Raw genomic sequence first — 144,179 nt, 5'->3', positions numbered from 1 at the left:
AAATTTTACAAATTAAATTATCTCACTTACATATTTACTTACAACAAACAACCAAAACACTCCAACTCGTTTATTTCAAATGGAAAAAATATTAGAAAGTGTTTTAGACGTGTTTCACTACTTATCACTCACAATCTCCTGCAATCAAAGGATAAAAGGCATCGAAGCAGAGAATGAGAGTCTCTGATGCTTAAGTCAGTAATCGTTAAAATATTCTTTAGGCCAAATTATCCCTCCTCTATTTTACTTACCTGATCCCTTTAAATGACCATATCACCCTCATATTATCCCTTGGGTTTAACCACCTTATCTATAATTTAAAACTTGAATCTCAGTCTTTTAAAGTTATCTGTCTGTTTCGGATGGATAAATATCCTTAACCGTTCTGAAAAAGAAGGCGGGAGCCTTCCTTATCAATTTAGCACGGACCCTATAGGGTTAGACGGGTATTTAGGCTTCATACACCTTGCTGGGATGTGGAAGGGCGAGCCCATGTCAACACCTCACGATCCATTGGGGGGTATTTAGACCCTTTTACATACATGATCCCTTTAAATAACACTATCGCCCTCCTCTTATCCCTTAGGTTCAACCACCTTATCTATTCTTTGAAACTTAAATCTTAGCCTTTTAGAGTTATCTGTCTATTTTGGGTGGATAAATATCCTTAACCATTCCGGGATAGAAGGCGGGAGAGCCTTCCTTATCAGTTTAGCACAGGCCCTATCAGATTAGATGGGTATTTAGGCTTCATATGCCTGGCTGGGATGTGGAGGGCTGAGCCCATGTCAACACCTCGCGATCCATTGGGGGGTATTTAGACCTTTTTTAACTACTACACTTTCATCTTTTTTAGACTTCTTCTAAAGTTCTATTGATTTTTGTAGTGTATGATCTAAATTATAAGAGTTATTTAAGATTTTCGGTTTTTTTTTTCATTACTATAAAATAAAAGCACGATTGAAAGCGTCATTTTCCCAAAATCATAATAATCTATCCACCTGTAATCCGCTTTAGAACTGACATTTCTAAGAAATTTTGTTTGAATCGGGTTAGATTTGAAAGAATAGACAAATTGTGTGGATTTTATAATTATTTATAACTCTTGTTGCTCTTGATTGATATTAAATGCATAATAACTATTATAGAATTTATCTTTTATTCGCATGATTTGATTGGCTATTTTAACATCTCTTCAGTTCATAATTCCATAGGGTTTATGATTATGGAAAATGATTTATCCACAGTATTTTTTATAGCTATGTTTTAAATGAGAGATATTTTTGTAAAACACCTTATAAAAATAATATCATTTTATAAAAATGCCCTCATCTTATAATATTGATGTAAAATATATTATAAAAATGTATTATGTGTATCATTACTCTATCATTATACATTGCAAATGGTCTTTAGTTTTATGTACCTAAAATCTTGGATATCTCTAAAAGAAAATGCTTGGTGAACCAACAAATTGCCCCCTCCCCCCAAATGGACCGATATTTGTATTTTTTTTTTTTTACTTAATAGTTAATAAAGTGATTATTAATGAATTTGTGTCTTTTTTTTAAAAAATGCCCTCATCTTATAATATTGATGTAAAATATATTATAAAAATGTATTATGTGTATCATTACTCTATCATTATACATTGCAAATGGTCTTTAGTTTTATGTACCTAAAATCTTGGATATCTCTAAAAGAAAATGCTTGGTGAACCAACAAATTGCCCCCTCCCCCCAAATGGACCGATATTTGTACTTTTTTTTTTTTACTTAATAGTTAATAAAGTGATTATTAATGAATTTGTGTCTTTTTTTTAAAAAATATTTAAAGCTATTTTAAAAATATGTGAAAAAAACCAAATTGCAATAATCAGTTCAAACTATCGATAATGGTAGCATGACTTATCTCTAAAACCCCTAGATTCACCATGATGATTAGGGATGACAATTTATATTCGTGGGTCATGTCAAATCATGAATATTCGACTATATAGGTTAACTTAAACGAGATCCGTTAAGGTAAATAGGTCATATATTCAAACCCTAACATGACCTATTTAAATAACAGATCATGTTGTGTTATCATTTTAAGAATTAATTATAAATTAATTAACACGACGTGACTCATTTTAGCCCATTTCATATAAATGGGTTGAATTAATTTGTATAATTCATTTGACATGATTAACATAATTTTACATAAAAGTTAAAATTTGTATTTATTAATAGCCACAATATTTATAAAAAATAACAATAAGACTACCTACTAACAAAAAATATCAATATTATTCAGATTTTAACTTATAATAAAACCAATATTCAACAATAACAAATATGAGTATGAGTTCAGAATTACAATCTCAACAATAATAAAATTATAATTTTAAAATAAAATTTAAGCATGTTATTGTGGGTTGCTCCATTTATTAATTGTGTCTTAATGCATGGGTTAACCTGTTTTGATCCAAACTCATTTATATCAAACTCAAACCCGTTAATTTTCTATCGTGTTTGCATTAGATTCATAGATCGTATCATGCATTACCACTTAAGGTACTACCACCTACGGAAGTGCAGAGACTAAATAATAGGGTTAATTTCATCTCGATTTTGGATCATATATGAATCAATCCTAATCGAAATCATTTAATTAAGAAAACGTCAAACACCTTAACCCTAAGTACCTATTAAATTTGTATTGAATTCATGTTGCGTTCGCAAATAATCATGTTAAAAGTTGTCAACCCTACAATAGTTTATCAATCATAATCATCACCAAAACCCTAATCTTTCTTTTTCAATACCAATCATAAACATATTTCTTTTCTTATTAGTTTCATCATTTTTTTGTTCTTTTTAGCAATTTAGAAATACAAACCAATTAAACTTGTACATGCCATAAACCTAAAGGTCGTGATCATTGACCAAGTCAAAGAAATAAAAAGGTTGAATACTTCTAATTCATCCGAACAAGCAACCTACACTCAAGTGAATGACTTTGTCACCTTTGGTTATCAGCAGTGACGGAATCAAGAATTTGTTACACGAGAGCCTAACAAAATTAAAAGTATAATAAAATATTTTTTTATTATATTTCTAAGTTAAAATAATTTATAAGATTAAAATAATTTTATAGAAGGTGACCAAGATAATTTTTTTACAAATAGAAATAACATAAGATGAGATTAATATATATATATTTTTCAAACTTTGGGGGGCCATAGCCCTCCGCCCCTTCATAGTTCCGCCGTTGGTTATGAGGAAATTAAATTTCATAAAATTCTTTTTCTCTCGACAGAGATTTCATAGATAGAAATCATACCATCTTACTTATTCCACGTCTAATAATTGGATAATAAATAATAAATAATAAAAATTTTACAATCATCTAATATCGCGTTAGAGAATAATAACATAAAGAATAGTATATTTTACTTATGTTGTTGTACACGTAATCATCAAATGATATATAGTTGGCATCGTAGACATGACAAAAGCTGAATTACAAGATAAATTTATGAATTTATATTTATAAAAAAATGATAAAGTAAATATTTAATATTTTATTACCTATTTTATATTATTATTTAGAAATTACCTCACTCACTGTACAAAGGAAGAAGAATCTGTAGAAAACTCAAAGCCAAGTCAAAGTGGGTGAAAAGATTTGGAGTCGATGCTGTTGATAAACAAAAGGGGGTCTCTCGTTTGCATTCCAGCTTGTCCTCAACAGTCGGTAGAGAGGACAAAAGGAGTTTTTGGTTGGGTTTGGTGACAGGTCGCTTGGAAGGGTTGTAGCCTGTAGGCCCTCAATGTTCACAATTTTTATTTATTTATTTATTTATTTATTTTCCATCCATTAGTCTATTTCTTCATCTAACATTGTTTCTACCGAACAAATAAAATATTTCCTAAATATATTAACTACTTCATATATTAAAAAAAAAAAAAAAAAGCCTGATTGACAACAATCTGTGTCGGTTGGGGTTCTCTCTGTCTCTTACTACCATATCATACGAATAATGTAATTTGATTTTATATGCTAATTACTAAGTTTGGGATGCAGCCAATGACAATATCACAAGTGGGTAGCCCCCACAGCATGGATAATTGTTACCTTTTTTTTTTCTTTAATCTCTTAAGTGGAAAGCTTTAAAAGTGATTTTATGCTGTTAATGCAGTAGGATTTCCATCATTAAATCTCGAAGATAATGTTTAGGATTCAAAAAAAAATAATAATCCATTGGATAAATTATCCTGTAAAAATTGGAGGGTGTTCGTCAAAAGGTAATGATTATTTATAATTTTTTTTTATTATTTTACTATTTAGCTATTTTTCTATTTTTTGAATCTAGATTAAAAATATCAAAACATGACATTCTTATATAATCTAAAGAAAATAAATTTAATCAACTAAAATAATCATGTAATAGTAGAATAATGTTACTTGCCTCGACAAATGGATCCCAACATTTTTTTTTATTTAATGATTAATGAAGTGTTTTTGAATGATATTGTATTTTTTTTTAATGTGTAAGGGTATAAAGAAATAAATAAAAAAAGCCAAATGTAGCACGACTCTTTAATTAAAAATAAATTTAATTTTATAAAAATTAACTCAAAGAGTAAAAGAATATTAATTTTTATAAAATTAAATTTATTTTTAATTAAATTACATGATTAGTTGGTTGATTAAATATATATATTTTTTAAATTATGCAAGAATTTCATATTCTGATATTTTTAATTCAGATTCAAATAGTAAAACAGAAAAAAAATTAGATAGTAAAATAGTAATAAATGAGATGTAAGGATATCATTATCATTGCCTGTTCAGTTTGATCATTCGGGTATTTTAATTTTATTTTTAATGATTAAGAAATTAACTACTAATAAATTTGTATATTTTTTAAAAATATTTAAAAAATACAATTGCACTAGAGAGACGCCTGCATTCTAGACGGCCAAACTGCATGATCCCAAAATCACCGTGATCAACAAGTTTCAAAATTCGACGGTGATACCCAATAATGATTTTTGTTACTCTTAATTGATATTTATTTTAGAGTTGATCTTTGACGGGAAAATGGAAAAGTGTCGTGGAGGTGGCCGCCGATGGGGCAGAACGTGGGCTTGGCAACTATGTACTCTATTCGTCTTGAATACCGACCGATTCAAGGCATTGAAATGATATATTTTAATATTGATATTGTTTTAAAATAATTTATATATATAAATTATATTTTAAAATAATAATATATACGTAAATAAATTATAAATAATCTAATCTGAATTGAAGGGTAAAAAATTAGGTTTAGAGTTTGAAGAAATGAAAATAAAAAATAAAGGCCGAAATATTGATTAGTATGAATCGAAATATCGGCCAGTATGACCAGTTTGGACCGAAATGGCCGAAATTCTGATTGGTATGAAACTATACTCTTCTCTATACCAGCTACACTATAGAAACGGTATATTTTGACTGTACTAACCGGTACGATACGAAATTCAAAACTTTGCTCTATTTGGCATGTGCTAAGATAAAGTTTTACTATTTTTCCATTGTTGTTTGTCAAAAGTTTTATTTTTATTTTTTATTTTTCAATGTCAGATATAGTCTTATCGTGTGAAAGTATCGGACACTTTCTTTGAAAAATTGTGTTTCACAGTTAAAACAAATAACTTTTTTTATGTGGATATCAGATTTATCTACTTTTTTCAAAAGAGAATACACGAGATTTATAAGCCCTAAGACTGAAAATAACATTTATCTTTTTTTATTTTTTTTTTACTGCATTTATATGAAATTTATTATTATTATCATTTTTTTTTCTCTAGTGTGGATTTTCCGGTGTATTAAACATTTTTGGTTTTTTTTTTTTTTTTTTTTTTTCAGTTTTCTGAATTTACTGTGAGGCATGTGTAATTTTATTGTATATTGCAATTCATTCTTTCATAAATCTCACGTTTAACATGTACTTTCTTTAGACTCGAGCTGTTTCTTTGCTGGCATACAAAATGAAATTGTGACTTGTTTATCCCGAAAAGAGATGACTTTAGGCTTCGTTTGGAATCACAACTTCTCTCAACTCATCTCAACTCATCATTACAACTTTTTCAAATTCCAACACAAAATATAATAAACAATTCAACTTTTTCAAATCTTAAAATAATAATAATAATAATAAATAATATTCTAACAATATTTTATTATCTCAACTCAACTCAACTCAACTCAACTCACTTCAACATCCAAACGCAACCTTTGACTCACGTGTCAAAATTAAGGTTGTATTTGAGTAGTGAAGTGATTTTAAATATTTTATGAATAATAATAAAAAATAATAATAAAATAATAATATAGTATTAAATAATAGTAAATAATAGTAAAAAATAAGTAAAAATTAATAATAAAATAATAAATAGCAGTAAAATATTTGTAAATAAATTAATGATAGACGCATGATTTCACTTTTCTCTTATCTGTTATGAAAAAAATAATAATATACTAATTTAAGTATGGGTAATGAAGTACTTATAATTATTTTATAATTTATTTTAGGATTAATTATATTTTATCCCCTCAAACTTCCACTCAATTCATAATGTACCTTCGAAACTTCTCAATCCCTCCCTTACGTCTACTAGTAGCGTTAAATCTAACGAAAATTTATTGTACGTGTTGCTTATGTGTATAACATTCACTGTAAAAATATAATTTTTATCTAATTTATTATTATTGACTATATAAGATATAAAATAATATATGTTATCAATTAATAATAAATAATAAATCATTAAATAATTTTTTTATTAATTTATATATAATTAATGAATATCAAATAATTTCATTGTGTACATAAATTATTCATACTTGTTTACAACTTAGATATAACATAATTTTATATATGGTTAATGATTAATGATTTATTATTAATTGATAGTATATATTATTTTATATTTTATATTATTAATGATAATAAATTATATTAAAATCATATCTTTACAGTGAATTTCCGCTAGATTAACGTTGTTGGTAAATGGAATGTGAGATTGTGAAGTTTTGAAAGTTCAAGGGTCAACTTTGATGTAATTATTAATTTCGGAAGCACATTATGAATTGAATGAAAATTCGAGGGGACAAAGTATAATTAACTCTTTATTTTAATTAATGTAATTGTGACATTTCATTAAAAAATAATTTCAATTTTATATAAATACCCGCATTTTAAGTAGGGTGGTAAAATAATTGTAAACAAATTGTAAATTTATCATTTTAGTTGGGAGTTTCTGATTTCACAAACAAGATCTTGAAAAGTTTGATGACTTGCGTAAACATAGAAAATCATACTGTTGATATGACACAAAATCATACATAAGATTTGATTGAATAATATTGTAAAACTTATGTCACTGTCGAATTTTATTGTTTAGTATAATATATTATATCTATTTTAGAATGAAAATAGATTCACAATCTGACAAATTACATGAAACTTTCAGCAATTGATGAATTACATTAAAATATTTATAAACTTATATATTTTAATATTGGTATCAAATTATCTTCATATTACCGATAGAGATAATACTATTTAGCTTTATGATTTTGTCATCTTATTTTGACCGTTGGTATATTTTATTTTATTTTATTTTATTAATAGTTAAGAAAATGACTATTAGTAAATTTATGTATTTTTTAAAAAAATATTTAAAGATATTTAAAAAATATTCCTATATTTTAATAGAGTTTTCAAAGGAAATGCTGATAATTCTACGCTGTTTCCCATAAAACATTCCTATATTCTGGTAACCCATTCCTTGGCTCAGAATGAATGAGAGGGCATAGCCACACAGGCAATTTAATTTTTCATAGAGGGGGGATATTGAGAGCTGGCATAGCTTTACATCATTGTACCAAAAGGTTTATATGTTCTGTCGATCTTCATGACCATTAAGTGGTGTTTCAACCAGATTTGCAGGTGAGGAGAGGCCAGGCATATTCACGTGCTGCCTCGTTTACAAGCATCTCCAGTCAACATGCTCCATATATTTAGATGGGGAGTACATCATGCGAGAAGTGCTATATATATAAAAAATTACGTAAAAATAAATTTATAAATTGATGTGATTTTATAAGATCAGTTAGATCTATTTTATAATAAAATTAATTTTACAATCTGACGTACCATATCAAATCACATCAATTTGTGAATTTATTTTATATAATCATTTTGAGTCTAAAGTATTTCCCATTTCTTGCGAATATTTTTTTTTTTCCAACCTTGTATATCTTCTTAATTCCATATTTGATTGTTGCCACCTTTTTCAGTGCAAATTGATTCACTTCTATCTCTCTTGCCATCTTCTTTTTTTCTTTCCTTAAATGTAGATTTAGAGTTTGGGAACATGGGTTTCTCCATAAAAAAGTATCAAATCAGTCCACTTGAGCTGTAATTTTGGCCTTGTTATCATGCCCATTTTAACTTGGTAGCTTTAATTACACCCATTTCAAATTGAAAATACTTTGCCTGCCATACTGGTTTTTCGTTCCCTTTTGGATGGATACGATGTTTCTTAATGTACCATTATATTCGAAATTACTCCCTTTGTTTGTTGTAGCTTTTGATCTCAATATGCCTAGTGTTACAACTCTGCAAACTTGAAGCCATAAGCCTGGTGACTGTTGCTGCCATGAGGCAGAGGGGAGCACAAACTTGGGCAGCTATCTGTTCTATCGGTCAATCACCGTTCCCGTGTTATAGTCATTCTTACAAGTTTTTATTGGCTTCTTTAGGATGTTTTCTTGACTGTTCTTGGCTTCTCGTTCGCTGGATCTGATTCAGAAAGGTTCTGCAAAGAAATCTAATGCTCCAAGTCTCATGCATACTTGCATTTTTCTGTACATTTGTAGCTCCCAAATTTCTTGGCTTAATTAAGTGTAATGTGTTTGCAGAGCTGTGGTACTTCTATTGCTTTCCAGGTGCCGTCCATGGTTGAGATTTTGGTTCCCGTAAACACAGGCTAGAGGGTGCAAAGGCCTTTACGCTATGTTTTTTTTAAGAATCCTGACTTTCACTTATTGGGATAGAACAATGACAGAAATGACTCTGAAACAGTGGACCTACCCAACAGCTGGCGCCCATGGTGGAGGTGGAGGTGGAGCGTCTCTTTTCCTTGGGGATGAGAGAAGTTGCATCAAGCAGGAGGAAAAGCAATAATATTCTTGGCTGCCAGCTTTATTATCTATCCACCTTTGCTTTGAAGTTCTCTTAGCATCATTTACAAAACCTAGTTTCACCTGGGGGAGTACTCAATATGAAATTCAAACATGTATATGTATTTTTATATCAAAAAATTTATATACAGTCATTTTTACGTACTCCACTAATGTGATTGGTTGCGTCATTTTTTTAATATAAAATAACTGTTTTGACCAATCATACCAGTAGAGTGCGTAAGGAATACGCCAAAAGTGACTTTATATAACATAACTCTTTTTTATATATTTGTGGGTTTGTTTACTACTGAAGTTCCAATTGTAATCTTGAACAAGAAAAATGTTCACTATTCTCTAATCATGTCTCTTCTCATTTTCTAAGGTAGCATCAAATAACTAGAAAATAATTAATTATTTTTTATGAAATGGTAATGCTCAAAACGACGATGAATAACATTTTTCTTTGAAAAATAATTAATTTACAACTTTATATGAAATTCATTTTTAATAAAGCGTTTGATTGTAAAATAGTTATAAACAGTTACATGTTTGCGTCTACCCATAATTGTATTCCTGAGCATCAAATTAAATGGGTAAGGATCTTAGTTCATAATAGGGAATTGCACCATGCTGTTAAAAACTCAAGTGCCAAAAGCATGTGTAAACCAACTTAAAACGTCCGAGTCATCCGTGCATTTGGTTCTTTAGGTTCATCTATGGGGCAATAAGAAACTGCAAAATGCATATTCCACAGTCCAAGTGAAGAAATTTGAGAGATAATTAATACAAAAAATTGCATAATTCCCAACTTTAAGGATTAAACAACTCCTGTCTGTTACTAAAGATATCATGATCCGTCCATTAATACTATCCAAAACTGCTATAACGTACCGTTGGCAGTCTATTTTTACAATAGTTGAAATATGCACAAAGATATGGCCACAACTCATGGCTCATGCTTCCAAGGACCAATTCACGCTCCTTCAATTTTTATTATATTTTTTCAAGCACGTATTGAGAACTATATGACAATACCGTGAGTGAAACTCCAATCATAACTACTGAGTGGATAGATATCGCCTGTTCGAAGTTCGTGAGGTATGTTGGGCAACCTTATAAGTTCATGATTTCGTCTCAAGATGCTGATCGGATGTCTTGTTTGAGTTGTTTTGCTCCACTACGATGCGCGGCTCATCTATTTCCATCATATTTGATGCCTGAAAGTAACAAAAATTAACGCCATAAGGGAGATGTTGACTCGAGACTCTTTCCAAATTAAAGACATTACATTGAAGCATGCAGGCAATGCTTTGTAATCTGAACTCATTCCGGGGTCAGAATAAATATATTCGTATATGCGAACATAGATGTTTATTATATTATTTTTTGAATCCCCCTGGGGGCCAGAAGAGAGCCAAAAAAAAAAAAAATAAATAAATAGCTGAGATAAACTACCACTTGATAAATCATAAGCCAGAAAAGACATGTTAACCTCTAGTAGCCTGACAATATATGTAATATTGGTAACTACAGAGCAAAACATATAAGAGAACTTAACATACTGGGTCTATATGTTCAGGTTCAATGTATTCTCTCTTCACTCGACTTGGCAAAGGCTTACTGTATGACAAAGAGAGACAATTGTTAGCTGCCTTGAGAGAGAGAGAGAGAGAGAGAGAGAGAGAGAGAGGAAACTTCGCATACCAGTCATCATCAGAGTCCATGTCAGAATCAGGACCCCATCTTTTATCTCCATCATCTTGATCTTCATCCACCTGAATATAAGCAACCTTTAACTTACAACATGTGCAAGCAACAAAGCCACGTCCCACCATGGTGGCCATGGTATCAAATCATATCACAATAAAAGGTAGAGAACTTGGACAAGCACATTCATTCCTGATCCAACATCAATGATGGTAAAATATACAGCTGGAAGAACCTAGAGAATTATATGATTAATATTTCCGAGATTAAGCTCTACAAAGTTGTTTTAATCTCTATTTCCTTTCAGATCACCAGTTCAAAGCGAGAGACTAAAGATTATTTCTAGTTGACAAGCATTGGATAAATAATAAAGGGCAAAGAAATATAAACCCATTATAATGAAGGAAAAGAAACGAAAAAAAGGATGTCACACACTATGACAATGTAATGATATAAAATATACAAAGACAAACCTCTGGAAGCTCTGTATCAGGTGGCCTCTCTTGGAACTGGACACTGGGAGCATGTTGTAGCTTTGACAGATAATCAAGGAGTTTTGCCCTAATCTCTTCCAATAACTGACGGGAGTTTTTATTTTCCATGTTACTTGGAGCTACATGAAGAGTATATTCTGGACCAAAGTACTCGTAATATTCATGTTGTGGCATCTTATCATCAAGTTCAATCCCAAGGGCAACACCTGTCTGCTCAACAAATAGCATGATATATATATATATATATATATATAAATATATTTCAATAACGAGGTTTATCAAAATGAAGTAATAACTCTTATATAGGCATTATATTATTAATGCGGTGGAAATTAGAATTCAATACAAAAAAAACTCTGCCTCTTGTTTATTCAAATGTTATATAGAATTTCCGCTCAGAGAGATGCGGAACACTGCAGCAAGAACAATTTAATGAAGAAAACTGCATATCCAAGAGTGAGTCTTAAGGACCAAATCAAACCCCAAAACACTGATTTAAAATCAAATGAAGTTTTTTGCACCTATTAAGTTTATTCAAAATTTAAGCTTTTCCATCACTTTTTTATTTTTTTTAATGGGTAAGCAAGAAATTTATCAATAGCAGTAAGCTTTCCCATCACTAGCGTATAAAGTTTATCTGAAGGACACTCAATAAGTGTATCGAAAACATACAATACCTCATAACACCAGCAGCGAGCGACATTTCGTATTGTATAACCACCTCCACCCAGCAATAGAAGCGGAACATTGAAAGATCTCATAAATCTGACACACTCTGCGTGGCCCTTAATTGAGAGATTGAAACACCCTAATCTGTCACCAGACAAAGAGTCTGCACCACACTGTAGAATCACAGCACCAGGCTTATAAACTTCCATCACTTTCCCTATTATTGGTTTAAACAAGGACTGGTAGCTCTCATCATCAATACCATCATCAAGAGGTACATTGAGAGAATAATACTTCCCTTTATCATATCCAACATCATGAATATCACCTGTACCGGGGAAATAGTCTCCAAATTTGTGAAATGAAACAGTCATGACCCTATCAGTCGTGTAAAAAGCCTCCTCCACACCGTCGCCGTGGTGGATATCGATGTCCACATATAAAACACGCTGCATTCATATGAGAATGTAAAACTATAGTCCGATCATTTGGAGAAATCAGTAGATTATATTGCACGCTGATAAAAAAAATAATTTATCATTTGCAGCCCTAAATGAGCAAGGATTTTCGCTACCTAAAATCTTAAAACTGTGAGCAGAATTCAAGCTGACAACTGGAAACATTAAAATGACTGGTGATAATAAAATGATTGGTAAAACTAGTCAACGGCAGTCGCGCAAACTTCCACATAAGCAACATTCAATTCCTGGTTCAATGAAACAACTTGTCGTTACTCAAATTAGTTCAAGAACTGGTTGATCACAGACAAAGCCAAGACAGAAATTTTGCAATGAGAATGACTGGTTATGAAACAAAAATAAACTTCACGACTGATTAGGTAGTCCAAGAACTGTCATTGCACTCCAACAGCCAAATAAAAAAGCAACTATTAGACTTGAAATTTTTGAGTTTTTACTGTTTCGGAATTTTCAAAAAGTGAGGCTGAAGCAAAGTAGTGGAGGAGGAACTTAAAGTTCTTGCAAAGCAATGAGACAGATGAACAATGTACCACCCTTAGTTGCATAATGTTGCACATATTAATTCACTCAGGGCTTGATGAGTAGGTTCTAAATAGACACAAAAACAAGAAAAAGAAGTTACTTTCTTGTGTCAAAATTGAAAAAAAAAAATAAAGAGATAGAGAGTGCGGCAGGGAAAGATAGAACAGAAAAAAGGCTTCTGCTACTCCTATAAAGTTGTAATAACAGTGTTTTTCAATTGTGAATAACAAGAAAGACTTATACGCATTCTACAGAATAGTTGGCCACCTAGTCACTGGTTTCTCTAAACAGCGTGTCTCAAAACAGAACAAAATAGAAAGCAACCTTCTTGCAATTCCCTAAATAAGAACAATGATAATAATGGCATCAAATTTGACCTTGATGGTATATAACTTCAGTTCAATACATTCAAGAATCAATGCAAATGAGTAGCAGCTCCAATGAAATTTCTTCACCAAACTGAACAGGGTGGAGGGTGAGTTCTTGGATTCTTCATAAGGTGCCAAGATAACCCACCAATTGAAAAAGGGAAATACTCTGGCCACAAAGGGATTACACAAAAGCATTCCCACAAACTGACGTGACTTGATGTGGTTCATCAGATTATAAAATTACTTTTATTGTGAAGTAGATATAACGGATCAGATGAAACCACGTCAGTTTGTGAGATTGTTTTTGTATAATTCCTTTGTGGATGTAGCAGTACTCGTTGAAAAAATATAGTTAGTCCCATTCTCATGCGCCATTAAATATGGAAAAATGACCAACCTCATGTACTTTGAGAAGCTCCAGAATTGCCAAGACAATATCATTCACATAGCAGAATCCAGAAGCCTCACACTTTTTGGCATGATGCAGCCCACCAGCCCAGTTTATTGCAATATCAGAACCTCCTTGGTTCAATCTGACAGCACCAGCAACTGAACCCCCAGCATAAGTCTGACAGAATGAGTAAAGACCATCAAATACAGGGCAGTCTTCACCAACATTAAATCTCTTGAGCTGCCTCAGCTGATCTTGCTGTGTTTCTGGGGTGATAGCCCTCAGAAAGTTGACATAATCATCAGCATGGAACTTGCAAAGATCCCTATCTTTGGCAGGAGTGGGCTTCAGGACCTGCATATGCTGAAGTAATCCATAGTGGGCTAAGAGAGCATGTGTCATCCGAATCCTATGTGGCTTCATAGGGTGACCCTGTCCGTAATAATAATTTCCAACCTCTGGGTCATAGAAGTATGAAACTTTTCTCTTCACCCCGTCTGGCCCAGAAGGAAGGGAATTACCTCCACTTTCCATAAGTAGATCTGAGAAGAGGTGAATGATAACAAATGATGTCTTATATAAAAGCAAAAGTCCAGACAATTAAATCAGAATCAACATACATTCCAACTGTCCACTAAAAAAACTAGTAGCAGTTGATTCCAATTGGAACCTTTGTGGAATAGAGAGATATATATATATATATATTTTTTACAAGAAAAGGCATCAAAGCAACAGAGCGTAGTGAAGATAAACAGATGGCAATGATGGTGAAATTATTAATAATAATAGTAATAAAGAAATTGATTTGAAAATAGCAAGTGGATAAAGCATTTTAGGTAGGAGACTGAGGCAAGGGTAGGTATGAGAATTAGAATGAAGGCCTCCAATACCCTAAAATTATATGAGTAACTTGATGAAAACGCATTTATGAGAGATGAGAGAGCAGATTCTTCCCTCCAAATTAATTACGTAAGGGAAATAAATGGGTCGTTAGTCCTGGATGAATGTTACATAATTAGACCTGACCCTATAAGCTAATCATTCAAAGAAGAAGAAGAAGAAGAAGCAGAAGCAGAAACCATATGAAGATGTATGCTCAAAACTAAAATAATTACTACTGAAAAGGAAAGCAGCATAACAATCTACGATATAAAGAAAATAGAACAAAAAATGAAGGAACAAAAAATTCTGATGTAACCAGAAACTAAATTGAAACTAAAAAATGTGAGGCGGACAACAATAAAACCTGCATACCTATGTCCCCCGACGCTCAAACAAAAAAGAAAGAAAGAACAAAAAAAAGCAATCTTGGAGGAGATGTGTGAAAAAATTAAGATCTTTAGAAACTCACAAAACAACTTAAGAAATGTAGAGCAAAAAGAAAACGCATGTACATGCCTACATACATGTATAGAAGCAGAGAGAAAGCGTTTGTGCTACGTAGAAGGAAAGAGAAAGACACAGAGAGGCGTCTTCAACCGCCTGTCTATCCTCTTTCGTACCAGTATCAGCTGCGCAGACGAGTCTTGTTCTCTAGGACATTCATGTTTTTTTGTTTTTTGTTTTTATATATTTTCCCCCACTTTTATGAGCTGATTTATAGGAACATAAAATAAAAATAAAAATATTAATAAAAATATTTAAAATGTGATATATTAGTTGGTAAGGATGAAAAATGACAATTTTCTGTACTTTTTGGTCCTTTTCTTTCCGGGGAAGAAAAGAAAGATAAATCCTATCATTGTTTGACTATTTCCCAATAACTATCTCATTAAACATATATTATATATAATTATAAAAAATTAAATTATTTGAGAAAATAGTTCATGTTATTATGCATAATTGTTCATAAAAATAAATAATAGTATTTTGACTAATTTATTTTTATTTAAAAAATATAATTATAATTTATAGGTTCTAGCTTATACATCATTTGACATTTATGAGTCCTGGATGTATCATATTGACTGTTTTATTTTTTTTTCTATGGTAATACATTTGTTAAATTATTATTAAAAATGAAAAAATTAATATTATTTTTTATATTTTAAAATTGGAAAATTTTATTAGTAAAATTATATTTTTTATTTTCTAAAATTTATCTTGGAATTCCAAATTTAAGAAATTTAATATTATGTCTAAATCTAAAAATTAGAATATTATCATTAAATTTAAGGAATAGTATTGTTAGTACTATAGGACATTCTTTAGAACAAATAAAAATTATCTTCATATTATTTATCATAAAATCTAAATAATAACTTTGAAATTAATATTTTTTTCGTTTCAAAAAAATACAATTATTACAATCGGATTTCAAATTAAAAATATATTTCTACATTTTATTATTCCAATAACATTATTTTCATGTAGTTTTCTGAGACAATTAAAAATAATATTATTTATTTTATTCCATTTTTTTTTCATTTATAAGAAAATTAATATTATTATTTTGAAAATGGATGCTTGAAAATTAATATTATATTGACTCTCATAACTAGTACCTCCCAAAGCGGTGGTAGTGTGTCGCACACACGTCCGTCCAAAGTGGCTCGTAGAACGATTTCAAAAATAAAAAAGTGGCTCGTAGAACCCACGCGCCGTCTCAAAGCCGAATCTGCTACACTCGCCAGCTTAAAAGACTCCTCATCCTAGAAAGCAGTACTATCTATAAGTTTTACATTATTCATACTAATTTAAAAATATATTATTTTATATTTTTATTTTATTGATATATATGTTCGAAATTATTTTTATTAAGTGAATAAAAATATAAAATAATATATTTTTAAATAAAATTCTTCAGAGTTCATATTCCTCTAACGTACAAAATGAGAGATAGATAAATGCAAAGAAAACCCTAGAATATTTAATGAACATTTAGTACCATCCAAGAGAGTTACCTAAGCAACAATAGATGCTCTCAGGCCAACTTCATACATCTCTCTAATTTCAAACCCTAAAGTTCGAACAAAAACACGTACACATTATATTCTCTTTCCTCTCTCTTATGATTTTGTCTTCAGAAATCTTTTTTTTTTTTTTCCCTAATCAAGTTTGATATATATTAGAGTAAAAGATACGAGATGTTTAAGGTGGATCAAACAGAAAATATCTAAAAGAGCTATTTAAGGGTATGCTTCCAAAGATCAAAATGGTAGATGCCCATTGCGCTATAGAATGCGCAGATCGATTTGCAGATCGATGAATCTTGACTAATTTCCATTATCTATGTAGAGCGAAAAGATGTTGAATGTCTTCAATGTTGGGAGAAATATGCCAGTTTGGTGCAGATAAAGAGTCTTCCACAACGGAGATAACCAATTGAAAGTCTCCTTCAAAAATAGCCCGAGAATGCTGAGCTGAGGCATCCATCTTAGTAGCTAGGAGAGTTGCCCATGCTTCTGCCACTAGCAGATTCTGAGAAGAAATTTTTTCAGTCTGAATCTCTAAGATGTTACCAAAGTGGTTCCTATATATTACAGAAATAACAGAGAAATTTTTCCTAATATTGCAGCATCTAAAGAGTAACTTATAAAGTCAGGAGGCGGGGGTTGCCATTTTTCAATCTTGTTTTTTTGCTTTCCTTTCTAGGCTTCTTTATAATAGTGATAGATACGACTTAGTTGTGCTTTGGTTTCATTCATGGAGAAAACGAGTTGATTGTGCACCATGTCATTTCTTTGCTTCCAAATAAAATCAATAATAACTGTAAAGAGTTGAAGGGGATGAATCTCTGTGTCTTGAAGACCCAATTCTTCCTTTGGAGAAATAATCATTCTAATCCAATCTAATATTGAATGGATAGGCAAGTTTTCTAAATTCTGAGGCCATGAGCTTTGATTCCACAATATCCTCACTACTGGGCATTTAATAAAAATATGAAGTGAGGATTCTTTAGCTTGATTTCAAAGCGGGCATTCTTCTGATGTTGAATTTGAGATGACTTCATTCACTCTTGTTTTTGTAGGGAGAATATTCCAGAGCAGCTTCCATAGTAGCAGTTTGTGTCTATCATGAATTTTCAGCTTCCATAATGACTTAAAAAAATTTTGGGTTGCGTTCTGTTGAACTGTTTCTTGGCCATTGACTACAACTTGGTAAGTCGATTTAACCGTGAATTTTCCATTCTGAGATGGGATCCAAATTATTTTGTCTTCATTTTGAGAGAAAATCGATAGAGGAATTTTCTGAATTTTATTGATACTCTTTTGCTCAAATAGATTTTGCATTTTCCCTATATCCCAAGATTTTGGGCTGCTTGTGATGATGTCCAAGACCTTTAATTCTAGATGAGTCTGATCCATTCCTTGCAATGGGTTCGGTTTGAAATTTTCCTCCGTAGGTATCCATGGTGTTGCCCAGATATTTGCCATGAGGCCATTATTGATTCGAAGGCATCTCCCTTTTCTAAGAATTTCTCTTGTGCTTAGAATTTATTTCTAGAAATATGAGGTTGATTGCCTCTGAGATACATTCCAAAAATCCAAATTTTTGAGATATTTCGCTGCCAGTATGTCGTGCCAAAGTCCATTCTGACTTTCATTCATTTCCCATCCCCTTTTTGCGAGTAGTGCTTGGTTCATGTTTGTCATTTGCCTTATTCCAAGACCCCCTAGATTTTTGGTAGGCATATGAATTTCCATGACTTGAGAGTCAAATTGTGGGTCTTATTCTTTGGGAAACCCCACCAAAAATTTTTAAAACTTGTATCTAAAATCTTGCACACAGTTTTGGGAAGCTGGAATGTTGACATAATATATGTTGGGATAGTAACATTGAAGAAACCCCGTGATGATCCATTGATGAGAATAGAAAAAGTTGCAGTGGTGATGCATTTTTTGATCAAATTTATTCAACCTATACTATATCCCAATAACTTCATTACCGTGAATAAGAATTCCCAATCAACCAAATTGAACGCTTTTTCCATGTCTAGCTTTATGGCCATCAGACCTTTTTTGCCTTCAGAAATCAAACGACCATTTAATACTGAGGTTGTATGAACTACTGTTTTACAATGTTATATTAGTAAAAACAACAAAATAACGTACACGATCTTAAAAAGAGGCATTTGATCAATACAGAAAAAGGAACAACTGCATTGCTAGTCAAGTAAACAAAAGCATCAGTGTGATAACAATCAGATAGGTTGCAGGGAAAAAAACCAACACATTTAAGGAAAACGACGGAAAAACAGAAAGGAAGAGACGAAATCCTGAGAGAGAGAGAGAGGAGAAAGGGGGGGTGGGCATGTTGTTTACCCCCAATGCTTATAAATTATGGTACATAAAAATATCAGACCAAAATTTACAATAACATAGAGAGAGAGAGAGAGAGAGAGAGAGAGAGAGAGAGAGAGAGAGAGAGAGAGAGAGAGAGAGAGAGAGAGAGAGAGAGAGAGAGAGAGAGATGGCTTGAATGTTCTCCACTATTGATCTAGCCAACAGACCAAACACTGGCTCCTGTGTTCTATAACTCTACAAGCTACACTAATTCCTTTTCCGACAATTACATCGTATCATTCCTTTTCCATGTAATACCGAGCATTACATTGTATCGATGATGAATAAGAAGAAATGGGTTTAAACAGATACTAAAATAAGTTATTTTGGCACGTAATGATCAAACCACTTATAAATAGAGGCTATCACTTTGGACTGTTAGAATTCCAAAGCCTAAGGCGATGAGCATATAGCAGGTCCAGCTACAACTTCGAAAATTAGGGTCTTCAGTCTCCACATCAGGCCGTGCAAGCTTTCCTCCATGCCCATCCCACAAATGCTTTCTTTTTGGCAAGTAAATCTGAAAAATGCAAACATGTGTTACCTCTTATTGCCTCTTGGGGATCTTGATCCCATTCAAAAAGGGCCAAAGCAACATCATTAATATTCTTTGCACGATGAACAAAAGCAATCATAACTATCAATCTGTAGTGCAGGCAGGCTATATCAACATGTATTTCAAAAAATTATGGGGAAGCTTTGATCATTTGACAAACTCTACATCCAAAACAATAAATTTATGGATTAGACTATAATTTTTAAAAATGAATGGCTGCAGCTCTTAAGGGCATTTATTTAAGTCAGGATGCTGAAATGGTTTTATTAGGTCAGGATGCTGCGAAAAGTCTAAGCCCAGATTTCTATGATCATGTTATTTTGCTCCGGAGACCTTTCTCGCAGCATCTCTTACACTACAAGGAAGCAAAATATACAACCCAGGAGCTCCTTTGAAAAAAATACTTCAAAACAAAAGGCTCCCTATTGGTTATCACAATCACTCGCCTTCAGCTTCAGGTCACAGGATGCTGTTGGGGAAAGAAGCTGGTGGAATGTCAGGTTTCAATGATCAGAATAAATCAGAAGATGATGCCCTGTTCTAATATTATTGCCAACATTATAGGTGTTATGCACCATTTGCTACACTACGTCTGGATGATGGATTCACCCACACACGAGCTCTCTCCTCAATTAGATCATAATCCTAAGTCTAGAGCCTATATTCTTTTTTACTCTCCCCTCCCGGTTCCCTCTCTTTCTTCCTTTGTATGATAATCAAAATCCCTACTCCAAATTATCCCTCTCTTCATAGAAAGAGGGTTATGATTATCACATAAAGACAGTTACAAGCTTTGGGAGCTTAAAGCTAGTTACTGTAAATATAGAAATGCATTTACACAGAATGAATAAACATACCTTCAAGGCTTATCATCTATTCCCTAAAAGAAAGCGGGATAGCAGAAAGTATGATCAAGGAAGGTCATGTTGTAGGCCGTGTCATCGTAGATAAACCACGTCCTGCAGGAATAACCCCAGGAAAGCCTTCATGTGATTCATCCTCACCAGTAATTTCATCACCAGCTTGAGCCCCAGCAACACCAATGCAGGAATATAAATAATTTTCATCTACTTTCAACTGATCATAAGCAAGGTAGACATCCTCAATACTGGCAGCTTCATATAGTGATGTAAGATCTTTGATGCATGATATGCCCTGAGCAGACATCATCAGAAAGGCATATATATTAATCGACCATAAGAAATTCTAAGGAAACTTCAAGGGCCATTGCAAAAATGAAAAATTTAATTATTTAACCTTCAACAGCAAAATATCCACTTAATATCTACAATTTATTGTTATCTCAAGGATGGGAGACTGAACAGAAGATATTGTCACTTTACCTTCCTTGGAACAGAAGAAGCCTGCAAGTGGGCTAACAATCCAAGCCAATAGGCATTTGATTTAATTTCAGCTTCATGTCTCATGAGAAGTGTCCGTTTTGCCTGCAAATACAAAAGGCATGGACAAATTTAATAGAATAATTTATTATTTCAAGGACACAAGATAACAGAAGGTTTTGGGTTGAGATGTGTAGGTGGCAGCAGGGGGCAGTCAACAAACATTGAACCAAGCCACTCTTAGGAATGGAGATAACATTTTAACTTGAAAAGGTTCATTTCACATAGCTGTTACTTATCATGTGGTCTTCATTGGAAATTTTTTATTTAAAAAATGCTGTCATAAGAAGCAACATGAGTTCTGGTTGTAACTAACCCTATCCAACTCCCTTTGGGTAATCTTGTTACTGTGCAAACCTCTGAGAACGCTCTTGCATGCCTCAACAGCTTTATGTACCTGGATATTAGTAACCCAAATTAATAAACAGACTGAAATGAAGGAAGATTACTTTATGCAGCTATGTTGAAATAGACCCGCACCTTGCCTGGAGTTGATGTTACTGATATTACATACCACCCCAGATTAAGCCTATCAAACAGATTCAACTCAAATGACACATCATACGTCAGTCCAAGAGAATCCCTGACTGTTGTAAAAAGCCTGTACAAAGCACATGGAATATTTTACACTTCCCAGTAACGATACACAAATATCTTCCATCATCACAGGTAATGTTAGATTAAATATCTTACAGCTAATGCTTCAGCTATGCAATTTCAAGTTGGGAAAACAATTATTGGATGTTATTCTAATAACTAAAAAGAAATTTTTTTAATGGAAATGCATTATTGTGCAGGAAGAACAACCTAGAGTTTATGACCTCAGCCAGTAGCCCCATAGTGATGCCAAAGAAAAGTGAATGACCACGAAGTTTTCTTTGCAGATGAGTCTGGACACCCTTCCCCTCCATGTGCAGTTCTTCAGATTTTGACTGAGCGACTGCATAAGACATTGCCCAGCCATGAAACATGAATGGATAATTGTGGACACAAAGGACATTTCTTACCTAACTCTACGTAGGATGCGACAACTCACCATCAGCTGTTGAAGTATTTCTAATTGACTCTAAAAGGTCTTCACCATCAACTGTGAAACCCCAACGGTTTGGTGCTGGGCCTGCAATATAGGCACATGCTCTCTCATCGGTGTCCTTCAAGAATACCTGTTTAAGACAAACAAAATATAAGTAGTCACATGGTTAAGGTAAAAATCACAGCCACCTGACATTCACAGGATAAAAAAAAGGAAGAAGAACTGAGCAACACTATCAGTACTTCAGATGCATCACAGACAAAACAGTGTCTAAAGCATCAACACATAAAAGTAAACTAGCTTTATTTCTCACTTGTTGAAACTGCAAATCAGATGGAGATGGCCGAAAGAAGATTGGGCTAAATTCATGCGCTCTATCAGAATTTCTTGTAGCTCTAACTGTGCCCAGGTAATCAAGAACACAAGACTCAATCTCCTCCTCTGAGAAGTCCCCGACAATACTCACCTGTACAACGAACACATGCACCGTTTACAAGATTGTAGTGATGTTCACATAAAAGATCCAGTAGTAGGTAAATATGCACCTCCATGTTATTGCCTACAAACTGATTCATCACTGCATCCTTAACAGATTGCAATGTCAAATTTTCTAGTGACGTTGGTGTAGGCTCCACAAAACGCTCATCACCATTCAGCATCGCTAACATGAGCTTGTGAGCAGTTGATCGTTCCAAGCTTTTAGGAATGGACCGATAATATGATAAATATAACTGTCTTGCTCTATCAAAAGCATCATCGAGCCAGACACTATGCTGCAAACCCAGAAACCAACATTAGGCATTGGACAGAACAAAAGCATTTATAACCTTGCAATTTGCAAGTACACAGGAATTCGGGAAGGACTTAAGAAGCAATGGTACTCCCCACCCATCATACCCCTCCAGCTATGTAATTTATACAGGTTATTTTGTCCTAAAAATCTTGCCCCTCAGCTTTTAATGGTGTTTACTTTAGGTAAACCTGTCTTGTTTTGACAGAATAAAATGGAGGTGCAAACTGTAATTTCAGGAAACATAGTGAAATCCTGTGCTTCTTTTGTTCCTTTTTGGTTCAGTTCAATTTAATGAATAAAAGATTGGTTCTGTCCTCAAACTGTGCCTAGTTCAATTTTATTTAGGTAAACCTGTCTTGTTTTAGATAACTATGAATGCAAATTACCAACCTCAATCTCCTCAAACTCACGTTGGGCATTGATTGTGACCCTTAAATTCTCACCGAAGAGGAACAGTAATCAAATACTCAAACAGGCATTCACACGAGTTTAAGGGGATTGGCTATGAGAGTTCTTATTCTTCTTCCGTTGTGGGAAAAAAAGTGAAGCCCAAAACTTCCAAAATATTATTGACTAAACCACAACTGTTGACAATGGGCTTACCTCCAGTACCATATGAAGTAACTGGAAAGCTGCACGCATACCATTATCTCTTAAAGTAAAACGGAACTCCATAGAAATAAATTCCTCGGTAGACTCCAAAGAGCAATTTATTAGATGATTCACACAGAAAAGTTCTACCTGCAGAAGACATCAAACATACAAGACATAAGCACCATAACAGGTGGAGGTGGACATACCATGATGAAATATAAGCACCATAAATAAACTGATGAATCTCTCACTCCTATGGTCCAAATCAAATACATTGGCAGGCAAATGACACTATCCATATTTAAAATAATAAATAAAATGTTGCATCTTATTTTCTAGCTGTAATTCAAGTTATCTATATACTTATGACTAAATACACGTGAAAAATTATCTGGCAAAGTCATTTCAAGAATTTATAGTGACCTATCAAAAAATGATTCCCAGGGCAAGGAGCTGAGCTAGCAGAGCTTTGTCTTATGTAGGCAGATTGCAATTAGTGAATTATATTTTGTCTGCCACCCAAACAAGCAAGGGATTGAGCTTCGAGAATTATAGTGGGGGATGACTCGATATATGATCAAACAAAAAAAATCTTGGCTCGGCCAATGAACCCCTCATTTTTTTAATAAAAAAATCACGGGCAAGAAACATTATCAATTTTTCATTTAAAACAAAAGGGAAGAAAAAGGTTTCAATACCTGCTCCCTTGAAAAGTTGCCAACACGACCACCCTCACTAAGAGTTCGAACACCCACAACAACAGATCCTTTTGACTCAGAGCTTTCAGCTGCTCGTCCCCCACCTACTATAAGTCTCATTACACCTCCCTGGGCTTCAGTCTTTGAAATCTGTAAATGAACAATGATATACTCAGTGAAAGATGCCCATGAGAGAGAGAGAGAGAGAGAGAGAGAGGCTTGCAAAACTAGCAAGCCCCTTTTATTTTTTAATCTGACATTTTGAGGTGTTCTTTTATATACTTCCTGTGTAAATGGGCTTCACCTACTTCATTTGTATCAATAAAACTTTCATTCTACTTATCAAAAAAAAATCTGACACTTGGCGAGGGTAAATCTCAAATTTATATTTTTTTTATCAGTAAATACAGATTTTATTGATAATAGGCAAAGCCAAGTACATGGAACATACACAAGAGCCACATCTAGGCATGACTGTGTAAAGATACAAGAAAATCATGTACATTCATGCCATTAAAGTCTATTACAATCGACCAATGGAATGAAGTGTGCAGAAAAAAAGTTTTAAGCTCAAATTTATATTAATAGGAGATAACAAAACAACACAGTTCAAAAGAAAAACCACATTGAAAACCAAGGTTCCATTCTTCCAGAAACATCTCTAAACACATGCGCACAAACGTAGACCAGATTTAATCACATAAGGAACACTCAAATATAAGAAGTCAATTTCACTCTCAATGCTTCATGAGCAATTTAATATGCACATATCTCCTATATATATACCTTGTAATTTATGGGAATTCCATTTGAAAGACGACATTGAGTAATCCCTGTTTCCTTGTCATGCACTTTTGTAATATTTGTTTCTGGACTTAAAGGAATAAAGGTTGGGCTGCGTTGCAGCCTTAACTCTTGTAACTGTGATGAAGATATCAATTCTTTGGGCACCTCAAGCTGCTCAAAAAATCGAAAAAATAAATCAGAACAAAATCTACCTCAAAAAATAACTTCCACTAAACAGCTACTAGAAGTTAAAGTGGAAAAGAAACGAAGTTGACTGTGAAGGAAACCTCAGGCTCAGCCTCTATAGGCTCATCTAGTCCAGCTTTAATCGCAGCTGTAATTTCAGTCGGGGATATCTTGAACTCAGTTTCACCAATTCCATCCACATGCACTTTCTTTGGAACACATGCAACAATTGCTGCAGGAAGAGGTGTGGTGGCTTTCCCAAAGTCAGCAGTATACTCTAACACCTTGGCACCAATAGAATTGACCTGCAGCATAGAATAATTTATTTGGAATTGAAAATATAGGATGCAAGATGACCATTCAGATAGGAAACAAAGCAAAGAATAAAAGTGAATTCACTTTATAAACTTTCACTGAAAAACTTCAAAACGTGCACCAGCCCCCACACACCACAATTACCTTGACAATGTATCACTTAACAATAGGTTTGCCAACAAATTTATTATCCCAATATTACCAAGAAGAGAAACACTCAATATGTTCCAAGGAAACAAAGCCATTTGTTTCCGGGGTAAGATACAGGATTTAATTGATATTTGCCCTAAAAACATACAAATTGATGAGCTAAGATGGCAAGTAGAGCTTAATATCAAATTGATGAAACTAAAGCCCATACCGAACCTTTTCATTCTTTTGAGTTGGACACAGTACAGTAAGTTCAAAGAAATTTTTAAAAAGGTTGGCTGTGTGGCACTGCAACAACCTTTTAACTGGGTGAATCTCCTCTCCATCATCATCAACCAAATCCTGGAATTCTCTCTTGGTCCTCCCCATCCCCCTCTCGCCTGGCTCTTTCTACCTCTTCTGCACTTAATCCAGGCCTTCCCATCCCCTCCCTCTCTCCCTTTACCCAACCAGGCTTACTTCGGCCTACTATTTCATAGGCCCTAGAGGAAGTAATTCAAACCCAATAATGCAAATCATCCTCAGATATGGGTAGGAGCCATGCTGTTGCAGTCAAGAAGTGTTAGTCTATGACAAGCTAAAAAGCAATCTAGCTCCATTTCATACGTGCACTCCAGTAATGCATTCATGGATTGCACCAGTGACCAGAAGTGCATCAGACGTGTTTTGGAACCCTTGTACATTGAAAGTATACAAAATGATACACTTAACCATCAAGAAGAAAAAAAGGAGCAAATCTCTTTGAATTCTAGAAAGCTAGAGAAATGGGAGCTATTGTGAGCAACCATCCAATCATAAAGAGTGCTGAACATTATGGATTTTAGTTATATTGTTGTCCTTCACGGTCTTCAAAGGTCCAAGCATTGCATTCTTGCCAAATGCACCACATTAAGCACAAAGGGACCATCTTCCAAACTTCTAAACTTCTAAGCATGCAACTCCAACACTTGTGGGGAATGACCTACTTGATCACAAAGCTGTTGAACATTGCTGCCCATAGTTCACTATCCAGATCACAATGTAACAAAAGGTGATCAATGTTTTCCCAATTATGCTTGCACATAGAGCACCAATCTTTTATTACAATGTGTTTCTTTAAAACTGTTAGCTGCAAGAATCTTCCCTAAGGCAGCCACCTAAAACAGAGAAACAAAAAAAAGAAAAAGAAAAAAATCCTTGAAGACACCTTTTGGAGGGGATCCAACATATTTGATATTCATCGCCTCTTTTCCACCTAATCATGTGCTAATCGCCGGCTGATCTAATAAAGTTATATGATACACTGAAGTTACAGTGACTAGAAGTACATCAGACATTGAATAGTGCTGATCTATTGATACCCTTCAGTTACAGATGCACAAAAGTGATTAGGATCAAGTAATCCCTCAAAGGTCTTTTTTTATAAGTAAAAAGAAATATATTAACTCATGAAAATAGGCAAGGCCCGAGTACACAATGGGTATACAAGTAATCCCTCAAAGGTCTTAAAATACTTATTGTGGGAAAAAAATGATAAACTAGAACTTAAATTTCTTTCAGAGCCTAAAATGGGAAGAAAGAGAGAGAACTTAATGGATTGGCGCAACAAATGCTAATGAGTAGAGTAGATGCAAGAGTTTGGCTAGGACTAGGTGACTAAGGGCTGGTTTGATCATACAAAACCAAACTATCTCATCTCATATAATCATTAAAACTTTTCCAAACTCTCACACAAAATATAATAAACAATTCAACTTTTTTAAATCTCAAAACAAAAATAATATTAAAAAATAATATTATAACAATATTTTATTCAACTTTCAACTTTCAATAAAACATCTCATCTGAACTGCGTAACCAAACGAGGCCTAAGTTGATAAGTTTGGATAGGACTAGGTCATTGAGATGACAGACTTCATCTTATTTTTGGTTTTATAATTTGGATGAATGTAAAATAATGACTTTATCTATAACTATTTTGAGTTTATCTAGAAGTTATTAGGAAGTGTTTTAGATAAGTTGAAGTGAAAAAATCGAGTTCCAAGGACTCTGTAATTATCGAGAGAAAAGTTTGAATGAGAAACTGCTATTGCTGAGATGATTAAGTGTCAGGTGTCAGCGTCCCGTCAGAAGAGTCCCTCGCGACAAAGTCGCTGTCAGCAGAATCCTACTGCAATTCAAACTGCTTTCAGATTGTTTATTTAAGGGATCATATTGGTTAGGATCTGTAGAGATTCAATTATGGATATTTTTTTGAGCACTTTCCAGTGCATATTTTGGTGAAAAAATTTCTTGGAGAATTTTCATATTTTTTCTCTTAAAGAGTGTGATTGTTGATCCAAGATTGAGATAGCGTGATCGTGATTTAGCCACTGGAATTTCAGCAGAAAAGCCAATGTTTGAAGATAGTCAGATGTTCTGGCTTCTACTGCAGTAGAGACAAACGGATTGTTTATCTAGTCAAGTAAGAGTGTCAATTGACAAAGGTTTTGTCATTGAAACTTGCTTGTAATTGATTTTTAAATAATAAAATTGATTTTTCTGAATTTGGTTGTCCCGTAGGGTTTTACCTTGAAAGAGTTCTTTAAAGGGTTTCCCTTCGTTACCAATCTTGGTATTATACAATTCACTTACTTTATGTTATTGTTTTATTATTAAATAATTGCATGGTTAATGACTAACCAATTTATTGAATAAATTGGTAGATCTTTGTGTTACATTACAGGGACATTTGGGTAATTTAAAGTAGGATCATTACAAATGAAATTACCTCTTCAAGAGTAACTGTTCCAGCAACAGCAACCAAGCTCTCATGTCCTTGTCTCTGATCCATAACTGTATGGCCCAATGCGTCACTCTCCATAATAAAATCCAAATTATCAACGGATGACACATTATCTATCAAAGCTGCTAGGTGTTCACTATCTTTTAACAATGCATCCATATAGCGTGTTAATTCACCCCTTGTGACACCAAACTCTTTCAGCCTTCGAACCTGAACCAGAACCAAATATTTCAAAGGTTAGCAGTAAACAAAATGCCAAAAAAAAAAGAAGATTTTATTAGTACTTCAACGGCATTGATGCTGGCACAAAATTACCTCCAACTAAAACAGGTATGCATTGATAACTAAATCGAAGTGGTTATTGATGTCTAATGTAATATAATACAAACTATTCAATGCCGCATAATATTTTGCAAATAAAGGGAAAGAGTTATTCTATTTGTAAGCGAGGTGTGTAGAACACACCATCCACGTCACTTTTTTTTATAAGTAAAACTAATTCCAACACACCATCCACATCACTTACATAGGAAGATTTTATTTGTAAGATTCAAAATTCAAAATTCAAAATTTATCTTCCAAATCAAATTATGGCATGTAAGCGCTTTGGTAGGTGTGTTCTACACATCGGCTTATAAATAGAATTTTCCAAAGGGAAAAAAAAAAAAGGTCTGATAACAACATCAACGTGCAGGCCCCTGCCCAACCTGGCCTGGTTTTTAGGCCTGCACTGGCCCTAGAATACCAGCCCGCCACCCTTGGTTCAATGAACAAGTTTATTCATTTATTTTTGGACGGGAACGAAACGCATTGAATCCCCTCTTGGATCTGAGATCAAACACTGCTGCTAATGAATTTGGGACCAGGAGTGGCTTGTTGGGCATAATTTTATGGTTTGCAACCTTTATGTAAAAGGAATCCGTTATCGTTGATCTCATAGTCATGCCAATATGCATTGGCATCAGCCATGGCCAAAGGATAGAGAATTAGGGTGTGGAAGTTTTATATATCATTGGGTTGTATCATCTTCAATAATTAATTATTTTTCTTCTTTGTAAATAAACACAAACTAGGATAAACTGGCTTGTGAAAAAGTTTCCAAGTATGGTGTCCCGCCTTGAAAATTAATTGAGCCTTAAATCTCAGTCCAATCCTGCCCAAATGCAAGCCAAGCACGGGCAGCTGAGTAGGCTGCCAGTCTATGATCAGGTTTAATTGTAACAACCAAAAAAGATTGTAGAGAATACACCTAAATCAACACATGTACAGAGTAGAGTGGGAATCGTAGAAATATTGAACCTCTTGGACAGCAACTTTAATTGCACTGTGCCAATTCTTTGGTTCTGCAGTTACTGTAAGAGTAGTGACGGTGCATCCTTCCCTTCCGGAATCACTGTGATCCAATTCAACTGATGTGAAAGGCGGATTTGAACTCTGAAAATTTATGTGTTAGCTATACTTTTAGAGGGATACGCAGACTTATAAAAGCACAAAACAATGTATTTGATAAGCACACAGACAAATAATGACTTACGCAGATGTATGGTTCCTATTATGAACTTGATTTGAAGTTTCCATTTTATGATTGCAACTTTGTTAACTGGTTATATATCGTATTTTATTCTAATAAGCAAATACAGCTCACATCCATTAGGGGACCCCATGACTACCAAAAAGTAAATCTCCGTAGTTAGCCATATCTTTATTATTCATTGTGAAGCTTTCCTTACAATAAATTAATCAATTTTTCATCTGCATACCTGCATCAAATACTCATAGCTTAAGGAACAATCTTTACCAGGATAACTTAAAGAAGATAAGGCAAAATCCATTGAAACAAAAAGGAAAGCATCAAAATGAAAAACAAACTTTTATAATAAGAATGATCAGTGGCAAACCAACACAACTCAGACAGAATGACAATGACCTGAGCTTGCGAGCAACTAATTCATAATAGTAGCAAGAAATAGTAAAGTGATAATTCAAACCCACCTTGTATCTTGTATTAATCCGAAAATGCAAGGCAGACAGAAAAATTCTTTTCATCAAAACATTTCGCAAATCACCATACGTTTGAACTTTGTTCACGGGGATCTGCAGGAAATTAAACAATATAAGAACAATGGAAAAGAAGAGGAAGAGGAAGAGGAAGAGGAAGAAGAAGAAGAAGAGGAGAGATACAAGGTAATCAAATCCACAAAACATTTTTTTATTGGCACCAGGTGTCTGGAAACTGACTAATCCGGGGGGTGCATAGGCTCTCGGTAAGAAGTTTCCTGCAAGTGCACCTTGGGTAATTCAAGGGGAAAATCCCCCAGTCCAATGGCACCTAGGAATTGTATGCACTCAAGAGGATTCAAACCTTAGACCCGGAGGGAGCATACCACCAAGACCAAGGCCTTCACCACTTGAGCCAACCCCAAGGAGTTATATCCACAAAACATAAAATACTCATCATATAAACTGACACCAGTAGATTACTGAAGCTTATTTATCTAAGACTGTATATTCTATAGATGGTAGTAAGTGATTGCTTTATGTACTCCAATTTGGAAAGTCTTTTGGAGCTTTTAAGTTTCAAATGTTAACTCAAATTACAGTTTTTAGTGTTACTGTTGTACACTCCCCATGAAATAGGTGGCACCCCCCGTTTGTACTCTTAAACATATATTTATAAAAAAATTGCCTTTTTTCACTTTCTTATAAAAAAAAAAATTTATATATTTATCAAAAGAGACAAAATATAACCTGGAGCTGGTCCCTTTGCTACCCCACATGTAGAATAAGAAGACACCGTCGTTCTGAAAACCCCTATTTGTAAAGACACCAAGGAACTGATCTAGGAATTGCAAATACTTAAAAACAAATCACACATGGCTACAGCCCAGACATGGTTGAATATGTCTAAGATTTGTTTTTTTTTTTTTGGATTGCACCGGGTGTCTGGAACAAAGTCTTGACCAATCCCCAGATGCACAGACCCTTGGCATTGGAATTGAAATGTGCCATCAGCATTGAAATGTTTTTTTTTATAAGTAAAAATTTATTAATACCAACAGGCGTAGCCAAGTACACTGAATGTTTACAAGAGAAAACACCAAAAACTAAGAACATCTTCACATAAATCCCAATACCAATGGAAATTGACAACTAATTAAAAGAACTTTTTTTTTTGATAGGTAATTAAAAGAACAACTATTGATACCTTGCAGAACATGTTGATTGAAAAGTTTTGAAGCAGTTCATGCTGGAATATCTGTGGAACCGTCCCATCTGTGCTGCTTCCGGGAAGCGACCAATTATGCTTCACTGGAGGGCGAACTGCATGCCTCTCTTTCTTTAAGATTTTGGATTGATCTAAAGAAGTAGATGATTTTTCATTTGATAAACTTCCAGCCAGCCCAGCTGAAAGCTTAGGAACGAGAAAACTGGCCATCGCACCAAATGCACTTGGACTAGGTGCAGAAATAACTTCATTTTCTAGGCCAGTTTGCCCAAAGACAGCCTGCACGCAAGAAACTAATTATGGTCAAAATTCAGGAGTAAATTAAAAACAATCCTTGTCTGGACTCAAAAGTTACAAAAGATGTATAACTGAATCTGTGACATACTTCAATCTGGCCAACTGTCTTTGAGATGTTATCAATATCCCCCACTATGTACAAGGTTGCATTTGCAGGGAAGTACCAACGCTCATGGAATTTTCTTATTTTATCTGCATCCCACTTCTTAATCTGCTCTTCTAATCCAATTGGGAACCTTTTACTCAGCTTATTTTCAGAATGTAAATGTTGTAACAACTGCATTCAAAAGAAAAGCGCATAAACATTATGACATAGGCCACTGATGTGAAAACATCAACCAGCTAAAACACTAAAACACAAAAATATACTTAATCCATACCTGGCAATCAACACGATACTCTATTGTATTCATCATCTGTAATTCCGAAAGAATAGCACGCCGTTCCTTTTCAACCCGAGAAGCAAGAAATTTTGGGTGGAATGCTATCTATATGCACAAATGAGATAAGGTTATTCATGCACTTAAAGTAGGAAATAATTTAAAAGGAGGGGAACAAAAGAAAATCAACGCATGCACTGTAAGCATATGGAGGACACTGATTTTTCTTACCTCATTTAATGCATCCAGCACTGATGGAAGTAGATCTCCATCAGAGTCCTGGTAAGCATCACCACACCACAATCAGTAAATGATGAAGGCAAAGATTGCAACTTGTATGGGCATGACAAGATATGAGTCAGTTGATCTTATATAAGTACAAACCAAATTCTGCATGTTGCTAATTTAACTTCACAAATTTGTGTCCCAACTCCCAAGGTCATTGAATACAAGTACAGATTTTATGTTACCCTCCATCCTTCCAAAAAAAAGAGTTATGCATTTGTTTTAACATATTTGATGGAGAAAAATTGAAATAAAAAATAAGATAACGAATTAAATCAAGGAAAAAAATGTACAAGTAGAGCGTACCCTGAGCTTGTATGCAGAGAAATGAAAAAAAGTGTGCAATTAAATCAGTATTCAATGTCCATGACATAGTACGCAAGATAAGATGAAAGATATGTAGGGAAGAAACCTTTGTGCTGGTTGGTGAATGAATGTGGAACACTGTATGGTGGAAATCAGTGTAAGCATTAGATCGGGCTCCTGTCCCAAGAAGTTTCTCACGTTTCTTACTTCCAAGGAAAGCAACATGTTCAATCATATGAGCAATTCCTTGCTCATCATCTTCCTCATCAATTGATCCAACATGTACTTCCATGTGTGCTTCAAACCTAAACAAGAATATTTCTACATAAGAACAAGCCAGGGGAGGAGAGAGATTCATTTGTATAATATATTTTGTTAGTAAGAATGGGGATCTATAGAAAAGCATACACATAGGTGAATCTTCCATTATGCTCTTCCCATAACTTTTTTGATAAGTAATCAAAGTGTATTAATAAAAGAATAGGCAAAGCCATGTGTAGTACAAAGAATGCCCTAACTAAGTAGGGACATTAGATACAAGGAAATCAAGGAGATCTTGTCCATTAAAATTAACCGAAGAGGCTCAAGTACAAAGGGTTCTAAAAAAGAAAGCAATAAGTTCTTCCATCAATCCCTCTTTTTCCTCGAACGTCCGTTCATTACGCTCCTGTGGTACACTCCACATGATGCAAATATGAATCATCTTCCAAACATCCTTGATTTGCCGATTTCCTATTAGATCTGTCTAGCTAGCCAAAACCGCCATTACTGACTCGGGCATTACCCAACCCAGGTCTAGTCTTCTAAATACCTCGTTCCATAACCCTCGAGCTACTTCACAGTGTAGTAGAAGATGGTCCATTGATTCACCGCCATTCCTACACATGCAACACCAATCTACGATGATCACCCCTCGTTTCCTCAAATTATCCGTTGTGAGGATCTTACCCCAGGAAGCTGTCCACACAAAAAAAGCTGCTTTAAGAGGCGCCTTGTGTCTCCAAATTCTTTTCCAAGGAAACTAAATAGGGAGCTCATGTGAAAGGGGATTTATAGAATGAGCGAACTGAGAACGCACCACCCAAAGGTATCCACCAAAATGAGTCGGCATGTTGATTATTTGGTTTGAGAGAATACAAAAGTCTGAAGAAGGCTGCAAAGCTTTCCACTTCCCAATCATTTGCCGCCTGGCTAAAATTGATGTTCCACTGGATTTGTTCCCCTACTAACACCGTGACATCCGCCACTGAAACCTCTGTATCATTAGCCACCCTGAAGAGATCAGGAAATAGATCCTTTAAAGCACCATTATCACACCAAGCATCATACTAGAATTTGATCCTGACCCCATCTCCTAAGCATAATCGTGAGTGATGAGAGAAGACCCCCCATCCTCTTCTTATATGTTTCCACAACCCCACTCCATATGCCCCTCTCACTTCACTGGTGCACCATCCCCCCCATAAACCACCATATTTGCTCTCAATCACCAACTTCCATAGAGCTTTTGGTTCTTTATGGTATCTTCACAACCATTTACCAAGCAACGCCGATTAAAAATTCTCAGATTTCCAATGCCTAAACCACCATTAGGGAGAGGACAACACACATTCTCCCACCTGACTAGGTGGAATTTAAATTCCTCACCAATTCCACCCCACAAGAAATCTCATCGTAATTTCTCAATACGTAGCGCCACACTTGCTAGAATGGGGAACAAGGACAAGAAATAAGTCGGCAGATTAGATAATGTACTCTTTATCAGGGTAATCCTACCACCTTTTGACAGGTACATTCTCTTCCAGTCTGCTAGATGCCGCTCTACTTTCTCAATGACTGTATCCCATACAGAAACCACTCTCGAAGCAACCCCCAACAGAAGGCCCAGATATGTCATAGGGAGTGAGGCAATCTTACACCCCAGAGTGTTAGCCAACTGTTTGATATGCTGGATACCTCCAATAGGCACCATCTCTGACTTATCTAAGTTCACTTTCAACACTGAGGCCGCTTCAAAACACAGTAAGAGAGCCTTTAATACTCGCACCTGATTATTGTCTGTCTCACAAAATATAAAAGTATCATCTGCAAACAATAAATGAGAGATATTAATAAATCCCCCTTCCGAAGATCTGATCGAGTAACCAGTCAAACACCCATTGGTGACCAGGGCTGTGGTCATTCTACTCAAAGCCTCCATCACATTAACAAAGAGTAAAGGGGACAACGGTTCTCCTTGTCTTAGACCTCGTGAACTATTGAAATAACTTGTTGGTCTACCATTTATCAGGACAGAAAAATTCACCGTAGATATACACCAACGGATCCAAGATCTCAATTTCTCCCCAAAACCACACCTCCCAAGAAGGTCTAGAAGGAAATCCCAGTTAACATGATCATATGCTTTCTCCATGTCCAGTTTACAAATAATCCTTGCATTGCCGTCTTTCAGTCTACTATCTAGACATTCATTTGCAATGAGAACCGCATCTAAGATCTGTCTATCTTTTACAAAATAATTTTGGGGTTTTGAGATTATCTGTCCCACTACCTCACTAAGGAGATTTGTCAGTACCTTAGAAAGAATCTTGTATACCCCATTTACTAGACTAATGGGTCGGAACTCCCTAATCTCCACAGCCCCGACCTTCTTTGGTATAAAAGCAAGAAAAGTGGCATTTAGGCCTTTCTTGAATTTACCGACTGAATGGAATTCCTGGAACACCTTTATGAGATCTTCCTTCAATACATCCTAACACGTTTGAAAGAAACCCATAGAAAACCCATCAGGACCCGGAGCCTTGTCTTTAGCCATTTTCCTTACCACATCAAAGACCTCTACTTCCTCGTAAGGCCTCTCCAAGCGACTACCATCCATGGGCCCAATAGAGTCAAAGATCAAACCATCAGGCTTGGGTCGCCAAACCGCCTGCTCAGTTAGTAGTTGTTCCAAAAAACTAACCACATGATTATTAATCACTTGATCATCCTTGCAGATAGCCCCATCAATTTTCAGCATCTCAATATTATTGGATCTCCTATGAGAGTTGGCGACCCTATGAAAAAACTTAGTGTTTCGGTCTCCTTCCTTCAACCATAATGCTCTAGACTTTTGCCGCCACGAAATCTCTTCTAGTAGAATGATCCTCTCAAGAATTGCAACCAACTCTAGCTTTTGGGCTAGTTCCTTCTGTGATAAGTTCCTAGACTCTTGTAACCTTTCTAACTCATGGATTTCCTTTATCTTATTTTCCTTGTGCTCCCCAATGTTGCCAAAAGACTGTAAATTCCAAAACTTCAAATCTTGTTTTAAAGCTTTCAATTTACCCGCAAACATGAAGCTAGGGGTACCCTGTATCTGATAAGATGACCACCACAATCTGACCCTATCCACAAAACCTTCTGATTTCAGCCACATGTTTTCGAACTTGAAATACCAACGTCTTCTTTGAATCCCCCCACAATCCAACATAATAGGCCAATGGTCTGAACACAAACGAGGCAATCTCTTTTGCCAAACCTCTGGATAATGGATTCCCCACTTAGGGGAAATTATGAATCGATCTAATCGAGACCACATCTGATTATTTGCCCACGTGCATGTACCCCCCGCCATTGGTAGATCTACTAAATTCAATTCATAAATGCATTCCGAGAAATCTGACAAAGTTGGACGCATTCTTCTATTACCATAGCTCTCACTGGAAAATCTGATTAAGTTGAAATCTCCTCCAATGCACCACGAAAGGTCCCATACACTGTGAACTCCAACTAATTCATCCCACAATAATCTACAATCAGTGTCTGTATTAGGACCATACACCTGCAAAGGCCCACAAAAAACCATCTGACACGCTCCTAAAAGAGCATGCTACCGTAAATAACCCTATAAACTCCTCCTTTTTCTCCGCCACCCTTTGGTCCCACATAACCAACACACCTCCTGAGGCCCCATCAGCTGCCAGATATACCCAATCCACATGAACGCAGCTCCACATACTTCTTACAATTTTATTATTAATTACTTTCAGCTTCATCTCCTGTAAACACACAATGTCCGCCTTTCACCCTTGCAGTAAGTTTCTTATTTGAAAACGCTTACTGGCCTCATTTAGTCCATGGACATTCCACGAGACAATTTTTAGTTTCATTTGGGATAGGCCAATCCCTTTCCCTTAGATCTATCCCTACTAGAACTACCTTCAGAGTTCATGGACCAGGTTAGCCTCCTAAGTTCACGTTGTCTCTTAGAGCCAGCTTTTCTTTGTTGTTGGTGCCCAACTTCAATGGCAGTGAGTAGCACCATCAATTGTTCCTCATATCCCTTACATTTCAAACCCACCAAGTCCTGTATATCCTTCACTGTGTTAAAAACCCAATCTGAGACACTAGACTGGTCTAGAAACAAACAATTCAAAGGGATAAAATTCTTAGTTCTAAACTCAAACTGTTCCTCCAAAACCTCATCCTCGAGTACGAAACCCACTTCCCCTCCCAGGTTCTCTTCGTCTGAGAGAAAGAGATCTTCATTGGCTGAATCCTCTACTCCCTTTTTTCGCTAGCTCCCACCACAACGGTGTGAGTGTGCAAGCCAGAGGGACTCCTCGCCGGACCGTTGTTTCCACCCTCACACCCCAACAACCCACTCCCTAGAGGAAGAATATTCTGCCCAAAAGTGGAGTCACACGGCATCTCTAGAGGCCTCACCGGAACTAAATCTCCACCCACACACCCCATCAACTGATTCTGCCCATTCCCCAGAAGAGAGATGTCGAACGGCAATAGATCAACTCCATTGAGCAACTCGGAAGGCCTCGCCGGACCCTCAACTTCACCCCCATACTTCGTCAGCGTTTTCTGTCCATTCCCCGACCCGTCATCTCCACCCCCACATCTCGGTTGTGGTGGAAGAGTCTCCACCAACTTTGACGAGGCCACCACCTTCGTCGGCGTCTTCTAAAGCCTACGCAATGAAGTTTCCGGCACATCCACCACCCTCTAGTGGCGTTGCGGCAACGTCTGCAGCAGTGAGGGCCTCGATTCGTACAGGCCTGGTGACCCTGCCCCAACCCATCAGAGCTACGGGCCTGATGGCCCAGCCCTTTATGTATGACAAGAGACCCCCTAAACTCACCGTTTTCCCCCCTGTAAGCACCTTTTCATCATTTTCCTTAAACACCCCGACACTCCTCACCACTTTAGCCATCTCCCTCTACAGGTACCTCAACTGCTCCTACACCTCCCTCACCATGTAGTACACGTCTCTACCATAATCACGCTCTCGAGAGAAAACGTGAGGAGCTCGATGGACGTCGCCCTCGAAGTGCCCCTTACCATTACCGTCCCAACCAGTACCTCCCCCACCAGCCCCAATTCTGGGGACGCCGCGACTTCCTGTCGTAAATAGAACATCTTTGTACGACTTCGAACCCACCTCCGATTCTTTCCATGGCTTCCACTGCAAACGACCCTCAAACCCTACGTTATTTCTGTCCACCAGGGTAGCCTCCAATAATACCTCCTTCATTCTTCTCCAACCCCTTGCCCCCTCACCTTCAGGAATAATAATACAACTTCGGCAATTCCCTTCACCGTAAGCTGCCACTTCCAGAAATCTACCCCAATTATTTGAGCATCACTGAGCTATGAAACTCCGGTGGCCCTCCCTTATTGACGTATAAAAGTCCCTCCTCTCGCTTCTTGCTCAATCCTCCAAAGCTCTTCCAAGTCATTTTGCAATGCTCAGCCCCAGTAACAGCTCCAGTTTGAAACTCCTAACTCTCTCACAGATACGAATCAGTCCACCTTCTCTCACCACTGTGAAGAGCTTTGATTCAATCACAAGCTCCTTTGCAAATCCCATCCAAACCACCTTCAATGTAAATACAACGCCTAACTAACCACCATTCTCATCAACGAAGAAAAAAAGTGAAACTTTTTCGCCTCGTCCCATAACTAAAGAGACAAACTTATTTCTTGATCATTGTACTTCAAAACAAAAGTTAGATTTGTGTACTGAACAATTGCTTTTCAACCGCTATCTAATTTTAAGCTAAAGGCGGTACATTAGGTGTTTTGTATGATAGATTGTCAATACATATTTGTAGTTTATCCTCTCTTTTTCATCAAATTAATTCATGTCTGTCTTTCTTGTATTCATCCAAAACAACAACGGTTACAGTAATTGAAGCATGTCACATTTTTTATACGTAGGTTAGTTTAAAACCAAGTGCTAATCACACAAGGAATCATGAAGATAAAATGTAACAACTCGTACATTAGGAATAGTTCCTATTGACATCATTTTTAAACCATTGAAATTAAATAAAATCAGCTCCTAAAGTTACACTGAGAATAGAACTCATTTAGGGTCACTTTAGACGAGTACAATTGGAGCAGATTAATTAATTAAAAGGAATGTTTATGAATGATAAAATTCTTTCTTACTTCATGTATGCATGGGCTGCGCCTATTTCATTCGATGAATAAAATTCTTTCTTACTTTAAAAAATAATAATAATATTGGAGTGATGGAAATGTTTTGGAATTGAGCATCAACCTTTCTTTAAAAAAGAAAATCTTGTAATGAAATTGTTGTGTGATGTGTGTATGTATGTGATGTGTGTTTTTAGAAGTTTTGACTAGCTGAAACAAACTTCATATTAAGCTTGTGGCTTTTCAAAATCATGAATTATTCTATCCCACCCTATCTTTATATGTGATCTATGTGCAAGCATTTTAGGTGTGGACAAACCATACCTATTTGGTGGTACTTTATTTGGTAAAATAAGATAACGCAATCCATTTTTCAGCTGTCCACGATACACCTTTGGGTGAGACGGAAGTGCAGAACTTAAGAATCCCTCTAACTCTGCTCGATCTATTTCAGGATAAGATATATCTAAATCTTGTTTCTCGAGAACATCTGGCCAGGCCGTACTTGCTGCATGAGGCTCATCTGGACCAACAGTTGCTTGTGGAAGATAATCATACTTCACCTGAAAAAAATATAATAAGTACAAAATGTGAGACAACATTGTTGAGAGCAGGGGAAAGAAAAATGGCAATATAATAGACATCATCTTATATTGAACACCTAGGGGTTGACTCAAGTGGTAAAGGCCTTGGCTTGGAGGTATGCTCCCCCTAGGTCTAAGGTTTAAATCCCTTTGGGTGCAAACAATCTCTAGGAGCCATCGGACTGGGGGATTTTCCCCTTGAATTACCTGAGGTGCACTTGCGGGAAACTCCTTGCCGATGGGCTGTGCACCCCCGGGATTAGTCGGGACGCTGTTACAGACACCCGGTGCCAATAAAAAAATAATAATCATTTTATATAGAACGAACACCTCTGTTCTTACAGGGGAGAAGGTGCCATTGGACCCAAAACATATCTTATACCAACCATTCTAATGCACAACAAATGAAATAATCAATATAGGATTAGATACAAAATAGTTTATGTTTCTAGAATAAGTCCTTCACAGGCTAAAGCATGCACTCAAAATACAAACACCCCCATCCCTAGTGCAAGCTGATTAAAGAACATTGTTTTGCAATTCATGTAGATATCTCAACAAGCTTAAAAAGAAAATCTAGGCTTCAGATTGCTGATAATTAGTTGCCTGGTAAAAATGGAGAAGTAATGATAAAAACAACAAAATAACAATAAAAAGTAATCAGACTAAGGCCCCAATGGAAGGCCCAAACCACATGGCCTATACTCCAACAAGACTAGTCAATAATCCAATTGGAGCCACATTAGAACCTTATAAAGAGCAAGAACTTTTCCTTCCCAAGCAATGTGGGATTTCATTCACTACCTACCATTATCCTTATCATATGGGGTATCACAATCTCCCCCCCTAAAATTTTCAACGTCCTTATCTGGCTTGTCCGTTATAGGTGGCACGGCTCAAGTCTTACATTTTTTGTTGGGATAAACTCTTATACCATTTGTAACACTCCATGGAAGGCCAAACCACATGACCTATACTAAAAAAGGACTAGTCAATGATACAATTGGAGCCCTGTTAGAACCTTATAAATAGTAAGAACTTTTCCTTCCCAAGCAATGTGGAATCTTATTCACCATCTACCATTATCCTTATCATATGGGAGTATCACAATCTCCCCCCCTTAAAATTCCCGGCGTCCTTGTTTGGCCTGTCCGTTATAGGTGGCACGGCTCAAGTCCTACATTTCTGATTGTGATAGACTCTTATACTATTTGTAACGCCCCAATGGAAAGTCCAAACTACATGACCTATACTCAAAAAGGACTAGTCAATGATACAATTGGAGCCCCATTATAACCTTATAAAGAGCAAGAGTTTTTCCTTCCCAAGCAATGTGGGATCTCATTCACTACCTACCGTTATCCTTATCATATAGGGTATCACAGCCTAAGACTGAGGATAAGATATATATTGCATATTATTCAGATAACAAAGCATACAAGTTTACCCGGGCAACAAAATGAGACTACCACTTCCTCCAGAAAGTTAGATGGTAATAACAAGTTTAATAAAATTAGAAACAAGTTACTTCCTGCAACTCAATAAATTATTTTGCTACTAATTTAGTTTCATTAATTCAATGACAAAAGCAACTCGGTGCAATCCTGGTCAGCGAGTAATCATAATTCACTTATCTTCTTTCACCATTTTTTGGGGGGTGTCCATTATTGGCAACCCTGCACAAATTTTCTTTTTGAGTGATTGCTTGGAAGCTTTACAAAAACGAAAGATAAAAAAAAAAAAAAGCATGTATCAGTCATCAATGCACAATCAAACTGTACCCACAATATCCATACCATATAATCCTTGACAACACAATACTTGGTTTCTCAAGTTAATATCATGTGATGCAGCATTATTAAAATCAGAAGCTGCCGGTGCAATAACATAAGTTCATAGAACCAGTCCAACATCGAGAGGAGTCAATGAAGCAGGACAAAGCTCTTGATTGTGTATGATCGTCGTGTGAACACACACAAATATCAGTTGATAAGAGGATATAAGCTGTAATGTAATAGAATTAACTTGATGTGGCGTACTTACTGAAATATTGCCAGTACCGTGCTTTGATATATGGAATGTTGATTTGTCAAGAAAGGCCCTTGGTATAGACCTTTTGATGTTAAAATGAGATCTTCTGCGGTTGAGAGAGCAAGAAATGCAGGCGTTCCGTCCAGAAAAAGGTGCCTCGGTCACTGGTTCATTAAGCATAGAACTATACTGTTTCCGAGTATAATTCTTATTTCTGTGAAACCCCAATCTGCCATTACCAAGTTCATGGGAGTACCTTTCGTCCGGAAGGACACATAACCAAACAATTGAAAATGAATTATTATTTCAATTCCAGAATATAATTGGCAATAAATAGTATTCTTGCTGAAAATACAAGAAAACAAGCATATGAATATCGAAGGTAGATTTAAAAGACACAACAGAAGCAATACTTGCGAATACGATACTCCTATCTACGATGACTGGCTGCCAAATCAGTTTGTACAATTGAGATTAACTATCTTGAAAAGGAACAAAAAAAAAGTGAAGCAGAAAAACCCTAATGAATTAAAATTTGAGAGACCAGGAAAATAAACTTCAAGATAAAAAGAAAATACAAGAATACCTCCTGGTGGGAGGAAATAGGGATAGATGGCTGCTATGGAGTCGGAGGAACGGGGTCGAAGGACGAGGCAGAGAGAGGACCGAATTATAATGACCCCGCCTTTTGCAGCCTCTTGAACTGCACCACGGACCGATTTGAGGGGCGCCGCTGCTTCCCACCACAGAGCTTAACGCAGCCATTGCCAGATTGAACGACCAATCTTTGAACACGCTTTTATTGTGCTTTTTGTAAAGAACAAAAAATAGAAAAGAAAAAGATTAATAGGGTTTGGGGTATAGCTGAAGTATCTGGTAATGGAAATAGGCGTTGTGCAAGCGATCTGGAACGATCGACGATTGGCTGGTTGATGGTTTAGCTCTGGTCTTTGGGGACCGCTACTTCTTGCGCAGATTTTTTCTATTTTTCTCAATTAAAGAAAATACAAAATTAAGGAAAAATTAAAAAAATTAATAATAGATACAGTCATATTTTGCATAAGTGCAACTCATTTCTTTTAAAAAAAATTAATTTTTTTTATATAAAACTCATATTTACTCATTTAAAAAAAAAAATATTCGATGCTTCTACATTATCTATAACTATAAATATTATTTATCTACAAAAAAATATCTTAAAAATATAAACTTGTAAACTGACGTGATATGTTTTAATTTGTTAAACATATCGCATCAACTTGCGAGTTTATTTTTATAAATTCCTTTATAGATCTAAGGGTGAGTTTGGATTTCAAATTCATCTCAACTCATCATTACAATTTTTTCAAATTTCAATACAAAATATAATAAACAATTCAACTTTTTCAAATCTCAAAATAATAATAATATTAACAAATAATATTCTAACAATATTTTATCATCTCAACTCACTTCAAAACGCACCCTAACACTTCTCATTTTAAAGTCTGTTTTTATAATTCTAACTTGGTATTTCTCTAATCAATTAGTTTGAACTCCATTTTATCATGCTCAACCTCATGATCCTCGAACTATCACTCCGATATAAGCTTTCATTTTAATTTCACTATTCTAATTATTTTGACAAATTTTTGGTCGTATTGACCAAATTTTGTCTTTGTAACACAAAATTCTAAAAAGAACAAAAATATAAATCAGAGTTTTTAAAGGTGTTCTTACACGTTACGTGCTGTGATTATTCGCCCTTCTTTATTTCTAAACATGACTCTAATATTTGTGAGGCAGAGGAAGATTCATGCGACATGACACTTTTCATTTCTCATGCTCACGCAATCGTAAATACATCGCAATTCAGAACCGATTTCATCATTTTTGTAGGCATGATACTTAACAATGTGAAAGGTGTATTTGCTGGGCTTTAGCGAGGTGGGATAAGACCTAGTGAAAAGCCCATTATAAATGCTACAGCAATAAAATACGAAAAAAATAGTCATTTACAATTCTAACCTGGAATTTGCCTTTTATATCCAGTTGAGGTGGGTCACTCATCTCTTATGTCAGGGTCGTCCGTCCTTTGTATTAGGTATTATGTGGTCGTCTTTAATGTGACGTGGTTCCCTTAGATTGCATCTTATGTAGCAGGTTCGTGAATGCAGTCATCATTTGTGCACTCTCTCTGGGACAAAGGCTCCCATTAGAATTTCAGACCGTATTTCGTACATGACTTTTTAACGCAATATGGTTCTGTTGCCGCTTGCGTGTGCAAGATCGTGTTAGAGTAAATGTTGTCCCATCTTTCCACGTCGGACATTTTCTAGTGCTGGCCCTAAGCCTCCTTCTTCATATTTAGATTTGTGGGCCGATTACGTTTTGATTGCTAGACCTCGCAAGGGTGAGTTAGGCTGAGCCCAATGGAGGTGAGAACATCCATTCCAATACTATTGATATAAAAATTCATTACATTAATTGACATAAATAGAATTAGTTTAATTATGCATAATAATTTATGATTAAAAAATAATAGTAATGCTATACAAAGTCGTAGAGTGACAAGAACTACGCAATCATTTTGAAAAAAAGTGTGCGGTCCGCTTTTTAAAATATTAGTTTTTTTTTATGAATCATGTATTTGCTAACTTTTCTAAATAAATTGGGCAATGCTTGATATTCTATGACTGTAAATATCATTTTTTATTTCAAAATTATGTTAATAGAAGTGAAATTATTTAAGTTAAATATTTTGTTGAAAAAATTTTAAATAAAAATATTATAAAGTTAAGAAATTGTTTGAAATGTAAAGACATCAATTATTATTTATTATTTTATTCTTATTTTTTATATATTTTTTACTATTATTTACATAATACATTTTTTATTAATGTTTGGTGTGATGAGGCTGTCAAAGTAGATCTCTTCCAAGTTAATGACGAATTGGCAAAATCATTGTTGGTAGGTGCTTTCTGAGATACATTATTAATGATTATACAGCTTTTTTTATTCTGTGACGGGGACGGTATAAAGTCGTTCATAAATTCTTGATAAGAATAAACTCCCCCCAAACCATCTCAAGCTAACAATCATTTTAGATGCTATTGTTTTTGCAACTGCAGGTAAAATAATATTTAATATTATTATTATTTAAAAATTTAAAACAATTAAAATGATGAAATATAATAAATTAAAATAAATTTTGAATCTAAACAAAAGTTAAAATCATCTGATCATTCAAACTATCCCTTAGTTAAGTCGTATCGTTAGTACTCCAGGACTAGTTCCTTCTCTTTTTAATGCTTGAAGATGTAGATTCAGTAATTTGTCGGGTATGGCGATTTTCCTTGACGTTCAAAGTCTTCCGCTTCGAAACATAAACACAAAACTTCGTATGAAAGACCCGAAATGATCTCCGTAAGAGACAGAAAGCCACATCCAGAAACTAGGAATTCGAGCGTGGAATCATATATTCCATTTCCCAAACCAACCTAGCCGTGTCGATCAAGCTCGGTTCCAGCAGGGTCAGACCCATAGAATTTATTCAGCTCTAGAACACCAGGCTCACGTTCTGTAACACCAAAAACCCACAAATTCAAAAAGCCCACAAATAGAAAAATTGAGAGAGAGAGAGAGAAAGAGAGAGAGGAGTTTGGTTGAAACGGCGAGAGATCAAAGGGAGGGAGAGACACTGGCCGGAGATAGAAACGGCGGCGGAGGTAGAGTGGCTAGGGTTTGTGCCATGCTGGAAGTACGTCCCCCAAATAGTCAAATCAATGATATAAAAGACCAAGAACGAGAAAATTCCGGAAATATCGAGAAGGAAAAAGAAATAAAAGACAACCAACCCTACACGTCATCCTCCGGAAACAGGAAGCTTCCTACACGCGCTACCGCCGCTGAATATAAATATACTACTGGTAACGCAGTACAACAACTCATGAGATAGGCACTGAGCTCTTAAAACCGTGTTCTAGCTGTCCATATCCCCTATTTAACCCCTCCCTTCCTCTCTATCTTCCATATCTTCAGTAAGTACGAACAACCATCCACCCACGTCTGAAACACAACTTTTCGTTTATCTTTTGTGCTATATTAATTTAAAGCTTTTGACTTTCGTTTCCAACTTCCCGTGTTCTGTCTATATATATACCAAGGAGCCAACTTACTTTCATTCAACTAAATTCCAAAGGTTCTGGTGTCAGAGTTCGAGCTCTCGAGAGTTCTTTGTTCTCTAGTATTAACAGTTAGCAATTCAATCTTCGTCATGATCAAAGCTAAACACGATGCATCATCTTCTCCTCCTCCTTTGACGGATGGGAACCATAATAATGTGACATCTCCAAAATCAGCTCTGGGAAAATTATGTCGCAAACTGTCTTCGAGAAAGAGTACTGAAAAGCAGCGTTCTCTTTTGGGTTCTGATTCAGAGACGACAAACAAATTGATCTGCAGCGAGCTCCAAACGGTGTTCGACTACTTGGACGTGAATGGAGATGGTAAAATATCTCCTGCCGAGTTGCAAGGCTGCGTGACAACTGTGGGGGGCACTCTGTCCGTGGATGAGGCGGAAGAAACCGTGAAGTCGTCTGATTTGAACGGGGATGGGCTGCTGGACTTCGAGGAATTCCAGAAGCTAATGGAGACAAGCGGGGAAGATGAAAAAAATGATACGCTCAAAGAGGCTTTTGCTATGTATGAGATGGAGGGGTCCGGCTGCATCACTCCCACGAGCTTGAAGAGAATGCTAAGTCGACTCGGCGATTCCAAGTCCGTTGAGGATTGTAAAGCTATGATCCGGAAGTTTGATCTCAATGGAGATGGCGTTCTCAGCTTTGAAGAGTTCAGAGTCATGATGCACTGATCCACCCAATATTGCTGCTATTCAGCAAGAATGTTTCTCCTTTTCTTTGCACTTCGTTCTTTCTTTTCGTACATATTGGTTGATAAGAGATTTGATCAGTCTTACAACAAAATATATATAATTAGATTACGTTTGGTTTGAATTCACTGTGTTTCAGCACCATTCTTTACGGATTGTCTTGCCTTTTTCCCCTATTTCAAGATATCCAGCAACACTCGCTCAACCGAAAAGGCGAGACACATAAAATTTTAACTTTCTTCTTACCTTATCCACCAAATGAAAAGGAAAAATTGAAATGCACAGACTCAAAGAGACAAGAGGGATGGACATAAATAAGGAAAGGGAGCCAAGTTAGATTTTATTTTTTGATAAATAAAACTGTTGAATTATTTATTATATTTTATATAAAAATTTTAAAAAATTATAACGATAAGATGATTTGATCAAATGAAATTTTTTTTTATATCCAATCAGACTATAGAAGTATCTCAATCCTAGGTGAGAAATATAACAACAATACCAGATACCATTGAAAAGATTTGCAAAATAATTGAACTCAGATGATTCAACAGGGGAACAACACATGGTACTTCATTTCTATGTTGAAAGTCAATCTTAGATTGATTTTGTCAAAAGTTTTTTCAAACTCCTGTGAGACACGGAATGCGGCCTTTCATGACTTGAAAAAATAAGCAATCTAAACGCAACCACAGAATAGTCTGAACTCTTACCCACACGTCAGACAGACGCTGTAAAGTAAACACAAATTAAGTACAATATTGTTTTGCATACACAGAAAAAGAAAATAAACAGAATCCTTTGCATATTCAAGCCCCTATATTCCATTGAGGGTAACCACAACATTGCGTGGAGTAGCGTTGTCACGATGCTCACACAGCCATATCCCCTGAAGCACAATAGCAGAAAGAAACAGAGTCTTATATGGTAATATTGCAGGGAGAGGTCGAACTGCTTATAGAGCTATTTACCACAGATGCTTTAGACAGGACCTAATTCATGCATTTGTGCATGTGTTACAAGAGAAGAGGAGAGGAAAGGGATGGGGAAAGGGATGGGGGGAACTGGGAAGGGAGGGAGAGAGAGAGAGAGAGTTTCCCAGCAAAAGACTATTGGCATGACCTGCAGTGTTTTGTAGATGTTTTACCTTTGCCAGAATTTTTATGATCCTTTTAATGCACACACACACACTTATTATATATATATATATATATATATATATATATATATATACCAATGGATTAAAAAGTGAATTGCATCCTTACACTTGATGAAGTTAAGCCCTATGCAACTAGGTCCAGAAAAATGGCTAACCATGCCATTTACACCATCAGAACCATCTATCCTTTGTGTAATAAAGGAAATATTTTCAGTTTTTTCGTCTATATCTTTGACCGAGCATTATGGTGAGAGCAAAAAGATCTCAACTAGGTTGTAAAAGACTACAACATGCACATACAGTGTCTCACAGCAATTTTTTCTGACCATCTTTATCACAAACCAAACAATAAGAGGATTGGAACTGCCCACACTTATGATTTCATTGATATTTTTCAATTTAGTTTTCTACTTTTCCCTTGGCTTTATCACTATAAATTCCAACATGTGTGTCCCAGAGCAACTAATTTCCATAAACATCATGTCAGATGTAAAGCATGGGGGGAAACATCCACATGAAAATTCTCTTGATCATTTATAACTTTCAGAGGAATTTGAAAGGTGTACTCGTGTCATATACCTGCCAGGTTCCCATGTTAAGCTGCCCATTTGTAATTGGAACCCTGAATAAGAATGGACATAGTTAATTAGAAACCGGGGAGTTGGGGACAACACAAATTCAGAGTAAATAAACAGTTTTAACAAGCATGAGATCATCGCACGTCAGCGTGCAGCCAAACATTGAAGATTTGATATGGGCTGGCATATCATCTGGGCCTGCAGAAATTACACAACAAAATCAACACTCTTGTACAGGGAATGTTATATATTAAATGAAACAGTATTCATGGAATTAAAAAGAAATAACTCTAACTCAAACATATGAAAGCTACTAACCTTCAATCGTATGTTTCCAAGGCGCAGACCTTCCCTGAAAATAGATGTTCAAAAACCACATAAGGTCATGTTAGATTACATTGGTTGCTGCTTGAAATACCAAACAAGACAAACAGACCTCAGGAACTATCCTGTTGAGGAATGTCTCTGTATCATCTCGAACATCAGAGTCGTAATTCTCATTGATAGTAAGAGAAGCACTTGTATGCTGCACTAAAACGCTTAAAATAAAAGATTAATTCCAATCAACTAAATTGACACCGTACGTGAAGGGAAAATTATTATATAGATCTTATGTTACTTACGGAAGAGATGAGCAAGGCCACACTGGAATTCTGACAGATCTTGTGCGATTTCCTTCATTATCTGGTATTTTGAAAACAATCAGTAACATAAAATATACCCTTTTACCTATATATACATAAGTTCCAAGCTAACATAATAAAGATTATCGTATTAGGAATTGGGAATGCTTTGTAGACTCAAAACTAGAACTCCTTTTACATGTGAAAGGGTGGAGAACAGACGAACAGTAGTTGGACGGGGGAGCAAAACAATGGAATGTTCATATTATCCATTCCAAGTAGGATGATGGAGGTGATGCAGTGATGCTGTATAAGTTTCCTTTCGGATACTTATGTTTTATTTGGGCTGCAAGCTGCGACAAGCATTTTTTTTCAAGTTGTAACAGGTAGTGATTTTTTCACCAGTTCTCGGTCAAGTATCAGAAAATCGGGTAGAACTCAAGACAAGATTTGATTTGAAAGTCTCTATCTTTTGATAATAAATAATAAAACTTTACGACGGGTGATGATAGGCTGTTTCGGTTATCTGGAGGTTGCGAGGGGCAGGAAACACTGAGCATTATATGTAAAAAGTTTGGTGATATCAAACTCTAATATGTTCGAATAAGGCAGGAATTCGGTCCCCAACATCAGAAAAATAAAACGCATAAAGAGAGATTGGTTGGTAGAGGTGGGTAGGTTTTAGCGGCTGTTTACTACTTACTTCCACTATCGAGGAAACAGACAGACCCATCTAAGAGACGACAAGAAGCCCGGGCAGCGTATCAAGAATTATTCAATACGAAAGGATCAATTAATTGGGGGAAGAATTCGAATGGTGCTATGGGTACCTTGGGGGTGATGAGATGACAGCCTCTTCTCTGGGGAGGCAGCGTTATGGTCTTCTGAGCCCACTTAGGAGCGGCCGCCGACATCGAACCCGGATCCTTTGCGGTGCTCGGTGAGTACAGAGACCTCACACGAACAGGAGCCGAGAAAGGCTTGGCAGTTAAGAACACCGAAGATGTTTGCATGGGTTGCAAGCCTACCCACTTCCAACCAAGCAGCCCACGAAAGTTCCAGAGCTGCGGTGCGCTGAACAGGAGGGGAAGCAAGGTCAATACAATCGACAAACAAATGCTAGTCCTGTAATTGTAACCTCTGCCGCACATTACTTGCCGCTCGCTGTGCGTGTGGGGTGGTTGTAGTCAGCCCAAAACAATTTCAAGGAAAAATCTATGCATAATGCAAGAGAAGAATCATAAAAAAAAAATTACGTAGTTTAATACGATAAAGTAAATGATAATATTTTTTTTATTATAAAATAAATCAAACATATTACATCAGAATTCAGAATTTATAAGGTAATCTTCAATTTACATTTAACATTTAACATTAGTGCGGGGAGTAGTTTCTCCTCTCTATTGCATGAGAGTGTCTTTCTCTCTTTATGAGAGTTTTATATCATTGTAATGCCTGGTTCTACCGTTAGTGTTGTGATTATTTAATTTTTTGTGAATTGGTCATTGATCTTCATCGCAATGGTGGAGGATATTTCTGAAAAGTGGAAGGAATTGTCATTATTGGAATCTGAGAAAACAATAGTCAATTTGTCTGATCGTTGGGACTCGAATAGGGCTTTTGCTAATGACCAATGTCTCCACTTCAAGCTTCTAACTGGGAAGTTTTTTAATAAAGAGGCTTTCAAGACAATGATGCATAAGTTATGGCGTCCCCTCTAATGGGTTCAGAATTTATGATATGGGTGATAATCTATTCTTGGCTGCTTTTGCGAAGCAGGGAGAAAAGGAGCGAGTTATGAATAATGGCCCATGGATGTTTAGCAACAGTTTGGTGGTATTGGCAGAGTATGATGGTTCGTTACAGGTCTCAAGAATACCTCTATCTATGGCCCCCTTCTGGGTACGGTTTTATGATCTGCCAATGGATGGGATGAATACTAGAGCACTAAGAAAGATTGCAGAGACTTTGGGCTCAGTTGTGGATATTGATTTGAAGGAGTCTCAGCCTGGGTGGGGAGAATTTGTATGGGTTCGCATATCCTTGGACATAAACTTGCCATTGCCGCTTGGTAAGCAAATTTCTATGGGAAGTCACAACAATGTGTGGATTCACTTCAAATATGAGAGGTTACTGCAATTTTGCTATTGCTGTGGTTTACTTGGGCATGGTGATCGTGATTGTTTGCTATGGAATACAAATAAGGAGAAGTTTGAGTTGGATGGATTTCCTTATGGCCCTTGGTTATAGGTTGGGGGGCCTTTAGTTCGCAGTAAATTCAAAGGTGAGGTTAAATAGAACATGATGGATGGATCCTTGTCGGGTGAGGCGTCACTAGGGGGGCATGATGGATCTCCATCTCCTGTGAGGTCCTTAGTTGGATTGAATTCCACAACTCTTCTGTCTCCCGTGATTTCTGGTGCAAATCAGTTACAATTGGGAGAAACATCAGCGCTGTTACATGACTCAGTGGAGGTGGGTTTGAGGCCTAGTGTTGGTTTAAGTGGGCCTCGTATGGAGCCCCACCCAGCTCTGTCATTTGTTGCCCTATCCGATTCTGCTTTGTGTGATGTTTCTAATTTGCAACGGGGAAAGGGGAAAGTTCAAAAGCGGGGAGCACGAGTTCGGTGTGGGGCTTCACAGCGGGGAACATCGATTCCTTCCAAACGGAACCACTACCACGGTGAGTCTCCATCTCTCTCTTCTGTTTCTTTGAGTCCCCTCAAGAAATTGAAGTGTATTAATGAGGGGGCTTTGTTGGAGGTTCCGATTATATCGGTGGAGGCTGAGGCTCAGTCCCGCCAGACTCCATGAGGATCCTGAGTTGGAACTCTCGAGGGCTTGGGAACCCTCGGGGAGTTCGTGCACTCCGAGATTTGATTCGAAGGGAAGATCCCGACGTAGTCTTCGTTATGGAGACTCATTGTGATGTTCGTTATATGGAACGGCTTAAGTTCTTGATGGGATTTTCTGGTTTCCTTGCTGTGCCTAGCAATGGACGAAGTGGGGGGCTCGGTCTCTTTTGGCGTCGTGAGGTAAATCTTGTTCTTCGTTCTTATTCCATTTTTCACTTTGATGTTAGTGTTTCGGATCCTGTTAACTCTTGTACCTGGAGACTATCAGCCATAAATGGTCAACCTGCAACTCATCTTAGACATCAAACATGGGATTTATTGCGCCATCTAAAATCTCAGTCAGATGAGTCGTGGTTGGCTTTTGGTGATTTTAATGAAATTATTTCTCAATCTGAAAAGTTGGGTGGAAGGGTAAGGCCATATAGGCAGATGCATGATTTTCGGTCTGCTTTGGATTATTGTCAGTTGAAGAGTCTTGATACACTGGGTTCAAATTTTACATGGAGCAATTTGAGGGAAGGGGGAGATTTAATACAAGAAAGATTGGATCGGTTTACTAGTACCATTGATTGGCTTGAACAATATCCTCGTTGCAAAATCAGAAATATTCCTTTGTCTATATCTGACCATAGTTGTTTGCTTTTGAATACTATGTTCGTTTATTTAAATTTGAGGCTATGTGGGTAGGCACGAGGGAATGTGAGACAACAATTGAGAAAATCTGGGATATGTATAAAATTGCTCCTTTAGTTGAGACTCTGAAGCATTGTGGATCTGGTTTAAGAGATTGGAGTCGTTCCCATTTTGGTAATATTTGGAGAGACTTGGATGCTAAAAGGAGGAAACTGGCTTTACTTCAAGTCTCTCCCATACCTTCCCACCAAGCCATGTGTAAGGTGAAGAAGGATATAAATTATTTGCTAGAAAAGGAGGAGCTGATGTGGAGACAAAGGTCTAAAGTACACTGGTTGGGAGCTGGAGACCAGAATACGAAGCTTTTTCACTATAAAGCCTCTCAGCGCCGTCTTCGAAACACGATAAATAGTCTTCAAGATGAATCTAGCCGATTATATGAAGGCTGTCATTTGGTTCCTATGGTCACACATTATTTTGCTGATTTATTTAAGTCCACTAATCCCATTGATGTTGATGTTGTGTTGAGTAGTGCGCAGCAGCATGCTTCGGACTCTATGAATGTTGATCTAACCAGGCCTTTCACTGATATTGAGTTTAGAAGTGCAGTATTTCAGATGCAAGCTCAAAAAGCCCCGGGTCCGGATGGGATGCCGCCATTATTTTTTCAAAAGTATTGGCATGTGGTGGGTGGGAAAGTATTGGGTATGGTGTTATAGGTCTTAAATACTGGTATTATGCCTACTGATTTGAATTTAACCCATATTGTGTTAATTCCGAAGAAAAGACAGCCTGTGTTTATTAAGGATTATAGGCCCATCAGCTTATGTAATGTGGTTTATAAAATCATTGCTAAGGTTTTAGCCAACCGTTTGAAGCTTGTGCTCCCTTCTGTTATATCACCATCTCAATGTGCTTTTATCCCCAGTCGTCTTATCACGGACAATGTTTTGGTGGCTTATGAGATTGTAGATGCTATACAGAGAAGAAAAATGGGCAAAACAGGTTGTATGTCAATTAAATTAGACATGAGTAAGGCTTATAATAGGGTGGAATGAGTGTTCTTAGAGTAGATTTTGTCTAAGATGCAGTTTGCTCCTAATTTTATTCGGCTACTTATGATGTGTATCTCTACAGCTTCGTATAAGGTTCTTATTAATGGTATTCCTTCAGATTTAATTATTCCGACTCGTGGTTTACGACAAGGCTGTCCACTTTCTCCATACTTATTTGTTTTATACGATGAGGCTTTGTCTTCAATGTTGCAGCAGGCTGAATCAAGTCATTTGATGAGAGGGGTTCGTGTTTGCAATAGAGCTCTATGGATTAGTCATTTATTATTTGCTGATGATAGCATTGTTTTTTGTCGAGCTTCAGTAGCAGAAAATGTGCATTTGCAAAATATTTTGAATCTTTATGGGGCTGCATCAGGGCAATTGTTAAATATGTAGAAAACTGAGTTATTATTTAGCCGAAATGTGGATGGAGGAGTAAGGACTGCCATTCAGGAACTTTGGGGAGTCAATTCTATCCATTCTCATGATAGATATCTTGGACTTCCCTCATTTGTAAGCAAGTCAAAACTAAGCACTTTTCGAAATGTTAAAGAGAAGGTATGGGCGAAGTTACAAGGCTGGAAAGAGAAACTTTTGTCACAAGCTGGTCGTGAAATCTTCATCAAAGCAGTTGTTCAAGCCATCCCCACATATGCAATGAGTTGTTTTAAAATTCCAAAGGGTTTATGTAGTGATTTGGAGGAAATGATTGCTCGGTTTTGGTGGGGACAACGAGAGCAAACGAGGAAGATTCATTGGATGAGCTGGAAACACTTGTGTCTAAATTTTTTGGAGGGATGGGTTTCCGGGATCTGGAAGCTTTTAACTTGGCTCTTTTAGCAAAACAAGGGTGGCGTTTGCAAACCCATACTAATTCTTTGTTTTACCGGGTTTTCAAGGCTAAATATTTCCCACATTGTGATTTTTTATCTTCCTCTATTGGCTCTAATCCTTTTTATGTGTGGCGCAGTATCTTTGAGTCTCGACCTATTACTCAAGCTGGTCATCTGTGGCGCATTGCAAATGGTGAACATGTGAAGATTTGGAAGGATAATTGGTTGCCGAACTCTCCTAATAGGAGAATAATCACCATTGGTAATGGCTTCAATGCTGATGCATGTGTTAGCGATCTAATAGACTCGTCTTTGCCAGGAAGATGGAAAACTGATTTGTTGCATCAGGTATTTCTTCCTTTTGAAGTTTTGGAGATTCTTAACATTCCTTTATTTCCTCATTGGCCTGTTGATAAAATGGTGTGGGGTTGCACGCGTAATGGCCAGTTTAGTGTGAGGTCTGCCTACCATTTAGTGCTTCAGTTGAGAAGTTCTACTGTTGCTGAAAGTAGTTCTCTTGTAGGCTTGAATACTCTTTTTGGAAGAATATTTGGCATATGAATCTTCCTAAAAAGTTAAGAATTCTTTGTGGAAAGCTTGTACTAATGGCTTACCCACAAAAAATCAATTGCATTATCGTCGAATAGTAGATTCTACTATGTGTGAGTTATGCCATGTTGCTTTTGAGGATGTGTTTCTTACACTTTGTAATTGTCCCAGCAGTTCTAGTGTGTGGGGGAAATATTTTGGAAAATATCTTCATCTTTTGAATTCTTATTCTTGATTTGACAGCTTGGTTGAGGCTATTTTGGATTTACATGATCCCAGTGCTATTTCTTGCTTTACTATTGCTTCTTGGGGAATTTGGAAGTTTAGGAATTTGAAGATTTTTCAGAAATGTTTAGATACAGTCAGTGATGTTGTGAAGGGTTGCTTTTCTTATGTTGATTGTTTTTTGCTGGCTCGGCAATGCATGCAAGTGGTGCAGCCTCAAACTTTGTTGTGTTGGCAACCTCCTCCAAGTGGACAGTTGAAGCTAAACTTTGATGGAGCCATCTTTTATCAGGAATTAAAGTCTGGAGTGGGTGCTGTTTTGAGGGATGACAACGGAAGTATGATTATGGCCATGTCTAGATTGGAAGAAGGCATACTGTTGGTAGAAGATGTTGAGGCTATCGCAGCCTTAAGGGCCTTACAATTTATTTCTCACTTGGGAATTTCCCACTTGATCTTGGAGGGAGATTCATTTGTTGTAGTTGAAGCCATTCAATCAACTTCGTTTAGTTACAGCCCTATCATTAGAGAGATTAAGCTGTTGTTATCTCAATTCCAATCTTATGATGTTTTACATGTTGGACGGCAGGGAAATGGGATAGCACATAAATTGGCCAGGCATGCAAGGGTGATGGAGAATACTCTTCAATGGTGGTTTCATCCTCCAGATTTTATTCAAGCCAGTTTGGAAGTTGATGCTGAAACTAGCCTACGGGCTTAATATAGTTGTTAAGTTTGTTTGTCTTATGTACTGTATTACACTATGTTTCATCATAATGGATGAAGTTTCTTGTTTCTCAAAAAACAAAAAAAAAACATTTAATATTGGTGCGCAATTTGGTGCGCGAAATCGCTTATAAGAAGACTTTTCCATAAAAAAAAAGCTACTTCACTTTCTCTGTTGAATCTCAAGTATATAGACAACCTTTTATCACTAAAATCAGTGACATCGTATTTTGACATGAAGGAAACAGTTCATATCTAATCAAATATCAACGCAACTAAACATGTTGAAGAAATCAGTTTATCAGATTCTTGGAAAGTGTTTGTGGGGGTGGGGGGCATGCAATTCATTTCAATCAACAACAATAGCATTCGAGAACATCTTCTGATTCTCGTACTAATTGTCTTGTTGTTGCATTTTCTTTAGGTTGCAATCTTGCTTCTAGCTCATATGCGGCAGCTCTATTACTTAGCAGGTAGTGCAACTGCAAACGCTAGTTTGATTAACCATCTGCTGATGTATTTGTATGCTGGACATATTTTTTGCTACCCATAAACTTTTTTTTTTTTTTTTGCACCAATAGAAAGAGCATTATCATTTCATAACTTACTCAGGGTGGGAGCTAAATCAGAATACAAAATTATAGGCAAAGCAAAAAACCATTAATATCTCCATCTCAATTCACAGGTAAACCAGCTTTTTCTACCACTAATAAGCCTCTAACTTCCTTAAGAGAATCATGAAACTGAAAATATTGATGAGTATATCCACTGGCTCCTGACTTAGCCAGGGAATCGGTAACCTTGTTGATCTTCCTATGTTCATGACTAATGTATACACGCATGCTTTATCTCATGACTATAATCTCTTCCCACACATCCAAACCCAGAAACCAAATAATTTCTTGCTCACCTTTTTATGGAATGCTAATCCCCATAGTTCTCTGCTAAAGGTAAAATTATGTTTCATTTTGATGTACTGTCTGCATGTGCTGGTTTCTTGACACCACAGACGCAAATATTGGACAAATTCTACCATGAATTCATATCTTCAATAGCTGAAGCCATGCATGTCGTACGTGGGGAGTAAGTCCACCCATACTGATGTGCAAGTTGAAGTCATGCACTCAGATGTATAAAACAAACTAGGATTCCCTTGAAAGTGAGATGTTGAATCGTTCATAAAGTGGGTATCCCCTATGACAAAATTCTTAAACCTATTTTTACTCTCCTCGGCCATAGATCAATTTTCAAGGTGGATTGACAGGTCGGTAAATGAATATTTGGAAGAAAGGAGACATCGAAGTACTTCCCAATAATCCCTACGACTTTGGCTCCGGTCCAAGGCTAATATCATTATTGCACGCGTTCCTTTGGAATCAGTTGTGGCTGATGCCTTATTTTTTCCACTTTCTCATGTGCTCCGCGAGTCAATATTCAATAGGTTGCAAAGACTGATACCCCAAATCCTACGTAACACCAAACGCTTGACTGAGTACCCTTAGTGCCTTCTTTTGCGTCAATGTATTTTTCTATATTTTTTAAATGAGAATAACTTTAGACCGGAGACACCTATAAATTGAGAATAACGGAGACCAGTAGTGCGCTGACACGTAAGGAGCACATGACTAAATTATACCCCGCATAAACAGCATATCAAACTTTCTATTTGCCTCTCGATTCTCCCCTCCCCCTCTCTCTCTACTCTCTCACTCTCTTTGTTGAAGATGAAAAACCATGCTCCCTCTCTCTGTTCTCTCAATCTCCATCTCTGAAAGATACATCCAAAGGCATTATCCCAAAAATCTGCTCCCTCTCTCTTTGCTCTCTTACTCAATCCAAAAGACAATACCTCCATCTCCATCTCTCACTTCCCTCCATCTTCGAAAGAAAGCCACCAAGCCCTCACTGAAGAACATAGAAGCCACCCAGATTCTTGAGAAATTGAAACCCAAACTTTGGGTCATGTTGGCTCTCTCAATCCGAAAACAAAACTCAGATTCAAGGTAATTATATTTTGGATTTCATTGTTCATGTTTTCTTCTCCTAACAATAGATTAGAAGTGTATTTCTCATGATTTTATTTTTCAGAAATCCCTAATTTTCAAAATTTTAATTTTGTAGGGTTTTATCATTGCTTGCTTGAAAAAACATGAAAACCCTAACCCTCCCTTGACTCCACCGAAGAATGAGGTGCCCGACTGTTGTGAGTGTTTTCGTGAGGGAGATCGAAGGATATCAAAGGAGACTGAACTGACTCAAAGGAGTGAGAGGGAAGGAGAGAGAGAGAGAGAGAACCGACCGATTGATTTCGGGAGGAATATCCCGTGAGAGATCGAAGGAGAGAGAGAGAGAGAGAGAGAGAAAGCCGCGCAAGTTTCTACGAGAGAGAAAGTTGATTTCTGCGAGAGGGAGAGTCGATCGAAGGAGAGAGAGGGAGAGTTGATCAAAGGAATTACCGAAGGAGAGAGAAAATCGATTTCGAGGGAGAGATAAAGATGATTGGGCTGATTCGGGCAGCGTTTCTATTGATACCCTGTATGCGTCCCCACATTAACAACTGAGGAAGGCCTATGTGTCACCTCTCTATTTGTCTCCGTTATTCCCACTTTATAGGTGCCTCCGTCCAACAGCTTTTCTGTTTTTAAATATGACTTACAAGCCGAATGACTCATGAGTTGCTGTGGAGACAACCCCAACTCTCCTTTGTACGAGGCCAACAAATCTACATGGACAACAAGCAGCTCGATTGCGACGAGCACCCCAATTTCATGCGTGGCTTTGCATGCAACAGTTTCCAATCCTTGTGCCAAGCCTATCTCACCTTCCGATCCAATCCTCCTTATGACTCTCCGGCGGCCATCGGCTTGCTCCTAGGCACCCAACCCGATCTCATTGCCTAGGCCAACAACGTCTCCAGCTTCGGCACCATTCCCACCGACACCTAAATCCTTGTCCCCATAAAAATTGCTCCTGTTCGGGTCCTTACTCTCAGTACAACACATCCTACAGGTTGAACAATACATTTGAGATCTACTTCATCCTTGCTAACGACACATACCAGGGGCTGACCACTTCCAAGCCATGACGGCTCAAAACCCTTACAGAGTCCGCAATCTGATGGTGGGGCAGAATGTGGAGGTGCCGCGCAAGTTTCTACGAGAGGGAAAGTCGATTTCTGCAAGAGGGAGAGTCGATTAAAGGAATTACCGAAGGAGAGAGAAAATCGATTTCGAGGGAGAGACATAAAGATGATGGGGCTGATTCGGGCAGCGTTTCTGTTGATACCCTGTATGCGTCCCCACATTAACAACTGAGGAAGGCCTATGTGTCACCTCTCTATTTGTCTCCGTTATTCCCACTTTATAGGTGCCTCTGTCCAACATCATTTCTGTTTTTAAATATGACTTACAAGCCGAATGACTCATGAGTTACTGTGGAGACAACCTCAGCTCTCCTTTGTACGAGGCCAACAAATCTACATAGACAACAAGCAGCTCGATTGTGACGAGCACCCCAATTTCACACGTGGCTTTGCATGCAACAGTTTCCAATCCTTGTGCCAAGCCTATCTCACCTTCCGATCCAATCCTCCTTATGACTCTCCGGCGGCCATCGGCTTGCTTCTAGGCACCCAACCCGATCTCATTGCCTAGGCCAACAACGTCTCCAACTTCGGCACCATTCCCACCGACACCTAAATCCTTGTCCCCATAAAAATTGCTCATGTTCGGGTCCTTACTCTCAGTACAACACATCCTACAGGTTGAACAATACATTTGAGATCTACTTCATCCTTGGTAATGACACATACCAGGGGCTGACCACTTCCAAGCCATGACGGCTCAAAACCCTTACAGAGTCCGCAATCTGATGGTGGGCCAGAATGTGGAGGTGCCCCTTCGGTGTACTTGCCCTACTTCCAGCCACGTTGCTACTGAGGTTAAGTACTTGCTCACTTTCATGGTCACCTAGAAAGATGACATTCCTTCTATTGCTAAGCTATTTGGTTTGGAGGAGCAGAGTGTTCTAGATGCAAACGAGATGTCTCATCACCTAATCGACCCTTTTACACCCATTCTAGTTCCCCTCAAGTGCAAGCCCACTAGTATTCAGAGAACTACCTCTCTGCCTCCAGCACAACCGCCTCCCCACTCTCCCTCGCCGTCCTTGTTGGCTCTGGGAAATCTAAGAAACAATGGGTATTTGTAGGTGTTGCCATTGGAGCTGTTGCTTTGCTTGTACTCTCAGCTTCCTTACTTTGGTTCTTCTATGGCCAGTGCTGCTACTTTCACCAGAAGGCTGCAACCGATCCAGTACTCCCAACTCAAGCAAAACCTTTTAAGAATCCCCTGCATTCACCCCTAAAAAATTTTATTTATACCAAAGGTGTGCATTATGTTGTCAATCCTTGACCATGTACATGTTTGAAGACTTGCAAACGGCAACTGGGTTCTTCGGGGAAGCTAACAAAATCAAGGGTTCTATCTATCTTGGATCCTTTCGGGGTGGTGAAGCTGCTATGAAGATCATGAATGGGGATGTGTTGGGAGAGATCAATTTGTTGAAGCACATCAACAACAACAACATCATCAGGCTAGCATCAAGTATGTTTCCCTCTGACATGGAAGCAGACGGTTCAGGTTGCGTATGATGTGGCGGATGCCCTCACCTACTTCCACAACTACACCAACCCTCCCCATATCTACAAGAACTTGAAGACCAGTAACATTCTTTTGGATTCAAATTTTAGAGCCAAGCTTTTGAATTTTGGATTCGCAAGAAAAATGGAGAATGGAGACAGAGGACTCCTCCAACTGACCATACATGTGGTCGGTACTCAGGGTTACATGGCACCTGAGTACACTGAGAACGGAGTGATTACTCCTAAGCTAGACGTGTTTGCGTTTGGGGTTGTGATGTTAGAGCTCTTATCCAGAAGAGAAGCAGCTGCCGAGAAGGATGGAGGAGATCGTGAAGACTTGCTATTTGCATCCATAAGAGTGGTGCTCGAAGGAGACAATGTTAGGGAGAAACTTCGAGGATTTGTTGATCCTTCTCTTGGGCATGAGTACCCTATGGATTTAGCTTCGCCATGTCAGAAGTTTTCATGGTTCTGTTGAAGATTCTCTCCTCCTCATTGGACTGGGATCCATATGACGAGCTTGAAAGTTCAAAATCAATTAGTCATACTCCTGGCAGATAGATGGCATAGCATATGATATTGCTTCACGAGATTGAGATGCATAATGAATTGAAGAAATTCAGTGGCGTGATGTCGTGCTGTGGTAGTAGCAGAAGGAATGAATCTATTCTATATACTAATAATCATAATAATCAGACCCTATTGCATGTTTCTCCCTTGGTATACATAATAGTACGCAGTTCTACTCATCAAGACTCAGATCTTTCTCTGATAAGTATAGTGATGGGTTTGACGATGGTTGAACCTTTTTGTTCGCTACACAACTAATATATTCTGCAGAGGAATTTTAAATTTTGATGGATCCATTTGCATCTTCTCCATCTGGATGTTGAGTTTCGAAAATCGTGGGTCATGCTCAAGATTCTTCCATACACAGGCAAATAAGTACATGTAAAATAAATGTGGTTTTGTTGCTTGATTAAACCAATAAAAAGTTCAATCAAGATAAACCATAAACAAAGGAAAAATCATATTCTTGGCAGTAGCTTAAAAAATGTGATAACAAATCAATGACATTAGTCTAAAAACGAGACTAAAAAACCAAATTCATCAGCACAGTAAGATTAGCTCACAGAATGTAAATGAGTAAATAAATGAGTTAATGTCACAAATTCCTAACATTCCACAATGACTAAAACCTTATTTTTTGACAGCAGCATGATAAAGTAAATGAACTACCTAATCCATATAGAGATGGGAAACGGTAAGATTACATGGTCTACAGGAATTAGACTTGAGCGCGCCTCTCCAACACGGTTTTATTGTGGAGGTAGAGCAATGGAGAAATTCTCAATTAGAGGGTAGTGATGAAGTTGGAATCTTAATATCCTACCTCCTACACATCATACTAAAATTTCTGCAAAACCTTCCAATATCTTACACAAGAAGGGTTGGTATGAATTGCTCGGAGTACCCATCTCTCTGGACTCTGACAGAACTCAATGTTGGATGTAGAGTTCGGTGCTGATTTAGATTGTCTTGCAAGCAGATGCATTTGAAAGAAGAGTTCTGCGGGCCTCATTTCTGTGGAAACACACAAAAGCACATCAGAAAATTTAAGCACAAAATAACTATTTAACTTTTTTTTATCAGCAAATAAGAGCTTTATTAAAAATAGGCATAACCAAATACACAGGGACCACAAAATAACTATTAACTGCAGGCAGGATTTCATGTAGATTACATTGCCAATATAGCCACCACCACGACATATAAGGAGAAGAGGAGGTTGTCTAAAGAAAGACATCAATGCCCATATTGTTAATTTTTTCTCTTCTAGAAAAGTATAAAAACTTTTATTAATAAGCTGAAAAGGGAGTCGGCCAGGAACATGGGTAGCATGCAAAAATAAAAAAAAGTCTAGAAATTAATTTCAAAAGCTATATGTATATTTCTACCGAACCTACACCTTGAAAGGGTCCACCTAATTATTATAAATACCGCATCACACTCATGTACATCACAGAGGAACATACCTGGTGGCCAAGAAAACCACTCAAGACGGAGGTTTCTCTCCCACTTTTCTTTAGAACCAAGGCTTCCCTCTGCCTGAGCCAGCAATAGTGAGACAATTGGCAGAGGAACGAGAGAGGCTTCTTGAGCTTTAGTGAGACTCTTAATAGCAAGCGATAGGAACTGTGAACCACACAACTGCCTGGCAAGTTCCATGCAGGTAGCACCTAACCCAAGAAGTTCAACATAGAAAGAAGCAAAACAAAAACAATATTATATTCCACAAAAGGGGAAGGGTAAGAGTCCCAATCATCAATACGGATAAAACTGGGAAACATGTCTAACAGCAACCTATTAGGCCAAATGACATAAACGTGATCATACATGTCAGATTTAACATATTGCATGGTCAAGTTATCTTTCTAGTCAAAATAGTTTTGAGTTTAGAACAGTGCATGCCACCATCTACCCTTATCCTTATTATATGAGTTATCACAGTGCAATTAATAGAAAACATAATAGTCAGTAGAACAAATGAATGTAGACAAAGTACGACAAAATGGAATCTGAAATGGAATAGTTACCATGACAGAAAACAAAGCAGCTCTCAGTACCAACCAAAGAACAAGCTTGGTCAAGAAACTCTTCTGCAGAAAGGAAATCCTGGTTCCATATAGAAATCAGACCCCACACCATATTAAATATGGCCATCCACATATTCCACGAATAATTCCTCTCTTTTGAGGAATCTCTGAAGCTCAGTTCTAAAATGTTTGAATCAGTTTCCATATCATATCGTGATTCAATAAATTTCAGACATATCCAACCAATCTGATAATTGGTCTTGAGTTCCAAGCATCTTGTATACTCTTTCTGAAGATTTCTAATATCACCTTCAGCAGCGTAGGCACGACACAATTGTAAGTGTGAAAAGAATAGATATGCATCAGGAAGCAAAAGTACTGAAGCAGTTTTGGCATGGTTGATGCAGCTAATTTTATTCCCAATTTGCAGGCTGATCTCAGAAGCACAGAGTAAAAGCTGGTAGTTTCTATAAGACATGTCTGTCTTTGAGTACAGTCCACTGGAAAGTGCCACAGATATTAGCCGTTCAAGTATAACACAGAGATGATGAGGAAATCTCTCTTCGCGTGCCTTTTGTAGAAGATTGAGTACAAGCAAGTACCGAAAATTAGGATTCCAGGGTTCTCGATGGAAGCATCTGGCATATGAAAGAAAGAGCAGGGTATAAATATTTCTCTGGGAAGCGCACATGCTTATTTAATTACAAACTAAGAAGAATAAATCATAAATAAAACCATAAGCTGGTTTGCTGAAGACTTCCAAGCAAGATGGTCTTTTGGAAGATCTAATAACTAAAAATATAAGAGAAAGCCTGGGTGCAAAACAACATTCTTCCAAGAAAGCAAGGAATCTAATAAAGCTTGTGAAGCCAATCATCTCACTGATCACATTATATCCCGCATCTCAAAAATAGTACAATATCTTCTGCACAGTAACCAGATGATTTTGATTTTGAAACGCATAAAAACAGGTAGCTTCTTTTAGAATTTTATGAAGAATGATAAATTGCAACAGAAAAATATATAAAGGCATAATAGAAAGTGACGGTACTTTTGCAGCTGTTGAATAGCTCCAGGTTCATTCATGCAGTGGTATGTACATGTTGGAAAAGAAAACTTTGGATTCTTATTGCCTATCGCATAACAAGCAACTGCTCCGGCACCCAGGATTTCACTTGCTGATTTTAAACCTTGATTTGGAAGGTCAAAATCAAGGTCTGGGGCATCTACATTGCAGCACCTAGTTGCAAGATGACTATCATTCCAATCCGTACTAGAGAGCAGAAGATAACCAAGCAGGTTCCTGTTACCAGAAAGTTTGTCAGAAGATACACTAAAATGAGGACATAAACACTAGATAATCATTAAGTTTGCAAAACAACATAATGTATCATAACACAAAATCCTAGGCAGTTAAAAAAATATGCACATGAAACATGAATAAATTATAGGCTTATAGCCAATATAAGTATTTTTTTATAAGCCTATAATTTATTCATGTTTCATGTGCATATTTTTTTAACTGCCTAGGATTTTGTGTTATGATACATTATGTTGTTTTGCAAGATAATTTTCGGTACTTGTGTGCATGTGCCCCATGTGCCCACCCATGGGTAGCCCAAGTGGTAAGGGTGAACTTGTGTGCATGTGCCCCATGTCATAGGCTTGATTCCCCCTTGGATCAAACTACGATTTAAGTGGGAGGCCATGGCGGTGGGTTGCTATGCTAGTCTCCCCAAGGATTTAGGTTCCATGGGTGAGTCCTAAGGGCTCTGACGTGGAGTGGTTCCCCCGTCTTCAAAAAAAAAAAAATTATAGCCAATATAAGGATGCCATCAGAAGCTCCTAGAATGGAGGAAACAAAAGGATTAGAACATACATCAGAATTCACACCCATACACAGTGAAAAGAAGATTTCATCAAGTTGCCGTTGTGAACGACTTTGAATACTAAATTTTCTTTTTTAATTCTCAATTTTTTTTTTCTAATGCACTGCATTTCTTGATTTATCCTCAAGTTCTTACAAGAATTATACAGCAGTTCCCATAAGTTAAAGATAGATGAGCTTTCTTTATTTACGTCTAACATGTATGAATGAAAAAATATATAGTTTGTGAAATCTATTCACTGGGCAATGGCCTCAAAATATAAATTCCACTGTAATACATAATTTTGTTTATTCATTAGTCGTCTGGGGCCAAAATTAAGACTTGCATAAATCATTATAATAGATAACTTCCATATAGCCGAAAACTAAGACCGCAGTAATGAAGTGCCAGAATGAGTGTGAGTGCAGTGTGTACTAGTTTTGTCCAAGAATTTTTGTTAATGGTTTTCTGGATCATAGGTATGATTAATGGATCAACAATTTTTCAGACCATCAGGTTGCAGAAAAGTTGTAGACACTTTTGGAGTTGACTCAATAAGAATTAGACCAAGATGAACAAAGAGTGAATATGGTACTCAGATGGCAGTCACTAAACCCAGGACAGGTCTAAAATCAAAGCACACTTTTCGCTGAATATTAGATGTACCTCAACAAAATACTGTTAGGGATCTTGTGAAGACATTTTTTAAGATGAGCAACTCCACTCTGAAATCCAAGACAGAACTCTGTCCCATGTCTGATCTGCACAACCCAAAAGCATGTCCAATCTAATTGATAAGCCATCCCATAAATTATAAAAAGAGTAAACAAATAAAAATAAATAGAAAAGACCAAGTCAGTGTAGAAGATTTAAGTTCCAACAGATGGAATAAGAAACTCACGAGTTTACCAAGTGCTATCAAAAAGTGCATTCCAGTGATCTCTTCATGAGATCTAAGAACTGATCGGCTGCTTGAAACAACTGACTCTAGCCGATTCATTTGATCAAGAGCATTAATAGCAGACACTATAAAACTAATTCCTGAATTCTGAAAGAGTTCCTTTGGCATTTCCAGGATATTACTGATTACTGAATCCACTCCAGACATGAAATATAGCATTCTACATATGAAACCAACTGGGGCGGCCACAGATGTCTGTTTCATGGTAGAAATACTCACTGCCAGACTTCTCACCACGGAAAGGGCCAAGTCAAATTTGCCAAGTTGCCATAAAGAGAGAGCATATATTTGCAAACCCTCCGTGTCAAGCAAACCTTAAACAACAATTGTATGATACATCAGCTAAGTGAAAAGGATACATCTTCTAACATAAAATTTAACAAAATCTGTCAAACCTTCTTTCTTCAAATTCTCACATTCCAGCAAAGCATCTTGAGCATTCCCTGCCTGCACCATATGAAGGTGTTAGCTAGTGAACCAGAGATAGAATAGATAACAAGATAATTATTACTATGATTGCAAGGTATTTTTTATTGCAAGGTATTTTGAGTTAGATATCCACAAAAACGAACAGCAAAAACAAGGTCCAATATGACTACCTTACACAGAGATCTTGCCAAATTAAGTGATATATCTCTGGCATGAGAATTTGGGACAATAGCTGAAACACTGCTGATTGCACAGCATGCCAACCGATAAGCAGCAGCAGCAGATTGATAATCAAATCGTGCCTCACAAGCCAGCCCATGTAAATTATGTGATTCAGGAAAGTGAGGTGCATGCTGCACAGCCTGCTTGATAGCTCCAAAAACCTGTCATGGTGATTGATAGTAGTGTAAAATTGACACTTTTTAAAGCATGTAACTCATGAGCTCTTGTTTTAGAACAACGTGAAACATTTGCTACTCCTACAGCTGATTAATCAGAGGTGGTCAAACCTGTGAAGATGAGAGATGTCCTGACAACAGAGAAAGCTTTGCAAGACCAATTTGGAACTGTGCAAGCTGCACAGGAATCAAGCTTTTTTATAAGAAAAAAAATATTATTTATTAAATAATAAACAAATAATACAAAAGGCACAACCTGAGTACACAGGAAGATATATGAGAGACACCTACTAGGCGAAGAAAAAAGTACAAGAAAATCATGCAAATTTAGTCCATCAAGTCCTTTTTACAGGCCGAAACACTTACAGGAAATGTCTGCACAGCTCTTAAGCAGCCCTCAAAAGCCTCATCTGGTGCAAGACCCCTATAGAATGACATACATCTCATTGTTAGTAAGAACTGTTCAGCAAAAACTTTAAATGAATCATGCATTTTACATACCAATGTTCAATGACCACATGAAGATGATAACACACGCACGCACCCCAAATTATGATATTAAGAATACCTAGCATGAAAATCAGCTGCCATGCCTGCCCATGGTAATGAAAGCGAAGGATTTATACTTCTAGCACAATCAAATGCTTGTTTTGCCAATTGGTTTGCACCCTCTTTCCGATAAAACTGTAAAAAGCAAAAATTTGTACCTTTATTTGAAAATATAGGACTTCCCAAACTGCAATCAATATCTTTTATACCGTATGATGCACCAAGCAATAGTACTCTTCTCATGTCTAATAGAGTTTTTTTAAGTAAAATTAATATTAATAAGCATAGCCAAGTACATAGGGTTTATACAAGAGAACACACCTAGCTAGGAAGAAGAAAGAGATACAAGGAAATCATGAACATTAAGCCCATTAAAATCTAAAGCCATTGCCCCAAAAAAAATAAAATAAACATATTGAAAAAGAATCTTCTGAGTTCCTCTAGCAAATGTTCCATGTCTTCGAAGTTCTGATCACTCATTTCCCTCCAGATGCACCACAAAAGGCACATGGAAACCATGTTCCATATTGCTGTAATTTATGGTATACCATGAAGACTGGCAAAAAAATTAGGGTCACAAACCCTTGATTCATAAGCCCAGCCAGTGTGCTCGGTTTTCACAGCTTACTTGAGAGGTTACCATAAAATAGCAATTGAGCATGGAATTATATTCCCAGATGAAACATTGACCTTAAACCATCTATTTTATGAAGCTTTCAACACAATACCAACCCCATAAAATGAATCTATGTATAGGACCTTCACTTGCATGGATGAGTGCATTGGCAACTCATCAGCAATGTATCAAGAATAAGTTAAAGCTACAGAAATGTGACTGAACTTTGTGAGAAGGAATGACAGTGGGTTAGGTAGATTATAACACATACAGTTGGATTGAATTTTTTTTTTGGTTGGGGGACCGCAGCCAATTAATCGGTTCTAAGGTGAAATTTTGAACCCAATTTGGTCGCCTTAAGGTCATTTGTCTAATTTGACTTTTTTTTTTTAATTTAATAATTATTTTAAATTAGGGTCTGGCATATGATTGAAAGCTGCTCACATGGCGTTCTACAGGATATGACAACAAAATGACATCTAATGCATAACAGCACATCCTCTTCTTGAGTGAATCACTTTTTGATGACTAGGAACCTTCCCAATGCAGGTCCCTCAAACCCAACCCTGGGAAGTAAACCCTGGATACACAACCCCACCCACCAAAACAGAGCTTCCTAAGTTATCACATCTTGAAATAAATGAATTCAACACATTAAATATCTTTCAAACAGATGTAACAGCATACCAAAATGCTGCAAAAATAGAATAAAAACTACTAATAACATGAAAATAAGAAAGTATCATAACAGACAATACCTTCCCCAAGTATGCCCAACCCATAGCTAGAGAAACATCCAATTGCAATCCCCTGATAAAGGCATGTTGTTTCAATGCATTATGGCCAGACAGACATCCCAAGGCCACCCAAAACTCACAATTGTCACCCTCAAGTAACAAGGCCCCCAAAGCCATCTTCTCAGACAGTTTCCTATAAAAAAGGACATCAAGTTATGAGAGCAAATCTATGGCAACATGAAATCACCTAAATAAGAGCAAAATAGTAAAATACACTAAGATCATACCAAGCAGTTAAGTTGCTCCCAGAACACTTGTCCAAAGACAATATCAGATCTGCAGTTATTGCAATATCAGAATAAATGTTAGGTTGCCATGGGGCCAGGTGCAGAGCCCGCTGATAAGAACATTTTGCAGATCCGGCAGCTAAACAGCAAGTCCGCGTCCAGGAAAGGATGGAAGTGTTAAAGGCTTCCGCATCAAGTTCTAAACCCTGGCTTTCCTGTGTCCAGGGAAAACACTTGGCATATGCAAGCTAACAAAAGAGCATATACATAACTAAGTCATCCCAGAAAATCATACATAAATTGGCAAACATCCTGCCTAGAAGAATAGAACAATGTTCTACAAATTATACCAAAGGTGGAAAATCCCAGGGTCAAACCAATTGATTATACCTGAATATCACCATGCAACTTCCAAATACATGATATATTTCCAGCCAAATGAGTACTTGCTATTGCAACAGCAGATGCCTCCTGCAATCATTTTGAAAATGTTTGTCTTTTGACATACTTGGATAGATAAATTTTGTAGAATTTAAAGACAACTAACCTCTAATAACGAAGCTCCCCATCTGAATGCCCCTAAGTTAACACATTCCTTTGCCAAACCAAGTAGACCAGATGCAAGCCCATATTGTGCAGACACACTCTGAGGTGAAATCTCTAGAGCTTGCCGAAACTGCTCAACTCCCTTAATGCAGAAAGGCCACATACATGAAATTTCACACAGTATGTTGTAATAAAAAAAGCAATTGAACTTTAAATTAAAATAATTTTATATTTCCATGTACTATCCTATTTCATGGAAGTTGACCATCAATTTCACATTAAATGTCATTGGCCAGTTATGTATAAAATGATACTAAGACCATCTCTTGCACTTCGTAAGTTATCAAATGCTGATTTCTGGAATAGTATGTGGTTCAGTTTCTAAACATAATGGGCCAGCCAATGCATAGGTAAAAACATAGCATCCTCTTTGGGAAGCCTTAAAACTAATGCAAAACCAAAAAATAAGCTCTTTTATCCCAAAACAGGTGTCCATGATAATTAACAAGGCCAATGATATTTTACTTCTGTTATATTTTGTTTTTATAAATTTTTTAGATAGTTCTGTAATCCTTCAATTGCTAGTTATTGGTCATAAATGTTGTCCTTGACTTTTATTTTCTTATTAATTGTCTTATATAATTCATGAGACACCTATTATCTTCTGACAAGGAAAAAAAAGAATTAATCTATAAGCTTTCATGTGTGGACTTTAAGTATGTTCAAATTAGGAATTTGCTCACTAGTAAAAAAACAAGCCCTAATCCAATTAGGAAGGGTTGTGTTAGAATGGACATATATATATATATATGTGTGTCATTATAGTCAAATAATTCACATTTGAATAATAAGAATTCAGTTCTTTTATAAGCAAAAGAATTCAGTTTTTTAATAAGATTTTTTTTTTAAGACAGTCCTGTGTGTTTTAGTGTAAGCTTTCTTTCTTTGCCTACTTCTCTTTTCCTAATAACCATCCATGTCGCTATTCATATGCTTTTCACTAAACTTAGAATAGCCATCATATTTTTCTTTCTTTCCTTCCTTTCATTCACAAACCACATCTTTTCCCTCATTACCGTTTTGAAACCTGTAAACCCAAGATTTTTCTCAAACTTTTGATGGTAGCTATCCCTTTCAAACTTTAAATTTTGATAAGTAACTCTCCCTTTCAAACCGACCTTCGAAATCCAAATTTGCTGATGTCATGAAATTTCCGGTTTCCAGATTTCTCTAAAACCATAAACCGCCAACTATAATTGCTTAAGACAGTAATGAACCAAGTAATACAAACGTTGTCCAATGCCAAAGCCATCATAATATCAACAGATAATTAGGTGCTAGCATGTGCTATTGTCGAACATAGCAGTAAGAAGTTGAACATAGCTGTGGTTGAAAGAATGAGATCGAAGTATGAAGTTTTTCCATAGTGGCCAAATCCCATAGGAGAACTAATACTATTGAGATGTTGAACATAGATGGAGCCGTTTCCACAGAGTTTCCAGAGATTAAAGAGCATGTTGCTGGTTTTTTTGAACAGCTGCTTACCGAGCAGGTGATGTGGAGGCCAAAGCTCGGTGGGTTAGCCTTTGAGACCATTGAGCAGCAGAGCAGAGCGTTTCTTGGCCTTCGAGGAGATAGATGTTCGTGAAGTGGTGAGGAAGATGGTCAAAGACAAAGCACCTGGCCCTAATGGATTTTCTTTGGGCTTCTTCTAATCACGTTGGGAAGTGGTGAAGGAGGATTTAATGAAGTATTCCAAGAAGAATAATGAAGTATTCCAAGAATTCTTCTCGGTTGGGAAGTTAAAGAAAAACCTCAATGCTACTTTTATTGCGCTTATTCCCAATAAGGTTGGAGCTTTGAATGTTAGCGATTATTAACCTATTAGTCTTGTAAATGGAGTGTATAAAATTATCTTCAAGGTTCTAGCAAACCACCCAAGGGAGGTCTTGGGGAGGATTATTTTGAACGCATTTGTAAGGGGAAGACAAATACAAGATTCAGTACTAATAGCCAATGAATGTCTAGATAGTAAATTAAAATCTGGTGATTTGGGTATTTTATGCAAGTTGGATATGGAGAAGGCTTATGATCACGTTAACTGGGACTTCCTACTATACTTGCTTGGGACGTGTGGATTTAGGGAGAGAATTGCTCTTGGATTAGGTGCTGCATATCTATGGCGAGGTTCTAAGTTTTGGGTGAATGGCAGTCCAGTTGGCTTCTTTAATAGCTCTCGAGGTCTAAGGGTCCTTTGTCCCTAGTTATTTTTGTCATTGTTATGGAGGCGCTTAGTAGAATGATCTCTGCTATGGTTGACAATGGCTTTATGGCTGAATTTTCGATTGGTGAAACCAATCAGAGTACTCTTAGCATTTCTCATTTGTTGTTTGTAGATGAAACTTTGATATTTTGGGAGACAGAATAAAACCAGATTTATGCTTTAAGGGCACTCCAACTTTGCTTTGAAGTTGTGTCTAGTTTGAAAGTGAACTTATCTAAGTCGGAATTGGTTCCAATTTAAAACATTCGCAATATCCGATTGCCGGCTAACACTCTCGAATGTAAGGTCTCCTTTCTCAAGAAATACATGGGCATTCCTTTGAGGGCCACTTTCAAGGCTAAATCTATATGGGATGAAGTAATTGAGAAGATTGAACATAGATTGGAAGAGACTGTTTTTGTTGAAAGGTGGTAGGACCATACTAATAAAGAGCACTCTGTCCAATTTACCAACTCATTTTTTATCTTTGTTCTCAATTCCAACAAGTGTGGCGATCCAAATTGAGAAACACCATCGTGATTTCCTTTGGAGTGGGTTGGGGGATGAATTCAAGTTCCACCTAGTCAAGTGGGATAAGATATGCTCTCTCCATAGGTGGGCTGGGAATTAGAAATTTGAAGGTATTCAATCGGGCTCTTCATGGGAAATGGTTGTGGAGGTATAATATGGGTAGCTTTATGAAAGTTGGTGATAGACTTCAAGTGTGTGTGTGTGTGTGTGTGTGTGTTGGGGGGGTGGAGCACTACGGAGGTGCAAGGGGTTTATGGAGTTGGGAGTTTAGAAGCACATTAGATGAGGTTGGGGGGGTTTTGCTCAGCACACTAGAATCGTGATGGGAGACGGATCTAAAGTAAATTTTGGCATAACTTATGGCATGGAGATAGAGCCCTTAGGGACAGTCCCTACAGTTTTTAGGATTGCACGTGAAAAAGAAGCATCAGTGGCTGACCTCATGGAGATGTCTGGTGGCTTAATCCAATGGAATGAGAGCTTTATTAGGGCGGCCCATGATTGGGAAGTTGGCAGCTTTTCGAATCTTTTCAAACTCTTGTACGCCATGAGATCGAGTCCTCAAAGAACTGACAATTTGTGGTGGGTACCCACTAGAAAAGGTACATTTCCTGCTCGTTCCTTCTATAAGTCCCTCACACATCTACATAGCAATTACTTTCCTTGGAGAAGGATTTGGAGAAATAAGGCGTCTCCCAAGGTGGTATTTTTTGCTTGGACAACTTCTTTGGGCAAGATTTTGACTATTGATAATTTACAGAAAAGTCAAGTGATTGTTGCGGACTGATGTTGTATGTGCAGAAAGAGTGGTGAGACTGTGGATCATCTTCTACTTCATTGTGAGGTTGCTAGAACATTATGGGATGATGTTTTCAGAAGGTTAGAGCTAGTCTGGGTTATGCCTGCTACTGTGTTCGAGCTTCTAGCCAGCAGGACGAACCTAGGCGTTATTCCACAAATCATTGTTGTGGGACGATTGTTCCTATTTGCATTCTATGGTGCCTATGGAAGGAACGAAATTATCGGACTTTTGAAGATAAGGAGTGCTCATTGGAGGAGATTAGATTGTTCTTTATTAAAACTTTATTCCTATGGACTAAAGCTGTAAGATTTCAATGGCCTAGACTTTCATGATTTTCTTGTTTCCATTTCTTCCTCCTAACTAGGTGTTACCTCTTGTATACCCCATGTGTACTTGCGCTATGTTTATTCTTATTAATACAATCTTTTACCTATAAAAAAAAAAAAAACATATTATAAATAGACCAAGTTGTGAAGCACAATGGCATAGCACTAAAATGAGCACAAAGAATAAAAAAAGGCTGAAATTTGATAACCAAAATCAAGTATGATGAACAGGACCTCATATGATTTTTAGAAATGGAACTTACCTTTTTAAAGGAACTAAGCGTCAAAAATATGTTTCCACTTTCAACCAATGCAAACACATTTGTATTGTCCAATTCAATGGCTCGCTCATAAGACTGTTGGAACACATAAGAAATTCAACATTCAACCATTGAAGTACAGATAAAATATATAAAGGTTGAAAAAAAACAGATACACAAGAAAAGTTTCAATGTCATATGGTTATGCACCAAGAATCATACAACCGCAACTTGGTATTCATAAGTTACAAGCACAAATTTACCTATAAAAAAAGGTTAATAGCACACATTTTATATGATTTGAGTATAACAGAGAAATTTAAAAAGGAAAACAAAAAAAAACAAGAAAAAGTTCCACAAGTTTTACCAATCTCAACAAGCAGCATACTCTTAGGCCCCATTTGGTTGCAAAACTCAGTTGAGATCAACTCAGTTCAGTCTAATTTTAAGTTGAGTCTAACATCCAAACACCCAACTCTCAAATTACTAAACTCATCTCAACTCAAAATCTCCTTACACATGGGACCCACAATCTTTTTCAACTCAGCATAGATTGGCTTTAAACCCACTACATTTGGAATGATGTAGTCGAAAGGGTGGAGCATAGATTGGCTGCTTGGAAGAGGCTTTACTTGTCGAAAGGTGGTAGGTTGACTTTGATTAAAAGCACTCTCTCTAACTTACCCACCTATTTCTTGCCTCTGTTCCCGCTTCCCACAAAAGTGGCTAATAGAATTGAGAAATTATAAAGGGATTTTTTATGGAGCGGTTTGGGGGAAGAGTTCAAATTCCACCTGGTTAATTGGTCTACAGTTTGTACCCCAATTTCTGGGGGAGGTTTGGGGATTCGCCACTTGCTGAAATTCAATCAAGCCCTCTTGGATAAGTGGTTGTGGAGGTACCAACATGAAAGGGAGGCTTTTTGGAGGGCGGTCATAGTTTCTCAGTTTGGGGAAGCTTGGGGAGGATGGTGTTCGAATGAGGTGCGAGGCACTTATGGAGTGGGTTTATGGAAAAACATTAGGAGTCTTTGGGGGACATTCCGTGAACAGGAACATTTTGTTGTAGGCGATGGTTCGCGTATCCGTTTTTGGTTTGATATATGGTGTGATAACCATTGTCTATGAGATACTTTTCCTACCATCTTTGCGCTTGCAAGAGCTAAGGAGGCATCGATTGCCTTTCTTCATTCTTCAGCAAATGGCACCCCTCAATGGAATATTGACTTCATTAGGACAGCCCATGACTGGGAATTTGAGTCTTTTACGGAGTTTTTTGCGGCTTTATATTCTGTAAGTATTCCAGGAGGCTCCGGTGATAAGTTGTATTGGAATCATTCTAAGAAAGGTATCTTCTCGGTCAGTTCCTTTTATCAAAAGCTTACAAACCCCGGTTTGTCTATATTCCCGTGGAAAAGTATATGGAAGACAAAAGCTCATTCAAAAGCAGCCTTCTTTGTCTGGACAGCGTCTTTGGACAAGATTCTTACCATTGATAATTTGAGAAAACAACGAGTTATTATTCTAGATTGGTGTTGTACGTGTAAGAAGCAGGGGGAGTCTGTTGATCATTTGCTTTTACACTGTGAGGTGGCTAAGGCTGTATGGGATGATGTTTTCTTAAGAGTCGGACTGTCTTGGGTTATGCCTTGGAGATTGGTGGATTTCCTCGCAAGCTGGACAGGACTACACGGAGATTTTCAGGTAGCGGCAATTTGGAGATTGGTACCAATATGCCTATTTTGGTGCATTTGGAGGGAGAGAAATGCTAGATGTTTTGATGATCAAGAGAGAACAAGGGACAAGCTTAAAGTTTTCTTTTTTAAGACATTGTTCCTATGGGCGGGGGCTATGGTTTGTAACGGACATAGTGTCCATGATCTCCTTTCTATTGTTTCTTCTAGCTAGGTGTGTTTTCATGTATACTTCCTGTGTATCTGGGCTATGCCTATTTTTATGAATATATTATCTTTGATTACCGATCAAAAAAAAAATATGTGGAACCTACAACCTTTTTCAATTTCTCATAAATAGTACTAAACTCATCTTAACATCCAAACACATCTAAAATCATTTTAGATGAGCTCCACATACTCAACTTACAAATATTCATAAAGAGCTCAGCTCAGCTCAACATCTAAACTCAGCCTAAGAAGCCCACCCATCCCACACCCATAAAAAGGGGCAAAAACAAAAATGATAAGAAATAAGACAAGCACCTTGACCCAAAGCAGTTAAAAAAAAATCCTAAAAGAAAAATAAATAAATGCAAAGAACCCAAAGAGATAGAGTGAGATAATAAAAATGAAAGAAACTACCTTAATAGCAGCGGTAAACCTTCCCAAGCGCTGGTAGGCAAGACCCAGAGCCTAGAACAAGAAAAGTCTTATTGACATTTGGAAAGCAAAACCAAAATCAATGAGAACATAGAAAATATACATAAATTTGCGCATGCATACATAGAAACATGTGTGTGCGCGCGTGTATGAGTGGAATATAGAGTAGCAGACATACTTGCCATAAATCAGCACTGGTAGGATAACCCCGAATAGCATATTGAAGGCACAGTACAGCTTCAGACCATTTGTTTTGATGAAGCTGCACGTAACCCAGTCTCCGAAACGCCCAGAAAGCCTTAGGCGACTTTTCTGAAGCGTCTCTGCACACAGACACCTCCAAACTCTCCTTTCCTTCATTGTCCAATAAATCACACAAAGACTCCTATTTTTTGTTTTAATTTTTTTAAACGGGGAATGAGTATGAGGAAACTGAACAACTACTATAAAGAAAATCAAAAGAAGAAGAGCAGTGTACTCCGGAATGTGAATCATCGGGGTTTAGGGAGACAGCTCTCTGATAACACTTGAGAGCCCGCTTGGCATCAACGGAGAAATGGGCGTAGTAATGGCCAAGAAATCTGAAAGCCGCAGCGTTTTGAGGGTTTAGTTTGGCCGATATCACGAAGTGCTCCGCCGCCTTCTCCTTCTCGGATTCTCCCTCTTTCTCCCACAACAAGAGTCCCTTTTTTCAAATAAATATTCGACAGGAAAAAGACATTAATCAGAAGTGCACAAATACGCGCATACACACACAATCGTTGTTACAAACAGAATTATTGAAGTTAGGAGGATGGAATACAAGTTCAAAATGAAGAGAGGGATCATCGGGAGACGCATTCACTGACTCCTCCAACCGTCTCTGAACAGCTTCTTCGCTTTCTTCTTCCTGTAAAGGAAAAACGCACGCACTATGAATAGAAAAACACAAAAAAGTGACCAAAAAAGGAAGAAATTCAATTCAAGAGAACAGGGAAAGGAAACTGAGACCGATTCTCCCATTCGAGGTGATTGGAGACTCCTGCTAAAACCCTAAACCGAGGATATACTTTACTGTTACACGGCGGTGGAATTAATTGATGAACCACTCACTTCGAGGGTGAGCTCTTCCAGGAGATGAGAGGAAGAGAGAATGGAAATGATAACTGTTGTATTGATGCTCTGCGTAAGGGGATGAACTTCCCACTGCACTCAACTATATTCTTGACGTAACAAATCCGAGAGGAAAAGAAAGGTCTCCCGAAAGGTCTCCTTTACTTCTTCGAAAAAAAATGAAAGGTCTCCTTTGCATCTTCCAAAAGAAACAAAAAAAAGTTCTCATTTGCCTTTACTGGAAGATATAAGATGGGTTGTTTAAAATAATTTTTAAATATAATTTTTATTTTAAAATTTAAAAAAAATGAATTGTTTCTTATATTTTATATAAAAATTTGATAAAATTATAATAATTATATGAGATTAAATAAAATAATTTGATTTTGTGTTAGGGATGCTACCACACCATACGATGTGGGTAGCCCCCTCCCCGCTCCCCGCCCCCACATCTCAAGGGTGGGGCGGATTCCCAATCCATCCCGCCCACTTCAATAATGGATTACAGTCTATTAAATCTAAAAATTATTTTTAAGTCCAAAAATAATCAAAAACACATTTTTAGATCCAAATTGTAATTTTAAATTTGTAACTATGATTATAACTTAGAAACTATGTAGTTTTAAAATTTGTTTGTGCATATTTTGTGTAAGTTGTAGTATAGTAGGATAATCATTTTATAAATTGTCTTCACAATACAAGTCTCACACTTAAACAATGTGAGACTCTTGTATTGTCTTGACAATCTATAAAATGGTCACCCTACTACATTACAACTTACACAAAATATTAAGTAAAAGTTATACTTAATACATATTACTATATTTATATAATAAAATATATAAGTGTAAGGCGGGATTGGGACCCTCCCTGCCCCCGCTAGGGAGGCCAGATGCGGGGAAAGGGCCATCGCCCCCGTATGGGCAGTCGCAGGATGGGGTTCCCCACCTCACCATGAGAGGGCGGGCGAACGAGGGCGGGGTCTCACTGCCCACCCCTATTTTGTATAATCAAACCATCCTAAAATGTAATTGTGCACAACACTTTTAAGAAAATAACATATGTGTAGATGACAGATACCAGCTAATGTGCTTATACACCCAGATTCACGTAACTTGGGCCTAAGCCCTACAACTATTAAAATGCAATCAACAGAAATAAAAGACAAAGTTAATAAGAAGCTTGTAACATACTAAACATAAATTAGGAGCATATAAAATAAATTTGATCATTTAGTAGTTATTATTATTATTATTATTATTATTATTATTATTATTATTATTATTATTATTACTATTATATTGAGGTTTATTTATTGAATATTATTATAAATATTTAACACAAAATTTGTAAAAATTTTATTGGATGTAAACCCTATTGACTGAGTCTCTAGTGAATTACCAAATCCTTTCTAAATGTGTAAAACATGTTAAGTCAGTTTTAACTACACTAAAATTCATTGCAAATAAATCACTCTTCATTTCACTTCACCCCTTTCGTTATCCCTCTATTTTCGATGTGATCACCAAGTCTATCTCATGCTAATTTCCTAAAACACTTTGAATTGAACACGTACAAGACGATTTTCATCTATTTATCCCTTCCTCGTTTGCAATTTCAATCACAGAAAATCCTCAAGCAACAATACAACTACTCCCAAAATTCGATCTGTCCTCCATCTTACTCAGAACCAACATTCATCCATTTGCCACCATACTTTATCCTGCTCGAAGCTACTACCACCATCAGCTTAGCTACTCAAAACCACCGTGCAAGACGCTTTTGAGGTAAGCCACGATCGTTCACCCTCTCTATCTGCTACTTTGTTTCTCGGTGAGCACCATAGAAATTAATTTTTCTTCTCTCGGTATTTCACCATAAACAAAGGCCTCTCTTAGTGTTTCCACCATCGTTGATCTCCACCAAACCCACCACCACACGTTATCTCTCGGTGAGTTGAATTGCTACACGCACTTTCTTCCATTTTGACATTCTTCTTCTCGAGCTAATGACACAGATCCCACTATTCTCTCATAGTTTTTGTCACCGTTGATCTCCAGCCACTAGCCACCGCCACTGCACTCCATTTTCTTTGGGTAAGTCCTCACTAATCTCCCTTTTTGCTCTACCATATCTTAGCCTAACAAAGCAAACGTCTTCTCTGTTGTCCAGAAATTTCTCCGCCGTTGACTCCACTCAAGCCACCAACCCCGTCGCACCTCATTTCTTCCACGGTGAGTAGATCATGGCTTCTCCCTCACACACCTCTCTATTATCGAGATTTCTTTTCTTAAGAGGTTCTGGTTCAGTGTCCTGAGGAAATTGGACCCTCGGCTTTTAACTTTGTCGATCAAGCATGTGATCACTTTTGGTTAATTACAAAACTACCATTTTTGCTTTTGTCGTGTGTTAGCTTTCCCCGTAAGCCATGCATAGTTTATAGTTTTTTATTATTTCAAAGAAATGCCCTCAAACATTTTCTACTCCACTTTTTAGCTTTTGTAAGAAGTCTCTGTACGTTTTTAGTTTTTGTGTGTGCATAACAAAATGTGTTTAAAATAGATCTCTTTACGTGGGCTTATTTTTAAGATCTAATATGTGGACTTTATTTTAATTTGGTCTTTGTTGCATGTAGTTGACACTTATATTTTTATAAAGTTTAAATTATATTAAGTATTTATTATGATTTGATTATAATAATAAATCACAAGGATTTGAATTTTTAAGTATAATCAAGTTTAATTTATGTTTTTACGCTATAAATATGATCAAGTCTATTTTTATGAAATGAGCCTCACTTTTTAATTGATAAATTTTAGTTAAAATATAATTTCTTACTAAGTTATAATTTGAAAGTGAAGATTTTTTATTTATATTTAAATCATTTTAGTATTTATTAATTTGGTATATAATAAAATAATTATTAAAGTTCTCTCCATAATGTTTATTTAATTCCGTAAAATATTATAATACCCTTTTAGGAAATTAGTGACATATGGTATTTCACATAAGTAACAGTCTGTAAGACGAGATTTTGGACTTTGCGATACGAGGTAAATAATTTGATCGCAAATTAGGATCATCACATGCCTAGATAGATTATTATTAAAGTTAATTCTTGATAGCCAATGTTTATATATTTCGCATGTCATTATTATGTAAACATGTCATTCAACACAATTATAATTATGATTGTAAGCTATCTTAAGTTCAAGTGCAAGATAATATTGGATCAGTTAATCAGATAGTTATTCAGATGCATGGTACCAATGTAGTTTCAGAGTGGATGTGCAAGCCATAAACTCAAACGTGGTCCACCATAGTATATCAGAATATTATCAGCAACTCCTCTTGTTGCAGCGAGACGTGTGGTAGGTGCACAACCTCGCACACAAAGTTAAGTGTGTTGGCCAGTCAAATCAGTTAAATCAGTCATATCAGTAATATAAGTATGATAAGTCATATAATTTAAAGATAAGTCATGCATGATATGAGCATATGTATGAATGATCATGAATTTAAATTCTCAGCATAAATGTTTTATGAAAAATCTTATATTTCTTACATTTACGTTGTGATGGATTTCTTGTTGAGTTTTCAACTAATTTTATTTTATTTCATATTTTTAACCACCCATGAGAGGATGATGAACACGAGTAGGCAGGCTAAGATTAGGAGCAGTTGATTTAATTTCAAACTTCCTAGAATAAAATTGCTTTTATGACACAAATTTTATTTAGTTTATTCATTTAATATTTTTGGAAGACATTTTATTAGATAATTCTTTTTATGAAATAAATGCTAATTTCATATTATTAAATATGAGATCTCTTGTCGGATTATATTTTATGAAAATTACGTAACACTTTTAGCCTACAGGAAATGGGTGTTACAATTTGGTATCAGAGCTAGTCAAGAAATTCTGCAGACTCTTTTTTTTTTTTAAAAAAAAAAACTTTATAAATAATTCTAAAGTTAGGTTGCCTAGGATGCTCCAGGCCTGCTCGAGAGTAATTAAGGTTTCTCTTAGGGTTGAATACTTTATAACTATTACTAGTTAGAACCATCATTGTCGTTGTTTTTATTGTCTTTATTTTACATTCTTATCAAATACTAGTTAATTGTTATCATGACATCTTGATGCAGATCATGGTCATCTCGCACTAGAAATCACCCAAATCGATTGGGATCTTCTAGATCTAGCCAGAATGATAACCCGAACTCTCTTATCGCGACTATGACCCAATTCTTCTAATCAATGGCTAGTGACCAATTTATGGTGCCTAGAGCTCCACAGGCCGGTTGTACCTTGGAACAGTTTTCCTGCTAGCACCCCTTCCTGCTAACAGTTTTCCTGCTAGCACCCCTTACTATAATATATAAATAAAAAATAAAATCACTATAATATATAAATAAAAAATAAAATCACTATAATATTTATCATTCTTATAAATAAATATAAAATAAAATCACTATTATATATAAATAAAAAATAAAATCACTATAATATATAAATAAAAAATAACATTACTAAAATATTTATCACTATTATATATATGAAAATAAAATCATTATAATATTTATCACTATTATATATAAATTAAAAATAAAATCATTATAATATTTATCATTATTATATATAAAAATAAAATAAAATCACTACAATATTTATTAATATTAAAAAATCACTATAATAAAATCACTATAATATTTATTACTAAAAATAAAATCACTATAATATTTATTGGAGCCACACATTTTTCAACTATCTATCCAAAAGTCAACAACTCAACATATTTTACACATCCAAACAACTCAAAATGCTCTCAATGGGACCTACAAACTCACTCTAATCTCTACTCATAACTATTCACAAACATTCTCAACACTTATCAAGTATTCTCACTACCCAAACGTACCCTAAGTCTCCTCCCTTTCTCTGGTGTCGCCCATAATGTGGAGCTCTAGAGTGTAACAATGCCTCCCCCTTAAAACACCTTGCCCACAAGGTATGGGAAGGCGTTTTTAAGCTTATAGTAACTTTTTCATGTCGCGTCTTCTGGCCCTTGCCCCTGCCATCGAACCAGCAGCTCGGTCACAGGCCTGTTGTTAAGAGGGCTAACTCTTCTACTCAAGGCCTCCTCAGGGTCTGGCTATAAGGCCCCTTGGGTGTTCACTGGAGGTAGATTTATTGCTGATACTACTCCTTCTCCTAATCTCCTCTTAAGTTGAGAGATATGGAATACAGGGTGTATTTGGGACGTTGGGGGTAACCTCAACCGATACGCCACTTTTTCCACTTGCTACTCTACCACAAAAGGCCTGTAATAACGCTAAGCTAGCTTCAGATCTCGATGTTGCGACATTGACATTTGCTTATATGGTTGTAGCTTGAGGTAAACCAGATCCCCCAGTTTAAATTCTTGATCTTTCCTTTTTTGATTAGCATATCGCACCATTCTGTCTTGAGCCTTTTTTGAATTACTGCGTAGCAACTGAGAAATGTGTTCCCTTGTTTTGAGTTTTGTGTCTACTACTTTGGCTCTAGTCGTTCCTGGTATGTAAGAACCCAACCTTGGGGGGAGCTTAGTTGATGGTATAATACCACTCACAAACACTCAAAGGTTGTGAGCTTAGTTGATATATTGTGACTGATATTATACCACCATTCAGCTAACGACACCCATCTGACCTAGTCCCTAGGCCTGTCCCTAACAAAGCACCTCAGGTAGGTCTCTAGGTGGGGGAGGGGGGATAACCATACAAACACTCAAAAGGTGTGAGCTTAGTTGATGTATTGTGAGTGGTATTATACCACCATTCAGCTAACGACACCCATCTGACCCAGTCCCTAAGCCTGTCCCCAACAAAGCATCTCAGGTAGGTCTCTAGGCACTTATTCACTGCCTCAGACTTTCCATCAGTTTGAGGGTGGTATGCAGTGCTGAACTTGAGTTGTACTCCCTGAGCCTTAAATAATTCCCTCCAAAAAAGACTTGTGAAATTATTGTCTCTGTCTGAGACTATGGACTGGGGCAATCCATGTAGCTTGAATACATGCTTGATGAAGAGTTGAGCTATGGACTTAGCCGTGTAAGAATGTCCCAAAGCTATGAAGTGACTATACTTGGTCATTCTGTTAACTACCACCCACAGGGTATTGAATCCATTAAAACTAGGTAATCCCTCAATAAAGTCCATAGTTATATGGGTCCATGGTTTTGAGAGAATGGATAGGGGTTGCATCAATCCACTAGGAAATGCATGATTTGACTTATGTTGTTGACATATCTCACAGTTCCTAATATAGGCCCTCACGTCAGATTTCATACCCGGCCAAAAAAATATCTTTGGATGCTCTGGATGGTCTTATGTCCCCCTAAATGTCCCCCCAAGAGCTATTATGTAGGAACTGCAGTAGCTTAGTCTTGAGCTCAGGAGACTTTGCCACATAGATTCTGCCCTTGTAGTATAGTACCCATTCCCTTACTGAATAGTGTGGTGATAATTCCCCTTTTTGACACTTAGAAATGAGATTCTGCAGCTCTAGGTGCCCCTCAATACCCTTTTTAATCTCCTCTAGCCAATCTAAGGATGGAACTGAGATTAGTGCCAATAAGTCTCCCCCTCCTCTTCTACAATAAGTCTCCCCCTCCTCTTCTACCCTAGACAAGGTATCTGTCACCTTCTTATTTGGGTCCTTCTTGTATTCAACAAGGAAGTCATAACCGAACAGTTTACTTAACCATTTATGTTGCATAAGAGTCACAATTTTCTGATCTAGGAGATACTTAAGGTTGTGATGGTCAGTTCTGACCACAAAAAATCTGCCTAGTAAGTAAGGTCTCCATCTTTAAATGGCTGAAATTAAAAAATACAACTCTTTTTCATTAGTGGACAGAGGTAGGGCCTTCCTCTTTTGGGCTTGACTAAAATAGGATATCGATCTGCCCTGTTGCATCAACACTGCCCCCAACCCTTTTCTAGAGGAATCACACTCCACCACAAAGGGTTGGGAAAAGTCGGGCAGTATCAGCATTGTAGGATGAGTCACTGCCCTCTTCAATTCAGTAAAGGCCTTTAACTTCCTCATTCTAGTGAAAGTTATTTTTCTTAAGCAATGCAGCCAATGCAGATGCAATAATCCCAAATTTTTTTTTATACATCTCCTGTAATACCCTGTTAACCCTAGGAAACCCCTTAGGGCCTTGAGGGTTTTTGGCCTAGGCCAATCCAGTATTGCTTTTAACTTTTCAAGATCTGCCTTTAGACCATGCTCAAAAATAATATGGCCCAAATAGACCACTTTTAATATTAATGAATAATACTATTATATCCCTTAATTTATACCACTAACTTTGCCCTCTTGACGAGGTGTCACGTGATTTACTAAAAAATTTAAAATATATATATTCAAAACAAAATAATGCCCAAAAACATAAAAAAATGGAAGATTAAAATCTTAAATTCCCTCAACCTTTTATGTTTGTGTTTTTAATTTTTTTAATAAGCCACGTGACATCATATTGTGGTGTCACGTTAAAGAGACAAAGCGAGTGGTATACATTAGGAGAGATAATATTACTGATGGAAGAGACAAATCCTTAAAATATCAAAGCCACAAGAGGTAAAACTAAAACCTAAAAGCATAAGAGAAATGATTTCTTCAAGTCCCAAATAGACAAATCTCATACAAGCCATTGTAAAAAAGTTGATCCCACTTAAAAAAATGTAAAAAAAGACTATTATTTATTAGTAGGACTCACTTTTTTACAAAAAGATTATATAAATTTTGTCTATTTGAGACTTGTACCTAACATTACTAAGACATAAAAGAGCGAATCCTCAATGGGAAAAATATTCCTAAATTTAATATAACTGTATTCATTACCTACTTTTCCCATCTGTGTCCTTTGGGGTTGGGGGAAGGAGGGAGGGGACGAGGATAAATGATCTTAAGCAATCAAATGAGATCTATCCATGTCATTGTCTTCTCTCTAGACAATCGTTCTTAACTAGTTACTGTAATATGAAAATGACATTCAATCCAGGAACATGAACTCAACTAGGAATAATGGACAACTTCCAAACAACCTACATATGAATGTACAAAGAAGTGGATGGCCAAAATTCTGTGGTTTTTCTCTTTCTAATTACTCCTGTACAACTTGGCATTTTACACCTTATTTGGTTGAACGGAAAACAAACGATTTAACATCTCTTGTACATACAGATTAAGGGCCGATCAGACTGTTCTTGCTGTGGCTAATTCTCCGTGGATCACATATCGAAATGTTGAGCTATGTGGTAACCAATGGATGTACTTATCCACCTTTCCCTTCATGCATTTTTTGATAGCCTTTTGTCGAACTTCTGGTAGATTCTCATATACTACCTCCAAGAGCTCATACATGCTTAGTGACATATCCTTCGCAAAGTAATAGAGGACTTTTGGCAGGAAAATCTTCATTTCCTTGTGGATACGGACCCTTGTTTGGATGAATTCTTCCTTGGCAAGTCTGAGATCCCGAAATATATTCTTCGCTGTGTAGGCTCGAACCTATGTTGAACAAGAAATGCAAAAACATCACACTACAACAACTGCACATGGCTTCAAAAGTTTCAGCACATCTTATTTTGCACTCTGATTACGGAATTAGAAAACATTAACAATTACATGTTTGAAGAAAAAACATACATACCACTGGATCAGAGTATGCACCCGAACATAGCACAAAATGAACTAGCGGCTCAGGGTACTCTAAGGCATATACATGTCCAATACTCCCGGTCTTGGATTTCCTTCCCGAATACAAGAGTGTATGCAGCCACTGCATTCACATTGTTTAAAGGAAAACATTAGTTATATGAAAAGAGCTTGAAATAATTATATGCCTTGATGCAGAATGGGCATCTACTACGGTTGAAATCATATTAAATCAACATAATATGACTCAAATTTCCATAAACACCAACAGAAATATTAAGGCGCCACTGCAACTGCAGATGGCTTTTCTTCATGTGCACCTGAGTGGACATGCAGCCCTTTATAAGAAAGACACAAGACAGCTACCAGAAAAGGAGAACCAGACATTCGTTGTGATATTCCCTGATAGAACACAGAGCATTGCCCCTTGTTTAGAATTAATGACTTGGGTCCTTATTTGAATAGCCAGAAATATTGGAATGGAAAATGAGTCCCCAATCCACTGTAACGACGCCTGCTACTCCCAAGTACCAAAAGTGGAGGAAACATTTTACTTCTTGCTACTCAGGGACTCCTACCCCAAGTCATAGGATACCATTAACCCCCCCACTCAGTGTTTCTGCCTAGATGCCATACTTCTCTGAGAAAGCCGAGGCATCCCAACCATCCTTCTATTTTCAGGTCCTTTTACCAATTCGTACAAACCCACAAGCACTGAGAGACACATTGAAGTACATAAAACTTTGATAGGTTGGTATAGAGGTCACATGCATTTTATTTGCATGATTTTAAAGTAAAAGGCATACCGGCGCTGAGCGGTGTGATCGAATTCCTAAAATGGAGCTTTGTATGTCATGGGCATTAATGCAATGCCCACCCACATTGTACGTTGCCTGAAGATGAATGAGAGTTAAATTACAGAAGTAAATTTTACTTATAGACTTATGGTACATAACATATTAACAATAAAATTATGGTAACTTTCCTACCTTCAAAATGGAGGTATTCTTTATACGATCAGGAATCCCATATGCCAAATATGCCTGTAATGAGAACCTCATAAGCCTTGCACATGAAGGTATAACAAGAAAACAAATCGAATGACTGACAAATAATTACTTATCCAAAAAAAATATATGATTTATGTTATTCAACTATTAGCACTACCAGCACAGGGCATTACCAGAGGGCTGATCCTGTAGCACATGCAGGAATTTAGGCTATGTTTGGGCACTTAGATGAGATCATCTCATCACAAAACTTTTCATAATTTCTTTCTCAAACACCACTCAAACATAAAACACTTTTCAATTTCAGATCTTCAACTTTTTCATTTAACCGTTACCTAATTCATTACAACTTTTCCAAACTTCCAAACAAAACATAAAAACAATACAACTTTTTCAAATTTCAAAACAAAAATAGTGTCCAAACAAAATTTTAACTTTATAATATTTTTATTCAACTTTTTCTCTCTCCTTTTCCAAAACCCAATAAAACATCTTAACTCAAACCATTTCACTACTATTCACAAACCATTTCACTACTATTCACAAAATTATAATCTCATCTCATTACCCAAACATGCCCTCAGTGTATAAGTTTTACTGAGATAATTGGTACGTCCAGTTAAACATGATGAATGGCTACAACAGACAGATCCTCTCCAATTCACTCAAATTGGATACCACCTATTTTATGTACAAAAAAAAGGGTGTACACTAACTGGATAATATCCATTTCAAGTAAAATGGAGAGGGGTCCTATTCCGGCTGGAACCATCTGCTCTGAAAAAAGGAGCCACAGACCATCTGCAGTTGGTTTTAGCTTGTCATGATAATACTTTTGTACGAGGTTTTTAGGGCTGAAATTAATGTAAATCATTTGAAGGACTCATTGTCAGATTGTCCCCAGCTCTTATTATAAGCTTTAGCAGAAGAAGTTAAATTCAGAGCCATACATGCATCACTAAGGCATTGTGAATATTTATCCAGAAAGCAAGCCTCTCCTCACGTTTCATCTTTCTCGGGTCAACCTTCTCGAGGCTTCGAACCAATGACCTACACAGAATAAAAAGGAATCAGAAAAACCCTTTAAGGAATACCACAACCTCTCTTTAAACTGCTGATCTGTTCTAATTTCTTCCCTTTCTCTGTATCATAGAAGGATGTGAAAACAACAGACCAAAGATCTGGATTAACATATTGCCTAATGCATGTCTAATCATGCTAGTTCACTATGATGAAGGATATGAGCACCACCTGAAATCTTGTAGCATTTTGGCAGCGAAATTGAAACTATCGTCATCTAAGCATATCTTCAGAACTTCTACCATTGCAGTATATGGTCCAGAATCTTCTTTTAATCCTTGAAGTTGACGGTGCACAGCAGCATCCTCATTGCCATGTGGACTCCAACTATCACAGGCATTCTTTGAAGAAAATATGCTTGAGGACGACATGGATGAAATAGGAGAAGCCGACAAGCCTGAATGGGTAGGAGGGTGGCTTGCAAGTTTGCAGTATATTGAAGATATGCATCTCACGATGTCTTCAGAAAGTCTATCTGGAGAGCTAAATGTGTTATCACTGCATGAAGCAGCAAGGTGATCTGCTAGGCAGCGATGACCAGAACCAGCATTTTTCCAGTCCTGCAAGTTCTCACCACAGAAAAATCTGTAACTAGATACATAAACAGAAGATATGCATCTCACAATGTATACAGACAGTTTCGCAGAACTTAGAAATTTATAAAGAATTGTAAGCCTGTACAAACAAACTAGTTCTTTTAACCAAATCTAGGTTGCTAAGGTTGGACAATGGAGGCGTGTTTACCTTAATAGATTTTGATTTTAGATGTGCAACAAGACCCGGATTATCCGAATTGGCCCATCCTGTAGGGGACATTTTATCGTGATGGACTAAACCATCTTTGGATACTCGTGGCTCCATATTTTGATGTGATTGATTAGATAAAAGTTTTGGCGATGATCCTATCTTGTATTGTAAATAGGATCCATGAGTATCTGGCAACGTGGGTCGATGCCCTTCAAAAGCTGTCCGATAGAGTGAAAGAAGATAACGCTCCAAATGCATAATTTCAACTTCAAGTGTTGCAATCTCCTCCCTCAATTCCGTGGAAGACTGCATTCCAGAGTCCAGAGGTCAAAATCAAGACAAAGTTAGGAAAGAAAATACAAGACAATGTTAGACAATGGTTTCATCTGGTGTTTGGGCATGATTCTTGAAGATGGTAACGAATCATCAGTAGTTTGAGCAGTGGTACACAATATGGTTTACATAAAATGGTTTCCAGTTTATGAATGAAGGTTATTTCCTCAGTAACAGATATATCCAGCCGACGGTCCCAGCATGTGTGGAAGTTTTGGAAAATCCATCTGTTACTATTATCAGTCTCTTATAGTTGGTATCAGGGTGTGTAGAAATATACAAACCTTCGGAGTTGGAGTGCCATAGGAAGGAATAGAGTTGTTCGAAAAACCCAATTCCTTATTGGAATCCCAACGCAGGGAAGCTTGGTCAGGTAATGATCTCTCGGACTGTACATACTGTGACAAAAGATGCATAGGAAAATTCCATGAAGATATCCAGCCCCCAGAAACAAACATAAACAAAAAGAATGCATGATGAATCTAATGGATTTTTGTGATTGAATCGATGTGAGTTGGAAGCTCATGATTTTCTGAGTCAAGATATCATGATTCATGGTAAGTTAGCCCTATTTGGTTTCGATGGATAATGAAAGTTTTTGTCTTTATTCAGCCAGTTGACACAGCCAAATAAAAAATGGAGCAGGTGCTAGGCTGGAACTGGGCCAATTGTGATCTAAACGCCTGGTCATGAATTTGGATATTTCATAAAAAATACATGACTTTGGGAAAGTTCATTGACATTTAACGTACATCTGCCCTAATGTCAATACAAAGCAACATGTGGTTTGGTTCAACATCCCAATTGAGTTATTTGGTCCTGCTCGTTTGTCAATGGGATCAAGATACTATCCAATATGAAACAAATCCAAGAATTGGCACTGGGATAGCTGAAAATAAAAGTTCATCTGAAGCCTGATCTAAAATCCTAGAATCCAGATTTGCCCACAAACATAACCAAAAGCTGAAGGAGAGGAGCTCTGTTGAGTTCCTCTGACACCCTCATGAAAATAGAAGTTTCTTAGAACTCTGGTAAAAAATCCCAGAATCTAGCCCACAAACGGAAGTACAGAACCTAAGCTGAAGGGGTAAGCTCTATTGAGTATTGAGCTCTTCAATAAACCAGTAGAAACATGTCAAACAATGTTAAGGAAATGAATCCCAAATATCAGATGCGGAGAATATCCTAGGATCACTCGATGAGCAAGCGGGCAAAAATGTAAGGATACTTACAGGACAAAAATAGGATGATATTCTGGGTGACATATTTAGTATACTTCCGGGCAGTCCATTCTCAGGAGCACTACAAATAAACCAAAATGATAACAGTGGCGTATAGGTTACATAAATTTAAGCAATGGAATTGGACGAATGGCACTGGGGCAAAAAATGTTCAATTTTGGAATGCTTACCTTACAAAACTCAGGTGAGAAGGAGAGGCGCAAGAAGAGGAGGAAGATCGACAATTCACACTCAGCATGTTCTCTTCAACAGAAACCACTGTAGAGCATCATCCACAGTTGGCATTAAAAGAAGGCAAAACAGTAGCAAGATAGAGACAGAGATAAGAGGAAAGGTGAAGCATAAGATGAAGATATTGAGCTTGAAGCATAAAAAGGGAACGGCGCTACCTAGTCAAAAGCTGGAGGTACCAAAGCTCCGCCACCTCCTCATAACTTGGAAAGGCAACTTATTGTGTTTTTGGAGAGAGAGCTTCAACAGTTCAACTCATGCATATATCTTCAGCAAGTGGCTAGGCTAATAGCAAGAGATGAAAAGAACAAGAAGTCAAAGAGGATGACATTGCCAGCAACAGTACGAAATGGGTACACAAAAAAACAATCAGACAATGCAGTAGCAAAATACCAAATGCACTCTAAACAACTCTGACCAAAACCACCCAGAACTCTGATAACTATAAATTTAGGCTGAACAAATGACCCAATTTAGGACATGGAGTGGGTGTTCAGTGTAAACATGTTTTCTTTGAGGAAAGAACTGGGAAAAGAAATTTATTTGTGAAACATGAATAATAGACTCTCAATCGAACAATATCTCAGAAAGTGGGGACGACCCACCAGAACCAGTTGAGTTGGTCATTAAAAACAACAATTATGAGTCATTGAGGAAGAGCAAATGTCATTGTCTGCCATAAACATAATTAAAGAAGAAAAAAAAAAAACCAGAAGAATCATTAGATTAGGTGGGGGTTATGATTACTAACAGCTATAAAGGGAGCAGGTGTTTTGGTTCTTCTATCCCATCCCCACTGCTCTTAATTAAATCCCCGCATGCATTCCACTATATTCCATCTCCATGGCATTAATATACATCTTGCAAAAAAAAGCATGTCTTTCTCTAAGGAGTACAGAACGATTAATACAATAATTCTCTTCATCCGCCAAAAATCAATGCCTATGGAGTTCCCAGCCTAGTTATGCTATTCTTTCATTGAATAACTCAGGAAAGCAGTTTGTATATCCATAACAGGGGGAGCACTGGGCATACATTGTATCAGAGAGATTCATGTCCAAAGTTTGAAGGAAAAGACCGCAGCAATGAAAATAATAATAATGCAACTTACACCCAGAATACAGCTGTTTCTGCAATGAATAGACGGGGCCCATCGTTAAACAAGACGAGATTCTATTACCGAGAAAAAGGCCACCTCTCTTCCAAGTTTCTTTAATGGTGGAATTCTCCTTTACACTGCTGTTGGCTTCAGTGGTAGTATTAATGACAACGCTTATATATTTTTAGAATAATGATATGTAAAGTTTAAGATATATACGAAACCAGTTTTTTATTTTTTTTAAACAGTAGATTCTATACTATGAAAGTGTAAAAGAAATGATTTTTTTTAATTAAAATTCACTTTTTTATCAAAGACATATGCAAGATTTGCATAATTTAAACTTATACATAATAACATTACTCATGTTTTTAACTTATACATAATTTAAAAATATCTCTGACGATGGTGTCTGTCAAAAGAAAAAGAAAGAAAATTACCCGGCAATGCATGGCCCATCAAGAGGAAAATGCAAGAAGAAAGAAGTTTCGGTGGTGGGAAAAAAAAAGAATCACTTTACGATGAAATTGGAGGCAGCAGTTTCCATGCAGTCTCACTCACATAACCATTTATTTAAGATAAGTCAAATCATACTCTGTAAAATTTTCGCTTTTATTAATCCCATTTATCAGACGGTCTTTTCGGATCGGAGACACGTGCTAGATCTTTTGGCTAGCCTATTCATTGCTTCAACAAATTGAGAAGTAGAAAATAAATTAAAAAAATATTAATTTACCCTCTTATTTTTTCTACACATTTTAACGTATTTAATTTTTTTTTCTTTTTTTTTACTTGATAATTAAAAAAATAATTTTTAATGTACTGATATATTTTTTAAAAATAAAAAATATTTAAAAAATAACAAAAAAATATCAAAATAACCTAACAGTCAAATAAAGCGATACTACTCAGGCAGCAGAGTAGCACCGCTCAATAAATTATATTGAGTTAAAATATACAAATACTAACTTTTGAAAAAAAAATTATTTTTTATTATAAGAAATATTTTTTTATTAGTAAGATTTATTTTTTTATAAAAGAATTGTGTAAAATTTATCTATTTAGAACTTCTACCTAATATTATTCAATTATATTTGTAGTTAAATATTGTAAAAGTTTCTTCTATTTCTTTTGAGGAAAATTGATATGAAAAAATTATTGATGAATTTTACCTTTTTAAACAAAGTTTGTGGGGTTTGTATATTTTAAAATTATATCTAAGATTATTTTAAAATAATTTATAAAATAATAAGGAAGGCTACTATGCTCCTCAATCACACTCCTCACTTTATTTTATTAACGTAACACTATCATGTGATGACATATAACTTAAAATACTAAATATACAAACATAAAAATAGTAAAAAAGATTTAGAATTTTAGTTTTACTTTTTTTTATATTTTCGAATGTCATTTTATTTTAAATATATATATATATTTTTTTTAATAAGTCACACGACACCGGATCAATGTGATAAGGTGAGTGGTATAACTTAAATTATACAGTAGTAATATTCTTATTTTATATAAAAATTCTCAATTTAAAGCATAGTATATAAATAATTGTACGGTTGTACGTATTATTAGAATTTATCGTATAAATAAATATGACAAAATTGAAATGGAAAATAACATATAAACACCCAATAATCTTTCCATAAAACCGGTTTCCAGATAATCTGCATGCAGTTAATTTGGATTTTTCTATTCACTCATCATGCGTAATAATGTTAACCCAGAAAATGTACAGACTGTAGAAATTAACAATCTAATAACGAAACTGGCAAAAACAAGTGGAACAAAGCCATTCTCGAGGTAGTCTCGAAAGTCCCAACCTCTAAGGTTGTGTTTAGATGTTGAAATGAGTTGAGATGATAAAATATTATTAAAATATTATTTTTTAATATTATTATTATTTTAAAATTTGAAAAAATTAAATTATTTATTATATTTTATGTTTGAATTTAAAAAAATTATAATGATAAATTGAGATGAGTTGAGATGAGTTTGAGATCCAAACTCTATATAAAACCAATTGCAGCAGTGAATAAATGTTATACAGTTATTTCTAAAAAAAATAAATAAATATAAGATCTATATAAAAAATTAATTAATTTTTTAATAATAAATCTCATTTATTTTCAAAACGACTGTATAGTATTTACGCATTCCACGACTGTATATAACATTATATTGCATACTGATCATCACTCCATGCACCATCTGATTCTTTCTTTATTTGTCAATTACTACTGATTTCACATGATCCCTATCTCAAATCCCCTTGCTTTCTGAATCGATGGTACATTTCTTATTTGTTTAAATAAACTGCATTTATTATATTCTTTTCTTTTTTCTAAGTAAATTACATCAACATGTCTAATGGTACATATTAGCTAAAAATGGAAGTTTATTTGGTTGTTGTTTCTATCCAAGGATTGAGCAATCGGCATCGGAAAACAATGTTAGAAGATGTTAATGCTTAAAATCTCCCCACCAACGGAAGAAAGAGCTATCTCCTACCTATGATGTAGACTCGGGCCTCGTTTGGTGGCGTCTGCAACTCACGATAGCAGTTTTAAATGGAGATACAGTGTCTGTACATATATTCATAACAATAAATAAAAAAAAAATACATATTTACGAGATTCGGTACAAAACCTACGTTCACGGATTGTTTGGAAAGTAAATCTACTATTATACATGTTACTATCTCTTGTGATATCTCATATCTTACTATCTCATATTCCTTTTATATAATCCTTGGGAGTGGAAAATACTAGTCTTATGTCACCTCACCTCTATTTTTCGTGTGACTTCCTTCCTCTCCTTTCTCATTTTTTTCGTCGGTTCTCTCTTTTTCTCCGACACCTTACTTGCCTTTTTGTCTTGTACTCTTTCTTTATTTTCCCACTTGCCTTTTGATTATGGTCTTTTGGTGGGCTAGGTTGCTATTTTTATCCCTTTTAGAAGACATAAAATAAAATAGAGACGGAAAGAAAAAAATAATGGAGAGAGAATAAGAGCATAAATTCTAAAAGCTACATTTTTATTATTATTATTAATACAAATTATTGATATAGATACGAAAATTACATGAAGATGAGATAAGATAATATATTTATCATAATAAAAATCAAAATCTATTCATGATCGCTTTCTCCAACGTATATATGTTGGGTTGAGGCTGGATGGATCGGTTTCTCCAGAAATTTGGACATCCGATATATTAGCCCCGGATATATCAGCGATTTCATGCAGTGGTCCAAGTGGTAATTACGAGGCCCATCAATTATGGGTGGCCCACCACGTTATTAAGTCGAACATTCTCCCACATCGAAAGGAATTTATTTATGCAAACCGCTCACAAAAGAGGCATATTTCTGTTTTTTAACGTGGAAAAAGGAAATTTTAGGCATGTATCTCAAAAATAATTATATACTAATACTAAATAATTATTTACTTATTTCAAAGAAAATCTCAAAAATTAATAGATAATATCACATCAATATCAGATAGAGAGATCAAGTACGTACTGCATGTTGAATGAATGTAATTTGTAAGAAATTTCATACATAACCGTATTATATAAGAAAATAGCTTGGACTTACCATTACCTCGGGCACAATGGATTGCACTACACGGGAGAAAGAAAATGGAGAAAAAACAGAGGTGAACTTTATGAAATTCATGTATTCGAACGCGTCAAGCTTGAGTTTTTCATCTTGATGTATTTTATGTTCACGCGAAGAGTTGTGGCTCGTTTGGATAATAAGATGAGATGAGATGAGATGTTTTTAGAAAAGTTAAATAAAATATTATTAGAATATTATTTTTTTAATATTATTATTGTTTTGAGATTTGAAAAAGTTAAATTGTTTATTATATCTTGTATGAAAATTTAAGAAAATTGTAATCATAAGATGATTTCTATATCCACACCATCTTTAATGTTAAAGAGAGTTCGAACTTATTTACGTCGAGTTACTTTATTTTGATAAAATAAATTTGATATATATATATATATTGTATTTTATAACTCTATTTGTAAATTTCTACAAACAAATTTTGATATTTTAATTTGCTAATATGTTTATAAAATGTATATATACATTTATCAATGATAAACTCAAATTTGATTAAACTGATCATATATCAAGTCATGGCTTGTCAAGTAATATTCTTGTTTATTAACAACCCAATATTTTGATATTGATCCTCCAATTTAAAGAATCTCATGAACAACTCAAGGCGACAGTAACCCAAACAATCTGAGCCATGCATGTGGCTGAGGAATGAAACCACCCGGCATACACCACCAAACACGGAGATCATGCAGTGCAGCCCTCTATACATATTTTCATATCTATGCGAGACCTGATCTTGTTGGCCGGTTGGACGTATATATGGTCAGATTTTCTGGTTGATAGCTAGTAGTACTGTCAAACGTAAAGCAAGCAAAAGGAGAAAAAAGTAAGTGGAGCCCTAGTGTTCGTGAAGTGGCAATATAATTTACTCGTGTGCATGTCCATATCTGCAACGTCGTGTGTATCTGATTCTTATCCACCTATTTTTTCTTCACACAATATATATATGTGATCGATCGAACTGACGTTCTCAATCCATCGAAGACGAAGATATTGGATGGGGCGGGGGACACAAAACAAAGCAAATCAGACCATATATGCAGTACGCTGGAAGTCACTCCATACTACTGCATGTAACAACATGCAACGACAAGCCAGGCCAAGCCTTTCGTAAATTAAAGAACCAATAATTAAAGGTCCAGTCAACAGTACTACGTACTCATCAATCAGATAATCACGGCCTCGATGGGGTTTATGGATGTGCATGCATGCATGCATGGCTATAAAAAGAAGAAGTAGAAGAAGCCAAGAACAGGATGTAGCTTCACGTGTGACAAGACAGCCCAGCTAATTAGTAATAAATGACGTTTTTCTGCAAATTATCATACATACAGTACTTTGATCCCCGATCGATGGATGTTTGTTTGTATCACAACCACAAAACTTAAGGCCAGACATGAAGGCTTTTCAGGTCAATTCTTCGATCGGGTATTATTCTTTTCTTTTGATCTTTCCATTAATTAGATCGACCCTCATGACCAGTTCGATCTATATATATAAAGCTGATCAGCCCGTGAAATATCATGCATTCTGGCACTAGACAGCAAAAGAACAGTCAACTTAGGGCTACCTAGCTCTGATGCGTCGTTTTACAAGGATAAGGCCAACAAACTCATGATCATATGTACCCGTTTTCATGCATATAAATTGTTGAAAAACTTATTTATTTACAAGTTTTTTTTTTTTTTGAGACAATAGATGATCATCATAAGATCATTTAAATGCGTAAGATTTTTATGCCTAAAATTTTAAGAATTCCACTTCGGCGCAGTAGAATATCCTAGAAAACTTAGGATATAGATCTTGATCCAATTCATAAAGTACTATTTTTATAGTCTTAATGTTATTTTGGAAAGAGATTTGCTAGTTACTCATTATCTTCACACACCACATCACAATTTCTTTTATCCTTCTTAAACTTATTGAATTATTCTACTCATCATCTATATATCACATATTTGATAAGAGGAAAAAAAAGTATAGTATATAGTGTGTATGGTGTGTGGAGATGATCATGAATAGAATTTTTCTTTTGAAAAATATAATTTTGTGCAAAATATTCAGCAATGCAACTAGTATGGTTGCCTAACTCTAACGTACGACTAGGGGTGCAAATGGTCTGGTCCGGTCCGATCCGACGATGAACCGAATATTTTCGGTCCATTATTTGGACTAGATCGGACCGAACACCCATAGGGACCAGACCGGACTGATAGTTATCGGTTCGACCTATTTTTTTTTCCATTTTTTTATTTTTTTAAAATCAATTAATAAAATTTTTTTATTTAAAATACTAAATTAAATTAAGTGATTTATTAATGTGGATTATGTAACAAACTTAATAAAAAAATATTTTATATAGTCAATGATAATAAATTAGATGAAAATTATATTATTAATTTATATAATTACTATATAATTAACTTATTGATATTATATATTAGTTAATTCATAGAATATTAACAAGTATTAATAACATATTTAAAATTTTATATTGTTAATTGTACAATTATTATATAAATAATATATATAATTTTTTTTTATTCGGTCGGTCTGATCCGGTCCGAGAAATCTCCACCCCGGGACCGGACCAAAGACCGAAATTTTCCTACTTATTGGACCGAAACTGACTTTGTATTTTTTCGGTCCGGTCCGGTCCGGACAAACCGTTTTACACCCCTACGTACGACTATTAATTAAAAATAGGATAATGATATACTTACAATTCTTTTACAACTTATATTTTACTTATAGATTTATCATTTTGATCCCTTAATTAATAATATTGATTGGTACGTAATATTTATTAATCTTTTCTAGCAACAAAAGGGTCTACTGGTACTTGAGGACTATATCATGATCAGGTCAAAACTCTTTATCTGAGTGCGACTTATACTAGTAATATAATAATACTCTAATTTACCCGGAGGCACCTATATATACTATACAATAAGAGATCAGACCTAAGATAATCCTGTGATCATGAAAATAATGATTTATTTCAGGTGAAAATGAGAGCTAGCTTTGTGGGGTTGGATGAGAGGGATAATTATTAGGGTCAATGTAGTGGAATAACGATTATTTTCAATCAATTAATGCAATCATGACACTTTATTAAAAATAAATTTAAATATAATTACAAAATTAACAATATTTCCATGAGTAAATTAATAGTTACAATATGGTTGTAAGTGGTTCATTTTTCGAGGAGTATAGTATATATATATCACTTTTGATTCTTAAGCAAGCTGTAGATGATCATCTAAAATTGAGGAATTATCATTAATTTTCCCCTATATATAATAATAAATACAAAATATATGCTGGCGGTAATATAAGATTAAGTACTACTTATGATATATATGAAAGTAGCTAGAGAGGCAGGTTTTTGGATATATGCACATGAGATATATAGTACTGCTGCATCAATATTATACATTAATCCTACATAAAAATATCTATATTACACATAATCTTCATTCTTCAATATGGTCAAGTATTATTTTGGGGTGGCTTCGGCCGGCGCCCTTGGTTCATGTGTTCTTAATTGGCTGCATGTCATGACCTGAGAAGAAATATGCTGAGCTCCTGGCCGGAGCTCCCAACCGGGTTAATCATGTGAAACGACTCCGAGTCATGCGATCCAATTACTCGCTCAAAGCCGGCTCTAAGGTACAAGAGTTGATCACCTCCATCCCCTTCCACCTCGGACTTGTTGGCCGCCGCAGCAGGCAGGACTCCCGCTCCAACGGAGACTGTCTGCATCTGTTTCAGCACCGCAGCATCGCTTGCCGTCATCTGACGCCTTATGGCGAACCCAACCTTCCTGCCGTTGCAGTACATGGACCAAACGGGCACGTTGAAGAGCGAGCATGAGCTGGAGTTAGAGCTCATCGTGGAGCTGGACCTGAGGGCCGTCTCCTTTTGTCTGTCGCACTCGAGCGCGATTCTTAGCACGCCGTGCTGCATCTCTCTGGCGAGGTAGGCCGTGGGGACGGCGAACTCCAGCAGCAGAAGTGGGGAGCTCCGGGTGTCGTCTTGTAGGCAGAAGCTGACTCGACCTTTCCTGTAGCCGAAGAAGGTACCGGTCACGGTAGAGGAGGAGCCGAGAGTTGATTCGGTGTCGCTGGAGAGTGAATCGGACGGTTGGAAGCCACAACATGGAACCATGCACTCCACCAAGGACCGAAAGGATCGCCGGAGCCTCACATCTTTGCCACAGTCGACGGAGGTTGCAGTGTCCATAATATGCAGGGCATGGCCTCTTTGGCTTCCCAAGTCTATCATCCTCATGATCTTTGTGTTTATGTTAAGAGCTCAGAGTTAATGTGAGAGAGAGAGAGATAAGGGGGGCGTCGGCCGGACTGTGCCGGGAGAAATGTCAAGAGTGAAGGAGATATATAACTAGAGCAACCGGTGAAGAAAATAATTAGGTATAGAGTATGAAGATGGGGGAGGCCTAAAAAGCCAATAAATAAGCAAAGGAGGGGGTGCAAAAGTGACGTAAAGGCATTGGAGAATGAAAGATAGAGTGGGCCGAGGAATCGTGGGCAATAATTCTGCCCACGAGGGGCGTGCGCGAGGGTCCCATTCTTTGAACTACTCGGGTGTGCGTACGTGGCGTGCCCGATGCTGAATTGCTGATCGAATGGTTGTATAAAATTGATGGGTCGTATTAGGGTAATTTATTGCAAAAACTCAGGTTGAAATCTCGGATACTAGTACCACTATTATTGATAGCTGATTTTGAAAAATGTTTGGTTTAGGTTGTGTTTGGATGTTGAACTCAGTTCAATTTAATTGAATTTTTTATAAACATAAACTCTACATGAAACCGGGCTAGGAAATCCCCACGCAACCTGGCACTACTTGTGATGAATTTTGTTTTTTCTATATTTTTTTTCTTCATTTCGTCCCCTCTCTCTCTATTAATTTTTTTCTACCGTCTTCTCTCTTCTTTCTCTCATTCTCCCTCTACATTTATCTCCTCTGGTAATACAACTAGGGTTCTTGAAAATGGTAATACAACTCATTGTTTTACTCTCCCACTATTGTATTATGGCCACCCCTTATGGAAGATTCCAAACAAGAGGAATAGAAGACCTGTGGTGAGGAAGATAACGTTGGAGGCAGCAGATTGGGCAAATATGCTTGCAGTGAGGAAGATAATGTTGGATCCTTCTTAAACAAGACTAAAGCGTAGAGAAGGAGTTTCTCGTTTTAATATTTCAGGTAACGATGGAGATACCCTGTACAGCGTAGAGATGGAGATAAAAATCAGAAAAATTAGTAAAAATTTAATAAAAATAGACAAAAAGTGAGGAAATTGAAGATATAGTACATAACCAGCTTCAGTTCACTTATTTTCTTGTATTTGGCGTCTTAAGAACTTCTTGTTGGTTTGGTTGTATTAAGGAAGAAACGGTATAAATGCAGAAGAGCTGCAGCGATGAGGCTAAGAATGCTAACAAAGTGTTTGATACATTGTTGAAGAGAAAATCATAGCTGGTTTGGCTATGGGAGACTCACCGAGAACACACAGTTTGCATTAACTGGGCTACTTTCTCTTCTTCATGTTTCGTCTGTTTTTTTTTTTTTAAATCATCCGACATGGCAAAATGCCACTTCAGCCGATTACACCGCGGTTGTATGTAGCAGTTCTGTTTTATAAATAATAGTGAGTTGAGTAGTGAAGAGAGTTATGTGGGACTCATCTAAACTGAGTTTAAAATGTGTTTAGATGTTAAAATGAATTTAATATTTTTTATGAAAAATTGAAAAAAGTTGTGGGCCTCAAGTGTAAGAAAGTTTTGAGTTGTTATGAGTTTAATAATTTGAGAGTTAAGTATTTGGATGACGTTAGACTCAACTTAAAATTAGACTGAACTCAACTGAATTCAACTGAGTTTGAGAACCAAATGCAGTCCTTGCAAATAAAGTAATTTTTTTTTTATTTGGTAATGAATAATAACTAGATTAAGGGGAAGATCCATTTTTCTTTTATCATGTCTCTCATGCATGCTTTTATTAACTTTAGAGTGACATTTCATAAATATATTTTAGAAACTTACAAAATTATATATTTTTATTATTATATCACATTCATCTAACTAGATCAATACATAAGTTTTGAGTACTACTACATATTTTTATGTAGTGTGCAAACGTCGCGAAATCGTTTTAAAAAATAGTAAGATTTATTATTAAAAAATAATTTTTTTTTATATAGATCATGTATTTACTTTCTTCTTTAAAAAAAAATTACATAACACTTACACATTCTATAATTATAAATATCATTTCTAAAAATTTTTTATTGATGTGAGAGCCCTTTATATCTTGAGTTAGGCTTCTACAGTAGAGTGATCTGATCAATCTTTTCAAAACATGATTCTTGACCAGCCATTATTTGTTATAAAGTGAAATGTTTTAATTATTAATAATTTTTATAAAAATAAATTTATAAATTAATATAATTTTATATAATATATAAAATTTATTTTATAATATTTACTTTTATAAAATATGCAGTACTCTACTTATGCAGCACTTCTTTATTAAAAAAGAGTACCTAATCTAAGACCGAAAACAGAAGATCAAGAGTAAAGAAGATAGTAATAAATATAAAATTTATAAAGTTTACCCTCAGTTGTCAGTAGTAAAGTCTTCCCCAGGCGAAAAGAAAAAAAAGATTGAAACAGAAACGAAACAATGGTCCAATAGAGAGGATGGGATGGGATGGGATGCATGAGTATGAGTATGAGTATGAGTATGATGAGGAAGGGAGCACGCCCAAGGCAATGATTAGACCCAAGAGTCCTGTCTGTCTCACTTTCCTCCTACCCCAATAAGATACTAATATCATATGTTTATCCCATGATAGATAAAAAATAGTGACTTTCCCACTGCATGGATAGATAGATAAAAGTAAAAAGTAATGCTACATACAGTCGTAGAATGTGTAAATGTCGTGCAGTCATTTTGAAAAAGAGTGAGATCTATTATTAAAAAATTAATTTCTTTTCATGTGGGTCTCTTATTTATTTACTTTTTTTAAAGTGACTGCACGGCGACTGTACGCTCACGACTGCAAGTATCATTTCTCAAAAGTTAAAACGTTTGACCAACTAATGAGAAAATCTGTCCTGAATATTCTCTTAACTTTCACTGCAAAACAGAGGTAAGTTTAGTTAAGTCAAAGAGCAATTCTCTTTATATATAATTTATAAGCTTATAAAGGCCATTAATATATATAAATGAAAGATTGAAAGGATTTAATTTCATCTTCATTAAGTTGAGATTCTTGTTGATCGATAAGATAATGACCTTGCCTTGGATACCTAATCATTGTTCTGTGAGATCAGATGATCATAATGCCGAGTGATTTTGTGGAATTAATGTTTATCGATCTAGTCATGTATTAATAGTACTAGTATTAATGATGTTTCCATTTCTTTTTATTTGTTTTGATTTGTCAATTATGATAATGGTGTGTGCCTAATATTCCATCATATATCTTTATGTTTTCTTAAAATGGTATATATAGTTTGAAGATCTAACTAGTAATGCTCTGATGATCTATAGCATATATGTTTTGTCATCACAAGTCATATATTATAATATGGCACATTTTAAATAGTTCTATATATCTGTTTACGACGATTGATCAATCTACCAAAAACGTATATACTAGTAGATCATATATATAACTGAAAATGATAAAATTCGAAATGAATATCAATGATCATCTTGCATATTCCTATAAATCTTCACTTGTTTGGCTTATAACAGAGATATGTAGTTTGGCTTTTATTCAGAATTTTTTTGATTTATATTGACTAGTCATAACTGTAACTTCCTTTATAGATAAAATGAAGTCTATTTCCTATATATATATATAAATAATAATAAAAAAAAAGATCTTCACTTGTTTGCTTGTTTGTTTTCTCTATGGACAAACCATCTTTGTTTCCCTTGATTAAAAGATCTTGGCCCACCGTACCACCCACGTTAGGGATGAAGAGAAGTAGGTTTTTGCACGCTTTGCATGCTTTTTTTTTTTTTTCCACCTTATGATTCAATATATATTATTCCCCATGCTTCCATATATATATATATATATATATATATATATATATATAGCACTTATACTTAATTCCCACCACCCCTTCAAGATTAAGCTAGCTTGAGTACTACTACTGAGTGCTTGGGGTTTTCATGCTTATTTTTGGGCATGCAATTTGCACATATCTCCATCATCACCCAAATATTGGACCGACCACCCATATGCTCTCTGTGGGAACAGCCACGTAAAACTTTTTGTCGACTCATTCCAGTAAGAAAACAAAAAACATTATAAGGATCTCCCACATCCTCTTTAAGTAGTTCTTTATATAAAGCAATGCTTTCCCTTTAGTTTTTAATAATTAATGGGTTGCAATCGTGTCATGCTCTAGTCAAGTGTGCTTGTGCTTGTGCTTGTGCTTGTGCTTGCTAGCTTGATATATATGCATGCGGGCTTGACAATCTACACTTGGATACCATCTGTATATATAGGCATCATGAACCATTTCATATAAACATACTCAAGATCTTGTTCATAGGCAATATGGAATTATTCCTTAACACCTTTCCTCACGAGCAGACCAATATTTTTCTTGGTTGTCACAGGATAAGTAGTGTGAGCCCCTATTCGTCATGTGACAGGCTTTGATACCATGAAGAAATTTATTAACCTAACTCATAAAAAGCACTAAAAAATATTGGTTCATGCATGAAATATTATTGCGCAGTACGTCTAAATCTGACATATCAAATTAAGACATGCATGTTAATTTATTGTTAGAAATACTAGATCAAAATATACAGTGAAAGCGATATTATCTCATCGGAAAAATCAGTTTGGATCTAGTGCAGTTGTTCCACAGATTCTTCGTCGTTGTCATTGTTAATCTGAAATCTCTCGTATTGATGGTGGAGTGTATTACATGGTAATATACCAGAGCAACATCCCCATATTCCACAGCTTAGATGCTGAGACTAGAGAGAACCATTTGAGATAGAGATGTTCTATTTGTGATGCAAGTGTATTATCCAAATGGGGAGGGGGCTATGTATAAGCGTAACCCCCGACTGGCCATTAAGGCCAGCCATCGAGTGTCATTAAGAGTCACTTCATAACTCCCAAGAGAAGAGAAATGAGTGTCCACTATAGGTGCCCCTATCTTACATTTATAAACTTTATTTTTATAATCCTAACACTTCTCGAATACTATCTATTAAAAATTTAAGGTGAGCATAAAAAGACTTAAAACTCATTGGAAGAGGTTCCTTAATGGTTGAATTAATTAACTACTCATATATGCTAATCAAACCAAGATACAACATAATATACGTTTTCTATAACGTCGTACGTGTCTTTCTATTCCACTATAGATTATCCTATAATATCTCATGTTTTCAATCACTTTAGCCATCATATATTTTAATTAGTGCTTAATGCGCCATTAAAAGACTGGCTTTTAATTTGACTTTGTCGTGAAGATCAAAGGATCGATGAAACAAATTAATTAACCATAATTATTGACAATTAATAATAATGCCGTAGCATGATTATATTTAGTACATGAAGACCAATCGTGTGTACGTGGTGACAGGCAACGTCGTCTAACACACGCACGAACATACATACATACATAAATATATACACGTGTGGTTATGAGAATGTTTCGAGTGACGCACGTGCTACTTTTGGTGCAGCCAATAGTAGTCATGACCATGAGGGCCGGGGACAAGAATAGTTACTGCTGTTAAAGTTGGGGGCCTTCACAACAATACCAATATGTATTTTCAATATTATAATTTAGTGGCAAACCAGTGGGACATTTGGACGGTCATGTGGGCGGCAATATCAGATTATAAAAAAATAAAATAAAAACACAGATATATTTTTATACTGACTGATCATGTGGGAGGCTTTCACATGTATTTAGTGTATCATCAATAAGCAATATTACAAAGAATTTAAAAAAAAAAAATAGTTTTATAGCATTGACATGACACGATTTAATTTATAAGATATTTCAAATTTTTATATAAATCAAATTTTACTATATGGTGAAAATGCTTCTACAAATAGGATTTGTATTATTTTTATCTTAATTATCATTTTATTGTTGGGGAAGAGAGTGAGGGTCCTTTTCGCTGCTTTCCAAATGGTGTTCAATACAGTGTTTGTCGGCAGATTTTTACAAATCCAGAAATGGGACCAAGTTTACCCATTAAAAGTCTTTCGTTGGGCGTCGAGACAAATTACTTAGCTGGATCACATTTTTACCTCATGTTCCGGTGTCTACGACAAAATAATTTTATTTAAAAATTATCTCATCTTGTCTCAATTTATCTTATTTCAACTCTCAATTAAAAATTATATTTTAATAATATTTTATTCAACTCTCATCTCATCTCATCTTATTTCAACTTGTAGAATATTACATATGGATAGATTGGAATAAATCTGATATTTCTCGATGATAAAACTGTGCACAGAGTGTATGTATATATAGAACACTTGTGAGTAACAGACTCTACTTTAAGTAACATTCAAAATTCAAAATGATGCTAAAAAGGCGTGTAACAGAAACGGAAGTGCAGGTCCAGGATTGCTACATCTTCTCCACAATTTGAGAATTGGCCTGAGGTTTAGTTGGTGCAGAATATTCATCTTGATCTGTTACGTGATCTGCGGAACCTGATTTAAGAGACTTGGCCTGAGGTTTAGTTGCTGCAGAATATTCCTCTTGATCTGTTACGTGATCTGCGGAACTTGATTTAATATGCCCCCTCAATCGAATGGGCAGCTCTTGCACATGAAGATTGGATCTTAGAATATTAAACCGTGTTGCAGCCAGAGGTTTAGTCAATAAGTCTGCAAGTTGATCACGGGTAGACAAAAAAGAAACTTGAAGATTTTGCTATAAAACTTGATCCCGTACAAAATGAAAGTCAATTTTAATGTGTTTTGTACAAGCATGGAAAATTGGATTTGAGGATAGATAAGTGGCTCCAATGTTATCACACCAAAGTGTTGGACATCATTGAAGTGGCATCTGGAGTTCTTTCAAGAGTGATTGGAGCCATTGTAATTCTGCCGCAGTATTGGCGAGGGACTTATATTCTAATTCAGTGCTGCTGCGTGCCACGGTTTGCTGTTGTTTGCAACTCCAGCTAATGAGGTTGTCACCAGGAAAAATACAGTATGCCCCTACACTCCGTCTATCATCATTGTCACTAGCCCAATCCGCATCACTAAAAGCTTGTAAAGTATGAGAAGCTCGACTAGTAAGATGTAAGCCGTAGTTTACCGTGTGTTTGAGGTAACGAAGGATTCTCTTTACGGCTTGCCAGTGAACATCTTTGGGTTGATGCATGAACTTGCTCACCTTATGAACTGCAAACGCAATATCAGATCGTATAAAGCTAAGGTAATGTAAAGCACCAACCGTGCTTCGATATAAATGTGGATCATTGAAATCAACACCTTCATATTTTGAGAGTCTTCCAACTCATGGACATTGGGGTGCTGCATGGTTTTACCTTATCTAAATTGGCTTTCCGTAACAAATCAATAACATATTTCCGTTGGGTCAAAATTAGATTGCCACCCTCTTGATAATGGCACCAAATCTTTGATAGGGAAGGCCCGACCAAGATACGCAATGAGTTTTGTTATTTCTTCAAAGTGAGAACCCGTAACGATGATATCGTCAACATAGATAAGAATGAGCAGTTGAAATTTTGCAGTATGCATAATGTAAAGAGAGGTATCTGATTTAGAACCAACAAAGCCATATGCAGTCAATTGTTCTGTCAACCGAGAGAACCAAGAACGGGGAGCCTGACGTAGACCTTACATGCTTTTCTTCAAACGGCATATATGTGTGGGGAAATCTGGATGAATGAACCATTGAGGTTGACACATGTACACCTCTTCATTCAATAACCCATGAAGAAAGGCATTCTAGACATCTAGTTGCCTAATACACTAGCCCTTCGAGATAACAATAGATAATACTAGCCGAATTTTACCTTGTTTAATGACTGGACTGAAGGTTTTCAGAAAATCAACACTATGTTGTTGATGATAACCTTTAGCAACCAGACGCGCCTTGTACCTCTCAATAGTGCCATCGGCATGTTTCTTAATTCTGTAAACCCACTTATTGCCAACGAGGTTGACATTGGATGGAGGTGGGACAAGGTCCTATGTATTATTTCGTAAGAGAGCGTTGAACTCCATGTTCATTGCATCCCTCCACTTCGGGTTCTTCGTAGCTTCACTGAAACAAGTTGGTTCAACCAGAGCTTGAGTGGATTGCACAAGAAGCGCATGAGGGAGTGGGTATTTGATAAACCAACATAGGGGTGCTTTGGTTTGAGGGAGTGCGTCTGAGATCTGTTAGTCATTCTGTGTGGAATGGTGGATGTAGCGGATGCATCAACAATAGAGGGAGGAACAACATGCATTGCTGGAGCGGGCATCTCATCTTGACCGACAGTTGTTTGAACAGCAGCTGGTAAATGATTAGAGGCAGGTGGAGTGGCTGGATTAGCACGCGGAACTGCACCTGCACGGAAGGTTAGCTGACTCGGGACACTTGGCCTTAAAGTGGAAGGTAAGTTGACTGTGGGGGACTCAGGGATTAAGGGCACAGAGGATGGAGACTTTTAAGGGAAAAGTGATTCATAAAAAATGACGTGGTGAGAGACAAATTTTTCCCGTAGACAGGTCTAGACATTTATATCCTTGATGTGAAAGACTATAGTCAATAAATATACACGTTTTTTTATCTATAACCAAATTTATGTTTGTTATAGGGGCATAAGTTAGGCCAGCAAACACAGCCAAAAACTCGCATAAAATTATAATTTGGTTTTTGGTTATACGCTTTTTCAAAAGGAGAGTAATTGTTCAAAATTTTACTAGGAAGAGGATTAATTATATATACAGCGGTTAAAAACGCATCTTCCCAATATGGTTTTGGAAGATTAGCATAGGCCAATAAAGCTAAACCCATTTCAACAATTTGGCGATGTCGTCGTTCAACAAAGCCCATTTACTCATGTGTGTAAGGACAAGCAAGGCGATGTTGAATACCACAAGTGGAAAAGTATGTATTTAGTCTATGATATTCTCCTCCCCAATCAGTTTGAATTGCTTTAATTTTGGTTTCAAAGTGGCGTTCAACATACGTCTGAAATTGTAGGAAAATATGTTCAACATCAGATTTTTGCTTAAGAGGAAATAACCAAATAAATTTTGTAAAAGCATCCAAGAATCAAACATAATATCGAGAGCCATAGCTCGAAATTACGGAACTAGGCCCCCACACATCTGAATAAAGTAGTTCCAAGGGCTTAGTAACATGAGGTATAGAATTTGAAAACGGTAAATTATGACTTTTCGCCATCTCACACTCAGGACAAATTATGTGCCTTTTATTGGAATTGAAGGGAAGATTATTTTTGTGAACAATCTGATTAACAATGTTGTAAGAGGTGTGCCCAAGACGACAATGCCAATAAGAGATTGAGACACGAACACCGACAAGAGCTTTTGGATATAAATGCTGAAGAGGTTGCGAGAAACAGTAGAGGCCGTCTTTGACTACTCCTTTATGCAGGGTGTTCCCCAAGTAATCCTTGATCAAGAAATAAAAAACATGAAATTCAAAATAGACAGGATTATCTTCAGTGAATTTCTTGATGAAAATCAGATTTTTTGTAATTTGAGGGACAACTAAGATTTGATCAAGAACAAAGGATTGAGAGTGTGTCGATAAAGAGGCTTTTCCTAGGTGAGTTTTGTGCAAACCTGTGCCATCTCCAACTTGAATCTGATCGTTACCAGCATACTCTTCATTACGAACATTAAGATTGTTCAAGTTGTTAGTCAAGTGATGCGTAGCTCCAGTGATGACATGACATTCTTGCTCCATTGAATGCTGGATGGGTTGATTGGAGGAAATGTTGGCTTGATGATTGGACCGAGGAGGTTGGGGAAGAAACTGATCATCAAATCTTTTGAAGCACCGAGCCGCAGTATGACCAGGTTTGTCACAAAGCTGACACCAAATATTAGTGTAGTTATGGGAACGAGTAGTAGATTGGAAATTACCTCTACCATGAGAGGATGATTGGCCACGTCCTCTGTTCCGAAAAGAAGAGTTGTTGCCACGGCCACGTGATCCAAAAGGATATTGTTTTGTAGCAACATTAGCCGTTGGGATAGGAGTCAAGAGAGCTTGTTGATGATGCTGCATACGTGCCTCACAGGTGAGCAGCATAGACAATACCTCTTCTAAGGAGACATGTTCTTTAACAAAGATAGTGGTAATAAGGGAATCATACTCGGGTCCAAGACCAGCAAGGAGATATGTGATTATCTCATCACAGTGGATTGCCTGACTTGCCATAGCGAGGTCGTCAGAAAGTTTTTTGACATACATGAAATAGTCTTCCGAGCAGTGGCAAGTTGTGAACGGACTTGAATGACTTTGGCTTTTGACTGTGTAGCAAAAATCGTGTGTAGAGAGGTCCAGACTTCAAGAGAAGTACTGCACTGTGATACCTGCATGAGTATTTCACCAGTGAAAGATGCATTAATACAGCTGAGAATAAGATTATCTTGGGTTTCCCAGAGATCAAAGGTTGAGTTGGGTTGCAGGGTGCCATCGCTGCTAGAAATTTCCTTTGCCGGCATTTTGAGAGTACCATTAACACACCCAAAAACTTTTTGACCCTTGAGAAAGGGAAGCATGGTGGCTTTCCAAGTAGGAAAATTGGTGCGGGTAAGTTTTGAGATATTTATACTGCTGGAAGGATTGAAGACAGGTAGCGTGGTGGGAGTATTATCAGAAGTAGAGGAAGAGTTGGTGGAGACGGCCATGGTGTTTATGATTCGAATGAGAAATAAGTTTGAAAGGAAGTGGGAGCAGAGAAGAAGGATTTAGAAAGTGACGCAAGTCGTTGTGGCTGATATCATGTAGAATGTTACAGATGGATAGATTGGAATAAATCTGATATTTCTCGATGATAAAACTGTGTACATAGTGTATGTATATATATAACACTTGTGAGTAACAGACTCTACTTTAAGTAACATTCAAAATTCAAAATGATGCTAAAAAGGTGTGTAACAGAAATGGAAGTGCAGGTCCAGGATTGCTACGTCTTCTCTGCAATTTGAGACTTGGTCTGAGGTTTAGTTGCTGCAGAATATTCATCTTGATCTGTTACGTGATCTGCGGAACCTGATTTAAGAGACTTGGCCTGAGGTTTAGTTGCTACAGAATATTCCTCTTGATCTATTACGTGATCTGCGGAACCTGATTTAATACAACTCAACTCACTATCCAAACTTCCCCAATGTTGTTTGGAATAAAGATGTTTTCGGTATTCTCGTATATTTTTAAATATTTTTTTTTCTAAATATCTTTTAAATATAAAATATTTTTTAATTTTTAATTTTCAACTTTTGCACCTAATCATTATAATTTTTTCAAACTCTCAAACAAAACATAAAATCATATACAACTTTTTCAAACTTCTAAACAAAAATAATATTAAAAATTTTTATTAACTATTACTCACAAATATTTTGAAATATTCTTAATATCCAAACAAATCTTTAGTTATGGAATAGTCTAGTCTTGTGCAAGTGAATTTATGCGAGGAGAGAAGTGTCATAGGCAATAAAAAGATTTCATAAAAGTAAATTCATAAACTGATAAGTATGTGAATTTGTAAATTTACTTTTGTGATATCTTTTTGTGGCTAAAGCCATGTGATTTTTTTTTTCTTTTTTCCATAATAAGTATGTGGTGTATAGATAATAAGTAAAACAACTCAATTAATTTAGCAATAAAATAAAATAAATTCATCCCTCTTTCTCATAACAATAAGAAGTTATTGGCTTTGGATTTAGAAGTTTGATTTGCTTAGTTGAATTAGTTAAGTTGGACTTGACCCACATATGAAACCATTTCAATTCCATACAATTCCTAATCTCAACCTATAATATTTTAGAATTTTATTAGGACTTTGGATACGAAATTATCATAATAAATGTAAGTGATCTAATTTGTTTTTATCAAAATGGATTGAATTTAGATTGTCTTCAATACCATACAAAGTTACAAACTTTACTTAACGTGACATTCGAACGTGCGAAAACACAAAATTGTCAAAAAAATTTAGGTGTGATCATGTAATCATGTACCTTTATTTGAACATCTAACGTTTTTGTTTACTCTTCGACAGCTTTGGACTTTCATCAATAGAATAGAAGGAGAAATTAAAGGAGATTGATGTCATGTTTTTCTTTTCTTTTTCTTCCTTCACAGTTTACAAGCTGCCTTTTCTTGAGTTTTTGTTCTTTCCAAGGAGTTATAATATACATCTTCGAGCCCAATATGGAATTGCCTCTCTTTTTTAGATTGGACCGTTTTTGTAGGGCTCATTCAAGCCCAAGCCCATTTCAGTTGTAAACGGCCACCAAAACCTTTCTCAGATTACAATTAGCTCCATCGCTCGAGTTGATTTGAGTAATATTATTATTATTATTTTTAATTTTGATCATATTTAGCCATATTGTTTGATCTTGAATACTCATGTATAACACTATGAGTAATACTATATATAATCATGGAGTGTGTAAGTACCGTGCAGTCACTTTGAAAAATAGTAGAGTCCGGCCACTATTAAAAAATTAATTTTCTTTTTATGTGGGTCTCATATTCATTCATTTTTTTAAAAATGATTACGTGGTATTTGCACACTCATGACTGTAACTCATGTCGTTTCTCTAACACAGTATATAACTTTTATTAAGGTCTAATTAACAAGGAATTGGTGTTAGGAAGTAATTCGTCAATAATGAAAAGGATTTATTTATTTGTTGTTTTCATGATTTTGGTCGGTGTTGTAAGGCTAAAATATTATTTGATAAAATAAATGAATTTATAAACATCGTCGATTTGGAATGCTCAAAATTATGACAACCCTACATTTACAATTAATAAATGTTTGATGACATTAATTGATCATGTGGTTGGACTTGTGTCGTATTAATTTATAGGTATATGCATGATTACATAGTACTGTAAATGATTAGTCTCTTAATTAAATGAGTTAAACGGCCTCTCAATCATAAATGAAATAATCTTTGAATTATATACATTTATATTACTTAAAAAAATCTAAGGAAAAATTAGCATGCATGCAGGTTATAGTAGTACAGGTTCACGAGTTTATTTATTAGAGTTTAGACTTCACTCTATTTGACATGTCGTGTTAATCATTGCAGCCAGCCCCTTAGATCAGTGAGATTTGTTTCATTACAAAGCTCCATTGGTTTGGTCTCGTTCTTTTATTCATGGATCCGTCAAAAGAGTTGACGAAGAAAAATCTACGCTTATTGTTGGATATTATAAATACACTTTATGGGCGAGGAAAGTGTTGCAAGCGATGAAAGACCTCAATCACCTGAGATTCACGTGATATTGGACGATTAAAGGATTAAGTTACATCAAATGCACCATATATATATGCCGTTCTGGAATAAAGTCTAAGTACTGCTTATATCCCTAGTCTAATATCAGGATCAATTCATAGAGATAAACCTGCCTATAAAGGCGTTGTTAGCATGGGAACCTAGCTAACCGTATCCCAATCAGATAGAGATTTATAGAAATTATAAGTTCAAGCAAGATATTTGGGCAGAATGGGGATTATCAATGGTCGAATATTACTATTCTAAAAGGTAATTACATACCAAATTGGGCACTAAGAGTGCGTCTTGAAGGAGTTTCATCATAGTAGAATATCTCAATTCTTATAAATGAGAGTTGTTAAAGACACAAAGAGATCACACACATTGATGTGGCACACACATCTCTCCACTCCCTTCTTTTTTTTTTTGTTTTTTTTTTGTTTTTTGTTTTCCCCTTCCCTTGCATCTCCCCTCCCCTCCTCCCTCTTTCCCTCTATGTCTACGCCCCCTCCGTGGCCACCATAGTGGTCGAGGACCACCTTAGGTCCAGCAAAAGCCGCCGATAGTCCAAGCGACATTGTCTCATTCATGGCAGTGCCTCTCCAGTGCATCCAAGGGGAGGGCTGAGATAGAGAGGGAAAGGGGGAGGAGGCGAGGGGAGATGTACGGGAGGAGGAAAAAAAAGGAAGAAAAGGAAAAAAAAATGAGAAGACGTGATATACTCACAATGTGCTACATCAGTATATGAGATCTCTTTGTATATGTAGTATTTTTCCTTACAAATAGCCTACTGGATACTTACTTTTGAGATATAGATTCATCACTCATTAAGAAAACTTAACTCCTAACTAATCATGAGAAACATCTCCTTCTACATTTTCCCGAATTGCCCTTTCTGGTTACAAGTCGTTAGAGCTCGCGGCAGGCATACTTGAAAATTGCATCAAACACGTGTGATGCACAACATTATTGGTTCAGTTGTTGAATATTGTAACATCATTCTCTACCCGTCATTTGAAATTCGCAATATCGGGTAAATTTATTTTTATGTTCATACTACTGATCAGCCCGATTGGAATTGATGCTCGTGTTGCAAGCTTTTCAATTTCGAGAATTGCAATTTGGCACTTGGCCGGCAATTAGGAGAAGCTGGCAAAAATGGGGATACCGCTTACTGTTCGACATTTACATTTGGCTATTATTAACGAAAAGAAATTCCGAGCAAAGAACAGCAAGAAAATTTGCACGAAAATCCCAGATTTTACATTAATATAGCTACAAAAATCAAGCACACAATCCCAATCTCTATTTTTTTTTTTTTTTGTTTATATGGAGATGGAGAGTGTGATTCTTCTGCGGGGCAGTTTCTGAGGCTCAGAAACTGCATTATATACTGATCATAGTGAAGAAATAAATAATTTTAATCTAAAGAGCAGTAGTTCCTTCGTAAATGGTGCTCAAATTGAGTCTAAAGGAGCGAACTGCCGTCTTCGTTCTTCTAGAACGGTATCTCTGCAACTTCCTCGCAGACGACCCGTCTTGAGATAATCCACTGCTCGGCTTGGCATCAACGACTGGCCGTCTGTTATTCTTCTGCGATTCGAGTCTATGCTCATACCCAAACCGATTGATCTTAGTACTTTCGAAAGAAACCGATTGATAAACCACAGTAACAGGAGATATACGGGCCTTGTTCTTCCGTCGAAGGTGGCCGCTGTTTTTGGAGGCGAACTTCTGAAGAGCAACGGCGGCTTTGACGGCCAAGGCGGCCATATCGGAAGAAGTCAAGCGCTGCCGAAGCTTAGACGCGGGAAGCACGAAGTAGATCTGGTCGGCCTGAAGTTGGTCCTCCGCATCCAAGGCCGGGATGTAGTCGTCGTAACCCAATTTGTCAGAACTGCAGATGAAAACGGACGGCGACGACGAAGAAGAAGAAGAGGAGAAGGAATTCTCGGCCTGGATGACCTGGGAGACATATGAAGGGACGGGATATTCCCGGAGGACACCGTTGACGGAGACAATCTTAGCTGTGGGATGATCACTGGAAGGCCAAGACTGTGTGCCAGTGACCATCACTTGCGAGAAGCAACCACCCATTTTAGTGTGTCGTGGCGGGTGTCAAAACTCAAAAGACAGACAGGCGCAGGGACAGATCGATGCGTACTGGGAAAATGGAAGAGTGGGAATGTTCAAGAATCCTCTGACACACAGAACCCAGTAGTTGTACTATATTAATAGGTCTCATGACAAGGAAACAAATTGAGGATGGAGGCTGATGATGACGCAAGTGAAGCCGTCATCAACGAACTCATAAAGCTTGGGGTTCAAGTAGTCAAACTTGTGCTGCGTTTCCTCGTTTACTGGGACCCTATAATTTAAACCGATAACTTTGGTACTCGACACAAGTCAGGTGGCGGCAAATAAGAAGTTCCCATGACGCAGGCGAAGCCGTCATCGACCAACTTTTGAAAGCAAAGCAGGTTGGAGTTCAAGTCTTCAAACGTGTTATTCGTTACTGTGTCTTTTTCAACAGGAAAACAACCCGTACATGCTTGTTGATCAATCTTTTACTTTATTATATGCTGTAAAAGGATTTTATTATTTACACCTTAATTATTATATTGCAGCCTAGTCAATAGTGTGTACAATTATATCATCTTTGATCTAAAATATATATATATATATAAATATTGGAGTAATATATATTATTTCTTATATAATAATATATAAATGTATAAATTGATATAGTTTAATGTAATACATCAGATTTTAAAATTATTTTATTATAAAATAAGTTTAAGGAATTACGTGAATTTATAAATTTATTTTTATAAAAAAAAAAAAATTGTCTCGATATCACATGATCTTTGAGTAACGAGATTGTTTGCTAGCAGCCAATATGATCATTAATGAGAACAAAATCCGTTGGCAGATATTCATTCACGGGTTGGTGTACAAGCTGTTTGTTTGGTCGTCCGGACTCTCGTGCTCCTGCAAGTTTGCAACAAGCTGAAAGCAAGTCAAGTTGGCAGTTATACGACATCTGCTCTTCACGTCCTCATCAAAATCCATGACCATTTTAAAAAGGAAAAATGATAAATACATAATATTTTATAAAATAATATTTTAAAAGTAGAGATATTTTTATAAAATATCTTATAAAATTAATATCATTTTATAAAAATATTTTTATTTTATAATATATATTGTGAAAAGTATTGTATAAAGTGTTGTGTGTTTATCACTACACTTTTAAATAAAATATTTTATTTTACAAATATTTATACTATTTAAAATGTATAGAAGTAATATAAAATTTGATATAATTAATAATATAATACTATCACGTTCATGATTACAAAATAATGTTATAAATATCCTTATTTTGCATTCTAATTTAGATGGTAGGGAAAAAAAAATAGTTCCTCGGTATAAATTATATATCTGTCTATTACTTAAAAGCGTCTATACGATTAGTGTTTATTACTGTTCATTAACAGTGATGAACAGTAAAGTAGCTTTTTTTTGGCTTGTTTTTTCGCATATTCTATTATTGTTCATCAACAGTATGATGAACAGTAAAGAGTTTTTTTTTTGGGTTTGTCCGTGTGAATACCAATGTACGACGTAATACCGCAATCGTGCGTAGGGAATGAGAGAGAGGAAGAAAGAAAAAGTGAAAAAAAATATTGATTTTTGAGTTTTAAATAAACAATAAAGAAGCTTTTTTTTTTCTTCGCATATTTTTTTCGCATATCCTATTACTATTTATTATATCATACACTAAAAATCAACTTTAATTTATAAAATCCTAATTTTTTATCATTAAATAAATTATGAAATTTTACTGTTCATTTTTAAGAGAAAAAAACTATCTAATTAATTTGAATTTTTAATATAATTTAAATTTCATAATAAATGATTAACATAAATAAATAATAATTTTATTCTTATACATTAGACTATTTTAATATTCGAAATTACACTTTATTTTTTTTTCTTCAATTTGACAGATGTGGCAAACGTGCTTTTTTTTATCAATTAGAAAATTTTACGCCATATAGGATTTTACACAAGTACCACTAATTTTAAAGTAACCAACCCCATTCTAGAGATCAGCGCAATCACTGAATCAAATAAATAGCAAAAACAGAAAAAAAAAATAAATAAAAAAATATGAATTAATTAATTACTGTCGTCTGGCCGATCTGACGCTTCTGTCATTGCCGACCTTACTATACTAGGATGCCAATTAACCTTTTATATATGTGTGCGTATATATATCTTCTTATATTTAAAAGTGTGTATCGTCTGATGAATAGTAAGATGAACAGTAATGAACAATGATAAACAGTATTCTTATTTTACGCTTCCTTTCTTCATCCATCTCTACATCCTCACAGCAATCCTCTTTATAAAATCACCATAAAATATCACAAAAATTATTACAAGAGAACTGCTACCGAAAAAGTAGTCCGAAAATATGTCCTGAATGTGTATTTCACTTTTTTATTTTTATTTTTTTTCATGTATTTTTTTAATCATCATAAACATTTTTAAAAAAAAATAAATAATTCACAACATCATTAAAAAATAATTCCTTAATCACTAGGTAAAAAAAAAAGGGTGAGAGAGGGAGAAAGAGAAAGCGAGACGAAAATGAAATTTTTTAAGATTTAAATCTAACCTTTCATCATAACTCTCCAAATTTGATCAAATGGTAAAAATTTAAATACTGATTTAAATTAATTTAAAATATATAATTAACATATAAATATCATATCATAAATAAATTATCAAATTTAATTTATAAAATACTAATATTTCATCATTAAATAAAAGGTGAAATTTTGTTAAATGTTTTTAAAAAAGTATAACTATATAAATAATTAGAGTTTTAACATAATTTAAATATGATAATATTCTTAATTAACTAAAGAGAACTGCTACAACTAATGAAAAAGTAGCCAAAAAATATGTCCTAAATGTGTATTTCATTTTTTTATTTTTCTTTTCTTTTTTTTTCATGTATTTTTTTAATCATCATAAATATTTTTAAAAAAATAAAAAATTTACAACATCATTAAAAAAATATTTTCTCAATCACTAGATAAAAAAAATAAAAAAGAAAATTAGGCAAACGTCCCTTGGACGTTACCTACTGCTAGTATATATATATATATATATATATATATATATATATATGTATATGTATATGTACGTATGTATGTTGAAATTTTTAACAAAACTGTCAAGTCAATAATCGACTTATGCAGATTGTAGATTTATTTACAAATCGGAAACACGCCACTTATTATGATAATCGTATTATTATTATAAAAAAATCAAAACAAAATAATATTTTTTTTACATTAATAATGCGAGGATATTTTACACTAGTTTGGGACGAAATAGAAATTTTTTGAGTCAAAATTTTTTATCTCAAAAAATCATATATCTTGTAGTAGATGTATATATTAAATAATTATTATATGAATAATTTAAATAGAGGATTAATTAAATAGGAAAATAAAGCCAATGTAACAGGCAAAGAGACAGCCACGTCAACGCTACATCCTAAAAGTCCTGGCCACATCAATATTCTTGAAGTCATGGATGCATATATAAACCTTAACATTACTTCGATATTTTATTTATGAGCAGCGTTGGATATAAAGTCTAAATAGATTAATTTCATGTAAATCTTTTATGAGAAAATGGATCTCATTTGTTAATGTTATATTTCGTACGTCTTTGGGTCCGATTAATCTAGCAACTCAGGTCTTCAGAACTTGAACATGTGAAAATAAAGAAGAAAGCAACTAGGAGAGGGCGGTTTTGGGGCCGTGGAGTCTCCAATATCAAAATTAATAAATTATCATAAAAATTTGTAAATAAGTGAGAGTTTATGGATCAGAGAGAGTTACTTGTACCTAGAGATTGCTATTTATCGAGAGCCTAGGAGGGAGACAAATCGTGTCTGCCCCCGTAGAGTCAGTATCATTCGTACTGTTTTTTTTGCTAGATTTCATCAATGCGACGTGGCTCTACGATGGCGTCATTAATGTGGTGTGTGGTTAGGATAGTGATGCTATTAATACGGCATGATTCTCTGACCTTGCTTTATTTTTTGTGGTCCGTCGATGTTCTCATATCAGAGGATTATGAGTTATCTGTATTTCCCACTCTGCCTTGTATAAGTTCCCACGATCGAAGTGCGGTCGAGCGATGGCAATCAGGTTCGTCTCATTAGCCAACTGATTACACGTACTTTTCCTTATAAGTGCCTTGCTTCATGGGTAATCTTGAACCTTTGATACGGGTAGCGACTAGAGGTTTAGTGGGTTTGTAAAGTAGGAAAAATCTCTAATTATATCATTAATAAAAAATAAATTTTTTAAAGGATTACGTAAGACTCATATATTAAATTTGTTCAAATTATTTTTTATTATTTATTTAAAAAATAGGCCATTATCCACAGTGGCACCCACCCAGTACCGTATCCAACTACTACGTTCCAAATCTTAAAGCTCGGCCTCCTCAATACAAGCAATATTAATGAAGTGATGCTCAAGAAACAAAAAAATAGAAAATTCCAGAATATAGATCAAGAAGGGTGGCTGTAACGTGTAAAGCAGAGAATGGTGACGAATCATACGTGGCAGTCCCTCAGAGGATTAGTGACCCAGGACAGGACCCTCCATGCATGCAGGAAGCGAGACAAAGCAGCTAGGCCTCCCTCATCCACTAGCTTTTAATTTGGATGATGAGTTGAATTTTCTTCGTGAAGTAGACCGACCCAAACGTCATCCCATACGAAGTAGTACTTGAAAGTGGTGCATGCTAACTGTAAAGAATTACGTCACAACATACGAAAGTTAATGACTTGCAAGCTGCAAGCAACTAATTATATATTATCGTCCTTAATTTACTGCCCAAGGAAAAAAAAAAAAAAAAAAAGAGAAGTAATATTATATATAATTATAGAGTACATAAATATTATGTAATTATTTTTAAAAAAGAATAAAATTTAATATTAAAAAATTAATTTTTTTTATATAAATTTTATATTTATTTATATATTCATAATTATAACTATTATTTTTTTAAGAGAAATAATATTTATAGTCGTGAGTGTGTAAGTACCATATAATTACTTTAAAAAAAAAAATAAATATAAAATTTACATAAAAATAAATTATTTTTTTAATAATAAATTCTATTATTTTTTAAAATAAGTATATAACGTTTGCATTATATATAATATTACTTTTTATTTAAAGAGAGAGCTCAAATATGGATGGAGGGGCTGAGTCAGAGTGCAACGACACGCCACCTTAGTTTCGTATATATAATCAAAAGATATATCATTAATGGTACTGAAAGAGAGAGATATATATTATATGAGTTTTGCTACACAACCTCCGCCACACTCCACACTTCATACTTTTTTAAATTTTTTAAATTTTTAATATTTTTTTTAAATTTTTTTTTGAGTTTATTCTTTTTAAATTATTTTAAATTTTTTATTCATTATTTATATAATAAATATTTAATAAAAGAAAAAAATAATAAAAATTAAAAATAATGTGGAGTGTGGAAGTTGTATGAATAGTAGGAAGTTGAGTAGATTTTTTGTATATTATATATCTGGGAGCATCTGGAGATGTACTTGTCTTTGTTTCAAGGGTAGTGATAGGCTTACAACCTATCTACTACCCATCTACTACTTGTAGTGTTTTTATTTTTTTATTATTTTATTTTAAGCATTTTTTTAACATCCTTAATCATTAAGAAAAAATTAAAAAAATATATAAATTTACTAATTATCACTTCCTTAACTATTAAGTAAAATAAAAAATTATAAAAAAAATCAAATATAAAAAGAGTAGTAAATGAATAGTAAGAGGGTAGTAATCCTATCATTTTCCTTGTTTCAATGCCCATTTTGTGGAGTTTACGTACGCCTCCCCCAGACTTTGCATGATATTGACTTCCTTGAAATAAAGCGAAAGTTAGAGAAAGTCTATCCTTTTGTATATAAGAAATTTTTTATTTTATTATTATAATATTTATTTTAATTTTTATATAAAATATAATAAATAATTTAATTTTTTTAAATATCAAAATAATAATAATATTAAAAAATAATATTTTTATTTTTATTTAACTTTTAACTTTCATTTCAATTCATCTTATCTCAACTCACTATTCAAATAACAACCAAATTAATCAAGTTGTATCAATACAGATTTTTTTCCTCAATCAAATTAAGATGCATTAAGGTAATTAATAAGAGATCGGACAAAAGGAAAGGAAATGATAGACCGAAGATTTGAGCCCCGCATTCCTAGCAAGTGAGACTCTTATATTGTCTTGACCTCCTATATAAATGCAATATTAAGCTACATTAAGCTACATTAACTTACACATTATATACCCTAATAAATTTAAAAACTATGGTATGAGTTTTAAAATTATGATCATATTTACAAAGTTAAATTTACAATTGGAAAACTCTATTATACATCCACTGTTTGCTGCACTCGTTTACACACATGACGTGTCCGAGCCCCAACCCCCCCCCCCCAAACGCACGTTTTCGGTTTCATTTTGAATTTTCACCCAACAAACGCACGTTCGTCTTCAACATTCGTTCCTCTCCCCCCCAACCCTCCAGCGTCGTTTCCCCGAGCCCCCCAAACACGAGATTGCCCTTCATCTTCAAGATTCGCTCTCACCCAACCCCCCGCATTGCATCCCTCGCTCTCACCCAACCCCCCGCGTTGCGTCCCCCCCACCCCCGAGACTCCTCTGCCCTAAGGGAGGCCCTGCACTGCGATTTTGAGTTCTTCCCCTGAAGGCCGAGCTCCTCGCAGGTTATATCTTCTTCTTCTTCTTCTCCTCCTCTAAGATTTACACTTATTCGATGCAGGTTTCTTCTTCTTCTCTTTCTCTGTGTTCGACACACTCAGATTGAAGCCGTCAATCCACCGACGCGAAGCCCAGAGCTGCGGGAGGGGTAATGTATAGTTTCTTCTAAATAATCTTCCTGAACCATTTTCATGTATTACGTTCCTCTCTGATTCTAGGGTTTAGTCATACATTTATTTTTTTTCTCTGTATTTACAACATCTTTTTTCCTCTAGGGTTTAGTTACATGTTCTGTAAGTTAATAATATTTTTCTAGAAATTAATGGGGTTGTTTCTGGATGATGCATAGCTAGTATTAGGTAGAGATTGGAGGTTGCAGTCTATCCTGAAACTTCGATGAGATTAGAAAGCATGGCCGGGTTTGGAAGACATGTCCATACACACGAAAGCACATGTTCTCCTTGTCATTTTTTTTTGGTTTTTGGTTTTTGGTATGGAATCTGTTTGCAGTATATCAGATTTCATACATCCTAAGAGAATCATAGAATTCTATAAAATAAGATCTATATCTCTCGGTGGGTGAAGTGACATTGAGTTGAAAATTTTCAAACTGATGCCATTTTTGGCCATATTGATTTTAATTTTTAATCCTTAGTTGATGTTTATTCCTTTTCTCTCAATATCTGAATTTGTTAAATGTTTAATTTTGAATGAATACCGCAAGTGTTCATGAATCTGTTTTTTCTGCATTCTTGCGCATGCATAACAGGAGTTTTAAGTTTGTTTCTTGAGTTTCTTTGAATAATTAGAAGGTTTCCTTCCAATTTCTATACAGATAAATTGAATGGTTTGGGGATTCTCTGTATTTATTATTCACTTGGCAATGAATTGAGACTCGAGTTTTTATTCACAACTTTCCGGGGAATTTTGTAATTAGATGTGATATTAGATTTAAACAATTTTGTAATTTAGTAGTTCTCTGAGAATGAGGAATGAACAAAGCAGTTAATGATTGCATTCATTCCTTTGAATGGATTCACGCTAGATTTACACGTACATTCTTTATTTTAGGCTTTAGTGTTGCAACTCATGTATTTTAAACTTTACACATATATTCTTTATTCATTCCTTTTAATTTTTATCTTTGTTCACATGATTTCCCCAGGCCTAGAAGACATGGGATGATGTATTACAGCGCGAATATGCCATTCGAAAAAGGAAAGAAAAAGTGAGAGAGATAGCGAAGAATCTGAAAATCACCAAGCGAAAGTTATTGTGTTTGTACTAGATTATCACATTTGTAATAGTGTTTGCTTGGTTCAGATAAATGTAATGTAAAAAGCACGTTGTATGGATTATGTAATTTTTGAGTAGAAACAGCTTGTACAGGAATGGTTGAAAGTGGAAACAATATTTGTAAATTGTATTTTGTTAAATCAACTTCTGTAATGAAAAGGTCTTCTGCCTATTCTATTGTTGCTAACAGTGCCTATTCTCATGAATGATTTCAATTTTGATTCCATTGTTGCTGATGGTGCAAAGTGAACCTAACTTCACTTGCTTTCTCATGTTGATGACTACATCAAGATTGCAACACAGTTTGTATCTGATCTTCGAGTTCATGCAAATGGAATAATAATGAAACATAAATTGTGAATAAGTAAAGTATGACACTGTGTTGCAATCCATTGTACTACTCATGCAAACGGAATAATAATGCAAACCAAATACATTCTACTATGCTTTCAAGGAACAAATTGTGAATCAATAAATTCACATACATTTTGTGAATAAGAAAAATATAACGTTGTCTTAACATTGTAATAACACTGTCATAACTCTTTTACATTCCCCCCTTAATTCTCTGGTAGCTTCTCCTCTGAAAACTGCAACAGCTCTCCAATAGTGTTCACACCCAAATCACTTTGTAAAGAACTCTCAAGCTTTCCTCCAAGCTGTTTCCTGAACACCATGTTTTCTTTGGTAGTAAGCATTACAGTTCACAAGAACTTACCAGCAACACAATTTTGAACAGAGAAGAATACAGAAAAAAATAAAAAACTTATTTCCAATTATCTTTCCTTTTTGCAGCTAAGTAGCAAAATGACAGTCAGCTAATGTATACAGCAATATGATTTGCATCTCTAACTCAAGATAGAAGTATAAAATTGAAACAAAAACTCACATTTTCTTAATTGGCAAGGATCCGAGTAATCCTTTGACAGATGATAGGGGCACAAAAGTTTTTTGTGCAGGTTTATTCATAGCACTTGCAAGTTTGGCCAGCATCTGCTAACAAAGTCATAGCTAAACTAATGACAAAAAAATTCATCTGTTCCGTTAAGGAAGATTTTAAAAATTGACCGCTACCTACCTTATTATGAGCAATCCCAGTTAGTCAAGGTGCTGCAAACTCAAGGAGAAAATGAACGAGAAAGTGTAGTGGAAGTTAAATATCAGTGCATTCTGCAGATGTCGCTTTTGAATTGTGATAGTAAAGTTATTGTGCATTAATAATTATAAAGAACCATATTAATTAATCAAAGTAATAACCTGTTCAAGAACAGAGTTTATGTCCCTGCCCCTCTCAACTGTGTCACGTCTTATTCTACGAGCAAGTCTCACATCAGCATCTATAAGGAATTATTCACCAAAAAAAACATAATGAAGCATTTGAGAGAGAGAGATGCAATAAAATATAAACTTATAACACCTGTTCTCTATTTGCCAGTTAAAAATATATGAAACATAGAACTGAAAATGATCCAAGCTGAGGCTCATTCATTTAAAAGAACAAATTAAGATTTGTCTAATGTGGGAGTATAGCTATTCTTTTTTAACAAGAAAAAGAAAAGAAATTGATCAAATAAGCAGCGTTGTTGACTATCTACCAATGAAAAATCAAGGAAAAAAAACAATTCAAAGAACAAATAAAATTTAAAATAAAGAAAAGGCTAAAGCGAATAAAATTCCAATATTATGTTGAAAATTTTGAATCCCATATCAATATTAATGGCAATAACTTAAGAATCCTCTACTCAAGACCACCAATTTTTTCCCAAAATACAATCACAAAGGAGAAAGCATCCATAATCTTGGCCATTAATCATATATGGAGAACCAAGAAATCGACTCCATCCTTATGGATGTGAAATAGTAGATGATAGTTACACTGTATAGCTCAACAGTCACCGGTTCTTCACGTACTACTTTTTTTTTAATAAGTAGTTCTTCACGTGCTATACCAGTCTGATCTTTCTGATACAAAATCTATGCAGTCAATAAGAAACTCAATTCTGTTGTTCGATTTCAACTACAACACACTAAGATATATGTTAGGATACCCTTACCAAAACCAAACTTTTTTTTTTCCATCTCAGATATCCAACAAGTACATCATACACAAGCTTTGGAGCCGATAAATTTGCCATCCTTGGTGGCATCCGCACATCACTCTACCCATTGCAATGTCGTTACCCACATTCCAAAATCAGTTATTCTATTGCTTAATCTATAATATTTCTTTTTATCCAGAATCCTATTTATCAAAACCTCTCTTGTAAATGATGAGATCTTCACCTCCATGTGTCGTATTACATTATGTAGGTCACAAAAAACGTCTTTAATCTTGAAGTAATTATAGATCCAGATCTGGATTGGCATTTATGGCATAACTGAAACCTAAATGTTAAACTGCATTAATTAATAAAACAACCATAAAGTTAAATACATTGTCTTCGTTTAAAAAACAATCACAAAATTTGTATATGGAACGAATTAAGATCATCTAGCCCAACAAAATATTTAGCTAGTAATGAAATCAAACAAATCGTGAATAACAAAAATGATCGAACAAACAAAAAACATACCCCACTAGAAATCACAACTCCAGCAACAACTGGAACAAGAGCAGCGTACGAGACCCAAGCCTCCCTCTTAAGGGTAACCAAAACAAGACATTTTTACAGGTTTTGCCTCAAATGGTGCCTGGATTCGATGGGGGAAACTCGCATTAGAGCTTCAATAGGATCCCATATGTGCTTTAAAATTTTAAAAAAAATGACAACTATCGTTGAGTTTGATTTTGAGAGGGGTGTTTTGGCTGTGAGAGTGAAAGAATTATAGCTTGGATAGTGGGATGTATGATGTGTAATAAGGGGGAGGGAGGAGAATCTCACATTTACAAAGGCATTAATTTGAAATCAACCCAAGCATCCATAAATAAGTATTACAGAGAGTGAATGAACGAGAAAATGCAACGGAAATAGAGGGAGAGAGAGAGAGAGAGAGAGAGAGAGTTATTACAGAGGGGAGTGGCAGCGCTGGGGAGAAGTAGGAGCGTCGCGAGGTGGCGCTGAACAGAGAGATGCCGTTGCGAGGTGGCGCTGGGAAGAGGAAGCCGACGCGGGTTCGTGGCGAGGAAGGAGGGTGGGTTTCGCGGGATTCAAATCTGGTTTTGGGTTTGCTCCGTTCAACGAGGTCGCGGGAAGTGGCGGCGTTGGGGAGGAGCGCTGCTCGGTGGCGCTGTCGACAGAGACGGTGTCGCCGGGAGGCACTGGGTAGAGGAACCTGACGCGGGTTGCTGTCGAGGGAGAAGGTGTTCCGCGGGAATGAATTTGAATGGGAATGAAATTATTCAAATTGAATCGCACGTTTTGATTAAAAAAAACAAAAAAAAAAGGGAGGTGGAAAGACAGAAGCCACGTATTGAGTGCACTGAGTGCACCGCTACAGTGGATTCCATATAGAAGAACTCTTTACAATTTAATTTATGTGACAATTTGGGTCCAAATATGTGTTTTGTCACTTTTGGGCTCAAAAACAATTTTTGGGTCCAGTGGGTCATGGGCACTATTGGTCCGGTTGGGGGCAGGGCAGACCCTGACACCTGGGCAGGGGACCCCGTCCCCTCATCCTGGGGGCGGGTTGTGGGGGTGAAAACCCTACCCCGCCTTGCATGAGCGGGTAACACCCCTAAAATAGATTGAATAGTGACGATTAGAAACCGCAACCAGTAAAAACTAGAAAGATATTGCCATCGTCAATTTTTAAACGTTATATTAGAGATCATCTCTTCATTTCTATTACCTCCACGTTCTCGTTTAGGGAAAACAAAAATATTGTGATTCTTTTACAACATTGGTATTAGCCATGGTGGACTCAATTCATCGTTCCCCATTCGGCCTTAACGGACTCACCTAGTAATTCAACATGATAGTAACCAAGAGAAGATGACAGTGTAAAAAAGGAAGGACAGAAAACCAAGAAACAGAGGAGACAAATACCATGACTTTCTTATGATTGGTCCGGACAAACCCAGTGATTCTTCTGCTGCTGCTCCTGCTGTTGCTGTTCATTATCAATAGCCAGCCTTTACAGTTTTGTAAGAACGAATCAAAAGCCTTCCAAGATTGAATCTAGAAACACAAGAAAACAAATATTAGCCCAACAAACAAAGCAAGCTGAGAATCCACCAGTACAGAGGACAAAAAAATAGAAAATCACTAATAAAATTAAAAAGAAAATCTTTAGCGGAGCTTCGAAGTCAAAACCTTAGAGCATTGGCATTGGATTGGCTATTTTACTCTTCAAATTTTGATTAATATGTAACTTTTTCACTTTTAACTAATCATTCAAAACTTAAAGTCTACATTGAATTAGTTATCACACTCTCTATAATAATAAAATATTATTATTTTTTATTTTTATATTTTTATAATTAATTTTTATTTTTTAATTAATTTTATTTTCATAACCTCCTATAATCACCTATAATTTCTAACAATCATTTTCATTTTCATTTTCACAATCCAATAAATAAAATCGATATCAATATTTGTTGCTTTTATCCCACCATATTATAATGTGAGGCAATACATCACAACTGCTGGAAAATGGTCCCTGGAAAGAAGAAGGAAAAGAGCCACTGGAGAGAGGAGCCAAAATATAATAAACAATGGGTTTAGACTTGCTACAGGACTTTTCATCTTTGGAAAGAAAAATGAAATTACTGTAACTTATAGTTGAGATGAAAAGTCTTTAGCTAATTCAATGTGGGCTATTTATTGTTAAAATTAGTCAAATATAAAGATGAAAAGGCATTTGGCTAATCCAATGCCATTGCTCTTATGAGGAAGAAAACTGAAAAAGAAATCACCGCCGAAGATTATTAGGGTTAAAACAGAGTGTTTGTATTTGTATGTGTGTTTATTTGCAGGAAGGCAGGGGAAGGGACTACTAGGACGAGATAATCCAGAGTGATGCAAAAATGGCTTATTTTATAAAAGGCGGTCACTACCATAAAGTAAAATAAAAACATAAATAATACAAAATAATATTTTTTGCGGAAAAAAATTGGAAAGGAAATGTGCCCACGTATAAAAAGACCAGCCGACTTTTATGAAGGGGCTAGAATTGAGACAACAATGACGAGATTCTCCCTTCTTTATCATCGTCTGATCATATCATACACTTCTCTCTATTTTATTGTGGACAGCTTACTCCTAATTTGTTTTAGGGCAGCTTACTCCTAATTGTGCATCCGTCATGCTTTGTAGTATTACTCATTATATTTGCAAAACTTATATAAAAAAATTAATTTTTTAATAATAAATTAATTTTTTTTAAAATGATATATTGTATTTACATAATATATGACTATATCTAATATTATTTTTGTTTAATACAGTAGAATAAAAGCGTAATATGATTTCTTGGATAACTTGAAAAATGACGTGATTCAAAAATTAGGAAGTAAAATACCTTGCTCATTGCAGTAGGTAGAAACTCGAGTTACATGATCAAAATGATCAAAGAGTTTAGTGAAAGAGTAATGTTATATATAGTTATGGAGTGTACAAGTATCTTGTAATCGTTTTAAAAAAAATGGGGTCTACTATTAAAAAATTAATTTTTTTCATATTAATATCGTATTTATTCATTTTTTTAAAGTGAGTGCATAGTATTTACACGCTTACGACTAATCTATCATTTTTCTTAATGAAATAATATTTTCTTAATTGTAAATTTTATAATCCAAACGTGACAAAAGATAGAAAAGATATTGTCTCATGTTTAGTAGGTTCAATGTCCAAGGAGTAGCCTAGATCCTAGGAGACATGTTAAAAACTATGGCCTATTTTGCTTAGATTGCCTTGTCCACGTCATCTTTGTCTCGCCGCGTTGTTGGTCCAAGCACAAACCTTACGGCCACATTCTTCAACGATTCTTGAGCTTTACAGGTACTCTTGTTTTACAATCTCACGTTAAAGATACTTAATATGTTAAGTTTTAGAAAAATAAAATATTTTTTTAAATAAATTATTCTTCATCTCTCTCATTTAATTGATAATATTTTATTTGTAAGACTCAAATTTTAAAATTTATCTAGTTTTTATTTTTTAAATTTTATTACAAGTTAATTTTATCTTATATATATATAGCTTTTGTAATTTGCAGCTCAAGCAAAAAGTTTAGAGCTCGTTTAGATGTTCTAAGTGCAATTCAATTTTAAACTATGTTCAACATCCAAACACACAGCTGAGCCTTCATTGAGTGCAATTCAATTTTTAACTTCACAGGACCCACAACTAGCAAAAATAACTTTTTCTATTCCGTATTGTTCCATCTCTTTATGTTTCTCTCTCTCCTAAAAAACCATATCCTTCCCCAATCTCATTATCCTTAATAGACCTGCATAAAATCGAGAAAATTTCCTCATGAAATTGAAGCTTGGCTCGAGTTATTGTATACGCTGAACCTATCTCTCGTACCAACCCAAGTGTTCATCATTTTTGGACCACCGCTAGTCACACAATAATCAAATTGCATCGAACGACAGAGATTGTTATCGACACAGCTATCTCGTTACGACTGCAGCACAATCTGAATTGAGACTAACTGGCATGCTAGATAAACACATGCAAGTAATGTGCTCACACAGTGTATTTGCATTCCTGCAATCGGCATGGTAAATAGACAGCTATGCTCACCCTAGCCCGTGGTCAAACTGATCCCATGTTCCCTCTACTCTTACTTCAATCAAATATGTCAGTTTATTTTTCATTTGTACCCAACCCATGACCAATTATTGAGTGCAAACAGTAAGGGTGAAGTGTCGTCATGGATCACTTAGTGTAGCCCCAATCCCTCTATAAAAAAAGGCATATGCCGAAAGAACAAATCCATCTTTCCCTCAACCTTCATACCCCAAAACGGCGCTCCTCCACACTCTTCAGAGATCTATGCTATTAAAGAGATCAGCAAGCACAACTCCCAGGACTCACTCATATCGAGTAAGTAACGATCCAATCCCATTTTGTTAAATTGCATCGTACTTAGTTTATTGGAATTTTGTCGAACATGTTGAGTGCATGTTGGAATGTCTGTCGTTATGCCATCTTTTATTGCATGTTGGGAAACTTGAAGTACAAAATGGCTGCTTAGCACTACCAGAGGACCACTGAACATAATTGGTTTGATTGTTGCTGTTGTGCCATCTTCCAATAGTGTTTCTTCGAAAGGCTTTTGATGTTGTTGCCTCTGCACTAAACCAGTCGTTACAACTCTAGCCTATCTCATCCTATCACCCACTAACAATAAGGACAACTCTCTTTCTGACATGAAAAAATCTATGGAAAGATCGGAGAAAAAAAGAAGCAGAACTAGGAGGACAAAGCAATAATTTAACAGTGCTCCATAGATTTCAGTGGGTGGTTAATATATATTCAAAGTAGTCCACTATGTTTAACATGCCCACCATGAATGTAGTGGTTGACTGGGGTGCCATTGTTTCGTGTATGTCCTTGGGACTTCTTGCTTTCATACTTCACCCATTAAAATTCTTTGTTTTAACCTGCATTTATTTGATTACTAAAGTGACAAAATGCAGCAAAAGAAAGGGAATATGTAAGCATGTGAACATCACTTGGTTGCTTTCTCTCATTTTTAACTTTAAGTCATCAACATTTTTACAGTTGATATCCCAATTTAAGTAGATTATTACATTCCCTATTGAATAGAAGACCGCTTAGCACTGAAATACTTCAAAACATTCTTTAACATTGGCTATAAACACCGAGGCTTTTGATGCAGTCACAATTACTTTTTTCTGATATTAGTTGCAACTGAGTATTTTTTAGAAAAGTTAGAACTTGCTTACGATGGAAATAGCGAGTGAGTGGCAAGTTTAAGAGCACCTCTTGTTTGTCTCATACGTAATGTAGGCTTGTATGTGCATCCTGAACTGCAGTGGTAACTAGTTTCTTCATCCAATAATACTTCTTGTTGTTAGAGAGAGCACATGTTTTTATTGTGTGTGTGTGTGTATGTACAGTTTGATGTTGTTGGAGACCACATGATTTTATCCCTCAATCTATGATATGATTCATTCTTCTTGTGATTTCCCTATAAGATTTTAACTCATTAATTTGTTTTCTTCTATAATGCACCATTCTTTTTGAAAGTATTTTATACTTCAAGTGTACTCAACAAACAGTGGGTCCTATATGCATATAAATGACATCACTCATCCACTGATTCTCTTCCATATGTGTTTTTTCTATTGGAATTTTCTAGAATTTGTAGTGCTTCGATGAAAAACTAATTTAATTAGGCTTTCAAAAATAAATTACATATTTTGGTATTTGTTTATAAACAATATTGATGTTTTTTTATGATAAAATTTGGTGTTTTTAGTATATTGGTGTTTATTTATAATAATATATTGTGTTAACGTACACCTTAAAGCTACCATATTTTTATTGTTGACTTGGTAATGACCAGGGAAGCCACCAAATATTTGTTATGGTTTACTTCTAGAATTTTGAAAAAATAACTACACTGTTTATATAAAAAACAGTATAAGTAATTGTTATATTTTGACAATTGACAAGTCTTCTTTGAAACTTACTTTCCTAATTGCTATGTTTAACTTGTAGCCATACTTCCTATGCTCATCTGGTAGCTCCTTATACAAGGTATGACATTAATTAGTACAAATTCATTAAAATAATGTTTACTCGCATTTTAGGCTTGAATTCCTTCTATGATATATTACATGCATTTAATTAGTCAACTTAAATTTTTGTGTTGAATGCATTTACCATGGATATGATGCATATCAATACGTTCTCATATGGCTTGAAGTGTATTGTCTATTGTTTGTATTGTCATACTCGCCTATTAGTAGCATATCATGGATGACATAGAGGTCCTACATGATCGGGATCTTTGGGATGATAGGTTAGAGGAAATGCAGGTCGACATGTTGTACCAAGAAATAATGGAGGGTAAATTGGTGGGGTCCAAAATTCCCAACCGTGACACATTCTGATTTGTCACGCGCCTCATTGAACTTGGTATTAAGCCTGTTAATTCATCACAAGTGTAAGGCAAAATCGCCCTTCTTAAGAAGACACAAAACCAGCTTACAGATTTAATGGGTCAAACAAACATGAGTTAGAACCCCGTCACGAAAACTGTAATTGGTACGGAAGAACATTGGGCAAATACATTTCGGGTAATCTTCCTTTTCTTTTGGTCTAATACGTTTCTTTTTTATTTATTGTATTATGTAATAAACTCATGGCCCATTATATGATTACATGCTTTTTACTTTTTTTAGTAAATTTGTTTAATTTTTATTCAGTTGCTTAGGTCCGACTCCAGTGGAAAAAGTTTGAAACTTACAATTGTCAAAACTACGTTATCTTTTGCGAGTTTTGGTCAGTCGGTCGCCACATGGGTGCTGCATTATGCCCCAACACAGGAACCCCTCTCTAGATAGGAGGACTAGCGGCTAGAGGATGAATTGAAGGGCTGGGGGCCCATGTCGGGCACAAGCAATGGCGCTGGCACAAGCAATGGAGCTGGCACAAACCCGACCATAGATCTGGATGACATCGAGACGACTGGCTTGCCTCACGGAGGGGGCTGCAGTAGAGGGATTCTCGTAGGCGATGTAGGGACCCGGACCATCAATCTCACCAGAGCTTAGCAATGCCCTACAAACAATTGCCGCCAGCGTTGCGGCACAGATAAACTTGGATGCTAAGATGTACGCTACATGTAGTTTGAAGCGCAGTAAAGGCAAGGGTTCAAATAGTGGTATAATGTAGCCTTTAACAGTATTGCACAATGTATGAAGTTTTTGCAGGACATTATCCCTACACTACCACCAGAGCTTCATCTTCGTGTAGTGAAAACTTTTATGGATCCTATATTCTAATTGTCTTCCAGCACATGACTCCAGAGCTAAGATTACAGTGGGTTTGGTCGCTACTGTAACCACACATCTCAGGCCCCCTGTTTATTTTATCGAAACATTTTAATAAGTTGTAGTTTTCAGACTTTGGTGTGTTACTTGATTTGAATTTCGTTGTATTATTAGTTGTCTTGATTTCTAACACTCATTTAATGTTTGCTAATTTAAGTTCAAACATTGGCTTGCTTTTAATAGAAGTGCTTGCTAAGTTGATAAAAATATTTATTTTGTTGTTTGTAATATGTTAAACAAATACAATATTTATTATTTCAATGTTTGCGTCGACATTCTTTTGAAAAATGCAGAATGGACAATGATAGTTGGTGGAATGATGAGGTAAACACCGAGGAGAACAAGGCGAGCGATGAGAGCTCTAATAGTAACCCCTCAAATACATTTGACGAAAATAGATAGGCAGAATATGACACATGGAGAAGTTGTGACGCTGATATCTACGAACATTTGGCCCTTCTAACCATGGTCGTGATGGATCAACAATATATTGCCCAACCTCTTATGCCCAGGCCAAAACATAACATTGGCTTGTGTGGAAGGGAATACATCATCGTAGTCTTGAATGGATATCCTGACAACTGTTAGGAGTTGTTCCGAATGGATGTATAAGCATTTTGGGCCTTATGCGATTGGTTACGTAGAGATGTGGCTTTGCGTGATTCGTGACAAGAGGTCTTGGTTGAGGAAGTCCTAAGAATGTTTTGCTACACCGTCGGACATGGTGTGGTTCAACGAAATGTGGCTAACCGGTTTCAACATTTGGTTGAAACCCTAAATCGACATGTCTACGCAGTAATGCAGGCATTATGTCACCTATCGCACCAGGTGATTCAACCAACTCAGATGACTAGGGTGTTGCCTTATATTCAAGAAAATCTCAAACATTATCCACGGTTTGAGGTAAGTTTTTTTTTACATGAGCTACTTTTGTAGGTTAATGAATGGGAAGTGCATTTTACAATTGGCTTAATGTCATCAATACGCGATTTTGAAGTTTATGCAAATTTAACAAAAATCTGTAGAAATGTCATGGTGTAATGGATGGAGTCATGATAGACGCATCTGTATTGGCTTCAGTAAGTAATGCATATCTAAATCAGTATCATCGGATTGCCCAAAATGTCTTGTGTGCTTGCGATTTCGATATGAAACTCACATTCAAATACATCGGGTGAGAGGGTACAGCCCATGATGCTTGTGTTTTAATCGATGTGTTAAGGTGTCCTGGAAACAATTTTCCATGACCTCCAAACGATAATTTGTACACATTATTTAATTTTTACTTTTTAAGTTTGCGATAATTTCTATATACCATCTTTATAAATAATTAATGTTCTACTAAATTTTTATGTTATTATTATTTAATAGATTCTGCATTTTCCTGCACTGAGAGATTTATGCTACCGTATCCAAGGGTGAAATACCACAGATCTAACGTTATGGCAATCGTACCTTCCAAAGAAATAAAGATCTATTTACTTATCAGTATTTATCCCTTCAAAATGTCATTGAACGAACTTTCGGTGTATTGAAGAGGCATTTTCAAATTTTAAATTTAATACCCCCGTACCTTTCAACTCGGCAACAATGTCTTATTGTTGCATATTGTACGATACATAACTTCGTCCGTATGGTTACACCTGATGATGAGGTATTTGTGTCGTATGGCGATCACAATAATTATCTAGCTATAAATGCGAATCATAACATCAGTGAACAATCTCATGTTTATGACATGTCGATTGCATCAGCACAAGCAATTGCCACAATCAAGGTTGTTATTGCGCTACCTATGTGGGTGCATAGTACTGGGCAACAAGAAAACCCGTAATTTTCAACTTGGTATAACAATCTTTTTGTTTATGTTAGCATTGAACAATCGATGGTAAGTTGGGGGACACTTTATTTATATATATCGATGTTTAATATGTAAATAAATAATGGAATAAAATGTGGGCTTGATACTATTGTATTTTTATTGATAATTATTTTATTTTATTTTTATAAGTTTGGAGTAAGAAAAAATTTGCATGCAAAAAGTAGTTGAAAATCAGTTTTTAACATGCATCGAGGGAAATAGTAACGTTGGCAAGATTATATAAAGTGATATTATTTATTAGTTTTGTTATTTTTAAAAGAAGTAAAAAATCATTCAATTTTACTTTATATAATCAAATGAAAATAAGGGAAGAGAATGGTTGGCATTACTCATTTAACTCATATAATAAATAAGAAATAATAGCAATAATACTGTGGCACGGAAGAAGAAGGGGGTTAGTGGGTCTCACTGTATCAGCCTAATGAAAAAGTTATATTTGAAGGAAAGTAAACTAACAAGAATAAATATAGATAGAAGTTACTATTAGGAACATCTATTTTTTACACATGATGTGGTATCATATAGACCACATATCTTTCCAAGTGAATGTTGGAAATAATTAACCAAAAGTAACCACACAGTGAGTGCAAAGTATGCACTGCTATAGTAGCTTCTCTCTAGCATTACTCTAAAATATTCAATTGAAAAGTAAATAAATTAAATTGACTTGATTTTAAGATAAATAATTTTGTAGTTAAACCATTTAATAAAAGAGTAATTCTACATACAATTATAAAGTGTGTAAATACTGTGTAATTGTTTGAAAAAAAAATAGGATCTATTATTAAAAAATTAATTTTTTTTATATAAATCTCATATTTTTTTCATTTTTTTCAAAACGATAATGCGGCAGTTGCAAAATTCATAGTTACAAATATCTTTTCATAAAACGGACAGAGAGTGTTGCTTCGGTTGTTTTCACCCGTATAAAGCCAAGTCAACTGATCAGTACTTTTATTGGTAGAATTCACTTTTTTTTTTTAAAAATTTTTCATAAATATATCTTAATATTTAGACATATTTAGAAATGAGTTGAGATGAATTGAAATGATTTATAAATAATAATAAGATTTGTGAGCTGATCTCAACTCACTTCTCAATCCAAACTGGCCTTTAAATTCATTTTAAATGAACTTCATAGAACTCATTATATCATCTTAATTCACTATTATTTATAAATAACTCAACTTAATTCAACTTAATCAGCTCAATATAATAAATAATATGAAGGTGGGCTGTAAGTGTGGTGCACTTGTAGAAATACGTAATGAAGCTTTTAATGCTGAGTTGCTTATCCAAACCTCCCCCGATGGCACAGGCTGAGCACAGCAGCTCTGCTGCAACATGAAGTGTCTCTGGCTCCACTCACCGTATTTGCAGTTACTGAGTGTATTTTAATAATGGAGTCTAATCTTTTTTTAAAATTTTTTATTATATATAGTCACTTTTACATATTTTTTATACACTCTATTGATATAATTAGCTAGAATAGTTATTTTATAAAAAAAATAACACGACCAATCAAATTATTAAAATACATAAAGAATACGCAAAATAACTGCATACATAATTTTTATTTTTAAAAAAGGAAAATGCTAGAGCTCCCGCTGGGGGCTCCCGCTGGAGCTCTAGTGTATTTTTTTATGTATATTTTTTAATTCTTTTTTTTATGTAGATGTTTTTAATGATTTTAAATATTTTTAAAAAATAAAAAAATTTATAATATTATTAAATAATACTTGCTTAATCACGAAGTAAAATATAAAATATTTTTATATGATTTTTTATTTTACTTCGTGATTAAGGAAGTATTTTTTAATAATTTTTTTTTACTTCTTGATTAAGAAAGTATTTTTAATAATGTTCTAAATTTATTTTATTTTTAAAAAATATTAAAAAAAATTATATAAAAAATAACTTAAAAAAAAACACATACAAAAATACACTATAGCCCCAGCGGGGACTGTAGCACGATCCTTAAAAAAAGTTTTACAAAACTGACTGTATCTAATATTAATGAGAACTGAATCCTGAGGTGAAATATGTCTACTGTTTGTCTGTTACTTCCAACTTCACCTTATATTGGGCCGATAAATCCTTGCTTCGGCTACAAAAACTACTAGGACATTGTGGTCTTGGAAACTGATGTAACCATCATTGGGCCTGAACGCTCACCCAAAAGATACATATTTGGGCCTGAACGCGTTTATAAATTCTTACTTGCAGTTCAAACCTTAGCCGCCTTGCCCTCCCCATTCTCTTCGACCTTCGTCATCACCATCGTCGAGTTCTTCTTGAGGGCGACAAAAGCACAGGGGATCTCTCCCCAGTGAGGGTGCGGCATTGCAACTGGCCCACTGACTGCAGCCAGCTTGTCGGTTACGCTAAAGTTGTGTTTTCGCTATATTTTGCTCTGTTTCCGTAAGTGTTTCTTTCCAAACCAGAAAGGTCCATCCTCCTATATATTTCAATGGTGCGAGTGCTGGTGTTCTTTCTGCATTGATGTGGGTTTTTCTGGTTGGACTTGGCAAGGATGTTTTATTTTGGTTTCTTCTGTAATTAGTCTATCTTTTTCACCTGTATCTGTTTTTAAATGGGTATTACTTTCTCTTGTTTGCAGGCATTAGGTGAAAAGATTTGGGATTGTATTTGGTATGGAGCCAGGTGGAAGTGAGGAGGAGAAGAATCTGGTACTTTATTTTGTATTTGCCTTTAAACTTCCTCACATCAATTTTATCCAAGCTAGCCACCATGGCAGCAGATGCAGAACCTTCGCAAATGATACTGAAACCAATTCGTACGAGTCATATAAAGGGCTTCGACAATCCCATATTCCCAATGCTCCTTTTTCTTCATCATCTTCTTTTCCTTGCAATGTCTTTTGCATCATCTGGGTTTCAACAGTTCAGATTTTAGTTGTTCAAAGGGAGTTTCAGACATACACACACGCAGAGAGAGAGAGAGAGAGAGTTTTGACCCGAGCCGAAGATGTTCGGGTCGTGTTGTTTATTGTTGGCGGGTCGGGCCTAAACCCAGCTCGGATTGACCGGGTTGTAGCCCTAGAACCAACAACATTTCGAAGGTATTGAACGCATGCTACGGACCATCACGGGTGTTCATGTTCATGGCAACATTAAATAGCAATATTGATGGAGGTCGGGTCTCGGGACTGACCATGTGGAGGTCATGGTTACGTACCACTCCTTTCCAAAGGAGTAAATCTACTCATCTGCCGTCCTTTTCCTACTCCACACACCGTGGTGACATGGCTTTTTTTTAATTTTTTTTTTCCCTCCCTCTTACACAGTAAAACACACGTTTTATTCGAACTATATTCCAAATCCTTCCCATTTCGAATTTTTTCCCCTCCCCTGCATTCTCCCTCCTCCTGCTTCGCCCCAATGCCCTCCTTCACCCACGGCGTCCAGGTTACATTTCTTGTCCTTGGATAACGTCCGGCACCGTATGGCCCAGCCGAAGACAACCGACCGACCGAACAAACTCATACCGAGGTTGGGCTCTCTCTCGATGTACATGGCTGAGTTATTTTTACACTTGTTTTACAGGTTTTCTCTTTTTTCTTTGATGCGTTTGTGTTTGTTTGTACATGGCTGAGTTCTTATCGTGAACATGGCGGATTTTATGGCCCAACTATTTCCTCTTTGTTTGGGTTTTCCTCAAATATAGAGTAATAGATTTCTTTCGTAGCTCTATATAGAAAGATTAAATTTTTTTCTGTGCAATCTGGAAGCTGGAGGTGACTGACCCATTTTTTTCTCTGGGTTTTCCTCCTAGGGTTTTTAATTATTACTAGAGATCGATGGTGGGTGATGGTTGTTTTTATTATTACTAATCGATTAAAGTTAACTGAACAAAAGTTGGTACAATTTAAATTAAGATTTTATGAGATATCTCAACTGTATGTGGCATATGCTTTTGATCTGGTAACGTAGCCTATGCGGCAATATCTAACAATGACACATGAGAATTTGCAGCACACAGGCATTAACACTCAACAATCTATATATTTTGTCCTTTTGACCTCCAAATGTAGTATATTCTCTGTCATTTTAATTGAGAATCTATTGTGTTTCCAAAATTGAGAAAATGAATGTGAAAAACCTACTTGCTATTGAGGAAAATAGAATTGGGTTTCTTCTTTGATTCTGTAGCTACAGTGAAGGAGAAATGAATGTAAAACTGCTGCAAGATATGCTACTGCAGAGCATGAGCTCTCTCGATTGAGAAGGCAAGATATCTCTCAACCACGATATTTATTATTATTCTCTATACAGATTGAATGCCAAACATTGAAAAAACAAATATTAACCATGTATATACCTGTTGCTTGAAAATTTGCAGGATAATAAGAAGTCATTAAGCGTGCTTGTGTAGCATAATATCCATCCGCTTCCAATCTAGCATTAGCATTCCTGTGCGTTCATTACCATTCTTATGTTTTTTGTATTGATCTTCTTGTTATTCTTTGTTGGCCATTATTTATATATGCATATCAATATATTAGGGATGGAATGTCTATAATCTAAAAACATTAGGTGATTTTAATAGTGCATTATCCATTATGTGTAGCTGCTAAAACACGAAGCACCTTTTTCCATGCTTTTTTTTTTTGTGTTTTGTTTTTTTTCTTTGGATAAATGAGGTCATTCCATAGTATGGAAGTTTAAAACACAGCTATACAGACTCAGTCAACCTACCAGTAAGAGAGACAATGAACCTTAAGCAGGGATATAAACAAACCTCATTTGCTAAGTACAGAAAGGGGAATTTACCACAAAAAACAAAGAGTAAATCTACTAAAAAACAAAAGGTCCTATTCAATACAGACAGTCTTTACATGCAGTGAGATGGTTTTTGAATCTGCACTCTTCGGAACGAACTAGGCCGCCAAAAATCTTGCAATTCCTTTGCAACCATATGTGGTATGCCATGGCACCCAATACAAGTTTGCATATAATAGCCCTTATATTTCTAGCTTTTTAGATTATTCAATGTCCGGTCCATAACTTTTCCCCAATTAGTTGCAGATATACCCGATAAGCACTTCCTCCTTTTCACCAGAAGCATTTTCCGCATAGGCTATCTTTTTTTTAATTAAGATTTTTTGAGAAAGGTTCTGGACAGCTTATCTTAGGGACATTGTTTTCCTCCATATTTATTTAACTGTTTAATTGTCAACCTTTTTAAAGTCGATGAAAGGCCACCCAAGCCTTCTACATCGATTTCACCAACTCGAGTATGATACACATTGGTCATTTAGAAATGTCGTCGTGTTTGATATTTCCATTTAGTTAATGTTTTTATTCGTTTACTTTAGGGATATTATGGTCCAAGAAATTCGTACTACCCGTCATTTATAATGCATCCAAATGCATGTCCAAATCCATATACATATGCATGGCGTAGTCACGTAGATTCTTTCTAAGCTTTTTAAAATTTTTTTGTTACGTGCATTTGAGCCATTCTAACACTGTGCCTAATTACAGCCTCCCTCGAAGCCACCTTTTGGACCCATGATGTTATACCCTCCATTTAATATTGCAGATGAGTCAGGACGGGTTTAACAACTGTGCAGGTAGATTCCTTTCTACCTACATGGTGAGGTCTCGGAAGCTCAACTTGGTGCTAACATCGATGATATTGTTGGAACACATTGTAGTAATGTCACACTACCAATGCCATCGGGCAATGAAGAAGTGTGAGGCTATGGTTGTAACTATGGTTATTGTTGTGGCTGTGAGGCTTTGTAATGAAATATGTTGTGGGTGTGAATTTCTCTTAATGTTAGACCGTAGAATTTGTTGTAAAGAATGTAACGAATGATTGCTTGTTGTGATTTGTAATATGTAGTTTAAAGAACTGAGAATTTAAATCATGTTGATAATTGCATACTTGTTGTGCCATTTTAGTTCCAGGCAGGAAGATAATTGTCGTGGACACCTTGTCCCATTAAAATTCTATATATAGGTGTTACTAGAAAATGAAGAATATTAATGGACCATAACCATATAACCAAATTAGCAGTATCTGTCCAAAACATAGTTTGAACCATCCATTTACAATTAACAGTAATGATACATTTATAGTCTAAACCAACCAAAAACTATTACCATAGATAACATCCAGTATACACAATAATACACGTGCACATCTATTTTCTACAGTCCGCTTTTGAACTTCATCTTCTTGCTTATGAATAGCATTCACTCTCTCAATTAGTTTATCTTTCTTTTTTTGAACTTCATACTTGAGCAACAATAAATCATCTTTCCTCTTCCAAATTGCATTTTCTCTTGTTAGAATTCTTTTCTACAAGTTGAAGGATATTTGTCTATATCTTGCTTCTCCCTGCATACCACTTGAAAAAAAAATTGGCAGTTTAGAGCCAAAGGAACACCACTAGTTTTTCCATAACCAAATAAGAAAAAAAATGTGCAGTCAAAGTCTTTAATATAATTGTAAAAAACTCAAAAGATTAAAACCCTGAGTACCCAAAGAAAACATTTGAAATCCTGGAGTTATAACTGCAAGACGACATGCTAGCGGCACCATATGTATCTAATTGAAAGAACATAAAAGGTATTTCAAGTTGGGTTGAATGGTCTAAAAAGACAATGATCGCTCATGAAATCATAGAGGACTTGAAAGGTTTATCTACTTCTAAAGCTAATTCTAAAATGTACATTACTAAATTGATAAGCCATTTTCCATATCATGTGAACAACCCTCCCCCACCCCACCCCAAAAAAAGAATTATCATGTGAAAATGAATGTTGTAATAGAAAAATCTGCAAAACATATTATTTTCATTACAATCACCATTTATTGCAACGAAACATAAACATCGGTTTCAATCAAAGATAAAAGCATGAAAGGCAATTGCCTTTCTACACAAAATTGAGTGAACCTCCTACTACCAATTCATTGTTTTCAGAGCAAGAAATTGTTGATAAGCCTTTCAAGATGACATGAGGGAATGCACAACAATGTTTTAAGTATCTTCACAAAATTCTAATTGAAGGCAAAAGGAAATTGGATCTGCTGAATCTTTCTACGTCTTCTAGTTATTAAAACCCAGAACTTGGGGTGGATGGCTTAATATGCAAGCAAACCACACTATTCTCTTACAGTACAAAAACTGAAGCTTTCGGTCACTGAGCTTTGAAACAAAACTCTAGCTCTAATCGTTACTACTATGACTATACTCCAGCATTGAGATAAAACCCAACTTCCAACAACCATTATTTGTTTCAAAATCTCTAAGAAGAAAAGGCAAACCCATGATTTTCATACAAAGCTGAATTCTTGTGTTGATCTTGAGTTAGACAAATCTAGTATGAATAGAAAAAGAAAATTCCAAAATATTCAAATTAGTGAACCCTACGGAACTGGAATAGAAGAAAATATAAATTTTTTTCTTGTACCTGTAAAAGTGAGGGAATGGGTTCCAGTCGAAACTTCAAACTCGAAGAAGTGAAATCGAAAAAGAGAAACGGAAGACTCACATTGACCAAACCTACTACATTCCTTCGCAGCTACAAATGCACTGAGGAAGAATAGACAGACACAAGTGAGGGAGAGAGGGCGTACTCAGACGGGAGGGAAAAAATAAACAAGTGAGGGAGAGAGGTCTACGAAAGTGGGAGAGGGAGAGAGGACTCAAGATTCAGACGGGAGGGGAACATCAACTTAGAAGGGTCGATTTCGCTATTCAGATGGGAGGGGAAGATTAACTCCTCAACCTTTCTGCATTTTGCGTGTAGGAGAAGTCATGACATTCTGAGTTCTGCGTGAGGGGCAGATTTGAGCAATGGGTGAAAAGCCGTGACATGGCAACCAGACCGGGTTCAGTGTGTGGTGTTGGAGTAATCAACGGGCTTAAGAGTAGATTTACTCATTAATCAATCACTTAAATCACACTCACCTAAAATGTGCTACATAATAAATGTGTGTAAAAATAATAAAATTTAAGACAATATTATTCGTATGGAGATTTCCTTGCAGACAGCTTATTATTGGGGTTGGCTGGAATTGAACCCAAGTGAATTTTGCCTAGATGAGATGATATGAGTTGAAATTAAAATTAAAAATTGAATAAAATATTATTAAAATATTATTTTTCATATTATTTTTATTCTAATATTTAAAAAAATTAAATTATTTATTTTATTTTATATAAAAATTTAAAAAGAATTATAAAAATTAATTAAAATAAAATGAATTATAAATAATTATAAAAACAAACGAGAGACCGTCTGCGCAAAGGGCATCAGCCTCGTGAGAATTTAGATGAGCCTGGCATTTAGGTAGCTGGCCCTGGGTCCCCAAACAAAACAGTGAACGAGTATAATATAAAATAAGAATAATTCTATGTAATGTATAAATATCTTATAATTATTTAAAAATATATATATATAAATATCGTATAATTATTTTAAAAAAAAATAAAAAAATTAAATTTATTATTAAAAAATTAATTTATTTTATATAAATCTCATATTTATTTATTTTTTTTAAAACGATTGTATAGTATTTATCCATTCACGGCTATAAGATCATTTCTCGTAAAATAAAATGGGAGTGGATTCCTTCTCTGCCATCTTATTCATGCGGTAGTGCGAATGCGATTTGTCTAGGCCTCTGTTTAGGCACTTCCCAGGTGGCTGATACCAACAGCATACTGGTCAGATAAATGATTTGTAAAAGTTTCATATAGTCAAGTTACATAAGTCAGGCTCGTAAAAGAATAGACTTCACTTTAAAAAAATGTAAAAAAAATTATTTTCTTATTAATGTGACCTACTTTTTTATAAAGAATTTGTATGATATTTATCTATTTAAAATTTGTATCTAACATTACTTTACTGATTATGAACCAAGTGTTGGAATTGCATTGAACTAAAGAGTGGTTTGGATTCAGAGATGAGTTGAGATGATTTGTGAATAGTAGAATAAAAATTAAATTATTTATTATATTTTGTGTAAAAATTTAAAAAAATTATTTTGAAATTTGAAAAAGTTAAATTGTTTATTATATTTTGTGTAGGAATTTAAGAAAATTATAATGATAAGATGAGATGAGTTGATGTGAGTTGAGATGAATTACGAATACAAACAAGGCCGAAATTTGTTGTGGGGTCCCTAGATTCATCCCAAAAACATAGGGTCCAGATA

General features: G+C 35.7%; 8 protein-coding genes, 1 long non-coding RNA gene and 1 pseudogene across 15 annotated transcripts; 3 read left to right on the top strand and 7 right to left on the bottom strand.

The window, feature by feature from the left end:
• Positions 1 to 9,983: 9,983 nt before the first annotated feature.
• LOC109000511 (histone deacetylase 19-like) lies at positions 9,984 to 15,427 on the bottom strand. Of its 2 annotated transcripts, none has more exons than XM_018977415.2 (7): positions 15,265 to 15,427; positions 13,865 to 14,400; positions 12,104 to 12,544; positions 11,406 to 11,636; positions 10,930 to 11,000; positions 10,788 to 10,845; positions 9,984 to 10,442 (listed from the first exon to the last, which is right to left on the bottom strand). In XM_018977415.2, the coding sequence occupies exons 2-7, from the start codon at positions 14,390 to 14,392 to the stop codon at positions 10,347 to 10,349; spliced, it is 1,425 nt and encodes a 474-aa protein (XP_018832960.1). In that variant the 5' UTR covers positions 14,393 to 14,400; positions 15,265 to 15,427; the 3' UTR covers positions 9,984 to 10,346. The 2 variants fall into 2 exon arrangements, with proteins under 2 accessions (XP_018832960.1, XP_035549049.1); XM_035693156.1 differs by having other exon boundaries at positions 15,361 to 15,381.
• A 3,663-nt stretch (positions 15,428 to 19,090) lies between these two features.
• On the bottom strand, positions 19,091 to 42,913 carry LOC109000512 (stromal processing peptidase, chloroplastic-like). The gene is made up of 24 exons (XM_018977416.2): positions 42,549 to 42,913; positions 41,975 to 42,218; positions 39,672 to 39,910; positions 33,019 to 33,217; positions 32,553 to 32,600; positions 32,322 to 32,429; positions 32,030 to 32,218; positions 31,624 to 31,923; positions 30,411 to 30,512; positions 29,718 to 29,852; positions 28,404 to 28,628; positions 25,291 to 25,494; positions 25,004 to 25,174; positions 24,218 to 24,367; positions 23,529 to 23,666; positions 22,678 to 22,905; positions 22,446 to 22,598; positions 22,136 to 22,262; positions 21,907 to 22,039; positions 21,580 to 21,700; positions 21,416 to 21,496; positions 21,043 to 21,144; positions 20,557 to 20,854; positions 19,091 to 19,663 (listed from the first exon to the last, which is right to left on the bottom strand). Exons 1-23 carry the CDS (start codon positions 42,725 to 42,727, stop codon positions 20,621 to 20,623), a joined length of 3,810 nt encoding a protein of 1,269 aa, XP_018832961.1. The 5' UTR covers positions 42,728 to 42,913; the 3' UTR covers positions 19,091 to 19,663; positions 20,557 to 20,620.
• Positions 42,914 to 45,206: 2,293 nt separating this feature from the next.
• LOC109000514 (calcium-binding protein CML37-like) lies at positions 45,207 to 46,960 on the top strand. Its single transcript, XM_018977417.2, has one exon. The coding sequence runs from the start codon at positions 46,218 to 46,220 to the stop codon at positions 46,812 to 46,814; it is 597 nt and encodes a 198-aa protein (XP_018832962.1). The 5' UTR covers positions 45,207 to 46,217; the 3' UTR covers positions 46,815 to 46,960.
• Positions 46,961 to 47,414: 454 nt separating this feature from the next.
• LOC109000515 (UPF0047 protein YjbQ-like) lies at positions 47,415 to 50,427 on the bottom strand. Its single transcript, XM_018977418.2, has 7 exons — positions 50,023 to 50,427; positions 49,193 to 49,253; positions 49,006 to 49,100; positions 48,888 to 48,921; positions 48,713 to 48,767; positions 48,571 to 48,613; positions 47,415 to 47,721 (listed from the first exon to the last, which is right to left on the bottom strand). The coding sequence occupies exons 1-7, from the start codon at positions 50,341 to 50,343 to the stop codon at positions 47,650 to 47,652; spliced, it is 681 nt and encodes a 226-aa protein (XP_018832963.1). The 5' UTR covers positions 50,344 to 50,427; the 3' UTR covers positions 47,415 to 47,649.
• Positions 50,428 to 59,484: 9,057 nt separating this feature from the next.
• Positions 59,485 to 61,271, top strand: LOC109000443 (annotated as a pseudogene).
• Positions 61,272 to 61,800: 529 nt separating this feature from the next.
• Positions 61,801 to 77,504, bottom strand: LOC109000516 (tetratricopeptide repeat protein SKI3). Of its 3 annotated transcripts, none has more exons than XM_018977419.2 (21): positions 77,206 to 77,504; positions 77,018 to 77,104; positions 76,694 to 76,900; positions 76,394 to 76,600; positions 76,198 to 76,248; positions 73,884 to 73,976; positions 69,700 to 69,840; positions 69,543 to 69,623; positions 69,153 to 69,400; positions 68,887 to 69,058; positions 67,532 to 67,647; positions 67,330 to 67,387; positions 67,075 to 67,140; positions 66,736 to 66,948; positions 66,532 to 66,583; positions 66,077 to 66,450; positions 65,842 to 65,936; positions 64,359 to 64,610; positions 63,308 to 63,945; positions 62,747 to 62,950; positions 61,801 to 62,294 (listed from the first exon to the last, which is right to left on the bottom strand). In XM_018977419.2, the coding sequence occupies exons 1-21, from the start codon at positions 77,215 to 77,217 to the stop codon at positions 62,119 to 62,121; spliced, it is 3,543 nt and encodes a 1,180-aa protein (XP_018832964.1). In that variant the 5' UTR covers positions 77,218 to 77,504; the 3' UTR covers positions 61,801 to 62,118. The 3 variants fall into 3 exon arrangements, with proteins under 3 accessions (XP_018832964.1, XP_018832966.1, XP_018832967.1); XM_018977421.2 differs by having other exon boundaries at positions 69,153 to 69,367; XM_018977422.2 differs by lacking the exons at positions 76,694 to 76,900; positions 77,018 to 77,104; positions 77,206 to 77,504 and having other exon boundaries at positions 76,398 to 76,466.
• Positions 77,505 to 85,260: 7,756 nt separating this feature from the next.
• On the bottom strand, positions 85,261 to 91,862 carry LOC109000517. Of its 4 annotated transcripts, none has more exons than XM_018977427.2 (12): positions 91,768 to 91,862; positions 90,815 to 90,941; positions 90,596 to 90,683; positions 90,417 to 90,486; positions 89,469 to 89,582; positions 88,849 to 89,157; positions 88,276 to 88,664; positions 87,975 to 88,074; positions 87,004 to 87,057; positions 86,821 to 86,907; positions 86,010 to 86,138; positions 85,261 to 85,867 (listed from the first exon to the last, which is right to left on the bottom strand). In XM_018977427.2, the coding sequence occupies exons 3-12, from the start codon at positions 90,661 to 90,663 to the stop codon at positions 85,553 to 85,555; spliced, it is 1,635 nt and encodes a 544-aa protein (XP_018832972.1). In that variant the 5' UTR covers positions 90,664 to 90,683; positions 90,815 to 90,941; positions 91,768 to 91,862; the 3' UTR covers positions 85,261 to 85,552. The 4 variants fall into 4 exon arrangements, with proteins under 4 accessions (XP_018832972.1, XP_018832970.1, XP_018832969.1 ...); XM_018977425.2 differs by lacking the exon at positions 91,768 to 91,862 and adding an exon at positions 91,692 to 91,705; XM_018977424.2 differs by lacking the exon at positions 91,768 to 91,862 and adding an exon at positions 91,408 to 91,602.
• Positions 91,863 to 98,663: 6,801 nt separating this feature from the next.
• On the bottom strand, positions 98,664 to 99,852 carry LOC109000518 (protein MIZU-KUSSEI 1-like). Its single transcript, XM_018977431.2, has one exon. The coding sequence runs from the start codon at positions 99,693 to 99,695 to the stop codon at positions 98,961 to 98,963; it is 735 nt and encodes a 244-aa protein (XP_018832976.1). The 5' UTR covers positions 99,696 to 99,852; the 3' UTR covers positions 98,664 to 98,960.
• A 14,166-nt stretch (positions 99,853 to 114,018) lies between these two features.
• Positions 114,019 to 115,176, bottom strand: LOC109000519. The gene has a single exon (XM_018977432.2). It carries the CDS (start codon positions 115,048 to 115,050, stop codon positions 114,379 to 114,381), a length of 672 nt encoding a protein of 223 aa, XP_018832977.1. The 5' UTR covers positions 115,051 to 115,176; the 3' UTR covers positions 114,019 to 114,378.
• A 22,116-nt stretch (positions 115,177 to 137,292) lies between these two features.
• LOC118349262 lies at positions 137,293 to 139,226 on the top strand. The gene is made up of 3 exons (XR_004802242.1): positions 137,293 to 137,405; positions 137,605 to 138,496; positions 139,157 to 139,226. It is a non-coding gene; the product is annotated as an uncharacterized LOC118349262 (long non-coding RNA).
• The last annotated feature ends 4,953 nt before the right edge of the window (positions 139,227 to 144,179 follow it).

This window comes from Juglans regia, chromosome 8, assembly GCF_001411555.2.
Source record: "Juglans regia cultivar Chandler chromosome 8, Walnut 2.0, whole genome shotgun sequence".
Lineage (NCBI taxonomy): Eukaryota > Viridiplantae > Streptophyta > Magnoliopsida > Fagales > Juglandaceae > Juglans > Juglans regia.
Note: the sequence above shows the minus strand (reverse complement) of the source record. Positions and strands in the feature narration are given on the sequence as shown.

What these genes read in the sequence shown, in the direction of transcription:
- LOC109000512 (XM_018977416.2), bottom strand. Translation starts at nt 42,727, where the DNA reads ATGGCTGCGTTAAGCTCTGTGGTGGGAAGCAGCGGCGCCCCTCAAATC. An exon ending in ATTCACCAACCAGCACAAAG is followed by an intron (nt 32,601 to 33,018) that starts GTTTCTTCCCTA and finishes GATGCTTACCAG; the next exon opens with GACTCTGATGGAGATCTACT. An exon ending in TACTTCATATGGTACTGGAG is followed by an intron (nt 22,906 to 23,528) that starts GTAAGCCCATTG and finishes CTGGGTTTGCAG; the next exon opens with CATAGTGTCTGGCTCGATGA.
- LOC109000517 (XM_018977427.2), bottom strand. Translation starts at nt 90,663, where the DNA reads ATGCTGAGTGTGAATTGTCGATCTTCCTCCTCTTCTTGCGCCTCTCCT. An exon ending in ATGGCACTCCAACTCCGAAG is followed by an intron (nt 89,158 to 89,468) that starts GTTTGTATATTT and finishes TCTGGAATGCAG; the next exon opens with TCTTCCACGGAATTGAGGGA. An exon ending in GTGCATACTCTGATCCAGTG is followed by an intron (nt 85,868 to 86,009) that starts GTATGTATGTTT and finishes TGTTCAACATAG; the next exon opens with GTTCGAGCCTACACAGCGAA.
- LOC109000519 (XM_018977432.2), bottom strand. Translation starts at nt 115,050, where the DNA reads ATGGGTGGTTGCTTCTCGCAAGTGATGGTCACTGGCACACAGTCTTGG.
- LOC109000516 (XM_018977419.2), bottom strand. An exon ending in GTTGGGCATACTTGGGGAAG is followed by an intron (nt 67,648 to 68,886) that starts GTATTGTCTGTT and finishes TGCTTTTTACAG; the next exon opens with TTTTATCGGAAAGAGGGTGC. An exon ending in TGATAGCACTTGGTAAACTC is followed by an intron (nt 65,937 to 66,076) that starts GTGAGTTTCTTA and finishes TGGGTTGTGCAG; the next exon opens with ATCAGACATGGGACAGAGTT.
- LOC109000511 (XM_018977415.2), bottom strand. Translation starts at nt 14,392, where the DNA reads ATGGAAAGTGGAGGTAATTCCCTTCCTTCTGGGCCAGACGGGGTGAAG. An exon ending in CTCGCTGCTGGTGTTATGAG is followed by an intron (nt 11,637 to 12,103) that starts GTATTGTATGTT and finishes TTTGTTGAGCAG; the next exon opens with ACAGGTGTTGCCCTTGGGAT. An exon ending in AACCTGAACATATAGACCCA is followed by an intron (nt 10,443 to 10,787) that starts GTATGTTAAGTT and finishes TGTTACTTTCAG; the next exon opens with GCATCAAATATGATGGAAAT.
- LOC109000515 (XM_018977418.2), bottom strand. Translation starts at nt 50,343, where the DNA reads ATGTGCGGCAGAGGTTACAATTACAGGACTAGCATTTGTTTGTCGATT. An exon ending in TCAACAGGATAGTTCCTGAG is followed by an intron (nt 48,922 to 49,005) that starts GTCTGTTTGTCT and finishes ATCTATTTTCAG; the next exon opens with GGAAGGTCTGCGCCTTGGAA. An exon ending in TTAACATGGGAACCTGGCAG is followed by an intron (nt 47,722 to 48,570) that starts GTATATGACACG and finishes ATTGTGCTTCAG; the next exon opens with GGGATATGGCTGTGTGAGCA.
- LOC109000518 (XM_018977431.2), bottom strand. Translation starts at nt 99,695, where the DNA reads ATGAGGATGATAGACTTGGGAAGCCAAAGAGGCCATGCCCTGCATATT.
- LOC109000514 (XM_018977417.2), top strand. Translation starts at nt 46,218, where the DNA reads ATGATCAAAGCTAAACACGATGCATCATCTTCTCCTCCTCCTTTGACG.